Source organism: Balaenoptera musculus, chromosome 5 (genome assembly GCF_009873245.2).
Source record: "Balaenoptera musculus isolate JJ_BM4_2016_0621 chromosome 5, mBalMus1.pri.v3, whole genome shotgun sequence".
Taxonomy (NCBI): Eukaryota; Metazoa; Chordata; class Mammalia; order Artiodactyla; family Balaenopteridae; genus Balaenoptera; species Balaenoptera musculus.
This window is the reverse complement of record NC_045789.1, coordinates 134565472-134709650: the sequence shown is the minus strand read 5'-3', so window position 1 is coordinate 134709650 and position 144179 is coordinate 134565472.

Below are 144179 nucleotides of genomic sequence, written 5' to 3'. Positions count from 1 at the left end.
TCCCAAAAGGGCTTCATGGATTTATGCTGGGAAAATGAGGAGGACATAAAAGGATAAAAGAGGGGAGTGGGTACTGCAGACAGAAGAAACAACAACATGAGCAAAACTGTTGTCTCCTGAAAGAGCCTGACGTGTTCTGGTGTCAGCAGTGGGAAGAGTTGTTGCACTTCTGACCTGGTCATTAGCTAGGTGGGTGACGGTGGCCTGATCACTTCACCTTTCTCAACTTCACTTTTTTTTAAATTGAAGTATAGTTGATTTACAATGTTACGTGAGTTTCTGGTGTACAGTGAAATGATTGAGTTATTCACACGTATGTATCTATTTTTTTTTCTAGATTCTTTTCCCTTATGGGTTCTTCCAAAATATTGAGTATTTTGTGCTATCCCTGGGCTATACAGTAGGTCCTTGTTGGTTATCTATTTTTATTTAGAGTAGTGTGTAATTTATGCATTTGTTAAATGAGTGTGGACAAGAGCCATGGGTTTGAATTCTTCCCTTAACAGTGCCACTTTATTTTCCCAAAAGAAACTCTGCTTACAAGACCAGTAGCTGAAGGGTCGAGGACCTGCCCGGAAGGAGGCAGGTGTGGGCAGCCCGCGGCTCTCACCTTTGGGTACCCTCGGAATGACGCATTGTAACCCATTTGTAAAGGACCAAATCAAGCCATCTTCCGGCCCCTTCAAGTTCTAGCTTTTTTTTTTTTTTTTTTTTTTAATAAATGGAGAGGTATCTTTATTTATTTATTTATGGCTGTGTTGGGTCTTCGTTTCTGTGCGAGGGCTTTCTCTAGTTGCGGCAAGCGGGGGCCACTCTTCATCGCGGTGCGCGGGCCTCTCACTATTGTGGCCTCTCTTGTTGCGGAGCACAGGCTCCAGACGCGCAGGCTCAGTAGTTGTGGCTCACGGGCCTAGTTGCTCCACGGCATGTGGGATCCTCCCAGACCAGAGCTCGAACCCGTGTCCCCTGCATTAGCAGGCAGATTCTCAACCACTGCGCCACCAGGGAAGCCCAAGTTCTAGCTTTTTAATTATCCATGACTGTAAAATTCTGAGAGCACTAAAAAGATGAATAGCCTAAGAATGGGTTAAGTCTAAGACCCCCATTAGAAGAACATTCTTTTCTCAACGTTTCCCTTCATTTTAGTAGTTTTGCAACTTTTCATTGTCATAAAGCCATTTACCTGAGTGTTCTGGTGGTTTAGGACACCCCAGTGTGCTTACTGAGATATCTGTTTACCAACTTCAGAATCTTATTACCAAAAGGTACATGGGCTGAAATTATGTATTACATAGAGTCCAAAGGCAAAGATAATTTGAGCCATTTAAAACAATATCACCTTAATATCAAATTATATTTCTTTTAACTATAGTATTCTCCTATTATTCTCTTACATCTATGGGATGATCAGTTACTTTGAACAGAGGAGTAATGTGTCAAAAAGTTAATTTTCCTCACAGTGTGTCTAGCTCTTTATCTATTGATACAATTGATTATGGCACATTGAAAGGTCATGAAATCCAAAGCTTTAGCGTTGTCATAATTTGGGCTACATTTTTAGGCTATACTTGAAGCAGTCCAAGTTAATTTATTGTAGAGAAATGGTACCACCCAAAGAGCGAATTGATCCATATTTCTAATCCTAACATGGTATTTAACTCAAAGTCGGTAAGCCAGCTTCTCGTTTACCAGAAAGACGGATGGATGTTGCCGAACTGAAATCAACCAACATTCTCAAAACATTTGCCAAAATGGATTGTTTAGGGGAAGAACTCATGGTGCTCAATACCCACTTTATTCAGTAAAATTGACTGAAAAGGGTTAACTGCTGGTGGGTGAGGCTTGTGGTGAGGTTGGTTGCTTTCTGATAGTTGGAACAGATGGGTGTCAGCAGTGTGTTTTATCTTGGGCTGGGCAGTCGAGGAAGTGCCCTTGTGTGTGTGTCCAGGACTGACTCCTGTTGCTGAAATACTGCCTGGTAGTTCTTGGTAAGTGCTGTGGGTGATTGGCATGTGCTCCAGAAAGCAGCAAGGCTGGATAAGACAGAAGGGAAAGCAACAGTGATATCACGTAGCCTCCACAGGGGATTTATTTAAAGCCTCCATCCTGTCAACATTGTTTCAATACGACAGCTGAGGCTTTTGCGAAGTATTGAGCATCTGACCCCGTTTGACTCATCACTGTAAGCTCTGCCTTAGTCTAAATGGAAGGGCTGACCCTCTGAGAAGCCATAGTCTGAATCTGAGTTTGGTTCATCACCAAGTTCAAGATAATTATCTGATATTTGTTTGAACCGCAAGGGAGAATAAAATAGAACTGAGAATCTCACCAGAGTGAATTTCTCCAGTGATTTTTGGCCTCTCAGCTTTTGCTTAGAAATGACTTGAAAGCAGCTTTTGTTTTCTGGCCATTGGAGGCTGGACCGTAGATTCCAAATGTATCATATGCCATTCTGATGTTAATCCATCAGGGAAAGAAATTTACTTAATCATTTTTGAAACAATAAATACGACATGGAGTTTAGTCTCAGGTTTAAACATTGTTTTAAATTGTGTTTCTTTAGCTGACAGATACTGTCATTTACAACAGTTTATATATTGATATTTCAGCCCCTAGAGACTGAGATTTTTCCTACTAAAACTTCAACAACTAGGATTAGTCAAAACTCTCAGAAACAGTCAATACGAATGCAAACTGAGGTTAGACCTCGGTTGAAATTTTGGTTTTACCACTTCTTAGGGATGAAACCAAGAGCAAATTATTAACCTCACTGAGCTTCTACTTACTTATCTTTAAAATAGGGTTGGCAATGCCTCCTGTACAGGTTAAACATAGTGTCTGGATCACAGTAAGTTCTCTAGATGTGTTAACTATTTTTATAGTAATAGAGCACACAGTAGACACATAATCTATGCCGTTAACCTACAAACATTTTTAGTCACATTTCCCACCATCCCTTTCAAAGCAAGAGGTTTTATTGAAAACAATAATGACAGTAATGTAGTGATGACTTTGGAGGGGACTATTATACTATATACTGCCATTATACATTACACAAACATTATAAATGCTTGTAAGACAGGAATTGTGTCCTTACATTTCATTATATATTGTTGGTATTTGCCAGTTTTTTCCATTAAAAAATCTGCCATGCCACCGTACTCTATCAGCCAATATTTTAACAATTTTTAAGGAACAATAACTCTATTCAGAATGATGAGATATGAGAGGCTTTGTTTAGACTGGAGATTATAATTTAAGGAGTTTTGAACCTAAGACTCTTGCCTTCCTAAGTGGAGGGACATGACCATTTTTTGGGTTGTAAGTGACTATGTCAGGAGTGAGTAATAGTCTCAAGCTGGCTGCAGAATTTGCACTAATATCGAGCTAGTTTAAAGTGGCAATCGAGGACCCAAATATATTAACTAGCCTGTGACATTTCACCTGCACTGTGTAGGTAATTTTTCTTCCTAAATGTTTACGTGGTGATGCAGAGTAGCCTCGTGTAACCAAACCAGTAGTAAAATAGGAGTGGGTTAGTGAGTTGCTTCATGACCATTCACGTAGTCTATTTAGCACATGATCATAGAAGAATTTAAGGGCCATGAATCTGTATTGAAATTAATAGCTCTCACTACAAGTTTAAAATGTTTAAAAATTCTTCAGTTTAATTGTATGGCGCTGACAGTAAGACGAGGCAGCAAATATTCTGGGTGAAGCATATTTATTTTGCTATTTGGGGGGAAGCCACAGAACTTGGGCTGTTACATAGGATGTGGCAAAGCTATAGCGCCTGACTTCTTGCATAGCTGGTGTTGTGTACAAAATCAACTCCAAAAGTGATGTTTTCAAAATACTTAGAACAAAGTTATTGTTGGAATAATAGCTTCCTATGGAGGTTGCTTTGAAGAAAAATATCTATTTGAATGATAGGTAGTTTTAACGCTTAAAATAAATCTCTTTATAGTTGCATATCATGTTGTTCTGTTTACCAACTTCCTGTCTTTTTCCTGAGTACTAGCCCTGCACTGCCTATTTTCCCTATGTCACTTCAATAGACAACTGGAAATTCTGAAATAATAATTAAAAACTCTTTTAAGTTCCATATCAAAAGAAGACCACCTGTTACTAGTAGCCAGTGATTTTGTTGTCATAGTCACCTTAAACATCCGTCAACTTTCATAGGAAAATAACACAATGGATGCCGTTATTGTTTCTAGTTCTCTAAAAATAGGCACTTAATTTCTTTCGAAAGAAAACGAACATTTTTCCCCCTAAGATCGACTAGTTAAGTGTACGCATAAGCAAAGCAGCCAATTCAGGAGCAAAAGACAGTTGCTTACGATTCAGTCCATTTACTAAGTGCACAAACTTATTTTCTAAACTGTATCCGAGGGAATAATAATAGGGCTGATCATTATGAGTAGGCCTGTAAGAAGCATGGCATTAAAATATTTCATACATGACAGTGCATGTGTCTATAAAGACTCAAAACAAAGGCTCATATCTTTCAGGTTCTATGTATGTTGCCCCAGATTTAACTTCAGTCTCTCATATTACATTATCAATATTTTATTGTATGTTCCTTTTAATTATCAAAAACACAGAGTTACCATGTCTTGCTGAAATCTGTTACATGGTAGGCTACTCTCTGGGTTCAATGCCTGCTATTTCTTTTAACAAAAATATACTTGAATCTATTCTCTCCTCTAACCTCTGTGAATGTTTCTATCTCCCTAACGACTTGGGGAGAATACACTGACCAAAGTGCTTTGTCAAATGTCTAAACATTCCAGTGATCCTGGATTATCTAAGTTTCCCCCCAAAGACATAACTATGTTCAGTAGGAAAATTATTTCATTGCTCTTATTCATCACACAAAGGCCAGTGATGTTCCTGCTCTTTTTAACCATAGCATTGCCTTGTTGATAACAATTTCTTTTAATCCCACCAAAAGGCATTTTAAAATAAAACGAATTGTTCGATTAGGAACCAAGATGGCGGAGTAGAAGGACGTGCTCTCACTCCCTCTTGCGAGAGCACCAGAATCACAACTGGCTGCTGGACAATCATCGACAGGAAGACACTGGAACTCACCAAAAAAGATACCCCACATCAAAAGACAAAGGAGAAGCCACAATGAGACAGTAGGAGGGGCACAATCACAGTAAAATCAAATCTCATAACTGCAGGGTAGGTGACTCACAGACTGGAGAACACTTATACCACAGAAGTCCACCCACTGGAGTGAAGGTTCTGAGCCCCACGTCAGGTTCCCAACCTGGGGGTCCGGCAACGGGAGGAGGAATTCCCAGAGGATCAGACTTTGAAGGCTAGTGGGATTTGGTTGCAGGACTTTGACAGGACTGGGGGAAACAGAGACTCCACTCTTGGAGGGCACATACAAAGTAGTGTGTGTATCGGGACCCAGGGGAAGGAGCAGTGACCCCAGGGGAGACTGAACCAGACCTACCTGCTAGTGTTGGAGGGTCTCCTGCAGAGGCGGGTGTGGGCTGTGGCTCACCGTGGGGACAAGGACACTGCAGAAGTTCTGGGAGGTACTCCTTGGCATGAGCCCTCCCAGAGTCCGCTATTAGCCCCACCAAAGAGCCCAGGTAGGCTCCAGTGTTGGGTTGCCCCAGGCCAAACAACCAACAGGGAGGGAACCCAGCCCCACCCATCAGCAGTCAAGCAGATTAAAGTTTTACTGAGCTCTGCCCACCAGAGCAACAGTCAGCTCTACCAACCACCAGTCCCTCCCATCAGGAAGCTTGCACAAGCCTCTTAGATAGCCTCATCCACCAGAGGGCAGACAGCAGAAGCAAGAAGAACTACAGTCCTGCAGCCTGTGGAGCAAAAACCACATTCACAGAAAGATAGACAAGATGAAAAGGCAGAGGGCTATGTACCAGATGAACGAACAAGATAAAACCCCAGAAAAGCAACTAAATGAAGTGGAGATAGGAAACCTTCCAGAAAAAGAATTCAGAATAATGATAGTGAAGATGATCCAGGACCTCGGAAAAAGAATGGAGGCAAAGATTGAGAAGATGCAAGAAATGTTTAACAAAGACCTAGAAGAATTAAAGAACAAACAAACAGAGATGAACAATACAATAACTGAAATTAAAACTACACTAGAAAGAATCAATAGCAGAATAACTGAGGTAGAAGAACGGATAAGTGACCTGGAGGACAGAATGGTGGAATTCACTGCTGTGGAACAGAATAAAGAAAAAAGAATGAAAAGAAATGAAGACAGCCTAAGAGACCTCTGGGACAACATTAAACACAACAACATTCGCATTATAGGAGTCCCAGAAGGAGAAGAGAGAGAGAAAGGACCTGAGAAAATATTTGAAGAGGTTATAGTCGAAAACTTCCCTAACATGTGAAAGGAAATAGCCACCCAAGTCCAGGAAGCGGAGCGAGTCCCATACAAGATAAACCCAAGGAGAAACACACCGAGACACATAGTAATCAAATTGGCAAAAATTAAAGACAAAGAAAAATTATTGAAAGCAGCAAAGGAAAAACGACAAATAACATACGAGGGAACTCCCATAAGGTTAACAGCTGATTTCTCAGCAGAAACTCTACCATCCAGAAAGGAGTGGCATGATATACTTAAAGTGATGAAAGGGAAGAACCTACAACCAAGATTACTCTACCTGGCAAGGTCTCATTCAGATTGGTTGGAGAAATCAAAAGCTTTACAGACAAGCAGAAGCTAAGAGAATTCAGCACCACCAAACCAGCTTTACAGCAAATGCTAAAGGAACTTCTCTAAGTGGGAAACACAAGAGAAGAAAAGGATCAATAAAAATAAACCACAAACAATTAAGAAAATGGTCATAGGAACATACATATCGATAATTACCTTAAACGTGAATGGATTAAATGCTCCAACCAAAAGACACAGGCTTGCTGAATGGATACAAAAACAAGATCCATCTATATGCTGTCTACAAGAGACCCACTTCAGACGTAGGGACACATACAGACTGAAAGTGAGGGGATGGAAAAAGATATTCCATGCAAATGGAAATCAGAAGGAAGCTGGAGTAGCAATACTCATATCAGATAAAATAGACTTTAAAATAAAGAATGTTACAAGAGACAAGGAAGGACACTATATAATGATCAAGGGATCAATCCAAGAAGAAGATATAACAATTATAAATATATATGCACCCACATAGGAGCACCTCAATACATAAGGCAACTGCTAACAGCTATAAAAGAGGAAATCGACAGTAACACAGTAGTAGTGGGGGACTTTAACACCTCACTTACACCAGTGGACAGATCATCCAAAATGAAAATAAATAAGGAAACAGAAGCTTTGAATGACACAATAGACCAGATAGATTTCATTGATATTTATAGGACATTCCATCCAAAAACAGCAGATTACACTTTCTAAGTGCACACGGAACATTCTCCAGGATAGATCACATCTTGGGTCACAAATCAAGCCACAGTAAATTTAAGAAAATTGAAATCATATCAAGCATCTTTTCTGACCACAATGCTATGAGATTAGAAATGAATTACAGGGAAAAAAACGTAAAAAACACAAACAATGGAGGCTAAACAATACGTTACTAAATAACCAAGAGATCACTGAAGAAATCAAAGAGGATATCAAAAAATACCTAGAGATAAATGACAATGAAAACACGACGATCCAAAACCTATGGGATGCAGCAAAAGCAGTTCTAAGAAGGAAGTTTATAGCTCTACAAGCCTACCTCAAGAAACAAGAAAAATCTCAAATAAACCAACCTAACCTTACACCTAAAGGAACTACAGAAAGAAGAACAAACAAAACCCAAAGTTAGCAGAAGGAAAGAAATCATAAAGATCAGAGCAGAAATAAATGAAATAGAAACAAAGAAAACAATAGCAAAGATCAATAAAACTAAAAGCTGGTTCTCTGAGAAGATAAACAAAATTGATAAACCATTAGCCAGACTCATCAAGAAAAAGAGGGAGAGGACTCAAATCAATAAAATTAGAAATGAAAAAGAAGTTACAACAGACACTGCAGAAATACAAAGCATCCTAAGAGACTACTACAGGCAACTCTATGCCAATAAAATGGACAACCTGGAAGAAATGGACAAATTCTTAGAAAGTTATAACCTTCCAAGACTGAACCAGGAAGAAGTAGAAAATATGAACAGACCAATCACAAGTAATGAAACTGTGATTAAAAATCTTCCAACAAACAAAAGTCCAGGACCAGATGGCTTCACAGGTGAATTCTATCAAACACTTAGAGAAGAGCTAACACCCACCCTTCTCAAACTCTTACAGAAAATTGCACAGGAAGGAACACTCCCAAACTCATTCTATGAGGCCACCATCACCCTGATACCAAAACCAGACAAAGATACTACAAAAAAAAAAAATTACAGACCAATATCACTGATGAATATAGATGCAAAAATCCTCAACAAAATACAAGCAAACAGAATCCAACAACACATTAAAAGGATGATACACCGTGATCAAGTGGGATTTATCCCAGGGATGCAAGGATTCTTCAATATACGTAAATCAATCAATGTGATACACCATATTAACAAATTGAAGAATAAAAACCATATGATCATCTCAATAGATGCAGAAAAAGCTTCTGACAAAATTCAACACCCGTTTATGATAAAAACTCTCCAGAAAGTGGGCATAGAAGGAACCTACCTCAACATAATAAAGGCCATATACAACAAACCCACAGCAAACATCATTCTCAATGGTGAAAAGCTGGAAGCATTTCCTTTAAGATCAGGAACAAGACAAGGATGTCCACTCTTGCCACTATTATTCAATATAGTTTTGGAAGTCCTAGCCACGGCAATTAGAGAAGAAAAAGAAGTAAAAGGAATACAAATTGGAAAAGAAGTAAAACTGTCACTGTTTGCAGATGACATGATACTATACATAGAGAATCCTAAAGATGCCACCAGAAGACTACTAGAGCTAATCAATTAATTTGGTAAAGTTGCAGGATACAAAATTAATGCACAGAAATCTCTTGCATTCCTATACACTAATGATGAAAAATCTGAAAGAGAAATTAAGGAAACACTCCCATTTACCATTGAAACAAGAAGAATAAAATACCTAGGAATAAACCTACCTAGGGAGACAAAAGACCTCTATGCAGAAAACTGTAAGACACTGATGAAGGAAATTAAAGATGATACCAACAGATGGAGAGATATACCATGTTCTTGGATTGGAAGAATCAGTATTGTGAAAATGATTATACTACCCAAAGCAATCTACAGATTCAATGCAATCCCTATCAAATTACCGATGGCATTTTTTATGGAACTAGAACAAAAAATCTTAAAATTTGTATGGAGACACAAAAGACCCCGAATAGCCAAAGCAGTCTTGAGGGAAAAAAACGGAGCTGGAGGAATCAGACCCCCTCACTTCAGACTATAGTACAAAGCTACAGTAATCAAGACAATATGGTACTGGCCCAAAAACAGAAAGATAGATCAATGGAACAAGATAGGAATCCCAGAGATAAACCCACGCACCTATGGTCAACTAATCTATGACAAAGGAGGCAAGGGTATACAATAGAGAAAAGACAGTCTCTTCAATAAGTGGTGTTGGGAAAACTGGACAGCTACATGTAAAAGAATGAAATTAGAACACTCCCTAACACCATACACAAAAATAAACTCGAAATGTATTGGAGACCTAAATGTAAGACCAGACACCATAAAACTCTTAGAGGAAAACATAGGAAGAACACTCTTTGACATAAATCACAGCAAGAACTTTTTTGATCCACCCCCTAGAGTAATGGAAATAGAAACAAAAATAAACAAATGGGACCTAATGAGACTTCAGAGCTTTTGCACAGCAAAGGAAACCATAAACAAGACGAAAAGACAACCCTCAGAATGGGAGAAAATATTTGCAAACAAATCAATGGACAAAGGATTAATCTCCAAAATATATAAACAGCTCATGCAGCTCAATATTAAAAAAACAAACAACCCAATTCAAAAATGGGCAGAAGACCTAAATAGACATTTCTCCAAAGAAGACATACAGATGGCCAAGAAGCACCTGAAAAGCTGCTCAGTATCACTAATTATTAGAGAAATGCAAATCAAAAGTACAATGAGGTATCACCTCACACTAGTTAGAATGGGCATCATCAGAAAATCTACAAACAGCAAATGCTGGAGAGGGTGTGGAGAAAAGGGAACCCTCTTGCACTGCTGGTGGGAATGTAAATTGATACAGCCACTATGGAGAACAGTATGGAGGTTCCTTAAAAAACTAAAAATAGAATTACCATATGATCCAGCAATCCCACTACTGGGCATATACCCAGAGAAAACCATAATTCAAAAAGACACAAGCACCCCGGTGTTCATTGCAGCACTATTTATAATAGCCAGGACGTGGAAGCAACCTAAATGCCCGTCAACAGATGAATGGATAAAGAAGATGTGGCACATATATACAATGGAATATTACTCAGCCATAAAAAGGAACGAAATTGGGTCATTTGTAGAGACAAGTATGGATCTAGAGACTGTCAAACAGTGAAGTAAATCAGAAAGAGAAAAAGAAATATCATATATTAATGCATATATGTGGAACCTAGAAAAATGGTACAGATGAACTGGTTTGCAGGGCAGAAATAGAGACACAGATGTAGAGAACAAACGTATGGACACCAAGGGGGGAAAGTTGTGGGGGTGGTGTGCTGAATTGAGCGATTGGGACTGACATGTATACACTGATGTGTATAAAATGGATGACTAATAAGGACCTGCTGTATAAAAAAATAGATAAAATAAAATTCAAAAATTAAAAAAATAATAAATTAAAAAAACAAAAAAACTCTAATTGTTCTCCCTGGCCTGTTCATAAGTGTTCTCTTAGTTTCTGATCACTTCTCCATTTCATCGGTGCTGTTTTTTGTTTTGTAGTAATAAATTTATTTTCGGCTGCATTGGGTCTTCGTTGCTGCGCACGGGCTTTCTCTAGTTGCGGCGAGTGGGGGCTGCTCTTTGTTGCAGTGCACGGGCTTCTCATTGTGGTGGCTTCTCTTGTTGTGGAGCACAGGCTCTAGAGCGCAGGCTCAGTAGTTGTGGCACACGGGCTTAGTTGCAGCATGTGGGATCTTCCCGGACCAGGGCTCGAACCCATGTCCCCTGCATTGGCAGGCAGATTCTTAACCACTGCACCACCAGAGAAGTCCTTTTTTTTTTTTTAATTGAAGTATAGTTGATTTACAGTGTTGTGTTACTTTCTCTTGTGCGGCAAAGTGATTCAGTTATATATATGTATATATTCTTTTTCATATACTTTTCCATTATGGTTTATTACAGAATATTGAATATAGCTCCCTGTGCTATACAGTAGGACCTTGTTTATATATTTTATACACAGTAGTTTGTATCTGCTATCAGTGCTGCTTTGAATACCACTTCAATCTCATAAGAATGGCTGGGTACTTGAAAGGTTAGAAAAAAAATGAAGGAAACAGATTTAATGATTTAAAAAAAAAAGTGAATATTTTATTCATTCTAATCTTTGTTAATGTTTGTGGTCCCATCTCAAAGGGGCTTTATCTTATTTCTCACTGAATGATGGAGTTGACAAAGAATGCTATAGTTCAAATTCCACTAAAGTTAATCTTAAAAATGTTATCAGTTGTATTTTGTGCAGTTGGTTTTAGGCTTCACATGTCTACCATGCTTTCTAATTTACGCTCATGGTTCCATGAGCACACCTAACACAGACCACGTCTTCTGTGACTTATCACGAACTAAAATGAAACGGTCACAGAATGTGCAATACCACTGGCCTGCATTTTTATAACATTGCTTCTCCTAAAGACATTCTGTTAATGGTAGGGAGTGCTTCAGACCTATTTTTTTCCAGTAATTCTTTCTTCCATTTTTCTATTAGTAACATGTACCAAGGAGTAGCGCTTTCAGGTGGTGTACTGTGTTATTCTATTTAACCAGCAGTCTTGGTGTTCCTGTCTCCCTTGATCCTCCCTCTTTGCAGGAGTTCTGTTTCTCATCTGATCTCACACGAGGCTGAAGAGATGGTTGCCTCCCCGGGCTTTTCAGAGTCTTTTAATGACTCTTACATTGCTCAAAGGCTTCTCTTTCCAACCTGGAGTCTTTAGAAATCATGATTTCATTTTTTTCTTATTTGGACTTTGAACTGATAGGTGTTGCTTGGAAAGTTAAAATTCCTCGTCTAAAACTTTAAAAGTGACAAGCCTAATATCAGTTTTATAGTCACTATTTCTTAGAAGATGGATCATTATAGAACATGGGAAAATATTTAGCTTAGCAAGAAAATATAGACAAATTTGGTCATAGATATTAAGCCAAAGAAGTGAAGGAAACATGACAAGTTGTGGTACAAGAATGCTTTCCAATTTAGAAAAAGTGACTCATATTCTAGATCTGTGGAATTCTCTTTTAAAATGGTGCAGAGGCCAGAAAATATACAATTATTTCTCTGCCCCAAGAATGGTATATGATTGGAACAGCAGAGTAATTTGGGGGAAGAATAAATCACTTTAGATGTATTTGTGCTTTGTTCTCATGAACCATTTCCTTTTGCTGCAGCCAAAGGGCTATTAACCTAGTCTCTGAAATGTTGAGGTGCCCTGGAATCCTATTTTCTGTGAACAACTAAAACTCTCTGATATACTATGCATAAAGTGAAATTTCAACAACTGAACATATGCAATCGTAAGATCTTAGGAGGGGAAGATAATCAACAGAATGAATGACTGATTTCATGCAGCGATTTTCACAAAAGGTAGCGTGCAATGCTGAACTCCATGCCGTGCATTGTAATTGAGCTCATCTTGTAATCAGTGCAGGCCCTTAATTGATTGAAACTAATTTTGAAATCATGATACCATACATACTGTCTACTGTAGAAATAATTTATAAACATTAATTGCAGGAAGGAGAGGAGCCATTTGCTTCAAAGGGCCCATCAGCAAGCTGTCCTTCCTGTTTTATCAGTAAGCAAAGCTGAGAGCAAATAACAGATGGGACTGTCCCTTGGTAGCGGCACAGAACACTCATGAAGTATAGCACAATCTTCCTCCAGTGTGTTATGTTTTTAACAGTAGGAGATCAGAAGCAGGCGAGGTGTGGGCTAAGATGAATGACTGCCTCTGATGAAACACCCTTTTCTTCTAGGAAGATTCCTGTAGCAGATTGGGCTTTGGCAGTTGATCTCAGTGGCTTGATAGAGTGTCATTACAGAATGCATCTGGAAGATTCTGTGGAAAAGGGGCAAACCTCAGAAGACCAAGGTGAATCTAAGTTCTGATCTGTGCTCTCAGTGGGTGGTTAAATTCTAGTTCCTTTAAGTAGCCATCAAAGGCACCACAGACCAAAGAGAAAGCTGCCCCAGACACTGAAATTTGGTACTTATTTACCATCTGTCAGGATCATTTCATCCTCCTGCGATATTTTATTCTACTTAACATAACTACAAGAAGGTGTTTGTGCCTTTTATGTGTGTGGGTGCTTGGCTAACATCTCCCGCGCCTGTTGTTTGTATAATCACGTCGAAGGCTGTTACCATGGCTGGGGAAGCTGGATTTAGTATACACTTTTTTTTCCTAATGGAAAAATCTATCAGCCCAACTTCAGTGACTATTCTGACACAGCTTTTTAGGCAGTCAGATAGGAAGTGGTCCTCAATTCCACTAGTAGATCATTTATTCAAGCCTAGTTCATTATTACTTTTCGTAGTAGCTTTTCTAAATGGTTTCCGGCCACCCCCCATTCCTAACTCTGCCTCGTTCCTTCAGAATTGAACTGCTCTGATCTCCTGTTTAAGTAAACAGATCAAGGCTCTCGGAGAGAACCCACTTAATAAACAACTGCAACCTGCCCCTCCTACTCAAAGTATCCCTGACTTCATTAATTCTTTCATTTCCCCCAGTTTTAGGGAGAAGGTTACCCTCCCCCTTTATAATGTTAATCCAAACGTGTTATTAATTTTACCCAGTTCCACTCATTCTTCAATTATTCCCTTAATTAGTAAAATATTCAGCCTTTTTGTCATAAATGCATCCTCTGATTGACTTGCATTTACCCCTTATAAAGGAAAAGAAACAAAACATTACTTCCACAACTACATTGCCTTTCGAGCTACTATCACTTCTATTCCTACAACAGTTCTTGAAAGATTAGTCTCAGCTTCTGTAATCTTTCCTCTTCATTTACTTTGCTCTGTATTGTAATCCCATTTTTCCTCCCCATTCTTTGAAACTATTCTATGTTTTGAGTATAGTTGTCATAGTTTTAGACCATTTAGCATCTGAGCACTCTTTCTCCCAGGGGTGTATTTTTGAATTTCCACATCTTGGCAGAAGGCAGGGTTCATGTACGAGGTTGAAGAAATGCAGCTAGAGACAGGCATGCAGTCTTGGCTTGGCAGTCAGATGGTTCCACCAGGGGATAGAGGGGAAATTATTAACAGAGACAGCAGCAGCAACAGAGCCTGGAACAGAGGTGATGGCGCCGGCTATCGAGTCCATGGTGTCCCAAACTAGATTTTTTCTCTGCGGTGTTTTCTGTTGACTCATTCCTTTTGGGTCCTCCCTACTTTCTGATCCTGGTTTTCTAAGTTTCACATAATTCTGTGAGCTAACTAATATCTTTTCTGTAAATGTCTTTCATCCCTTCATTGGAACATATTTGGTTTATGTTCCTTTGAGTTAAAGACCTCACTGATACAGAAAATGGTACTTGGGAATGGGTTTAATGTTGGAGTCTTAGGAAAAGTGGGGTGAAGGTGAGGATGTGAGACTTATTAGCAGGAAGGAACTGAAGACAATGAATCCCATTCGTCTTCAGGGACAGGACTCTGGCAGCCCATCGCATGCAGTGGTGAAGAGCTAATTAAACACAGCCTCTGGTCTCTGGAATGAAAGACTCCCTTGGGATGAAATGTCTATTCAAGGTAAGGCTTTGGGAGAACCAAGTTGCCACTGTCATTAAACAGCTAAAATAAAAGATTATTAGGGATACTGGGAATGTTTTGAGAGCATTGACTAGCTGGAAAAGGTAAATAAGTTGCTCCCCTTAAATTCTCGATTATGGCAAAGACTGAATCTCAGGAACTCTAACAATGCTAAAAGAGCCTCTCCATTCTCTCAGCTTCTTTCTACTTGCATGTACTTGCAAATGAAACTCGGGGTTTGCTATGGTTGCTGAATCATAATACCAATTAACTTTACAGTCCTGCTGGTCTTTTTATGTGAAAGTGAAAGCACCGATTGCAATTGGACCGTGTGAACTGATTCTACAGGCTCACAATACGCTGAACTTGTAGCCTCTCCCACCTCTGCAGTGCTGTGTTGGAGGCAGCTCTTTATGGCTTATGAGAGCCAATTGCACTTATCTCTCCCCAGCTCTGTGTGCACTGATGGCATGTGCACAAGTTGAAGTCCACTCTGGTTGGAAGAATTTTAAATGCTACAAATCAGGATTCCCTCTCCCCCTCTTGCTGGAGAGTGGGTTGTTAAACACATACCAGCACGTCACTGTTCTTGGGATTTCAGAAGTACTTCTTCCTTGTTTGATGGGGCCTCCTCTTCTTGCTTGGAGACTGGTTGTCTTTTTCTCCGAAGCTAACTTTGCAAGGGAGAGCCAGTGCACCACTTGGAACCCACAGACCTCCTCTTATTTCCAGACTTCGACCCGACATGTCCCAGGGGAGTCAGTTGCATTGTGTAAAACCTGGGTGGAGAAGTTTTTTCCTTTTATGTTTTGGCAAAACTTGGGACTATATATAAGAACAATAATGAGAACAATAATAAGAGTGATTGACCTTGAACAGGTAGACAACAGTTCTTCAAAGAAGTGATTGTATCAGTCTGAGCTGGCAGGGATGTGTCTGATCCTTGGCTCATTTGCTTGACTATAATCTGGATTCAGTGGAGGCTTAGGATAGTGAAGCTGAGATTCTAGAAATCCCTTAAATAACACAGAGAAGGGTAGCAAGGAACTCGAGGGTAAAATTACCGTATACAAATTACCTTCACCCTAATTTGTCCCCCAAGAGGTCCTAGATCATTAAAAAAGGTCTTAAGAAATGTGTTAGTGAGGAGAGTGACAGCAGTTTTCAAGGGAGTTTGTGCCACGGTTCTTTCTAGGCTGAGGATGGTGGCAGATGCTTCTTTTGAAGTGGTCTCCCTGATTTAAAGGAGAGGAAACTATTGTAGGGCAGCCAAGGCCACGGGGCAGCATTCAAAGATAGAATCATTTTGGTTACCGTAATAGGTAGCAGGGCAAACTCATCACTCAGGATGTTGTGAATTACAGGACTCTTCGGTAGTGGTTGGCGGACCATCGGGTCCCTTCATTGAAACAGGTGATAATACATCAGTCCTTCTTGATTTGCATTATGGAAAACACTCCAAAACTGGGAAGTATAGGTCTGACGTGGGCTACCATTACCAGGAATTTCCCATTTTCACCCAATTCTCAGATTTATCTCCATAATCAAGAATTACTTGATAATGGATTCTGCAATAATATCACTTGTATGTGCAATGAATCTCCTTCCTAGCCTTCACCAAAGGATCCATGGCCATTTACTATGTATTGCAGATAAAGAGCCCTTAATCTGGTTAGCCTGTTCTTTGTTCTGGGTTTATTCAGAATGGCTGGGAAATGCTGTCTTTTTGGAGAAAGAATTACAAAGAACTCTTGCTCTTTTATACGAATGATCCAGCAAGGGTTAAGAATAGTGATATTACATTCTAAGGGTAATGTGCATTTAGGGGTCAATGTTCACATAAACATTTTCAGGTACCAAATGTTACTGTTTCCACTTTGTGACAAAAATGGACTGCTTGCATTTCAAGTCATGCTGATACAAACACATCCTAGAATCTGGCTACAGAGACATTTCATGCTAGGTATTACCTACATGTGAACAGAATACAAAGGAGCTGTAAAATTCCATATAGTAAAAACATATATACCGAACGTGCCCTGGGAAAGGGGAAAAAAATGGAGCTTTGGGATATTGTTAAACACTGATGCTGAGCTACCTAATTCCTGGAGACTGAGAACACCACTGTGATCTACGGATCAGAACAGCAAATTGTATTTCGGGTTATGAACTGAGTTTTGTTCTGAGTCTGTCTCTAGGTGGTCTAGTCTTGTGGTTATTTTTCTGAATACATGACTGGAATAGGTCTCTTAAGCAATTGGCAGAAACCCTCACTGGGTCCCTGTACCATGACTAGGGCTATTATGATTGGAAATGCCAAGCTTCTGGTGTTGCCCCTACCTACCAAAGTACTGAAATCCAAAGTGATATTGCATCCAGAGGTGAATCATGACGATGAAAGACATCAAAAGCACGAAAGATACAGGGTTGATGACTCTTTTCATGTCTGTCTTTAGGCCTGTCTAGAAGATGTACAGGCTTGAAAGACACAGAGATACATTGAATGATGATAAATTATACCCAGTTGTCCATTTAACACATATTTATTGGGTACCAACCAAGATTCATGCTCTGTGCTGGATGTCAAGGGTACCATTATGAGCAAATCCTGACATGTCTTTGCTTTTGTGGCACAGACATTTTGGTGGGAGAGACTGGCATTGCTCAAGGTAATTCTACGAGCTTGTTTTACAGGGGACCCCTGTGTTGTCCTGGTGTTTGTGTGTATGTGTGTTCAGAGGGGGTTTGGAGGAGGGAGCAGGGAAGGTGAGGAAAGTCCTCCTTTAGCAAGTGACACTTAGCTAACCTCGGAGGCAGAGGAAGGTGTTAGCTAGGCAGAGCTTGTGGCGGGGGGCACGGGGGCCAGGGACCAGAACACCACAGAGAGCACGTGAGAAGTGTGTGCTTGAGACACTGAATGAAGAACAGTGCACCTCGAGTGGTGAGTGTGAGGAGGAAAGTAGGGAGAGAGGAAGTTGAAGTAGTAGACAGGGGGGCTAAACGTGCTGGATTTGCTCCTATATGACTATCCATGAAGTCAGGTGCATGGTTTTAAGTAGGTAGGATGTCATGATCAGATATTTAGAAGACTTCACTGACTGGCATAGGGAGCTGAACAGAGAGTGGCAAGATGTGTTATCGAGGTGTCCCAAGTGAGAGTTTGTGGTGAGGAGATAGAAATCAGGAGGTAGATTGATACCATAGCTAGGAGGTGCTATTCATAGGATTGGTGGGCTTCCCTGGTGGCGCAGTGGTTGAGAATCTGCCTGCCAATGCAGGGACGCGGGTTCGAGCCCTGGTCTGGGAGGATCCCACATGCCGCGGAGCAACTAGGCCCGTGAGCCACAACTACTGAGCCTGTGCGTCTGGAGCCTGTGCTCCGCAACAAGAGAGACCGCGACAGTGAGAGGCCCGCGCACCGCGATGAAGAGTGGCCCCCGCTCGCCGCAACTAGAGAAAGCCCTAGCACAGAAACGAAGACCCAACACAGCCATAAATAAATAAATAAAAATTAAAAAAAAAAAAAAGGATGGGTGATAGAAATGAGGAGGTAGATTGATGCCATATCTAGGAGATGCTATTAATAGGATTGGTTATGGATTGAATATTGGGCATGCAGCAGTAGAAAATGTAAAGTGATACCCTCATGTGTCTAGCTGGTAGAGCAGAAGATATTTATGTATCTATATCTATCTATCTTATGTATAACGTGAACTGGCTGAAGTGGGTCTGATTTTTGGCTCCTTTGCTTCACTAGAATTTGGATTCACTAGAAAATATCTGTCTGTCTATCCATCTGTCTATCACTGAATGAGAATAAAATTGGGGCAATGATGATATGTTCCCTCTTGGACCTGTAGAGATTGAGGGGTATGACACATTGATGTGAAGATGTTGAATGAAAACTTAGACACAACGATGAGGGATGAGAACCAGTTTGGTGATGAAAGAAATCATAAATATCATGGGCAGTGGTCCATAGATGGGAAGTGAGGCCAGAGATGTGGAGAAATGCAGAGTAATAAGAGAAAAGCCCGAGAATGTGCCCTGAAAGACTCCAGCAGATAAGGTGCTTGTCCCCCCCTGGGATGCAGTCAGTACAGTAAAACGTACCTGGTGAGAATTCACTAACGGTTTATGGGCTTAAAAAATAAAACTGATAGAAAAGGAGAGCACCCCTTTAGGCCTCTCACTTTCTACTAGCTTACTCTAAAATAGTAAAAATAAACACAAGCATTCCAACTTGGATTGCAATGTTTCACTCAAATCCTCTGGTTCTAATAATGTTGGCTATTAAGTATTTGATCTGGCGATTCAAATACAGTATAAAACATTTCTCATTTATCCAGTGACTTTCTGATACTCTCTATTTTACTCCCGTCCCCATTTCTTTTGTGTGACTTTCAGTACTTAGAAAACTCTGCTTTACATTTAGATTGCGGATCTGGGAATCTGTCCACCCTCCAAGCCTGGGAAATTTGGCAGGACGAAGCCCTTGTTTCATTCACCTTTGTGTTCACAATGCTGTTGGTGTGCCTCCCTGATAGTAAATGCTCTCTTATAACCCTTAATATTTTTTTCTTTGAAATGTGTTTCGATCCTGGATGTAAAATATATATATATATATTATATTTGCAAATCGACAACAATTTAAACACAAACTCTCCTTTTTATTATTTGGCTTAAAAGTAAATGTCGGGTACCTTAATAAGCTAATGGTGTTGTTTGCCTATTTTCACCCAGATGGTCCCGAATTTTTCTTTCCTTGCTATAAAAGTGCATTTCCCAAACGTGACCACTGGGGGGAAGCATAGTGCAAAGCTAGCATTTAGTTCATCCTTCCTGTACCCCGGGGAGACTAGGTAAAACCTCCCGCTCAAAGCCTTGTGCTGTGCCTTTAATGTAAGCAGAGCTTTTGTCTGTCTCTCTGTTTGTCCGCCTGTCTGTCGGTCTGTTATTTCTTTGTCAAATTCTTTCCTGTTCTCTTTCTTCAGGGTTCTTGGTGAGTTAAAACGTTTATTTTGAAACTTCCAGGAGCTTAATTAATAAACATGAAAACCAAGTGGAAGCTGGCACAATGCCCTTTTTTGCCTCAACGACATGGGCATGCTAGGGTAATTGTAGTTCTTTACATTTGGCATCCAACTGGTTCCAGGGGCAACACTGCCTTTTTTTTTCTAGGCGTACTGAAGCTATGAAATTCAACAGGTTAATGTGGCTACAGCATTTCACCCCCTACTATCCCCACAGCTGTAGTAAATCTGCCACCTGGCTATTTCCATAAAAATTCAATTATAGCACCACCAGTTACTCTTCTTACACGAGCAATCAGCTTTACACAGTTTCAGGCCCCAAAGAAAGGCCAGAGTGCCCTGCTCCTTTTCGTCCTCTTTGCTGCCTTTAGCCGCCGGCGGTTTCTTTTGCTAAGCGACTGCGCACCTCTGCACCAGTGAAAAATGAAAGAATAGACTAGACTGCTGTGCAAGGTCATGCCAGTGAAAAAGCAAAAACTGAAAAATCACCAACAACCCTCCTGCCTCCCCCTGTCCAAGCAGTGTGGGAGACTTAGAGGTCAGAGAAGTAAGAAGCAAGCCTGCAGCCAGGGCCACGGAGATGCTCCAGCATCGCTGAAAAACACACCAACATGAAGAAGGAATTGCTTTAAAAATTGTTGGTTTTCTTTCTTCTTCATCTTTGTAAAAGATGTGACTGGGTAGGGAAAGGTTGGTAAAATGCCGTAACATCCTGACTAAAGCAACAGCACAATTATGAAGCGAGAAATCCCTCTTTATCTGCGCTTCCCAGCAATCAGCTGCATTTCTTTTCCCCTTTAAGAGGAATAAGTCCTGGGGGCTTCCCTGGTGGCGCAGTGGTTAAGAATCTGCCTGCCAATGCAGGGGACACAGGTTGGAGCCCTGTTCCGGGAAGATCCCACGTGCTGCAGAGCAACTAAGCCCGTGTGCCACAACTACTGAGCCTGTGCTCTAGAGCCCGCGAGCCACAACTACTGAGCCCGTGTGCCACAACTACTGAAGTCCACGCACCTAGAGCCCATGCTCCGCAACAAGAGAAGCCACCGCAGTGAGAAGCCCGTGCACCGCAACTAGAGAAAACCCGCGCGCAGCAATGAAGACCCAACGCAGCCAAAAATAAATAAAATAAAATAAGTAAATTTATAAAAAAAAAAAGAGGAATAAGTCCTTAGTACCAGGTTGAAAATGCTGACTTTTATCTTTTTTTAATGCCTACTTCTCTTTGTCATATTTCTTTTTCTTTTCTCAAAGGCCTACCAATTAAAAATGATAGTTACTGAATCTTACATGGAATGATTTCCTACGTGATCTAATAATTGTTGAACAGCAATTGAGTTAACTTGCTTCCCATGAATCCCTTTCAAGCCATTGACACTGATTTTGTTTGAATAAATAGTATTTACAGTAAACGTGTAAACATAGTTTTAAGAGCAAATTAGACTGAAATGTTCATTAATTACATCACACCTAGGTTTCAGGGTAAAGCAATTGCTTCTCCGTAAGTGGGTTCTTACCAACTACTATTGTGGTGTAGTTATTATTAATAAATTCAGAGAATGAGAGAACATCAAAAAAATAACAAATAGGGTGTAAGTAGATGAAAGAACCCAAGATGACTCTGAGCTAGGGCAGGTTGGGGGCGTTGCTCAGGTGACTCCAACTTGTCACATGTCCCAGTTGATCCCTGAGCAATAATTACTCAGGTGTGTTGCTGGACTGGCATAGATGTCGGATGTCAGCCATTTCCAAAATACTCCCAAGGGATAAAGTGCAGGAGGAAGGGATGAATATCTCCTTCCCTTCCCCCTGCATCCTGAAGGTGCCCCGTGCCAGCCAGCATTAGTACACTGCTGGGGTAGAAGAATGTAATAAAGTGGACTTTGAAGGCAGCGTGTCACAGGAAAAAGATACAGTCTCATTAACTTTAATCTTCTTTTACATGGTTACTCAAAAGAGAAACTCTATTAGAAGTTCAAAAGGGCATATAGAAATCCTTCCTAGCCAAGTCTGTACCCAGGGCTAACAGAGGGCAGGTGGAAGAGAGCAGGAGATTTTAGAACCTGTTTTTTATCTTGATTGGGCTGACGGGACTTTAATGAAGAAAGGCCAGTAGTCCATGGCCCTGAGACCACATCCTCTGCTGTCACATGGGTTCAAGTTCATGGTCTTGAAAAACTGTACTTTTCCTGTCTTCAGATGTTCTCATGAGTCCTTTTCTTTTCAGTTCAAAGTAGAAATTAAGACGGGTTGTAAGTGTTTATTCTTCATCCTAGATTTTGGGCAGATGCCTAATTTCCACTGCTTCCTTACCTCCTGAAGAGTTTCAGGCTTTTTGCTTCTGCCAAAATGGAGCAAACATACAGCTTGGTACTTTGAAGTCTTGAGTTAAAGCAGAACTAAATGGACCATGTTTATCTGATCAATTAAGGCATTGCCTACATCCTTAAAAGTGATGTTTCTCATTTAGGCAGCATTCTATGCGATCCTCAGGAAATTAACAACAGAGATTGAGTTTGGGGAATGGGGGTCATTATACAAAGAAATGCAGGAAGAGTGTGGGAGAATTTGATTAGGCTCCAACATAAGCTTCATAAACTGACTGGGTTCCAATATAAACTAAAGAATGTCTTTGTGGAAGTGACACTGTAGAAAAATATTAATGACAGTTCCCAAAATAGAAGTTTGATTTAAAACTCCTCTTATGTAAAGGGATCTACTCGATTTAATAGTCTTTAGCATGGTGGTTGTTTATAATGACAAAACCCTCATCTTTTTCTCAGAGATTAGCATGTGTTCAATTCAGTTTAACCACAGTTCAACAGGGCCTGCTCTATAAACAGCACCATGCTAAGCAGAGTATTAGGTTTAGAAAAATAAAAAGAGCATAAATTAAAACTCTCTTAGAAGCTGACAGTTTTTCTCTTTTGGAAACCAAACTGATCACCACCAATTAAGTAGAATGATACGAAATGGTAGGTAATTGAACCCTCAGGCCGTCCCCTGTCAACATCCCATCCCATTCTTTTCAGAAACAGTTTGAAATAGTACTTGTTTGGCTTCCTTTCCAGCTAGCCCAGGACCTGGGCTCAGTGACCTATTCCAGAAAGATAGTTCTCTCTCTCTCTTTCCTCAGAAACCTGGCTAGATTCCTTAAATCCTTGGTTTAAGTGAGCTGCTTTGTTCCACTGGCACCAACAGATTTAACCTTCAACTTCATGAGGGTAATGATTGGGGTTTTTCACGTTTGGCAGATTCTATGAAGATTGCCTTCCAAATTCCAAGATTTGTTTCCAGAATTGTGGCTTGGCAAGAAAACTAATGCACAGTCTTTATGGGTAGGTTTTTTGTTGGATATTAATATTATACTATAGGTCTAGAGGCAACCTGGAATTTTATAAAATAACTTTCTTCAGGTGCCACGTTTTAAGCCCTCATACTCGCCAACTGTAAAGGGGGGATTGGTAATGGGGGGGCGGCAAAGATAAAGCTATTAAACTCTTTGACCTAAGACTTCTCCCTCCCAGCCCCACAGATTTGGCTTTCTCTATGATTTATTGATATCTTGTGCCTCTGTCACTCTCACCAAAGCAGAATATGCCTGTTCAGATTTTTAATTAAATTGTAATTACCCTTTAGCTTGACTATATTATATTATATTATATTTTGGTATATACCAGAGATGATTATTTGTGAAGACTTTTGGAGGTGCCTGTAGAAGAGAAAAGCTGCTCTAGGGAAAACTTTTAAGACGGTATATTTCTTGACAAAGAGCTGTGTCAATTTAATGGAAAATTTACTTCTCATTGTTTTACGCATAAAGCTTTGTATCATTAAATGGCAGCCTATGGGACAAATTTGGAAAGCAAGGCACTTATATTTAGGAGAAATTCATATGTCACTGGTTATATTATAATGGACTCATTGTTTGCTTTCTTTCGGCCTTAGACGAAGTATCTTGGTTTATCTGACATGGTTGTAGGTGTTCTTGTGTCTACCTATATCCTTATGGAGACTAGTGAGATGGCAATTCTGAAAAGATTGAGAAAGAGTAAAGAAAGGTTTTATTCTCTTATATTCTATTTTATTTATTTATTTATTTTTTAGACTATTTCAAACTGCCGTCACTGTTGGGAAAGTAAAGATTCCTCTTCTCTTATCAACAGGTAATTAATAAAATCTGGTCTATTTCATGTTTGGAAAAATGTAGGTCTTGGACTTAAAGTTCCTTGTTTGACAAGGGCTATGGGAGAACAAAAAAAGCAGCAAAATGGGAAATCAGTAAGACAGTGAGACAGAATCATGAAAGGGGCTACTCAAGATCTTAGCCTATTTAACCCTTTTGCATATAGCTTCCAAATACTTCAAATACAGTAAGCTCAGTTATAGCTACTGGGTTTGTCCTTGCAAACCAGCACTGAGCTACGTTTAACTTGAGAGTTAATTTGCCATCTCGATAATGACAGGCAAATTGTCAAAATGTTGTATGTCTTATATGCATCTTTGGTTGGAATGCTTTGACTGCTTCGTATGGTGCAATTGACCACAAATTGTAATTAATTAAATAACTCAAGGACTTGGATCTTCAGTTGTCTGTTTACTGGAGATTTAAAAAAATATAATCCCGACAACAGTATGATTTAAACCCCTTATAAGTCCCTTTCACTCCTGAGAAACAGTATGGTTTATCCCATGTTCATACAAACTCCTCTGTATCTTACCTCTGTTAAAAATGTCAAGCACTGCATCTAAACTTTGTGGGTTTCCTCTGACCAATGACAAGTATGAGGGTCTTTAATCCTGCTGTTGCATGAAAAGCAAGGAATTTTCAGGCTACTGAACCTATTCAAATCTTGACCCTCATTCAGTCACTCTCTGGAGAATTGATGACAAAAGCGTAACATGACTCTCTTTAGTTCAGAATTGGAGTCTGTGACAGGGAACTTTTGGTGGGTGATCTCTTAAGAGCTCAGTGTGAACTCCTGCTCACTGCTGCTTCTACCACCCATCAGCCAGAACCAGTGGGAGAGTGAGGTTGGTACAGATGCTTTCAGAACAAATTAAATCACATTTCTGAGTTGCCTGACTTCATCTCATGTTAAGTTATATTTTAAGGCTTATTTGAACTTCTGAGCTCACTTTCCACATGTTTTTGAGAAGACGCTGACAAACATCCTCCTGTATGTAAATTTGTTGTAACTGGCTCCACTTTCAGAATTTCTTATTTCTGTTGATTGTTTTGGCCTCTGTCAACCTTGAAGCAAGTTCAGTACTACCTTACATTCCAGCTACTGTCATTCTTTTCCCTCTCGCTCTGTAAGTCATTATTGGAAGGTATAGATTTTATCAAAATAGAGACATCATACAGCTTTCAAATTTCATTCCAAAAAATCATGGTTAGACATCTCTTCGCAAATACTCTCCTCTATCTCTCAAAACGTTCCTCACCGAAGGCAATTTGTGTGTCAGAAGAGTTGTCATAGTAAAAATAGTAAACTTCATTTTTTCCAAGTGCAAATAAATGTTATTGATCATATTATGCTAATTTATTGTTTTATTTGGCTTGAATGGACAATTCCTCCTGTTCTCCAGCTACTGTCAGGAGGAATGCCTTACGATGGATGAATCAATCTGGAATTAACATCATTGTATTTGATAACGTTCCCTAAAATAAGTCATTTCATTTGGTTACTTTGGGACACATTGTGCAAATAATCAATCCTAGCAGCTGCCCCAATAAGCTTGTTCAAACAGTGTTTTATGTAATTTCATTAATGAGAATTTTCTGTGGTCATTTTAAGCAACTGTTAAACCTCTTTGGAAAAGTTTCCGAGTGAAACCATTTAGGCCAAAGCTTCTTCAACCATCTGTGATAAAGAACTGTTTTGTTGTTGTTCTTATTGTTTATTTGTTTAATTTTCATGCAGTCACATTGCCATACTTTTGTAGAATGCACTGATCGTGTGCTTGGATGGCATGACAATATCAGATTGTTATGTAGGTCTCTTAGTGTTTATCACCAGTTTCTGAACTTACATCACTGCGGATTGGTGGTAATAGCAGACCATCATGCATCCATGGGGCAATTTGAATGGCACTGATAGAGGCTATTGTCTGTGGTCTAGAACTCTGGGGTTTGATCAATAGGTTGTTCTTTTATTATAGCAAAATTGTAATATGTATTCAGGAAAGACTCATTTTTCCCTAAAGTAAAACTTTTAGCCCTGCTTTCTAGAAGTAAGATATATTCATCTATTGAGGATGGAATTATGGATTTGTAAAAAATTGTCAACACTGCCATTTACTAATTCGGCTGCCATTTCATATACAACAGAATACTGGGCTTAGAATCCAGTGCCTTGCCAGAGAATATAACCTTGGAATCCAACTCCTCTTAAAAGTTTATATGGAAGAAATGATTATATCCTCTAGATCTCTTTTAGATATTCTGGGTTGTGGTTTAAGTTTTATTTGCGTATTTGTTTTTAACTTGGATTGAGTCAAAGCAGTGACCATCTGAGTTTGTGAATCACGGTGCCTTGACTTCTGGTAGAATCATTTAGCTGAGGTAGTTATAAATCATGCCCTTGGCTTTTATCTAGAGATGACATAAAAAAAATACCAAACTCAGATATTCCATTCTCCTCAGGTATTTTGGGGGACATTTTCCATTTAGTACTTCACATTTGAAAATTCATGTGAATAATCAAGTTTATTTCATTTTTATAGAGAAGTCCCTCTTTGCAAGTTATTTTTTTGAACACAATGAACCTCACCTATGAACAAGAATGAATTGTTGATCTGGTCCAGGCTCAGATGTTACTGGAGCGAGTAAGCATTAAGTGCCTGTTGTATCCTGGGTATGGCATTAAGTTCTACTAATTCAATGATGAGTAAATCAGGCTTTCTTTTTTTTTTTTTTTCTCTCAAGGAGTAAAGAGTGAGTGGGGGAGACAGGCATATAGACAAGTAAGAAAACAAATACATGGAAACATATGACTATGGTAAGTACTCTAAAATGAAGGTACATTGACATAGACATGTATTTAATTGTCGGATTTATTCAGCCAAAAGGGAGGCAAACATGTTCCTCTCCTCCATTCCCTTGTTCTTTGCTACTAGGTAATGATAACAGTTTGATTTAATACATAGGCATGCAAATCATCTCTATGATATTAGCACTCCATGTGGTGTCCTGAGGGTCTATGAAGAGAGACAATCATTTTACACAGTGTTTCTGCAGGGAGACGGTTGGTACACTGGTGAATTAAGCAGACTTGGCTAATGTGGGTGGTTTTCACCAAACATGGCTGTGGTGTCGCTATGGAGAGAGTAGTCTGGGGGTTGGTGGTGGAGAGCCTAGGTGATAACTTCAAACAGAATAATGGGACCAAGCTTGGAGAGTCCCTCCTTAGAGGTCAAGGCCAGCACTTCTTATAGACCATGACTGCAGGGCCATCTCCTAGAGCCTAGAGGTCCATATGGACATGGAAAAGCTCTAGCTAGAGTCAGGAAAATGGCGTCACAAAATAAGCTTGTCTTCAACTGTCGCTGCCAACCACAAGGGGACCAGGATAAATGCTGACAGCTTTCTTTTGTGGGGAGACGTTGGGTTTTGGATGATGAGCCCTGAACCTTGGTAGGCGGCATCAGATTAATTGCTAGCGATTTCACTCGTGTTTATCTTCTTGAGAATCTTGTTAACCTTTTACATTTTATCCTGTTTCTTAGCCTCGGCCGCGGGAATGGTGAAGTCAGGTCCCGCTGGAGCAATGCTATCAAAGATGGGAAGGAAATTTTATGCTGACACCAGGGTGGTGAAGGTTATCCAATATCTGGGAAATTAAATGCTGAAGAAAGGCCAGATCAGGGCAGATCATCTGGCCATAGAGTAAGACAGTTGCTTACTCTATGGGCCTCTAATAGCTCAGGTTTGGGAAGAGTCAAGGGGAACAGCAAAGAGATAAAGACACTCTGGGACTTCCTCAAGGTTTATTTATAGAAGAGCAAATGGCAGCACCACTAACCTCTAATGGAAATAAAAATCATAACTTTAAAGAAACTTTAATTCCCGACTGGTTAAAATTAAAATATATGTTATAATGGTTGATGAAAAAGTCTTAGAGGGACTAAAAGTGGGCTAGTAAATAATCTCCAGTGACCCCAAATTTGTTAAAGAATTGCCCAGGAAGCACAAAGGCCTTATTCAGATTGAATCCTTGTGGATTCTGCAATTTATCACTATGGATTTGCCTTCCTATATCTTTTACCAGGAAGAGCAGAAAGTCTCCTTTCATGTTCAGCAATTAGCTACAAAGGTTCCATTGCTTTCCTTGAAAATGTAACCTTTTGAACTGCAAGCTATGATCGCAAGGAAGGCTTATAAAACATGTATGTCAGGAAACTGTATTTGTTCACTTCCATTTATAGACTGTATTTGCCATTGGTAATTGAATTTTCTCACTAACCTTGTGATTAGTAACCCATGGGCTATGACCTCATGGTCTTGCCTTTACTTAATCTACCAATATAAAAACTGTGTAAAATTTCTTATTAGTCAGAGGATACCTTGGACCTTGAGTCTGTTTCTCTTTTCTCTTTCTGATCATGTAGGAAAGTAAATATAATGGCCTATGGCAGAGATTGCTACTTTCCCACAATATCCACTCCTCTTTCTTTCCTTAGTAACAAAATTCCAAGTTTATTCAGTACAGCAATGTGCCTAGCTAGTTAGGAATCATTTGTGTTTTCTAAACATCATTAAGGAATAGGGACTCTTGTGTACTAACTTGTCTCTTGACATACAAAAGACTTGTGTGGTTTAGTTAAACTTTGGAAATATTTAAAGAGTCACACTCATTTCAGTGGATGAAATATTTTTCAAGCCTCACAATGCCTGGTAAAAGTCCTCAATTTGCCCTGACTTCTGAATCTGTGCAGCTGAACTAAGCCGCAAAAGAAAATTGTGAAAGAAAGAATATTGGACTTTAATATTTTACTACTTTAATTTATAAGGAGACAGGGCTTTTATTTGGCATTTTAATTTCTGTGTGGTAAGATAATCATGGAATAGTGTTCACTATGTTCAAATTTAGGAAAATGTTCCATTCTTATATTTGGAATGTGATGGCCAATTGTGTGCCTGAGACATGTTATTTTGGCCTGTTGGGTATCCGTCCCACTCCTTCACTAATAGAACACTCCTGTTTTGCTTCGTTGAGCCAGCCTTCTCCAGTTCTCAGGCCACGTGGTTGGGAATGGTTGATCTTCTCTCTGACTGCGGGGCTGGGGCAGTTCTAAGTCCTGGCCAATCACAGTCACAGGATTCTTGTTTCAGGGATAGGCATGTGACATAAGCCTTCAGGTCATCTGTCTTTCAGGATGAGTAGGTGGAAGGATGTACACACTGAGATGCTATTGATTCTCTTTTCCATGATGTAGAAGGAGTCTTGCCTGGGAATTAAGCCCATGCAAAGGTAGAAGGACTGAAAGATGAAGGTCAGCCAAGTCCTGATGTTACACCGCACGTGTCTGAAGCCGTGCCACATCTGGATTCTTCAGTTACGTGAAACAAGACATTCCTTTCTTCAACTTCGTTTGGGATGGTGTTCTGTTCCCTGTAATAGAAAGAATTCTGACTAACGCGTGGTGCTCACTGTCTAACTCTTTCTTGTGAACTCTGTTGGGCCGGGTAGCTGGGCACAATTTGAGATTAGAAGCAGAATTGGGAGAGAATTTAATCTAGTAGTAAATGTGTTTTGGAGTTAATGTTTGGTGGCTGTTCTGACCTACTTCGGAGACTCCGTGGGCAAAATCTTAATTTCCCCCTCCACTAGGCCTTGGAGGCTACAAAAAGAGCTCTTCTCCTAAAAGAGATGCCATTTTCATGGTTGAAACTTGACTTTATTGTTGGATAGAGATTAAAACAGAATAAGAATGAGAGGGTATGAGAGAGAGGTGGGCTCTTCGCAGGCCACGGTCACCTCTGCCAGTACCATGTTCAGACCCTCCAAGGGAGGAGGAGACACTAGTTTGATTAGTCAGCCTGCACAGCCGGAAGCTGGGCCACGCTGACGTGTGGATGCGGTGACTGCGCAGTGAGACCCTGTGCATGTCCAGGTGCAGCGCCTTATCTCTTTTCCATTCCTGGATCCATGCAGCTGGTGGGTCTATTTGTGTGAAGGCTCTTCCCGGGACATGGCACTTTCTTCTGCTGTGATTCTCCCTCTTTGTCCTTCTCCTCCTCGTCCTTTCTCGGTCTTGCGTGGGTGTATGGTTCTTAAGACTTTAGCTTCATGGATGAAGTGCCTCTCCTTGGAGCACTTAGACCACGCACTGCAGCTCGGACTTTACCAGAGTTCTGAAATTAAGAGTCAGAAGCTTGCACAACATTGAATACAGAGGTACTTTGATTCACATTCTACTGTTGTTATTTATGCGAACAAGAAACGGTATATTTATACGATTAAAAACGAGGTAAATAAATGTATTTTCTTTTTATATTATCAATCAGGAAGCTCAAAACCAAATGTGTGTCTTAACTTTTGTGTATGTGAGGAACCCTTGGGTTTTTGTTTTTTTTTAATTATTTATTTCTTTATTTTTGGCTGTGTTGGGTCTTCGTTTCTGTGCAAGGGCTTTCTCTAGTTGCGGCAAGCGGGGGCCACTCTTCATTGGGGTGCGCGGGCCTCTCACTATCGCGGCCTCTCTTGTTGCGGAGCACAGGCTCCAGACGCGCAGGCTCAGTAATTGTGGCTCACGGGCCTAGTTGCTCCATGGCATGTGGGATCTTCCCAGACCAGGGCTCGAACCCGTGTCCCCTGCATTGGCAGGCAGATTCTCAACCACTGCGCCACCAGGGAAGCCCCCCTTGGGCTTTCTTAATCTGTATTCGTAAGACTGCATACAGGTGTCAGTGGGCTGCATTCTCATCTGGAAGCTTGACTGGAGGGGGTCCACTTCTGTGCTCACCCAGGTGGCACAATTCATTTCCATGTAGCTGTATGACTGGGGCCCGGGCGTTTTGCTGACTGCCAGCCAGAGGCTGTCCTTAGCTCCTAGAGGTTACCGGCAATTCTCTGCCACGTGGTCTTCTCCGTAGGTAGTTCAAACTATGGTCGTTTGCCTCTTTGAGGGCAGCAAGGCAGTCTCTCATACCAGCCTGCTAAGAAGGAATCTTATATAAGAATGTAATCACAGAAGTGACATCTCATTACTTTTGCTATGTAATGAAACCTAGCCAAGGGCTGCATATCCTATTAATTTTGCCATGTTCAGTGGGCTAGAAGAGAGTCACAGGTTCTATCCACACTCAAAAGGAGGGGATTATGCAGAGTGAAACATGAAGAGGTGGAGATTATGTGGGTCGTCTCAGAATTCTGCCTACTGTAACCAATGTTTCCCAACGTGCATTTCATTGAAGGTTACTTCCAGAGGTTGTAAGTGTGTATTCCTCAAAAATCTTTTTCAAGTAACAGAATGCAAGTGACAGGAGACTGATTCAAAACCGTCTGAAGAAAATAAACAAAAAAGTGATGATGTTTGCTCATAAAACAGAAAATTTGAGCTTTAGGCAGATGGGGCAATAGCGCAGTTAGGACTGAGAAGGACTCTGCTTCAGTAAAGCCTTGATACAGTAAATAAAAGAGCATATGAGAAACGGGAAGTTATGAACCTTGAACAGCACTCAGGGAAAGCTCTGCTGGAGGAATCAGCCATGACACAGGACATACTGGGGTTGGGATCAAGGGCGATCCACTTGTATTCCCTGTGACTGAAATTAAATCCGAAAAGCCCGCGCTGTGCGTAAAATGAGGAGGGAAGAAAACACAGGCTGACGTCCTGCCACCTGTCATACTCTACTGTGCCGCACAACGTTGTCTCTCATACCTTTCTGCATTTGTAAATATCATTACTTTTTCTCCGACAATAACCTTTGTTCATCTCATCCTTGTCTGCTACGCACCTGAAAAACTATCATTTTTCCATGATTCAGTTCAGTATCTCTAAGAGGTCTTCTCTCACCCCTGCTTGTCATTTGGGTAGATTTGGGTGCCACACCCCATGTGCCCATAATTTGGGAGATACTTTTACTAAGCTCAGCCAATTCCCCATTCCCGACCCCTTTTTCCTTCATACCTCGAGCCAGTCGTGGCCATTGGACATGGTTCTTGCCAATGAGACATAAATTAAGTCTTGATGTGGGAAAAGCTTTTGTTTTCTTGACACAGGAGTCCTACCTTTTCTCACCCTATTCTCCTCGGATACAAAACACAGACTTAATGGCTGGAGCTATACTAGCTGTCTTATGACTGCTGTGAAAAGGACATGAGACTCATAAAGATCTGCTCTCTGATGTTCTTAAGCTGATGAATCAGCCTAGCAACCAACTCCCACTTTACTTCTTATATGTCAAACAAAACAAAATAAAAACTAACCTTTAATTGTTTAAGCCATTATACTTGAGTTGTTAAACCTGCACACTAGTAAGATCCTAAATGAAATATAGTCTTATACATTTCTAGATGATAGCACTGATTTAGAACAGGCAGTTGTTTGTGTATTTACCTAGCCTATGGCACCACGAATGAACTCCTTCATATTGTAAAGTTTGTCTTGTTTTTTTCTGTCTTATTCATATTACCATCCATATTCTTAGAAGAGTACCTAGCACATAGTAAACATTCAGCAAATATTTGTTAAATGTTTTATCTTCCAAATTTGAATAGCTTATTTGGAGAGAATAATGTATTCTTGATCATCAGAAGGAAAAGTTTCTAGTGGCTTGATTTATCTAGGTTTTTAGTTACTGATTGACTTTATTTAGCATGTTATCAGTAGCTTAGAAATACAGGAAAGGCAGATGAATAAAATCTACAGGGTTGTAAAACTGTAGCTGTAGATAAACTATTCGATGATAAAAGCAGTCTTCAAAATGAAATAGTAAAAAAATTTGGGAGAGTCTCTTATGCTAGATGTGGTAAAATCAATAGGAATAAATGAAGTTAGCACTTAGCAAAAAAAAAAAAAGTACAATTTTGAGTTCAGAGTAGATCAGAAGCAAAAACTAACAAACCCAAACCTGTTTGCAGAACACTCGACGCTTCTAAGTTAACATCAGATGAAAAAGCGTTGACAGAATGAAGAATATTTAACTTGGGGAAGATGAGGAGAGGGTAGGGAGAAAGAGTGTTTATAACATGTGACATATTTGAAGCACTTTCTTGGAGGAGATAAGTTTGATTTGTTTGATATACTTTCAAAGGTACTAAGAGAAAAATTTGCAACAAAGTGTAGAAGCTTCAGGTTGAGAAATTGGAGCTCAAGGTGAGGAAGATGTTAGCAATACAAAATTTCCCAAAGTGGATTTTCCTGACTCGTGAGGCCCAGAGCTGTGGTGACTGGCAATGAGTTGTCATGTAACTGTCTGTTAAGGACAATGACAAAGTTTCCTTCTTTGGTTAGGAACTTGATTAACTTGTCTGTTAAGAGGCTTTCATTTTTTTAAAAATATTTTTAAAATTTATTTATTTTTGGCTGCGTTAGGTCTTCGTTGCTGTGTGCAGGCTTTCTCTAGTTGCGGCGAGCAGGGGCTACTCTTCGTTGCGGTGCACGGGCTTCTCATTGCGGTGGCTTCTCTTGTTGCAGAGCATGGGCTCTAGGTGCCCAGACTTCAGGAGTTGTGGCTCGTGGGATCTGGAGCGCAGGCTCAGTAGTTGTGGCGCACAGGCTTAGTTGCTCCGCGACATGTGGGATCTTCCCGGACCAGGGCTCAAACCCGTGTCCCCTGCATTGGCAGGCGGATTCTTAATCACTGTGCCACCAGGGAAGACCAAGAGACTTTCATTTATAGGTTAAACCAAGTTGACAGATTCTTTTCATTTGTTGCACAGCATGGTATTTTGGGGTAGCTTCTGAAATAAAGTGACAGGTTGGTGGTAGTTTTGGGGTGAGGACTTGCTAACCATACTCTGTGTTCCACTTGGTTTTTGTAATAAGAGGTTTCCCTATGCTGCCCCTTACTTATCTCAGGACGAAAGTGTATCTGATGCTGTCTGTTGGTGTTGGATGAGGGAGGCTCTGTGGTACTTGCCTATTTCAGGTACCGTGTTGGCAGCTACTTATACACAAACACAAGCATGTTCATATTCTGGGAATCATTGAATCACAGGTCACAGTATATTTACCTGCATGATTATTGCATATTTTTAATTTGGCTTGTACAGTTTTGGACTTTTTTGAATTTTAATGCTTTTGAAGGGGTAATCAATGGTGGACACAATGGAGTTTGCCACAGGTTTTCCAGACCCTGTTGTATTTCATCCTCTCCAAAAATCGTTGACTTTTGCAATCCTTGGAAGCTGTTTTGACTTCCAGGGATAAATCTGAATTTTGCAGAATAGGGATGAGTTATTGATCTGATGACTCGCACATTAGTATTTCTGGCCCTCACTGCCTAGTCCTAAAGGCATATTAGCCACATATCTAGTGCTCAGTGGTCACACGTGGCTCGTAGCCACTGTCGTGCACAATGCTGGCCACGTGAATGACACAGAAGCTTCCATGTGTTTGCCATGTGAACAAACCCTCTTTCATAACTCTACCTCTTCTCTCTTTCCTCAGTATCTCTCTCTTTTTAAAAAATAATCTTTAAGTCTCCTATGGTCCTGTAGACTTCTCTTTCCAAAATAATTTACCCCATTTTTAGAAACTATTGAGTCCCAAGGCCACTTATGTGTCATGTAAATTACGGAACAGTAATTTAGTCGGTTTGTTCACTGCTAAATCCCCCAAACCTAGATCAGTTACGAATACATAGGCAGGAATTAAGAAAAATTGGTCAAGTGAATGCATAGATAAATGAATGAATTCATGCTCCAGGATAAGCCATGAATTGAAAATGTTTCCGGCTCTGCCAGATTTCTGCACCTGTTTAGGGAGAAAAGTGGTCTCCTGGGTGAATGAGAAGGGACAGCCAGCTAATCCAATGTGGGGAGACCCTTCCCCTTACCAGGAATATTTTTTAAAAACTAATATCCCACACTGTGGAGATTAGTGTCCTCAATGAAATAATCCTGTTCCCTCTGTTAACATAATTTTGATCTCATTATCGAGAGATATTGACTATTTTCCTGATGCAGGTTGTATTACAAATCCTCTACTTAATTTGAAAATAAAGGGGTCCAGGTCTGCTTTATTGCTCATATCTTGTTATAGTGCTATTAAAAAGGTTAAGCTTATCAAATATATTTTAAATGTATATATCTTGAGGGCTGTAACCACCTTTTTCCTTTACCAGCTTAGCCAAGTGCCTTAAACATAGTAGGCTGCAATAGACATCCATCGCTGAATCAGTCAGCAGAGCAAGGCATCATCCGAGTCACACAGAGTACCTCAGCCAACAAATTAAAGCCCTTATGGAGCTCACATTTAGGTAGAAGAATGGGAGGAAAGAAAAATAGTAAGCCTCAATCACAGTAAATGAAAAAATATATACTTCAGTAGAAAGTGATCAATGTGATAGAAATAACTGGTAGAGTAGGAAAGAGAATCATGAGAGGGGAAGAGATGGGTTGTAATTTTAAGTAGGCAATCAATTAAAACATTTTAATGCAGACCACTATGCTTTGATCTCATACAATATAGTATTATTTTTAAAAGAAAAACAGTAACATGCACACGTGATTTGCACGTATGAAATTCATCTGAGTTTATTTTAACCTGAAATTTTATTTGTATATTACTTGGCAGTCCTTTAGCTTGGATGAGACTGAATTGCTTTAAACTGAGATGTAATGATAGAGGGCTTTGCAACCAAAAAATATAATAAAGGAAAATATAATACATATAATAAAGGAAAATATTATAAAGGAAAAATATAATATAATAAAGGAAAATACTATACACCTTACTCAATAATCTTTAGTTGGAAAAGGATAGAAAAATCATGCCAACAAATTTTGAGGAGTTTAATAGTTACTGCAAATGCCAGTTTTGAGAAACCAATAATAACAATGAACTGAAAAGGGTAAAACTACAAAATGAAATTCTACTTGAAAAAGACACATAACATATAGAGTCAACATTATAGAGATTTAGAAAATAGTAATGAGGAAATAGAAGATGTAACAACTCAGAAATTACATATATTAAATGGATTTTTCAGATTATATGTTAAAAGTAAACCGTACGAGCAGGGAGTTGCCCAGATATATCCTCATTCATAACTAGATAAAAATGAACTCCTTATCCATTGTATTTTAGATCAACCATTAAATTGAGAACAACAGATAGAAGAAGTAGCATGGTAGAAGAAATTATAGTGATCGTCAGTCAAGAGGTGTGACTTTGATCTCATCTCTGACAAGTGACCTCTCACATTTGTGGCTGTCAATGAAATGGTTAGGCCAAATGCCCAGTAAGAGAACTTCTAACTCTAGAATTACATGAGTCCAAAGATCCTTCTGGAATCTTTCAATTAATAGAAATAATTACCTGGGCTTAGACAACTGGTTGATGCTATTAAAATCATGCAATCCCCATCACAAACCCAAGGAACATTATTAGCACAAATGTTCCTTTTAGTTGGCCCCTTCTGGCAATCTGAAGTTTTTCTTTCATTTCTCATACCAATCTATTCTATCATTATGTTGGACACAATAATGGTAGAGGATTAAATGGGCATAAAGCTATACGGTTGGTCCTGATGCAAAACATGTAAAACTCTTTTTTCTTAAATCAAATAGGTAGCAGAGAAACACCAATACCTTTAGTCACAATGCCCTCAATACCGGGGATATGACAATAAATTAGTGGGATACCAAAAATAAAAGCCACGATTATAAAGACTTTAAATATTTGGGGATCATCATTACATTATCTTACTTTTAAGACTGAAGCTCAGGAAAGCTCCACTTTCACGACGCCAGCATGAAGAGTTCCATAGTGAATACCCAGAGAAACAAGCAAAGCGAGTGCAGACTGTAAAAAATAATCCAACCATTTAACGTTTCTGGAAATAGTCCTAAGGACACACAGCAAAGCAGTGGAGAAAGAAACATTTAGTCCATAAAATCTACTAAAATGCTGTAAGATAATGAGCCTCAATCCACTTCCTCTTTCTCCCCCCACCCCGTTCTGGCTCAGATCCACAGAAGTTTCACCCTAGGTAGGGGTGGCCAAGAAAATGAGACTTCCTCTCCTCTCGGTTTCCAAGCAAAGCTTACTTTATCGCATTGAGAGAGAAAGTTACCAGCATTGCTCATTTCCTCCAACTTCAAGTCGAAGTGGCTGTATTGCTGGTGAGTATGGGTGAGAGGTTAAGGGCTACCTTCCTGCAACCTGCTTCTATCCACAGAATGAAGACTCTACTCCATGCAGGGCAGGTTGAGACCACTTGGACCAAGATTGCCCTCACTCCAGCTCACTTTAGGACAGAGGTCCCATGACGGGAGAGAGGCACGCTGAGAAGAGGCTGCTGCCATGCCCAGTGCCCGGAACAGTGTTGCAGAGAGTTCGTCCGGGGGGAGAGGCAGTCTACAGGAGAAGAAAGTTCTGCAGCTCTTTCCAAAGGAACTGATTTCATCTGGAACAGTGTGTGGAGAAATTCAGGGCTAAGGGGGTCCTTGCAAACAATAGTTCCTCTTACACATTGTTGACTGGAGGATTTTTGCAGAAACTAACACCTGTGGCCCTAATACATCTCTGGTCAAAAATGTGTTCATTAAGAACAACGCTCAAAACCACAGGTGAGCTAGTTCAACAGAGAACTAGGAAAAAAACACCTAAGAAGAACCCTTGTAGGATCAGAGAAAAACTCAGACTTGCCTCAAAAAATATACGTGCAAAGGAGCCCAGATTTCATTGGATTAGACTTCTGAGCAATCTGTTCTGTCTTGAGGACATTGTCAACAAAAATAGAGTAATCAGCCGGTAATTAGGAAAACCCAATGGGTAGGGGCTAACGCCAAATGAAGCCGACCGTTTGCCAGAGACATCATGGAAAGAGACAAAAGAGAGCCCTGTTGAAACTACTGTTATCTCAGGGTGACTAGGCCCCATCCAGGGCTGCACCCCAAGGAGGTATATAAAAGGTAGAAATAGATTTCACTGAAAGAGCCAAACCAAGTCACCAAAATATAAACAAGCAAACAACAAAAACAGATCTTTGGGGGATCCAGAGTGGCTACAATATATTACCTAAAATATCCAGTTGTCAATAAAAAATTATGAGACCAGCAATGAAACAGGAAAGTGTGACCCACATATAATAAAATAAGAAAGAAAATCAGGAAACAGAAACTGCATGTGAGAGGAATTGATATCAGATTTCACAAAGACTTCAAAATAGCCACGATAAATATGTTGAAAAATAAAGGAAACTATGCTTGAAGAAGTAAAGGAAGGTATGAAGACAGTGTCTCATCAAATAGACAATATTATTAAAATGATAGGAATTATAAAAGGAGAACCAAACAGAAATTCTGCAGTTGAAAAACATAATACATAAAATGAGAAATTCGGTAGGAAAGCTCAGCAGTAGACGTAAGCCAGCCAAAGCAAGCGCCTTAACGTTACTACAGATTGATAGGGATTATGCATTCCAAAGAAAAGAGAGAAGAAAGAATGAAGAAAAATAAACAGAACATACTTTAGAAGAAATGGACAAATTTCTAGAAAGACACAAAGTACCAAAATTCTGCAACCTCACAGGAAGTAAATAGACTGAATTAGTAGCTTTCATTTATTTGCGGGAATATCCTATTTCTTATATTCATTATGGAATGATGGAGCTTCCTGTTTCCATCAGATAAGTAAACTTGTTTACCTCCTAGTCTTTCCCCAACTGTCACTTCTACTTCCTTCTAGTAAGAGATGAAAGAGAAAAAAAATCTAATAGATCTTTTATTAACAGTTGATTGGAAGAAGAAATTTGTAAAGAGTATTCATTATGGTACTTCTGCTTTGGTATTTACCCCTGCTTAATTATTTTCTTTTGCCTTCATTTCTTCATAGTTCATACTTGTTGCAAGACACAGCTCAAGTGCCTTAACTGGTGAATTCTCCTAAATATTTAAGAAAAGTATAACACTAATATTATATACATTCTTTCAGAGAACAGAAAGAAATTATTAAACAGTTCTCAACAGGAATTAATGGAGTCAGTATAACCTTGCTACTAAAACTAACAATAAAAATTTGTGAAAGAAAAATCATAAATAAACAACTATGAAAAAAAATTCTAAACAAAATCTAACAGAATCTACAACTGTATAAAACGTATAATATACCGCGACCAGCGTAGGTTCATTTGAGATTTATTATTTGAAAATCAATTAAGTCATACATTCACGGAATTTCAAAAAAAAGATCATATAATCTTCATAACAGGTACTGAAAAAAAATTTGGTAAATCAAAGAATTATTTTTGATAAAAAGAATTGGGAAACTAAAAACAATAAATTTCCTTATTCTGATATAACATTTCTAAAAATGAAAATCTTATGGCATGCTTCATATTAATGGTGAAATATTGAAATCTTTTTCTCTCATATAAGAAAAGGAAAACAAGAATGCCCTCTATTACAATGTTTATTCATTATTGTGCTTGAGATACTAGCCAGCACTATAAAGCAAAAGTATACAAACATACGTGAAATGTTTAATATTGAAAAATGGAAAACAAGTTGCCATTTACTCATGGATAATTTTATTATATGTATAGACCTCCAAAAGAATCTACAAATAAATTATTAGAACAAGTAAACGAATATAGCACAACTGATGGATAGAAGTTTACAGTTTTAAATTGTATTTTATATAACAACAAAGAATTTTAAATTTTACAGAAATTACTAAAAGAATAAAGATATATTTTCTACTTTCAAAATGAGCAGGAGAGAAAGAAAACAATCTGAGGAATCTTTGGAGACTACCAAAGACTGATGTCAAGAAAAGGGTTCGGTACCTTAGGAGGTGGGACAGGCTTGTTTGTACATCTGCTCTCAGCTCCGCTTCTCATCTTCGGGGCTCCACTCTGTATCACAGAGGGCTGGACGCCCGAAAGGTACCTTCCTGAGACTTCCTTGCCCGCTGGCTTCTGTTAGACTCTGACACTGTGGCAGAGGCAGTGGCAGGTGATTAGAAGCTGGGAGGAAGGAAAATAGGCAAAAACGCACACCTTTTTTAGGTGGGGAGGGCAGAGCGTTTAGCATAGCCTTCAGCTGCAGTTGCAGAGGGTGACAGTGAACACAGCTGCAGTTGCAGAGGGTGACAGTGAACACAGCTGCAGTTGCAGAGGGTGACAGTGAGCCCCTGGGCCCCTCCTCGGGCATCCTGCTTCCAGCAGCTGCACAGGTTTCCGGGGGTCATAGCAAAGCAGCAGTACCTGCAGGGGCTTTAGCGGCCCTGGCTAATGTGCCCTGACTCCGTCTGTTTCAGTGACAGATGCGAGGAACTTTGGGCCCCAGGATTCCCACCTCAGCAACAGGAGAATGGGCCATGCTTTCTGTGAGGCAGCTTCCTCACTGCTTGCAAATAGTAGAAGCCACAGTGGGGCCCAGCAGCTCCGCAGGGCAGTGACTACTACTGAGGACACCCTTTCCCTTCTGCTTGGGTAGCCTAGGATGGCACTGCCTTACTGCAGATACTAATCACTTGAGAACCTTTTCCTTTCCCTTTTAAACCATTTGTCACTTATTCCCTGTATTAAATTTCCTCCAGTTGAAATACCAGTCGAAGTTTCTGTTTTCCCGACTGAACAGTGATACTGCATGCATGATGGCCCTACAGTAGTGCAGAAATCAAGCCAGTTTTTCCTTTGTCTTTTCTTCCACTCTTACAATTTAATTTACCATTAGGTATTTTTAAATTTACATATGTAGAATAAATCCTCTCGTTGATTTAATATGTAGTATGTAAATAAATGAAGATTGCATGATAAAATACAAATAGAAATAAGAATATTAAGTCAAGAAAAAATATTAAATTCTATTTTTTGTATTTTAATACAAAAAAATTACTAAAATATACTAAGTCCTCCTGGAATTTAATATGTGGAGTATAAATAATAATGACTTAAATCAAGATAGGCATCATATGATAAGTAAATACGTCTTCCGTTCTCCTAGTTCTTTTTTTTTTAATTTAGTTTTATTTATTTTTATACAGCAGGTTCTTATTAGTTATCTGTTTTACACATATTAGTGTATATATGTCAATCCCAATCTCCTAATTCATCCCGCCACCACCACTGCCCCCCCTCCCCAAGTTCTTTATTTGGCACATATAGAGTAGAAAATATGATTATACCTCTAGACTAGAAATCCATTCTAATGTTCACTAGAATCCAAGTTTCAGATTTTGATTTTTTTATGACTTGTCACAGTGAATCTATTAACAAGTATTGTATTTCCTGATTGTGTTTGAATTATGGTAGGGTATTTCTCCATTGGGTTTCAAGTATCATGATCAGATTCATTGTGTATATTTATGCGTTTGCTCATATAATTACAGAGACAAAATACATATGAAATGAAAACCCAATTGAAATACACCAGATGAAGACAACATGTCATAAGAGGATGTGTTTACCTAGTTTTGTGCAATCTGGTGCATTCCTATATCTAGAAAAGTTCTCAACATCCAGGAACACTAGATAATTGTATAGGAAAGGTCTTTTATTTTTTTCTTGTTTATTGATTGATTGATTGATTGATTTTTTAATATTTTTATAGCTCTTTATTGGAGTATAATTGCTTTACAATACTGTGTTAGTTTCTGTTGCACAACAAAGCAAATCAGCCATATGCATACACATGTCCCCACATCCCCTCCCTCTTGAGCCTCCCTCCCACCCTCCCTATCCCACCCCTCTAGGTCGTTGCAAAGCACCGAGCTGATCTCTCTGTGCTATGCTGCTGCTTCCCACTAGCTGTTTTACATTTCGTACTGTACATATGTCGCTGCTAGTCTCACTTCACCCCAGCTTCTCCCCCCCACCGTGTCCTCAATGTATAGGAAAGGTCTTTAATCCAGGATTTTCTAAGGATGACTAAAAGATTTATTGAGAATGAGTGAAACCTCAATCAGAATTAGAACTATAAATTTCACTACACATGAAATTAGGCACTAGTCAATGTGTTTGTACATTTATAGATGGTATTTTGATATAAGCTTTATTTTTTTTCACTTCCTTGTATGCAGCCGGTCCCCTACTGGGTCAGTATAGATTGCCTTTACATAGTATCGATATAACAGAGAGGGCAGAGTGTGGACACAGGATGCAAGCTGTCTGGCTTCGATTCCTGCTTTCATCACCAACTGTGCAGTCTTGGGTAAGTTTCTTAATCTTCCTGTACTTCAGTAACATCATTTATTAAATGTTATGAGTGTAAAATGGATAACACATGCAAGTACTTAGCAAGATATCTGCTACGGTCTCGGTCTCAGTACATTGCCACATTAAGATTGTTACAGCTGGAATGCAGAGGACAAAGTAGTCAAGGTCAACTCTTTGCACCTTAAAACAGGCTCGTAAAGTCCATTTCAGATGATTAAAAGTAGGCTTTCAATCACAAAGGAGACTTGAAAACAGTTTTCTAAATTATCAAATCTTCTCTTTAAACATCATATCAGGAACAGAAGTTTGGAGGATTGAACATGAAGTTTTTACTACAAACTATGGAATAGGAAGAATGATTTAGGGGCAATTTCCTGCTGAACAGTGATTAGATGAAAGTTCTTGGCTAGGGGAAAGCACTGAAGCAAGAGAGAAAAGTGCATTGAGGCTTCAGAGGGAAGCCTACTCCCATATCGTAGGTGGTTTCAGGGAGAGAGAGCATGTTCTCTGTTCCCATTTGGGAGGCAAGGCTCTATAATGCTCCCCAAATGGGATGACCAGAGGATTTTACGTGAAGGTTTTGCATATTCATGCAGAAAGAGGGCTTGGTTTGCATCTTTTGTTGCATCGCAGAGTTCTGAAAGACCTGGTGGTATGGAGAAAATCACGAAATTGCTTCATGCCTGAAGAGAGAACATCTGATTGTAAAGAAGGTTAATAGATCACTGGAGGCCTGGAGTTGAGATAAGGAACAAAATGAGTGTGTACACATCAAGACCATGGTAGGGGCTCTGGTCATGAGCAAGGGTCTGTGGATACATCAGCTGTGGATACAGAGAGAACAAAGGTGGTCATAAAAGGTTAATATGGAGGGTGATATAGTCCATTGGAACCTGAGGAGTACCCTTGAAAAATACACTCCCCCTGATGACCTGTCAGCAGCTGCTTGCTTTCCAAAGCTCTCCCACAGGGGAACAGGTCAAGAGGCAAGTGCCCAAGAGGAGTGCATATCATTAACATCTCTGTTAATTAAATACTTACACCAAAAAGAACGTTTCAACAAGATGTGACAGAATTACCTGCAGAAGCCTAGATTATATGTCTTAAAAAAATAGACTTTAATTTGTAGAGCAGTTTTGGGTTCATAGCAAAATTGAATGGAAGGTACAGATATTTCCTATATAACCCCCATCCCTACACATGCATGGCCACCACCATCGTGAACAACCCCCATCACAGTGGAACATTTGTCACAATTGATAGACCTCAAATGACACATTATTACCGGTGAGCGTCCATAGATTACCTTAGAGTTTTTCTGAGAGTCTTTATTTGCCCTTCGTTTTTGAAGGATTATTTTGCAAGGTACAGATTACGGGGTGGGTGGTTTTTCTTCTCTTAACACTTTAAATATTGCACTCCACTCTCTTCTGGCTTGCTGGTTTCTGAGAAGTCAGATGTAATTCTCACCTTTGTTCCTCTATCAGTAAGGTGTTTATTCGTTGTGGTGTCTTGCAGGATTTTTTTCTTTATCTTTGATTTTCTGTAGTTTGAAAATGATACGCCTAGATGTATATTTTGGGGGCATTTATCCTGCTTAGCATTCTCTGACTTTTCTGGATCTGTACTTGGGTGTCTGATATTAATTTGGGGGAAATTCTCAGTCATTACTGTTTCCAATATTTCTTCTGTTAATTTCTCTCTTCTCCTCCCTGTATTCCCATTATGTGTATGTTACAACTTTGATAGTTGTCCTATAGTTTGTGGATATTATGTTCTCTTTTTCTTTATTACAGTTTTTTTTTCTATTTGCTTTTCAGTTTTGGAAGTTTCTATTAAGATATGCTCTATACCTGAAACTAACACAACACTGTCAATTAACTATACTCCAATAAAAATTAAAAAAAAAAAGATATGCTCAAGTGCAGAAATTCTTTCCTCACCTGTGTCCAATCTACAGCTAAACCCAACAAGGGAATTCATTTGTTACAGTGTCTTTGATCCCTAGCGTGTTTTTTTCTTATTTTTGCTCTTTCATAGGATTGCCATCTCTCTGCATTTATTGCCCATCTGTCTTGCGTGCTTTCTACTTTATCCTTTAGAGCTCTTAAAATTTTAATAGTAATTGTTTTAACTTTCTGGTCTGATAATTCCAATATCCCTGCCATGTCGGCTCCTAATGCTTGCTTAGTCTCTTCAGAGCGTGTTTTTGCCCGTAGTATGTCTTGTAATTTTTTTTTTTTTTTTTTGGTAGCCAGATATGATATGCTGGGCAGAAGGAACTACTGCAAATGGGTTATTAGTAGCGTGGGGCGGGGGGGGGGGAGTTGTGTGGGGGGAGGGGAAGCATTCTGTGGTCCTTTGATTCGGTCTCGGTCTTTTCATGAGCCTCTGCACCTGGATGGTGAGCTTCAGGTGTGCTTCTCAATGACACCCCCCCCCCACCACCATCTCCTGATCTTCACCCCCCTCAGCTGGGACAGGAGGGCCAGAGTGGGCTGGAATTGGGGATTTCCCTTCCCCCAGAGCACTTAGACTGATAAACCCCAGCCGGTTAGGCTCTGTTAAATAGTATCTCCTGAGGGCAGATCTTGAGAAGAAAAGCAGAATGCTCTGGTGAATTTCAAGATGGCTTCTTTTCGCATCCCCTGCGAAAAGCGGGAGGGCATTTTTCTCAGATATTCACCTTCAGAACCCGCTACAGCTCCCAAAGTTAAGACTCACAGAAGTGTGGCGTCCTCCCAATGACTGGGGACCCCTGGAGTTTTTCCTCTCTCAGACTTGTCCTCACTGACCAGCAAGCAGTTCGTCAATTACAGCTTGGCTTTTTATACCCCAGTGCTGGTTCCTACAGAGGTTTCTGCCCCCGGGCTTCTGATCCGGTAAGTTGCCATTCTTTGTATTCGCCTGTCAGTGAATTTGGTAGCAGCAGTTTGCCGTGGGACCTCACTTAGGGATCTAAAGAGTTGTTGAGTTTTCAGTTTGTTCAGCTTTTCACTTCTTGTTAGGACAGAGTGGCAACTTCCAAACTTCTTATGTGCCCAACAGGAAATTGGAAGTCTATATTACATTTTTTAAAGGAAGCTCCGAGAACAAGTTGAATGCAGTGGGGAGAAATATGGAGAGTTGTGTTTCTGCACATCTGAATCATAATGCATAAGTATCAAACTTTCTATTAAAAAAAAAAACTGTATAACACACACTTGTAAACCATCCACACTAAATCATGAACATGTGAGGGACGGGAAAGGGCTCCTCTTCCAGTGGCTTCTCCCTTTCTGTCTGCATTGCCTTCGTTCTGCAGCTCTTCTCACTCCCCGGATATCTTGCCCCAGTCTGTGTAGGGCTGAGATATTACTTCATTTTCAAACCTTACTTCCTAAATTCTTAGTCATCACATTTGCAAACACTTGGTATTCCCAGCCTGCCTGGTGTTTATATTTGTGTTGTTTCTCTCAGTTATGTTCTCTCGTCCTCATTATTTGGCCATGGTGACGATTTCTGTGTGTTTCTAGGTTCTGCAGCTCTGTCTAAAGCGAACCTCCTGAATCCCACATCTCCCTTCTCTGTTTCTGTATTTGCCCTGCTATACAATCAGCATTCCGGATGATACATCAGTGGGAGGGTCATCGTAAATCACCTTTGTCAGGATGACTTGCTTCGTGCTTCAAGTTGAGCTGAAAGGTGATTCCTCATTGCAGAAGCAAGATAGCATTTCCTATTTAAGCATTAAATGTTCCCTTGACAGCAGCAGCTAGATGTACCCCTTAAACATTTTCCATCCAAGGGTGTATAGGCAGCAGGAGTTCTGTACATCCCCAACTAAAGATCTAATGTAGAAATAATGATACTTTTCGTTATGAAGGTTGAGAATGCTGTTTTGCTGTGTTCACTTCGTAAGATAAACTAAATATATTATTCCACAACAACAAAAACTATTGCTTGTTACTGTATTCAGTTTTCAGTAGTTTTGAGTAGATGTGAAAGGTAAGGTATAGATGATAAGTCACTGAAGAAATTAAATTTCCTTTTTGAGGAAAGATAATCACAAAGGAACCAAGTTTAAGTTTCACACACCAATTTTGATTACCTTTCTACAAGCAGTTAGAATGTTATTTTCTAAGCTGCAGAGCAATTAATGGCTAGAACTGCGGGAAGTATTTAACTGAGTATTGATTTAAGGCCAAGCTGTTGTTTAGCTGAGGCATTGCATTATAATTAATGGACCTGAACCAGGGTTTAATTTTTCTACACTATACCTGATTTTCAAGCATTGTAATTACAACCCTCAAACAATCCATAGAGGGAGTCTCGGACTTTTCCTATTAACTTTTTAAAGTTTTGACTGAATTTTTAACATACGCAGAAGACTTTTAGCTTTCGGTAGTAACTTCAGTCTGCTGCCCTTTTAATAAATTTAAGATTAAATTCTCCCATTGCCAGATTGCCAGTTAGTCAATCAATTCATACATGCAAATTTAATACAGGGTAATATTATCAATGGCATGATTTACTGAAGAGGACTGTGCCTTACACTTCCCTGGAGTTCTGTAGACAGAGAAGACATTCTCATTTGTTTGGGGTAGTGCTGAATGCTTACTTGAAGGGCAGAGAATGGGCAAAAATTCCTTTCAAGGCCTCACCTGTAATAACCTCCAATGATTAGTCCCTATAGAATGACAGAAATATATGAGTTTGCAATTTTAAAAATAGCCATCTGGCCGTTTTCTGATCTGGCACATTACTTCAATTCTAGCCTTGCTATGTTTAAGATGATGACTTCCGTTTTTCTCAGTTTAAGTATCAAATGCATAGCCTCCTTGGGACCTATAGGTATACAAAGATGAATAAACATAGTTGGGAGGGGCCATCTCTATGCATGTTACAGCCTATTTTGAATAAAAACATTACAGAACTGTATTGCATAACTAAACCATATGGCAATATGTAATACATGCTATAATAAAGAATGATTTATTGGTTAAATCTGTGAGTGAAGCTTTCTAAAATGATCAGCCAAATCATTTTCCTTGTCCTACTTGCTCACCTTCCTCCCCAGTTCATTCTTAGAGCTAAATCCCCTTAATTTCGAGTCTCAACATTACCCAACAGTTGCCGCAAAGCCTTCTGCAGTGTAGAAGTTTCAGTCTCTTCAATCTCATCTCGCTATTTTAACATATGAGACTAGCTGTTTGTTTCTGCTGTGTGGTGGTTTGGGAGTTTGTTGTAATCCCAGCAGCAATTTCAAATCTGGCAACTGGTACTCCCTTTCTGAAGTGTGGAGCAGCTACTTTGTGTCAGGTCCCCAGAGAGTTTACGCTTTGGGGAAAAAGCAATGAAACACTTGCAGGAAGGGTTATACCGGCTGAATTTTAAAGCACTTCAGTGGATTCAAGACTCCAGTACATTTTAATGATGGTGGAGCCCAGAGCATAACCGGTCAATCACTCAGAAAGTAGGTGTTCAGGATGAACCTTGCGGATTTTAGATATGCGTCACTGAGTGACCTTTAATTTACTCTGCGTCTTCAGGATTAGGTGGCGTGAAGAAAAATGAGGTGGACTGTAGATTTCTTTCCATTTCAGATCAACCAAGTTACCTGCTGATAAAACAGCATAAAAAATGAGCATGTTTATAACTATACTCCTTTTGGTTACTGAGCAGTAAATTTTAGGGGCTGGAGCTGTGCTGGAATCTGAGTATACTGATGAAAAGGGTAAAGAATTACCTTTAGCTTAGCTCTTTGTGAATGTATTTTATGTATAAACACATCTGAATGTCATTTAACATTTGCAGAATTGTCAGTTCACTTAGAGAATTGTACTTTTTATTCTTTCAACCTGATATTTATTCATATGTTATTTGAAATATGTGAAGAAAGTTCAAAACCTTTTTGAGTATGTGTGTTTATATGACTCAGTCCTCCGGCATTGCTATGGAAAAAACATTTTCTTAAATACTAATTATCAACACATTCGTTCCAATAACATTGTGCCTTTTATTTTTGTATTGAAATATTCTCACTATGAGCACAGAGAATTAGAGCTATATTGCAGTAGCAGAGGCATTCTGGAATCTGAGCTTTTCCTGTCTGAACTGAGTTAGCAGTTAAGAGGCATGTGTCAAAGGCATGTACTATTATGAGCTGATGAGAACATGGGTTCTTCTGGAAAAGGAGATGGGCATTTGGGCCTGAAAGTGCTTGTGGATTATATAGTTAGCGTTCTGGGCACAATGAGGGTAAAATGGAAAAAGGGTGGGTATCCTGTGAATGAATGAATGAGTGAATGAATGAGAAAAATGAAAGAATAGCCAGTACTATTTGTTGACCACCGTGATTAAGTGATATTTTCTGTTACCCCTCCTGTGTTTTCTTAGTTCTCATAGAAGCCTGGGGAAATACTGTCAAGGAGATCTAGCTAAGTAACAATAGCAATGATATCAAAACGTGTTTGAACACTGACAGTGGAGGCCCTGGAAGTAGAAACCCAAGCCTCCCCTCTTCCCTGCCAGGGATTCTGTAGTGATTGAAGCACAGACTGCATCTAGGATAGGTCTTTTCCAAGCTCAAGCTCAGCACACTGCTTTTTCTTTTCTTTTTTTTTTTGCTATGAAACATTGGTAAATAATTTAGCCTACTACCCCTCAGTTTCCTCATCTTAAAAAAAAAAGATAATAATTGTTCCTACCTCATAGGGATGGCTTGAGTATTAAATAAGATAATCTATGGAAACTATTTAGTTCTTCACAGATTTGAAGAATTTTCTGAGTATCAGTAATTATTATTAATATCACCATCATCATCACTTCATCTGTGGAATCCTGACTGTTCCATCTATTCTCCTTTGGAGCCTTTAAAATTATCTGAAAATGGTATTGGACATTTGTTTTCCTGATCACTGGTGTTCTTACCTACTGTTCATGTGACGCTGATGGAGACGCTGATCTGACCCACAGTGCTACTCTCAGGGTGTCTCAGCTCTGACGTCACCCTCTCTTTCCTTGTGTGGTCCCTGTTGTTTTTCCCTTATGAAATTTTTTACCTGAGAGAAAGGATGTCCCTATCCCCACTAGCCTTAAGGTAGGCCTGGTGTTTGCGGTTTCTTAAAATACCTTGATATTAAAACAATACTTATTTGTCTTTCCCTTTCTCTTGTAGATATCTCTGCAAGATTCCCTCGGAATGAGCTGGAAAACAAGAAAGGTGGATGCTTTGTGTGCTGTACTCACAAATGCCACTCACTCCACTAGCACTCAGCCAGTGGGCCAGGCCAGACCTCAACCACTATCCGCCACTTCAGGTATGTTTGCTGGTCACTCAGACCACATCTTAAGGTTTAAAAGGAGTGTTTTAATTGACCAAAAACCTCTTGCTTGAAATTTGTAATTTTGTTACTGTAAGCTCCAACTATCACTTCAAGTGGTAGGTTAGTTTGTTTATTTGAGATTTTTCTTGTTTTTTGAGGAAGGCCTATATCGCTATGAACTTACCTCTAAGAACTGCTTTTGCTGCATCCCAGAGATTTTGTATGGTTGTGTTTTCATTGTCATTTGTCTCAAGGTATTTTTAAATTTCCTCTTTGATTTCATTGTTGACCCATTGGTTTTTTAGTAGCATGTTGTTTAGTCTCCTTGTAATGTTTTTTGTGTTTTTTTTTTCCTCATTTCTTTTTCTGTGGTTATTTTCTAGTTTCATGCCATTGTGGTCAGAAAAGATGCTTGAGATAAATTCTATACCCTTAAATTTGTTGAGGCTTGTTTTGTGCCCTGGTATGTGGTCAGTCCTAGAGAATGTTCCATGTGCACTTGAAAAGAATGTGTATTCTGGTTTTTTTGGATGTCCAACTATCACTTCAAAAGATATCTTTTAAATTCCTCTGAGATTGCTGCTTGCTTCTCTATATATAAAGGAGACGGAGTAGAGACATGGGCAGGTTAAACGCTCAGGCTAACACATGGACATATCAGAGCTATTGCAAATGAAGTCTCAGAGCCTTGAATTTTGAATGGAAGCAGACTGCTATGGCTCTATTTTGTCACAAATATGTATAATGATACAAAGGGAAACAACTTGAAGCCCTAAAGAGGTGTTTTACATAATCATTTTGTTTAGCTGAACCATAGTTCCATTGATCCTTGAGGTTGGAAATGGTTTAGGGGAATAGCACACTCTAAAGAAATTATAATGATTTTCCTTTCAGCATGTATATAGTTTCCTTATGGAAGACTTGTGCTTTTGACTATTTACAAGTCATTTTGAAGAGGCTGAGTGTAAGTCTAGTTAGTGACCAAACAGGGAAAATACTGTTTATTTTTTTTAATAATAAAAATCCAGTGGAGTGGATTAAGGGACCAATTCATTACTCTGTCATGAGAGATTTCAGGAAAAAATTGCCAATGTTTTGGCAAAAAATGGCATTTTTAAAAATCAATTCCACTCAATAGTATTGATTTGAGCAATGTTATGGGGAGTAGAGTATGTAAAAGCATGAAATTCACAGGGAGACAGAATGATAAAAAGTAAAGGCATTGCTCCAAAGCTACAGTATTTCTCATTCTTAAAAGGGACATGAGAATATGAAATAAAGTGATGACTGAAAGCACAGGTACAACACTGGGTGTGCTGTTGTGTTGGTATAAATCATAAAAAATGTTCCACGATGTAAATGTTTAGGGTACTTTTATTGAATTATTGCAACAATAATAATGCGCCATGAAAGAAAGGCATCCACAGATATGCTAATTAAGAAAAGGCAACACACTGTAAACAGTGCACAAATCGTAAAATATTTAGTTCGTGTTTGTTGAGAATCCAAAGAGGTTCTCTTTTAACTTTATAGGTGCAATTTGGCTGGAAAAGAGGTGTATGTGAAGCAGATTGTTAAATGCTCTTTTACTGTTACTCAGTGTTTAACAAGGTGCTCCAGGATGATGAGAGGGAAGGACAACTTGACTTAAATACTCTTTTAAATCACTTTGATGAGTTTGAAGGTGGATATTGACCCAAAAAGAAGTGTCTTTGCTTTGCAAATCACTTTGATGGGTATACAGTCTATTGGGCAGCCATTGACCAAGTGGATGTGGTTAAGTAGTTGGGAAGGTTAGCTATACATTTGCTAGTACCTATGTTGTATCTGCATGCTAAACTCAGAATGAAAGATGAATGAGACCCATACCTCACTCCTTAAGTGGCTTTAAAGGTATCCCATCAAATTGTCATTGTTCTCTCTACATCTAGACATGAGGGAATTTAACTACCCATGAATGGAAAATGTCATTTCCATTGTCACATCTTAGGGTTAATCGAAATGAGCTGACAGAATGTACTGTATATTTTCTCATTTGTTGTTTTCTTTCTCCTTCGTCAGTATTTCAGTATTTCTAGTCTTTGAACCAGGCGTATGTTATAAAATCTTTGGACCCTGAACTTTACATTTTCTAAGTAACATGCCTAAATTACTTTTGCTTCTGTGACTTTGCAGATAATAAAATTTGCTTCTTAATCTCTTTCCTTTCCATTATGATCATAAGACTCTCTCTTCAGAATTGGTAAGGAGATACTGAAAATGGATCAAAGCACTATGCTCGGAACTGCTATTTTGGGAACTCTACGTCCCTTTATCTGTCGACAACTCTCTTTGTGTTCCAAGTCCTATAATGATCAGGGCAGTTTTAGCCTAGTGTTAACAACTTTGTAGACCAGTTTCTTTAAGTCGGTTTCCTCACTAGTGCATGAATCCTAATCCTAGCAAGATTACTAGTACAGGCATGAAATTGTCTGGAAGTGTTGAAGGTTTTGCACCAAGCTAGTGCTCTGGCTGAAGAAATTTCTCAGAGGGTATGCTTGCAGGGGCACTTTATAGAAGAGCATTTTGTCCCCTAATTATAAATTTGCTATAAAAAACTCTCAAGGCTGGACAGGGCATATAGATCCAGCTTATCACCTGAAAGAACTCAATCTTACTCTAGCCGGTTAGAAATATATTTGGAATGTATCCAGAGTGCAAACATTTCTTTACTGTTCCCATCAGGTCATATTTGCTCCATGTAGAGACTATTTTGAATTAATGCTAGGAGTACAGTATCTTCTTTTGCATCCTTCCTTGTTCCTTTTTCATGTCTCCCTTCTGAAAGTGCCAGTTTTATCCTTCCCACTCCCTCTGTAATGAAACCAACTCATCTCATTTTTGTTGTCTCCCCTGGAATTGGCATCAGAAATCTCATTTTGCTCTGAATGTCACATTCTTCAGAGGGGAGTGTTAATGATACTATGGTGGTTTTGTACTGTGTTCAGCCTTGGTAAGGATGAACTAATTTCCTAAAATTTCTTTTCCTGTTTGTTTCTGGTTAGGATGAGATCAGGAGGGATTCTTGTGGGAGATTTGGAGGCAGGAAGTGAAGTGGCAGCCATTTTGCATCTCCCACATGCCACTGACCTGCCGTGTCACCTCATTGGTGAGGTGGTAGTGGGCTGGCAACATTCCACCTTCTGCTAGATCTGACTTCAGCTTCTCTGACTCCTGGGTCAAGTGTGTGTGCTTGGCTCCACGAAGAAGGGCCCTAGTCTCTGTAGGACGCCCCTATCACCAAGGTCACACGAGCATAAAGAACTGACAAGGGCTTCCCATTGTCCCTTTGGGCTCCAGCTCATGAGTTTCAGCTTGCTTTTGCTCTCTACCACATTTGTCTATCTTTCCTTCCCAACTGTTTGCCCTGTGGGCTTCAAGCTCCAGAATCAAATGCAAAGACAAGTACTTAGTCAGCTCCCAGAATTCCATAAGGCCAAATTTTTGTAATAAATCGCTTCATATTTATTATATTTATATACTTACCTATATATTGGCCCTAGTGGTTTTGCCTCTAATAAATTCCTGACTGATACTAATTTGGTACCATAAATGGTTCTAGAAGGACAGAATCTTCAGAATGAATTGGTTCTGGGTTTTCTGGAATTGGTTCTTTGATCGGATAGGCTCTAAAGGTATTAATGACGCTGTTTCCAGTGGTTAAAAGGGTACCGATAGGCTGTGCCATGCAACAGTAAAACAGTTACATAAATTATCATCTTTAGATACTTGTAATCAAACAACTATAGAAGGCAAGGCTCCAGGTGACCAATTATTTGCTATCATAAAAGCTTTCATTAAAAATAGGAGGATAATGGCATTGGTTGCTTATAACTGTGCTGGAGAACTTGAGGAAAATGTATGACAAGCATAAGGGTTTAAATTCCCAGATCAAAGTCTGCACAAAGGATCTGAAAGCTTCTTTGACTTCCCTGAAAGAAATACGTATGTCCTGTAGTTACAGCACTGAGATTTCTGGAAATCAAACCTCAACTCTGATCTTGAGGGTGACTGAATTACAATGCAGATGATTTCCCAAACTCATAGGCTCTCTTTTATTAAAGTTAAGGCATTGGTTGGGAAGGAATGGGATTGTGAAAATTGGGATAGGGACATAGGGGTAGATACTAATGATGCCAGAATCTTGAACCCCTCAATTTTGTCAAACCTTTGTGACAAGTTGACGCATCTGTGTCTGAGGAACCTATAGAAGCTTCCTCTGAGTTGGTTGACTTGTAAGACACTGCTGCTGCTGCTTAGGACATAATTCCACAAACTCTTCCGGTTTCTAGATCTATTAGCAGCCTCACGTCTCAGCAGGACCCAAATGGGTGTGGTAAAAGTGTGACCTGTGAGGGATATAATACATACTAAAATAATTGCATGATTTTTTCCAATTTATAGTGCCGAACCCAGGGAATACGTGAGGGAAAGGAACTTCAGGGTGTACGATCAAGGTAGAAGGAGTATAACATTGGAACAGGAAGAATTTACCAGAATTTACGAAGCTTCGTAAAGCAAAAATCCCAAATTTTGCTTCGTAAGCAAAAATCCCAAATCAATGTTTTAGCTTGAGGGGCTGAGAACTGCTCTCTTCGCTTGGTTGGTTGACTGAAACGTGGACTCAAAGGTAGCCTACACTAAATAACATGGAAACACCAGGATCTCCTGGTGCATTGCAGAGAAGGGTATCTTCTCAAAGGCTTACGAAAATTGGAAAGGTAGAATGGATTTATCATGTAAGACCTGGTCACCACTCTGCGAGGGTCCAGGGGACTTTCCCTTCCACGTGGCTTTGATGAATATATTTTTCAAGAGTTCTGTGATGGTTCTTTTCTGTAGGCCAGAAATTACAGCGGGAACTGCTGCCTTCAAACCGGGATCTTGAAACGTAATGAGGATGGCAGGATTCCATGGTGGCAGAGGACAAGGGGAGGCACCTAACCGTCAAAGACTAGTAGACAGGCTTATCATAACAGGCAGCAGAGCCAAAGCCACAATCAGAATAATCTGACTCACAGAGATTGTTGGCATTGGCTGAGTGATTGATCATGGCGTTCCCTAGAACTAAAATAGTCAATCCTTGTTATTTGCAGATTTTGCATTTGCACATTTGCCTACTTGCTAAAATACTTTTGTCAGCCTCAAAAGCAATACTTAGCAGCATTTTGCAGCCATTCATGGACATATGCGTACACAGAGGACGCTCTCACCCCAGCTGAAGCAAACAAGGCAACTCTCTGCCTTCTTTGTTCGTATGAGTCATGCTCTTGGCCATGAGTTCAATGTTAATGAATAAAATATATAAATAAGGTGTCTTTAAACAGAAACACATATAAAACAAGGCTCTGTGTTGAGAGGTTGATGAAAATATGACCAGAGGCTGGCAGGACCCTAACTCTGTATTTTCCCTAGGAGCAGTCGTTTCGTATTTGCTAATTCAGTGTTTGTGGTGACTTGAAACATAATGAAAATCAACTGTAGATAATAATGAAGTTTTACTTTAGACATTATTTTTCTGCTTATATTGATAGAGAATTTGATTCAAGAAAATTGTCACAGTCTCATAACCATTTCCCATACTTGAACTGGTCTACAGACCCTGAACCCTTTGAATAAAGGGGAAGTTGGGTCCCCTTGGGGAAAGATCTTGCTATATTGCCCCAAATTTACAGTGTCAGTCACCCTCCCAGCCTTCCTCAATGGGACCTGTAGGCATTGACCAGGTTTTTTGTGTATTTTTATGGATTACTGGATACTGGCTCTGAAATCACATTAATTCCTGGAAATACAAAATGTCACTATGGTTCAGTGGTCAGAGTAGGAGCTTGTGGAGGTTAGGTGATCAGTGGATTTTGGCAGTGGATCCAATAGGTCCCCAAACCTATTCTGTGGTTATTTATCCAGTACTGAAATGTGTAATTGGAGTAGACATACTCAAAGACTGGTTCCCTGATCTGTGAAGTGAGGAAATTCACTAGAACTGCCTCTATCTACAAAAATTGTGAACCAAGAGAAATGCCATATTCCTGAAGGGATCAATAGGCATGAGTGGCACCATCAAGAACTTAGAAGTTGGAGTGTTTGTGATTTACCTGATAGATAGCTACTCACCTTCACAAAGAGCACAAAAAATAGTACATTTTCAGCTGGCAGGGCCAACAATACACCTTCACTGCCCTACTTCGGGGATATGTGAACGTCTCAGGACCTGTGTTGTAATCTATACCACAGGGATGTCCTTCAGTTTCCGTCCATAGGACATTACGCTCATCCATTACAATGATTATGTAATTCTGCTTGGGCCTGGTGTGCAGTAAGTAGCAACTACTCTAAACACATTGGTAGGATACATGAATGATGAGAAATAAATCACACCAAAGCTAAGTGGTCTTCTAGCTTGGAGAAGTTGCTAGGTATCCAGCTGTGTAGGGGGATGCTGAGATAGCCCTTTCAAGGTGAAGGGCAAGTTACTGCACCTGACCCATCCAACCGCTAAGAAAAAGGCACAATACCTAAGTAGGCATTTTTGGATTCTGAGAACAACACATGACTCATTTGTGAATGTTACTCTGACCCATTTATCGAGTGACCCAGTAAGTGGCCAGCTTTGAGTGGGGCTCAGGACAAGACAAGGCTCTGTGCAAGCGGCTCTGCCACGCGCACCACGTGACACAGCAAATCTGATGATGCTGAAAGTGTCAGGGACAGAGAGGGAGGCAGCTTGGAGCCTTCAGCAAGCTCCCTAAAAGCGGCACACACAGCGCTTAGGATTTTGAAGTAAAGCTAGGCCATTCTTTGCAAAAAGACTACCCCCTTCTTTCGAGAACAGCTTCTGGCTTGCTACTGGACCTTAGAGGCACTGAAACCTTGACCATGGCATGCTGTGTTACCATGTGACCCGAGCTATCCTTCCTGAACTAGGTGTGTTCCGACACACTATGCCATGAAGTCCGGCATGCACACCAGCGCTGTGTAACAAAATAGAACCAGGTCCTAAAGGCACAGGGAAGTTGCATGAGAAGGTTGACCAGATGACTCTTACTTCTGATACATTGTTTTCTCTTTCTCAACCTGTCCCTAAGGCCACTTGGGGAGTTCTCTATGGTCAGTTGCCTGAAGGCGGAAAATGTAGGAACTACCCACAAATGGATGGCTGCAGCACCACCACCCCACTCTGTCCAGTGGACAGAACTTCAGGGTGTGTACCTAGTGGTGCAATTAGTTTGAAAGAAGAGATGGTCAAAAAGTATGGGTTTATAGCAATTCATAGACTGTGGCCAAGTTTTTGGCCAGATGGTCAAAGGGACATAGAATATGGAGATATTTGTGTCCTGTGTGAATGCTCACCAAGTGGTGACCTCAGGACAGAAGGATTTCAATAACTAGGGGATGGAATGATTCAGTCAGCCTCCTACCCCATTGTCTAATGGGCTCACAAACTAAGTGACCACGATGGCAGGGTGAGATTACATGTTTCCATTCACCAAGGCCAGTCTGATGACAGTTGCTGCTACGTTATGTCAGCAAATGAGATCAACACTGAACCCTGACATGTCACCATTCCCTGGGGGTGTGAGCAAGCTACACGGTAGCAGGTTGATTGCATAGGACCGCTTCCATAACGGAAGGGGCAGTGTTTTGTTCTTACTGAGTAGACACTTTTCCTGTAGATACGGATTTGTCTTAGATGTCCTCGATGTTTCTGCCAAAACTACCATTTGCGGAATTATAAAACATCTTGTTCCTCCTCTCCATGTTTTTTTTAACGGTAAACTAGACTGTCCTGTGGCTTAGCTTCTGGCTCTCATGGAGCAATCAGCCTCCTATTAATTGCTTACCACTTAAATTTCCATTGTTTTCAAAGCCCCCTTAGTCTTGAACCATCCCATCCTTTGTCGTAAAGTCATTTCCTTTGGACGGACATTCGGTGTACTCTGTTTGTATGTCCTGCCTCTTCTCTGTACAAAACTCGGAGCCATTGTCCCAGAGCTGGAACTGTGACCCACTTCTTTTGGTGTGATCCCCTTCATTATGGGCAGGGCACTGGGCAAGATTGGTAGTTTCTGGTGTTTCTGGCTTGCCTCTCCTAGCGTGAAGCCTCTATCCACCGAATGAGCTGGGGTGCGATGATGGAGACCCCGGTATTCTCAGCCTGCTGTACCTGGGCTGGAGCCTCTGCCTAACAGTGGGGGCTGCTTGGAGAGCCCCCCGGCCCTTGTCTGCACTGCTCTGGAATTTAGTCTGTCTCACCCAGGCTGTGGGGTGATGGGAAATACTAGTGGCTCCTGGGGAGATACGCAGCCCTTGAGCTGAGGGGTGAGGGAGTTCCCTCTTGTTGGTCACACCCACCTGGAATGCCTCTTCCATTAGCTGAGCTGTGCAGAGTATTGGGGGTGAGCAGGTCATGGCTCAAGTGCCACAGATTCTTACTGTTCCTACCAAGATGTAATAGACTTTCTTGAGTAAAGTTTTCTTTGTTTGATATATGTCCTTAGGACAGTTTCCGAGACTTAAACATTTTTTTTTGGTAATGTTTACCAACCATAGTTGCTTGACCAGAGAGCCAGTCCACAGAACTCCTCACGCTGCCTTCCTGGACCTGTATCTCCACGTTAGCTTGCTTTTGGTTGCACTTGGGACATTACTGTATCTTGTTAGGTGGAGGCGTGGCTTTGCTACGGTTATTGGAGGTTAAGTATGATTTACTAAGATGTGTATGTATGCCAAGTTGAAAAGGGGTTGATTGTGGTCATTTTGTATCGTGTCAGTTTGGCTGGGCTGGACCGTTTCCCAAAACTCTCTTTCCTACACTTACCTGGTTAGGGTGGGCCGCGTGAGAGAGTCTTCTGGGACATTTGGAAAGCCAAGATGTAGCAACAGCTATTTCACACAAGCTGTTGCTTATTTGACGACTCATTTTGTTGCTAGGAGGCAACCACCAGGCCTGCAACTGTTCCATCTTTCTCTGGAGCCTTATTCAGTTTCTCTGGTTCCTAGATCAGAGGTGAAGATTTCACATGTCCCACCTTCTGCAGTTCTACCAAGTTCCAAGGCAACAAGTCACAGATTTCTGTTGATTGTCGTGGGCTTTGCTTGTGTTTGTGGTTCCAGTATATTCTTGCTCTTTCTTCCAGACTTTTAATTCTAGCATCAGATATGAGGGCAGCACTTCACAGATACTGGTGAACCAGCTCCCACAAGTCTGTAAAGTCAAATTCCTATTTAAAAAGCATTATTTAGATAATAATAAAGGGATCAACACAAGAAAAGGATATAACTTTTTTTAACGTACATTCACCTAATGTGGGAGCACTTAAATATATAAGGCAAAAATGAACAGAGGTAAAGGGAGGAATTGACAATAATACAATAATAGGGTGCTTGAACACAAAAAAATAATTATTTATGTATCTCCTAGTGTTTCTGCTTCTTTGAAACCTCAATGATATAAACATCAGCAAACCTTTCTCTTGTTTACATTGAAGAACTTTCTCAACATGACTCCAAAGCACAACCGTGAAAAAACAGTAAACAAAAACACTTGAGTGTTTTTGAGAGGGGCAAAGCATCTGGTGTGGATAGCGAATAACCTCCTGTATCCGATTATAGAGAATGTGAAGAAACTTGACTCAGAACATTGTAAAAACCTGGTCCCTCTTCTGTGGAGTACTCCCCTTCACGTAGACATGACCAAGTCCTGTGGTGGCCAGGACGCTCTTTCCTTGGGGCTGAGCAGAGCATCTGTGCCCTGAGATGGTGTGTGTGGCCTAGATGAATGATTAATAAAGAAAGAAAAAACTCAAACCAACCTGCTGTTGCAGACACACTTGGGTTGTTGGAGACTTTTCTCCAGAAACACATAATGGGTAAGAATCTTGGCTTCGCCAGTTTGAGACCTTAAGAAAGTTACTTAACCCCTTGTGTCTCAGTTTCCTTGTAACTCATACAATTTTTGTAGGGATTGCAGAGTTTATGCTAGCTATTATTATGATGTGCCCACCTCCCTCAGCCCTTCCGTGTCCCTCCACATGGGACGTTTGGGATAAGCTGAGGAGATTCTCAGGCAGTCCTTCCCAGCCGGCTTGCTCTGGGACTGTTTAGGTTCTGCTGTTGGGGTCCCTGGACTTCTCAAGCACCGGTGTTTCCATTCTTGGTTTCTGTCGTTTCCAGAGCTTGTTCTGGTTTTGGGGGGCTCTCCTTACGTTGGCCCAGCATTCAGACTCTTTGCTCAGAGCCACAGAAATTTTTTTGCCAAGAGGAAATAGTCTTTCCTTGCAATGTAATGTTTCTTTGTGCCCTTTTGGAGGGGTTTGGGCCTTTGGAATGCTTAAGAGCCTTGCTTTTATAGGTATATTGCGCCCTCTGCTGGCAACATTTATAATACCAGCAGTAACTGAGGGCTGAGATCTTGCTGTGTGCCTGGCACAGTGCAAGATTTGTACACATTACTTCATTTAACTTTCACACCAGCTCTATCAGTGGCATCTTACAGACAAGGAAACTAACGCTTAGAGGGAGTAACTTCACCATCAAATAGCTGGTGAGCCAGCATTAGACCCAAGTTGTCTGGCTCTAGAAATTGTGCATTTCATCACTATTCTACAGGAGTAGCTACTTTGAGCTCTATTAGGTTTTGCATATAAATCTTTCCTACTTCCTAACGAATACGTATTGAACTTCTGTTCCATGTGGGACCTTCCCAAAGGAACTTAAACTCACATGTTCAGAAAAAATATCTACCTCATAGGATTGTTGTGAGAAGTCAAGGAAATATTTTAATGTAAACAATCCAGCATAATATATGACATGTAGTAGGTCCTAAATAAATATTACAGCAAGTCCCCTATATACGAACCTTCAAGTTGTGAACTTTCAAAGATGCAGATGTGTGTTCCCATGTCCAGTCATGTAAGTTAGTTCACGTGTCTGGCGTACATTGTCACGTGTGTACAAGTGGTACGCACTCTACAAGTGGTTGTGCTTTTGTGTACGTTACAGTACTGTATAGAGTACAGTACTACAGTATCTTAATTGCAAGCCCAGGATGTCCGGAAGCAAGCGTAAAAGCAGCGGTGATGTAGCTGGTAGCGCTAAGAAGCGCCAGGAATTGGGGACCCAGAGAAAGGACGAAGAGAGACAAGAGGAAGAAGAAGTAACTGAAGAACCAAAGAGATTCACGGCGCAGGAAATGGCAAGGGGATTTTTCTTTATTTGAGGAGGCACTGTGAGTTTTTGAGGCACGGGACCTGAATGCAGAACAGTACATGAAAGTTGCAGCAGCCGTTCAGAATGCAATCCAGTGCTACCGTGTCATCTATGATGAGAAAAAAAGAGCTACTACCCAGGCATCACTGGATCGTTTTTTCAAGAGGGTAAATAGAATTGAATCCAGCAAGGAACCAGAACCTGTGCCATCAGCGTCAGGCATGAGTGAAATTGCAGCTTGCCCGCTGTCTCCTATTGCGGACAATCCTGATTCAGCTCTACCATCTCCCACCTCCTCTCCCTCCTCCAGTTAGGAACTCTCCCGGCCTGTTCAGTCGATGCCAGCCCCTGGATGCCAGCTACTGTACTGTACTACTGTACTTTTCAAGGTACTGTACTGTAAGATTAAAAATGTTTTCTTTAAAAAAAAAAAGTTTTCTTTATTTTTTGTGTTTGTTTTTTATGTATTATTTGTGTGAAAAGTATTATAAACCTATTACAGTACAGTACTATATAGCCGATTGTGTTAGTTGGGTACCTAGGCTAACTTTGTTGGACTTAGGAACAAATTGGACTCATGAATGCGCTCTTGGAACGGAACTTGTTTGTATGTACGGGACTTACTGTTCCAGATCTTTCTAGTGCCTTTTTCCTGTAGCCTGAGGGCATCTTTCTGGAGAACTAAAGACATTTTAATCCCCTTTTTGTCACAGAATCCTAAACTTCATGATTTGAATCCACCCTCAATTCTAGAATCTTCATTCACCTCAGTTTCCCCACCCCCATGCTTATCATAAGACCTACAGGCCTTGATTCAAATAAGATGCCTGATGACTTGCCTTGATATGTCAGGGTTGACAAGAGAGAGACAAGATCAGCTGCTCTTACTTGCCAGCTTCCTTGTTCCCGATTGAGTAATGTCAACCCTAGTTCATGTTTGCAAATCTCTTTTTAAGTGTAGGTTTGTTTGTACGCCAACAAGGTGATTCAGGATGACTGTCATTTAGATTAGTATGCAATGTAGTCATTCTGGATTAGTCAATGGGAAATATAAATCAGCATACCTGCTATCAGATCAAAATATGAGTGGCACACCTGCTATCCTATCAAAATGGCTTGCAACATATGTATTCATTGTTTCCAGAAAGTGAGGGACGTTGAGTTTGCCTTTGTTTCTGATGGTGACTTTGCTAAAAGTGAGGGATATTTAAATGCTCTAGGCCTTTGCATTTTTAACCTTTCTGTGCAACTTAAGGGGGTTGGACCCAGTGATCTCTGAGGTTCCTTTCTCTTGAATTCAGTGGTTTTCAGATTTCAGATTTCATCCTTCATAGTTGCTAGAGAAAAACCTTGACGTTCTGCTGGGTGTTTCACAACTAGATCGAGAAATAGGCACTAGGGTTATTGTTTGCATATAACTTAAACTGTCATTAATAACATACGAGTTAGATGTATGATACTTTTAGTGACATCTTACAATGTTTTTATTGCAAGTGAATCATTTTCTTAAATCTTGGGTTATCAGTGATTATTTAAAAAGAACTTGAATATAAAAGAGCTTTTATATAACTCTTGATAGGAAAGTATAATAGATTTGAAATGCAATGGAAAATATTTTATAACTATAGATTTCACAGATGTATTTTTAAATTGTAACATATACTATTTCTTATTACAGTATCACCATTCCATATGTAATTATGGATATTGCTGAATAATTTAAGTAGGTTAGTTATGATTAAACATAGCAAGAATGTTTTAAATTTGCCACTCCCTTTGTGGGAGGATAGTTGGCCTTCTTGAGGCTAGTGACCCATGTCTCCAATCCAGATCCTCTTTGTAAGAGAAGAATAAACTACAGAGGATTTGAGGATAATCTTATCAAAAGGATTAAAAGATAGTATGTAATGTAGGGGAAATATGATTTGTCTGGAGAATGAAATGGCTCACATAGTTATTACTTTGCGTAAGTGTAGTCCAATAGACTGATTCCAGCTTCCAGCTTACCAGGATGAAATATTATAGTTTCTGAAATGCGCAGGTGTAGTAAACCCTTGCCTATCCATCCTTTTGTTTGCTGACATTTTGTGTGGTAATTAGTATGCAAAGGAAGTCTGCATGTGTCTGTGGGATGAACCCCTACACCTGCTCTCCCGGCTGTCTCTTTCAACAGATTGCATTCAGGACGATACAAAATACTTCTGTTTTCAATCCAGAATAGTCATATTGGTAATATGGCATGGCTCACTAATAAGTTATTCTGAATCACAAACCGTGTGGCCGGAAGACAAGGAAGTTCCAGAAGCAATGAGGGGAAAGAGACCCACACTCACAACAGCAAGATTTACATGTCATTCTGTTTGTCTGGATTCCAACCTGTAGTATTCTCTATTTGACTGTGTATTTAAAAAAATAAGCGAAGTCAAGAAATATGAATTTACGTGTCTCAGGGAAAGCCCGGTAAACTTTGCTTATGTTGGAAAGATAAGAACTACTAGGTAACGGTTTCCACCTCTCACCATTTGCTACCAACTCTGAGAACATTGTACCCTTCAAAGGCCATTCATTTCCCTCCCAGGACATGGGACCTAGTGTCCTATGGCACATATATCATGCACCAGCATGATTTATATGCCTACATATTAGAATTCCCTTGCTTCACAGATGAAACAGCAACCAAATACAAAGTTATATATTTGGGGTGAGAGTACAGACATAAACAGTGAAAATCTTAATATTAATTATTATACAACTGAAATAGAGAGCAAGGGGCAGAGGAGAGTTAAAAAAAACAGAGCAAATAAAATAAAGCCTTTAAGTCATTTTGCTTATCTGAATTTCTTATTCCAGCTCTAATTCTCCTTATAAATCGGTGCTTTCTAATCTTGCTCTTAATGCAATGCTCAAGCTTACTGGGCTGAATAATAATTTTGTCCTCAGGTCGAGAGAATGGAGAAGGCATAAACAGACCTTCTAGAGAATCGCGTCAGCCTTCCCTACCGTCCCCATGCCATGCCAGCATTTCAAGTAATGTCCCTTTTGTCTTGCTGAGAAAAATCATTTCATGATTTATTACACTGGATTAAAGAGTGTATGCATTCTGGGGCTAGAACATGACTAAAGGGCAATCCGGCAGAAAGGATGTCGAAACAGTCGGTACGTTTAAATTTTTCTGAATTCCTTAAATAAACGTTTGGGACTGCTTTCCCAAGAAAACAATCAGATGATAAAACAGACAAGAGTTACATAAACTACAGATGATGGTATCTAGTTATCTCCATATTCTAGAATTAAGATAGGAAACTGGTTCTGCAGAAAGCTCTCTTTTTTGAGATGTTTCATTACCATTTGTCAAAATGAATTCCCTAATATGTGACTTCTTTCAATATCATTGTCACTGAGGTTGAGAGCCAGCCTGGGTTTTTTTTTTTTTTAATTAATTTATTTATTTCTGACTGTGTTGGGTCTTCGTTTCTGTGCGAGGGCTTTCTCTAGTTGCGGCGAGCGGGGGCCACTCTTCATCGCGGTGCGCGGGCCTCTCACTATCGTGGCCTCTCTTGTTGCGGAGCACAGGCTCCAGACGCGCAGGCTCAGTAGATGTGGCTCATGGGCCTAGTTGCTCCGCTGCATGTGGGATCTTCCCAGACCAGGGCTCGAACCCGTGTCCCCTGCATTGGCAGGCAGATTCTCAACCACTGTGCCACCAGGGAAGCCCCAGCCTGGGTTTTTGCACCAGTTGTTCCAGTGCACAGAAAATGCTGTAAAAATGAGCCTATAGTGTTTTTTCCCCCAGGTATCCCTTTTAAAAGGTACAAAATCAAAGTTTATTATCATTATCTATGCTCTCCATGCCTCAACTAAGAGATGGGCTTCAGGCAGTCTGACAGTGATGAAATTTGATTTCTCGTTTCTATGATGGTCTCTCTCCCGATAAGTAAGTTAGCTGTTCCATCTACTTATTACTCAATTGATGGCCTCTTTGATTAAATAAGATGACAAGGTTCCTCCTTAAGATGAACGTTAAATTGTTAAAAGCCAAAGAAAGATTTTTATTTATTTTTGATGCCTCGCGTGGAAAGCTGAATCCTCTACTATATACTCCAATAAATGTAATATTTAAATATTTAAAGGTTTCAGCGGAAACCAGTTCTATTCTTCTAACAACACAATCTATTCACTCTTTTCAACTGAGGAATTTCACAAGATTTTGTGAAGAGAAGGAGAAAACCTGCTAAGCCAGCCAATTATCTGTTTAAGTTAGATTATTTATCACAGAGGTGGTGGGTATTGTGTTCTACCCCCATTCATTCCTGTGTATCATTTGTACACTTTATTAAAACATAAATTCAAAATAAAAAAGGAAACCATGGCATCTCATCATAAGCAAAGTTATATTGATAACGGAAACCTTATGTTTTCTAAGAACTCATCTATTCTGAAAGCATAATTTTCAAGAGTTAAACTTTGATTCTTATATAAGTTGAGTCAAAGATTTACTGAACTCATTAATGGGGTAACCAATAGGATGATAAAACTGACTATAATTACTTCTATCTGTAGATTTTTTAATCACTGAAAAATAGAATATTGACATACAATTGCTAAATTAAATAAAAACTCATTAATGCCCCTTTAGGAATTTGTGGGTATGGCTTTGACTGATGAAATAAACCTCAGTGAGATTCACAGAAGGCCACAGAGTTCTTGGGAGAATTATATCAGCAGGAACACTGTCAACTTGACCTGAAAGAGAGAGACAGTACAAATAAAAGGAGGTCACTCAACCCTAGAGTGCAGGCTGAGAAAACAGCACACCTGCAAACTTGTGCTAACTTTCTTAAAAAAGGAAACATTTTGAGAAACATTTGTTGCTTCAAGTCACTAAGTTTTGGGGTAATTTGTTACTCAGTTATAGATAACTAGACACAATGAAAGGTTCAGTGTTGTATTTGAAATAAATGGCTTACACATAATTTAGAAATAGAGATAAGAGAGGTACACAGACATCCATAACAGAAAGATAAGTGTCACAAGAGAAGCTCATAGGAAGTCTTACCCCGACTTGTTGAAAAAGAGTGAGCAAAGAGCACATCTGGCCATAGGGAGAAGAACAGGCAAGCGAGATGTTGTGTGAGAAGCAGTCATTGAAAACACAGGAGCTGGATCTGAAACCTAACTTTGCTAATTATGAGTAGTGCAGCCTGGGGCTAGTCAACGTTCTTTGCCAGTTTTTTTCTAGGTATAAAATGTGAGGATGAAAAAGGATGAAGACATCCATCTTGTTTGCCCAGGACAGCCTGCCTTTATGCCACTTCCTTGGCATATATGCCAATAGTGTTCTCTTTTAGTCTCAATAAAGTCTTGGTTTGGGTGATAAGTTATATGGTGAAACTATTAATTGAAATAATACATATGCAATTTTGAAAGTTATATTTTAAAAAAAAACTCCAAAATTTACCCTTCGCAACAACCATAATTAACAGTTAGTGAAATTTATCCAGTTCATCCTTTGTACATATATACAGATATGTACGATATCATCTATTTATATATGTAAATGTGTATGTGAGTGTACACACACTATATGCCCATAAAACATATAAAACTAGAAACCAAGTTTACACAACAATTTAGAAGATTAATCTGATGGTAGGGAGATGGATACTGCAGCAGATCCGGCATTGGATTATCCCATTTCATGTGCAAGATGGATCTATTTCTATCCAATGGGGTATAATATAAGAAATGGGGAATATTACAATAAGTTATAGCTATGGTGATGTCTCACCCAGAATAAATTATTTAAAAAAGAAGTGAAATCAACAAAACAAAGAGCTCAACCTCAAGCAGAATCAACTAGGGCTGGGGGCAATGAGAATAGGAACTAAAAATAATTGATCACCTCTGTTTTCATCAAGTATCCCTTTGGTGACGAAGAAAATAGACTTTCATTATTCTCACAACTAAGGACATAGAGATGTGAATACCTTAGCTGGAGTTTGGGAAGTATATTCATCATGTGATAACTGTATACAAAACAGGTTCTTCAAAATACATTAGTGTCAAACTCACCCCTCAGTGACAATGAGAAGTGGTATTTAGCTGTCTTCACCCAGCTGATGGTAGAGTGTAGTATACAGGATCATTGCTACTATCACTCCTAGGTGATTCAGTGGAAATCTCTGTCTTAAGAATTGAAGAAAGCATTAACAAGAGTGTTTAATAAAATCTTTAACTTGAAAAGAAATTCATTGTCTTGGGTACTTTCTCAGGACATGGCTTTAACACTCTAGCAAGACCGTGGCCGTGGGGCAAACTTGCTGCTAGGGTAGCTTTTGGAAGCCTAGAGAAAGTGATACCCCAAGTGAACCAAAGGGAAAATGCCTGCATGGACCTGGCAGGTGATAAAGGAAGTAATAAAAAGGCTTAGATGTAAATGCTGAAATGTATGCATGAGGCGAGGCCAGAAAACTTACCAGAGGATTATTTTCCATGGAGGGTCCAGAGGAAAAACCAGTCACCAAGGCCATCAGGAACAGCACGAGTATCACTGAATTCAGTGGTGGCCTCCTCTGCAGACCAAGGCTACTTACCTCAAGTGATGTGTTACTGCCTTATGCTTTACAGTATAACAAGCACAGCTACCTAATTCATGCTTCTAAGGCAGCACTCATTCCCTGAAATTCTCCCAAGGTTGAGTCTTAAGCCTGAGTTGTACAAAATTACTATCAATATGAATCTTCTTCTTAAGAAAACAATTGCTTTTCCCTTTGTGCTAATGTATTACTTGACTTCTGGAAACTGTATTGTCCATAAACATCATCATAATACATTGGGTGGTCAGAAAAGTTTAGTAGAACGAGCACAGGTCTCAAATTAGAAAGAATTTTCTTCTTTTACCAGATGTGTAACTTTGGCTATAAAAAGTCTCTGAATTTCAAATTCCTTATATTTAATATAATAATAATAAAAAAATAATAAGCACCGGCATTTATTGAGTGCATAGTATGTGCAAAGCACCCTTCTAAGCGCTTTACTTGGAATTACTTATTCAGTCCTCATAACAACCCCATGAAGACTGTACAATTGTCATCTGCAGTTTACTGATGAAGAGAGTGGGGCAAAGCAAGATTGGTAACTAGTAACATGACCAAATTTGCAGTGGTCAGATCATTCCAGAATGTCTGACATCAGGACCCACACTCTTAGTCATATGATAACTTGCCTTTCTACTTTGATTCATTATTTGAAAAAGTGTTTAGTAAGCTCTTACTCTGTTCCAGGTCCCATGGATACAGTAGAGAATGAAATAGAAAAGGTCTCTGCTCTCTTATAGCTCACATTCCAGTGGAGAGATGAAAATAACGAGGTGATTGTTGTCAGGTTCAGATACTTAATCCAGTGTGCCTGGAACATAGATGGGATGGTTTTTTAAAAAGAGCTTCCTCCCTTGCAATGTCAGGGAAAAGAATTAATATTTGACAAAGAACTGAATAATTCAGAATAGATGGAATCCCAAACCTTGCCATTGTGAGTTCTGGCAAAATGCAGTTATATTCATGATTTAGTGATTAGAGAGAGGCAAAATACTACTGCTCTGTGTGCAATGACAAGCTTGTTACAGGCAAATAATTCTGCATATTCAGTGGTAACTTACCCACATTTTGGGTGAACCCTTATCTCTCTAATCTCTGACATTATAAGAGCTTTCATGTTTACACACTTTTTATCAAATTTGCTTTGATATGAAGGGCTTTTACAAACTTATTATCTGTATCATGTATGATGTTACTGGTAATAGGATAGAAATATAAAATAAGCTTCTATCCGCAATGAATTTACAATCCAAAGTAGGGTAGAAGGAAAAGAAACCTGTAATGGACTATTTCACTGGCAGCTTTGTGGTAATGTCTGTAATTTTAAGGAAAAGTGCAGAGAGAGAAGGAATTGGTGTGAACCGGCATGCATATTAGCAGGTTTTACTATGTAGACTGGCTTCTGACATTCGCTGATTTTTAATTCCTGTCATCAGAGACAAATTTATCATGAGGGTCCTCAGAAAGGACAGTATAACCTACTGAGAAGTACAATTTTCTTTGCCTACTATTGTTTCCTACATGTATAACATAGAAATGACATGTTTAACCACAAGTAAAATTCATATGAACCACAAGTGAAAAAATGACTGCACACAAAAAAGTAAACACCAGGTAAAACAATAAGACTTTCTTAATTTTCAGGTTATGTTTTTTGTTGTTAAGCCATGTGTAACTTTTTCCTGTAGATTTATAATAAATGATTGATGTAACTCAATTTATGGATTATAATTGATTACTGAGCTTGTGCAACAAATGGAACAAACACATATTTTTAAAATTTAATAATGGTTCACTTAGAATTCAACTGCTCATTATAGAACCTGCTGATAATAGAACCTACCCTTAGGCCACCCATTGAGATCTATCTTTAACATGCTAACCCAACAGATAATGAAGACCCTTTAGTCCTTATTTCGCTCAAGTAGGCACTGAAGATCTTTTTCAGGAATATAGACATAATCTATATATTCTGTCTATTATATATATTCTGATATTAACTGCTGACAGATCTACATCCTCCAGGAAAGGGGCATGATTTTAATTGTTAGATGACTATTTGACATTTCCCTTCTCCATTCTAAGCGCATATTAGCCAAATGCTGATGTACAGATGTTGCTGGGTATCTGTGTTTGGAAACAACCCATTATTGCTGCAAAGGATAAAATTCTCAACATATTTGCTATGGTTGCAAGGGATGACGTGATAAATATATGTAGGCTGGAAAACAGGAGGAAGGATTAAAACTGTAATTTCGTTTTTATTTGTTTTTGTTTTTTAAATTAATTTTTATTGGAGTATAGTTGATTTACAATATTGTGTTAGTTTCTGCTGTACAGCAAAATGAATCAGTTATATATATACATATATCCACTCTTCTTTAGATTCTGTTCCCATATAGGTCATTACAGAGTACTGAGTAGAGTTCCCTGTGCTATACAGTAGGTCCTTATTAGTTATCTATTTTATTTATAGTTGTGTGTATATGTCAGTCCCAATCTCCCAATTTATCCCTCCCCCCCACTTCCCCCTTGGTAACCATAAGTTTGTTTTCTATATCTGTGACTCTATTTCTGTTTTGTAAATAGGTTCATTTGTACCATTTTTTTAGATTCCGCGTATAAGCGATATCATATGATATTTGTCTTTGTCTGACTTACTTCACTCAGTATGACAATCTCTGGGTCCATCCTTGTTGCTGCAAATGGCATTATTTTGTTCTTTTTTATGGCTGAGTAGTATTCCATTGTATATATGTACCATATCTTCTTTCTCCATTCCTCTGTATAATTTTATTTTATTTTTTATATTGGTAGAAAATAATGTAAGCAGAATGAAGCAAATATCTGCTCTTCTAGATTCTCCTGCAATGTTGAACTTTAACTTAATATTTTTACTTTGTGATGTATTTTTAGTATAGCAAAAGTTGGTTAATATTGTGAGTATTGATATTGAGTTAAAATTTTTGTAGTAGAAATAAATAGGAAAATAGAATTCTCTAAAAGCAAAACAAACAGATTTCCCCAAAACTGAATAGTATTTTCTCATCTTTTTCTCACCACTACCACTCCATCACAATGACCACCTCTCTCCTCTTCACTTTAAAATTAGAGGAGACGAAGACACGCAGAATCAGAAGTGTCATTTGGTCCAAGTTAATAGCATAGTTCTAGACTTCTGATGTGTCTAAGTGCATAAATATACTGTCCCTGTGTCACTGCCCTGAGATGTACAGTTTAATCCTTGGCTAGTCCCATCTGAGCATCTATCCTCAAATAGAAAAGACCTGTGGGAGTTCCTGAGCCCCAGTGCTTTTTTCAAAAAACACAGGTCTCTTTCCAGGAAGCAAATATCTGAAACTCAGTGAATTAAAATCTTCATCGACTTCTCATACTCCTCACTTCTCTCCAGAAAAACTGGCTGAGAAAGTTAATGTTCTCCCACGATCAGGTCAAACTCTATCCAACCAGCCATACATGTCAAGTACATTTGGACAAACTGATGCTTCATACTGTTTTCAAATTATGGACACCTAGAGGCTCCTCAAGGGTTCCTCTAGCCAAGCAATACTGGTTATTTCATTCTGAATATTATTATTGAGAACATTGGGAGATGTGAGAGAGAAAAATGAACAAGATTCTTCCCTAACAGCAATTATCATTCAGTTGCAGTACACTATGCAGTTGCTTCATTTAATTTGCCATGTCTATTGAGCTTTCTCTTCCAAAATGATTTATACTGATAAAATTTATAACTAAAATATTTTTTGGAAACTACTGAATTTATTCAAAGAAGTACATAGGGCAAAATACTGTCTCTGAGTTCATATTTTTCTAAAAGAGAGAGGGATAAGTATAACTTGTTTAGCAGGAGATATTACAAACTATAAGAAAAGTAGCTTACTCATTTTAACTCAGGGTACTTTCCAGAGAGAGAAAGGAAAAGGCCATTATGTGGCCTGATGGAGAAGTTGGCCCACTTTTCCTTTTCCTGTGTGTCGGTAGTCTTGATAGGGTAAAGACTTAAATCAAGAAATTGATTTTCTTTTCTAGCTGTCCTAATAGTGGAGTGAACAAAATTAACTGTGAACTATTCTAATCAATTACTCAATGATTGACTTAAATTGACTAGGACAGAGTTAATTCTTTGCCATGGATATTTCTGTACCTTGATGTTTCTATTTTGAACTCATTTGAAAGTAGGGCAATATCTACTGGATAGAAGATTCAAAACTAGAAATCAATAAACTTCATGTGATTTTTTTTTTTTTTTTACTAACCTCCATGACAATAAGATTAAAATTTCACACACATTGGTATATTTTTACCCCAATGTTTTGTTGGACCTCTGAAGCAAGACTCAGAAAGGAAAATAGCTGTTGCATAAAATATTATAATTTTGACTTGCTATGCCATTCTTTCTTAGAAGTTTCCTTCATCTTTACTTTTTCTTGGATGTCTAGGATGAAAATTAAACCAACTTTCTGTATTACAAATCAAATATTTTGAAGAAAAGGATATATTTTTGAGACTGCCAAGAAATAAAATCAAGATACTACTTTAAGAATAAATTGTGATTCCAGCTCAGTAATTAGTACTGAACTTTAAAAGAGGCAAAAGAGCAAACATTTTGAGACTTATTTTTGACTAAACATTGAGTTGCATATATGATATGTGGTATTTCATATGTTACAAAGATAATATTTTTCACTTTCTACTACCAGGAATAATGAGACACAGAGAGGTCAGTGTCATTTGCGTACAAATGATTACACCCATTAGTCATTTTTGAGAGGGATCAGTGGTCAGCAGTAAAACCTTCCTGCTGGTCTTAACATTGCCAGGGACATCATGGCTCTGTGTCGCCCTTTCACCTGTCCCAAGCCAGCCACTTGTGCCAGCTGTTTAACAATCAATTTTAACAGTGGAACAATTTCCACTGAGTCCTTCCACAGGGCACCTTGCCCTGAGAAACATGCCAGTATCCATGTGCGTCAAAAGGAAGATCTCATTAGTAAGTGTCTCCTTATTAAAAAAAAAAAAAAAAAAAAAGTCTCCTTATACGTGGAGTACTGTTCACCAGTACTGTTCTCGTGCTTGAAATCTGATATATGGCATTTTGATACAGCAGTTTGGAGTTGGGGAAATTTTTAACGTGCTTGAAAAATTAACTATTGGACTTGTAGCTCTTAAAAATTGCCAAGTAACATGTGAAACCCGTATTCTTAGTCCACCCCAGAATCTTACCCCTTCCCTACCTAGGAGTGTTAGGGATGTAGTTAAGAAAGATTTGGTAAGAGTAACAATGAATATGAGGACTGAGTTAAAGTTAAGGATTGCATATGGCTTATGTCTCTTACGCATATTACTTTGTAATAAAAAATGATATATAAGGGCTTAAATTATGAAGTTTCTCATTATTTTGAGATTCTCATCTACAAAAAGATAAATGAAGATACAGCCTAGAGGCTTCCAGAAAACAATGTGGAATAAATTAGGGCAGGATATACAAAGTGTACAGGTTTGATTTCTATTTTAAAGTTTTATTGAACTAATTTGAATTTCTGGAAAAATGTACAAATTAAATGATAGTAATCGACTTTTGTTCTGTCTGATTTAGACGTGAATTATTACAGCATTCAGCATCTTAAACAGGTTATTAATTATAATTTAGAAGTTGCTTTGAGATAGAGTTTTTTTTTTTTTTTTTTTTAAATTAATGATACTAATATGTTATTATTTCTGCTTTTAATTTTATTTATTTATTTGCTTATTTATTTATGGCTGTGTTGGGTCTTCGTTTCTGTGCGAGGGCTTTCTCTAGTTGTGGCAAGCGGGGCCACTCTTCATCGCGGTGCGCGGGCCTCTCACTGTCGCGGCCTCTCTTGTTGCGGAGCACAGGCTCCAGATGCGCAGGCTCAGTAATTGTGGCTCACGGGCCCAGCCGCTCCGCGGCATGTGGGATCTTCCCAGACCAGGGCTCGAACCCGTGTCCCCTGCATTGGCAGGCAGATTCTCAACCACTGCGCCACCAGGGAAGCCCTGAGATAGAGTTTTTATCATGCTAAGACATTGCCTTCTTACTGAGTTAAAAATTAACAAATTTTATTGAATATTTTCCCCAATATAAGGAGAATTATTAGTATGATATAATTAATTTGAATTATAATTCAAATAATATATAATTATATATAATTAATTCAAATTATTATAATTTGAATTATTAATATGATATAATACGTAATAACTTTAATATTAAATTATGCTTGACTTTCCACCTCTAAATTTACTTTTCTACAAATTTATTAAAATTTTTATACTAATAGTCACAAATAAAATTAATATACAATCTTTTCAGTAATATTTTCTCCTTTTTACCATTTTTTAAATTGAAGTACAGTTAATTTACAATGTTGTGTTAGTTTCAGTTAAACAGCAAAGTGATTCATACACACACACACACACACAGATTCTTTTTCATACTCTTTTCCATGATAGGTTATTACGAGATACTGAATCTAGTTCTCTGTGCTATACAGTAGGTCCTTACTGTTTACATACTTTTATATATAGTGTGTATATTGTAATCCTAAACTCCTAATTTATCTCTCTCCCCTCATCCCCTTTGGTAACCATAAGTTTGTTTTCTATGCCTGTGCGTCTACTTCTGTTTTGTAAACAAGTTCATTTGTATCATTTTTTTTAGGGTCCACATATAAGTGATATCATATGATATTTGTCTTTCTCTGTCTGACTTACTTCACTTAGTATGATCATCTCTAGGTCCATCCATGTTGCTGCAAGTGGCATTATTTTACCAATTTTATGGCTGATTAATATTCCGGTGTCTGTGTGTGTGTGTGTGTGTGTGTGTGTATACGTGTGTACCCCACAGTTTCTTTATCCATTCACTATGGATGGACATTTAGGTTGTTTGCATGTCTTGGCTATTGTAAATAGTGCTGCTATGAACATACGGATGCATGTATCTTTTAGAATTGGAATTTTGTCTGGATATATGCCCAGGAGTGGGACTGCAGGATCATATGGTAACTTTAGTTTTTAAAGGAACCTCCATACTGCTCTCCATAGTGGCTATACCAATTTACATTCCCACCAACAGTGTAGGAGGGTTCCTTTTCCTCCACACCCTCTCCAGCATTTATTATTTGTAGACTTTTTAATGATGGACATTCTGATTGTTGTGAGGGTGATACCTCATTGTAGTTTTGATTTGCATTTCTCTAATAATTAACAATGATGAGCATCTTTCATGTGCCTATTGGCCACCTGTATGTCTTCTTTGGAGAAATGCCTGTTTAGGTCTTCTGCCTATTTGGGGGAGGTTGTTTGTTTGTTTGATATATAAGCTGTATGAGCTGTTTGTATATTCTGTAAACTAATTCCTTGTCTGTAGCATCGTTTGCAAATATTTTCTCCCACTCCGTAGGTTGTCTTTTTGTTTTATTTTTGGTTTCCTTTGCTGTGCAAAAGCTTTGAAGTTTAATTAGATCCTATTTGTTTATTTTATCCTTATCTCCATTACTCTAGGAGATAGATACAAAAAAATCTTGCTGTAATTTATGTCAAAGAGTGTTCTGCCTATGTTTTCCTCTAAGAGTTTTATAGTGTCTGGCCTTACATTTAGGAGTTTAATTCATTTTGAGTTTATTTTTGTGTATGGTGTTAGGGAGTGTTCTAATTTCATTCTTTTACATGTAGCTGTCCAGTTTTCCCAGCACTACCTATTGAAGAGACTGTCTTTTCTCCATTGTGTATTCTTGACTCCTTTGTTGTAGATTAATTGACCATAAGTGTGTGGGTTTAATTTCTGGCCTTTCTATCCTGTTCCATTGATCTATATGTCTCTTTTTGTGCCAGTACCATACTGTTTGGATTCCTGTAGCTTTGTAGGATAGTCTGAAGTCAAGGAGCATGATTCCTCCAGCTCTGTTCTTCCTTCTCAAGATTGTTTTGCCTATTCGGGGTGTTTTGTGTTTCCATACAAATTTAAACTTTTTTTGTTCTTGTTCTGTGAAAACTGCCATTGATAATTTGATAGGGTTTGCATTGAATCTGTAGGTTGCCTTGGGTAATGTGGTCATCTTTAACAATATTGATTCTTCCAATCCAAGAACACAGTTTTTTTTTTCCATCTGTTTGGGTAATCTTCAGTTTCTTTCCTCAGAGTCTTATAGTTTTCAGAGTACAGGTCTTTTGCCTCCTTAGGTAGGTTTATTCCTAGATATTTTACTTTTTTTTGATGTGATGGTAAATGGGATTGTTTCCGTAATTTCTCTTTCTGATATTTTGTTGTTAGTGTATAGAATAACAACAGATTTCTGTATATTAATTTTGTATCCAGCAACTTTACCGACTTCATTGATTGGTGATTTCTAGTAGTTTTCTGGTGGTATCTTTAGGATTTTCTATGTATAGCATCATGTCATCTGCAAACAGTGACAGTTTTACTTCTTCTTTTCCAATTTGGATTCCTTTTATTTCTTTTTCTTCTCTGGTTGCTGTGGCTAGGACTTCCAAAACTATGTTGAATAAAAGTGGCAAGAGTGGGCATCCTTGTCTTGTTCCTGATCCTACAGGAAATGCTTTCAGCTTTTCACCATTGAGTATGATGTAGGTGTGGGTTTTTCATATATGGCATTTATTATGTTGAGGTATATTCCTTCTATGCCCACTTTCTGAAGAGTTTTTCTCACGGTGGATGTTGAATTTTATCAGAAGCGTTTTCTGCATCTACTGAGATGATCATATGGTTTTTATTCTTCAGTTTGTTAATGTGGTGTATCATATTGATTGATTTGTGAATACTGAAAAATCCTTGCATCCCTGTAATAATCCCACTTGATTATGGTGTATGAGCGTTTTAATGTATTCTTGGAGTCAGTTTGATAGTATTTTGTTGAGAATTTTTGCATCTATGTTCATCAGTGATTTGGCCTGTAATTTTCTTTCTTTGTGATATCTTGGTCTGGTTTCGGTATCAGGGTGATGGTGGCCTCATAGGATGAATTTGGAAGTGATATTTTCTTGTAAGGATTATTTTGCTCAATAAAATAAATTGGCAAGCTTAATATATTTTTATTTTGGAAAGCTAGGCATAGGGTGACAATTATTCGTTCTTTGAAAGTCTGAAAGAACTCATACCTTAAACATTTGGAGATAATTATATGATATATGTTTGTATTTATTTCCTGTCATTTTCTGTTCAAGATCCTTCCCTCCCTCCCTCCCTTCCTTCCTTTTTCTTTTTTTAAAATTAAGTATAATATGCATACAAAAACTGCATAGAGCATAAATAACTCAATCATATATATACATATACATACACATATACATACACATACACATATACATACATACATATACAGTTTATATTCCTCCCCTGCAAATATAAACACTGTCTCAGAGTTTCTAAACCTCAGCACTATAGATATAATAATAGTGGCAAAGCAGGAAATCACATATCCCCTTGGGTTTGTTTGTTACTATTTTTTGGTGGTGGTGTTCTTGCTGTTTGTTTTTAGTGACTTTACAGGAAAAATTCTGTAAAAACTACATTTTTTGTATATGCTACCACTGAATTCTCTGCTCAGTTAGCTTAGTTGTCAGCTAATAACTGTATAGAAATTTCCTTAAATACATTGAAGAACTATGTCTCCCTGCCCCCCAAGTTTGTTCTGTGCATATGATGGGACATACTTTCATTGCTCTGGCAGATTACAATTCTGCCTTAGTCTACCTTCTTGTACAGGGCCTTAAGGTCAGCAAGAGTGAGAGATTAAGGTCTTCTCAAATCTTTCATGGTCCTGTGCACAGCACTGGACATGCCAGTGACCATCTATATTCTCAGAAATATTTGGGAGGTTTTCAAAGCCCCCATGGACAGCTCATTAGCTGGAGTTTCCTAATGCATTCTTTTTTCCTGTTTGCTCAACCTTGTTTCACTGCCTCAAGCAGCTGCAGTTTTAAATAATTGCTGTTGATTATTTTTGACAAACACCCTGGGGATAGGGTTTTTCTCCCTGAATGAGCTGTGAGTCAGTTCAAATAAAGACAAGCTGTATAAATGAGACTTTTCAAGGCAACTGCCAGACAGATCAGATAGAACGAATTCTCTGAGGTAAGGCTTTCTGGAGAGATCTAAACCCATTTTGCCCCCTCATGGCTGATAGGCTGCTGGTTTTCACTACTTTGTTCATGAAGCTATTGATTTTCAAAGCTACCTCGGAGCTGGGGGGAGGTGATTAGAAATAGGACAAGTTGATACGCTACAAAGCTCTCTGTTCTTATATGGGATCCAGCCTTTTTATTGAATAAATCTCCTCAGATTGTTGCAAGCCTTTAGTTAATTTCCAGAATTCAGAAAAAGTTGATTTTGAAAGTGCTTCCTCTCTTTTTAAAGAATTTAGGAATTTTGTATTTTTCTAGAAGTCATGTAATTCGTTAAGAATTTTCATATAAATAGGATATAACAAAAATTATTTTTTAATGTTATTTTTATCCAATATAACATTGTATTTTTATATTTTCTGATTGTGCCTTTTTCCAATGGATTTCAATGTTTTAATGTTTCTTTTGGATATACTTTTTCTTATAAATTATTAATGTTTCAATTTTAATCTTTATTAATATATTCTTACCTTTTGTTTTTAATTTATTTTGATTATTAGTTCAATTATTCTTCTTCTGATTAAATAAAGATGGCTATATTCACATGAGAGTATATGAGTTTTCCCCCAATAACTGTTTTTCTCTTCTTTCTCAGTGATAGATCCTTGAATATTGAATATATATAGCTCAGAATAAAGACAAAAATTTTCAGCTATCCTTATGACTTGTTGTTCAAGTGGAAATAGCATGTGCAGTTTCTGGGTCATGCCTCTAAAGGAAACTGTTGTCTTCCTGTTTTTTCACTCATTCGTTTTCTGCAGAGCAAACATAATGACTAATAGTAGAACAAATATTGGAGCAACAAGCTGGAAGGATACTGATTACTCTCAAGTTGATATACTAATTCTGGATTTCTTATTTTGAGGATTTTTTCTTTAATGAGAAAGAGATAAAATTCCATCTTTTTAAAACTACTATTGTTATAGAGGTTCTGTCACTTACAGATGAAAATAATCCTAACAGAAACAATCCCTAAGTACTGGTTTGATTAAATCCTATATGTTTAATATAGTGTTACTTTTATTACTTTCCAAGAAATCTCATTTCTATGTGATTCTATAATTTACACAGCTATTATTCAGAAAAATCTCATTTTATTAAAATTAAAAATGGCTTTGGGTTTATTTTTTGTAATTTATTTCTAGGTCTCTCTTTCTCTCTTTCTTTCTCCCTTTCTTTCTTTCTTTCTTTCTGTATGGCAAGTAGAAGTTCTGCTTTTTGAAGCATATTATAGACATTTTGGTAGAATAGTAGAAGGTTGCATAAAATAAAGACATCACACAGGGAGAAGATTCCACTTGTGGAATGGCCATATAAGGAGCTCTATGGACTGCTCCCCAGTAAAACAGTAATTGGAGAAAATTAAGTTAAAAACCACCATTCAAGGTCTCTGAAAGTTGTCCTAAGGGCATACAGCAAATGAATATGCAGTATATTTATTTTAAAAATCTACTAAATCTTGTAAGAATAGTGAGTGTCTGTAGCACTTGAGCCACCTGTTTCTTTCTCCACCACTGCCCCAGCTTAGCCTGTTGGAAAGCTCTCTTCTGAACAGATGTACTAAGGAGATAAGGATACCTCTTACTGCCCAGTCCAAGTCAAGAACTTCAGTACTTCTGAAGGGGGAAAGGCCACCAACAATTCTTATCTCTTTCACCTCTACGTTGCAGAGAATAAATTTCGGTGAATGCAGTCAATAGGCTTGGGCACCCTTCTTCCACCAATCCCTGACAAGTAGCCAGAAGCTATAGTATAGGCAGGACAGGCTGAGAATACTCTTATATCTGCTGTCAGTTCAAAGTATACCATGAAAATTCAGTGGCAGAAGGAATAGTCTTTCAACACATGATGCTGGCACAACTGGATAGTCACATGCAAAAGACTGAGGTTGGACCCATGCTTCATATCATATACAAAAATTAACTCAAAATAGATCATAGACCTAAATATAATAATTAAAACTATAAAGCTCAGAAGAGAGCATAGCAGTAAATTTGTCTCTTGATTAGGAGTGGTCTGTCTGATATGAAACCAAAAGCAGAAGCAACAGAAGAAAAAATGGATAAATCATACTTCATCAAAATTAAAAACTTTTGTCCTTCAAAGGACACTATCAAGGAAGTAAAAACACAATCCATGGAATGGGACAAAATATGTGCAAATCATATATGTGATAAGGAACATGTATCCAGATTATATAAAGAACTTTTCCTATTCAGTAATAAAAAGTCAAATAACCCAGTTAAAATGAGCAAAACATTTGAGTAGATATTTCTTCAAAGATAATATACAAATGTTCAATAAGTACATGAAAAGATTCGCAACAAAAGATGCTTCAATGTTACAAAAGAAACGCAAATCAAAAACACAGTGAGATACTGCTTCACATACAGTTGGATGGCTGAAATAAAAAAGGCAGTAAGTGTTGGTGAGAATGTGGAGAAACTAGAAATTTGGCAATAAAAGGGAATGAAATACTGAAAACATGCTACAACATGGATTTACCTTGAAAACACGCTAAGTGAAAAGAGCCAATCACAAAAAAAATGTAGTGTATGATTCCATTTATATGAAATGTTAAGAATATTAAGAATAGGCAGGGCTTCCCTGGTGGTGCAGTGGTTGAGAATCCGCCTGCCAATGCAGGGGACATGGGTTCGAGCCCTGGTCTGGGAAGATCCCACATGCCACGGAGCAACTGGGCCCGTGAGCCACAACTGAGCCTGCGTGTCTGGAGCCTATGCTCCGCAACAAGAGAGGCCGCGATAGTGAGAGGCCCACGCACCGCGATGAAGAGTGGCCCCCGCTCGCCGCAACTAGAGAAAGCCCTCACACAGGAACGAAGACCCAACACGGCCAAAAATAAATAAATAAATAAATAAATTTTAAAAAGAAAAGATGACTACTATCTTAAAAAAAAAAAAAGAATAGGCAAATATATATGGAAAGTAGATTACTGATTTAGAAATACATAGCTAAATCATAGTGAACATATTGTCTGAAAGAACACTTAACTTTGCTGTTTAAACTACTGGGAATATTTTGGGGATATTTGTTGTTTCAGCCTAACCAAGCCTATCCTGACTAATAAATTTGATACCTAATCTTTTAGAAGTATCTCTAAAAGATTCTTCTACTGAAGTACTATCTATAGATTTAATTTCTTTTTAATTTTGGAGACTCTATTTTTTAAATTGTCAGTGAGTAATGTGAAAAATAGAAAATTAATTATTAGAGCAATATATACCCATTCTTCCTAGAGTATAGAATAAATACTTAGTTTTTCAACATGTCTTAGTCAGTTGGGGGCTGGTATAACAGAATAAGATAGACTGGGTGGCTTAAACACCAAACATTTATTTCTCATAGTTCTGGAGGCAGAAGTTCAAAAAACCAGTTGAGAGTGTCATCATGGTTGGGTTCTTCTTCTGGTGTCCTCACATGGCAGGGAGAAAGATTATCTCTCTGGTGTCTGTTCTTAAGAGGGCATAAATCCCATTGATGAGGGCTCTACCCTTATGAACTAATTACCCCCCAAAGGCCCCACCTCCTAATACCATCACACTGGAGGTAGGATTTCAACATATAAATTTTGAGTGTACACAAACATTCAATCCAAACAACAATAATTCCAGTTTAATGCAAATAAATCACCAAGTATATATTATTGTACAGAATCACAATATGCAGCAAAAAAAAAAAAAATAGTAAACATGAAACTACCAAAGAAATACATCAGTACCTCTGTGACATAAAGTTTTATGTAAACTATGAATATAATTTCCATGAGAGGTACATTAGGCTTATCTGGAGAAACAGAACCAATAGAAAAAAAATATATGTATTAGTTGACCCTTGAAAAACATGGGTTTGAACTGCACATGTCCACTGATACGTGAATTTTTTTCTCTAACTATGTACTATAATACTACATGATCTGCGGTTGGTTGAAACTACAGATGCAGAACCACAGACAGGGAGGGATGACTGTAAAGTTATACACAGGTTTTTGACTGCATAGAGGGTCAGCACCCCTATCCCCTCACTGTTCAAGGATCCACATGTATTTATTACAATAAATTGGCTCATAGAGTTATGGAGCCTGAGAAGTCCCAAGATCTGCACCCAAGTGAGCTGATGTGTAATTCCAGTCTGAGAACCAGGAGAGCCAGGGGTGTAAGTCCCAGTCCAAAAGCCAACAGGCTCAAGACCCAAGAAGAGTGAATGTTACACTCCAAGTCCAAAAGCCAGAAAAAAAACAATGTCCTATATCAACCAGTCAGGCAAGGGGAGGTTCCTTTTAGCCTTTTTGTTCTATTCAAGTCTTCAACTGATTGGAAGAGGCCCACCCATATTAGGGAGAACAATTTGCTTTACTCAGACTACCAATACAGATATTAATCTAATCCAGAAACACCCTCAAAGGCACACCCAGAATAATGTTTGACCAATAATGTCTGGGCACTTAGTGGCCCAGTCAGGTTGTCACATGAAAGGAACCATCACAGAAAGTTAAAGGATGCCCTTTGCGGTAGGCAGAATAATGCCCCCTCCCCATCTCCTAGAAGATATCAATGTCCTGATCCCTGTGACCTATGAATATGTTAAGTTACATAGGAAAAAATAATTAAGTTTGTGGATGAATTAAGATTGCTAATTAGCATATGGAGAGATTATTCAGATTATCCAGGTGAGTCCAATGAAATCCCAAGTGTTCTTAACAGTGGAAGAGGCAGAGAAGATCAGAGTCCGTTGTTTCTGATGAGAAATCAGTCTTCATTCTTATTGTTAATCCTATATATGTAATTAGTTTTTTTTTTTGCTTCTTTTAATATCTTCTTTTTATCTTTTGTTTCCAGCAGTTTGATTATGATACGTCTAGGTGTATATTTGTCTTTTTATCCTTCTTGGTGTTTACTGAGATTCTTGGAGCTGAAGGTAGTTGTTTTCTATCTAATTTAGACATTTTTGGTTATTATTTCTTAAGTACTTTTGCTCCATTGTTTCTGGAATTCTAACCACATGAATGTTAGACTACATGTTACAGTCTCATGGATCATTGAGTTATGTGCAATCATTATAATATTTATTGTGTTATTATTATTATTTCTAAAAATATTTTATTTTTGGTTGCGTTGGGTCTTTGTTGCTGTTTGCGGGCTTTTCTCTAGTTGTGGTGAGGGGGGGCTGCTCTTCATTGCGGTGCACAGGCTTCTCATTGCAGTGGCTTCTCTTGTTGCGGAGCACAGGCTCTAGGCACAAGGGCTTCAGTAGTTGTGGCACATGGGCTAAGTAGTTGTGGCTTGTGGGCTCTAGAGCTCAGGCTCAGTAGTTGTGGTGCATGGGCTTAGTTGCTCTGCAGCATGTGGGATCTTCCCGGACCAGGGCTTGAACCTGCATCCCCTGCATTGGTAGGCGGCTTCTTAACCACTGTGCCACCAGGGAAGTCCCTATTTATTGTATTATTATAATAAATAATATTTTATTATTATTTCTCTATGTGCTTAAGTTTGGATAGTTTCTGTTTACATGTCTGTAGGTCACTGATCTGTTCTTTTGCAGAGTCTAATTACAAGGTTTCTGTAACTCTTCTGAAATTCTTCATTGTTTAACTGATTATGTCTACCTTTTTCTGGACATTTTAAACATATTTATAAGTTATTAAATATCATTGTTTGCTAATTTGAATATCAAGATCCTCTTCAAATCAGCTTCTACTGATTATGGATCATATTTTCCTGCTTCTTTGCATAATTAAAATATGATTTCCCGGGGGGCTTCCCTGGTGGCGCAGTGGTTAAGAATCCACCACCAACGCAGGGGACACAGGTTTGAGCCCTGGTCCAGGAAGATCCCACGTGCTGCGGAGCAACTAAGCCAGTGCGCCACAACTACTGAGGCTGCGCTCTAGAGCCCGTGTGCCACAACTACTGAAGCCTATGAGCCTAGAGCCCATGCTCCGCAACAAGAGAAGCCACTGCAGTGAGAAGCCCGTGCACCGCAGCGAAGTGTAGCCCACGCTCACTGCAACTAGAGAAAGCCATGCACAGCAACAACGAACCAAAGCAGCCAAAAGAAAATAAATAAAATTATAACAAATAAAGCAAGTTGAAAACCAACCAAACCAACCATCTTGTGACAGAAAATATATGGTGAGATATACTTTTGAATTATGTCATGTCTTCTAGCTCCAACTATGTATTAAGTTCTTTAAGCATAGTATGTATCTTACTCTGACTCACTCATTCATGTTCACTTAATGTTTCATGTTCATGCTTCTCTTATACATAAGATTCTATTTTCTTTTTGCCCTTCCACATAAATTCACATTCAGTATAACTCTCTTCTCATGGATTCACCCATGTTCTGACAGGTTTTAGGATAGCGTTTATGTTTTGTGCAATTGTGGTTCTTAACTAGCTATAAAATAAGTCTTTTTCTCATGAGTTATTCATCCTATTCTTGTGTTATATTTTACATGAATATTTTTATTAGGCATATGATTGATTAATGCTTAGTGAAGACACTGTTTTATGATGGACTCTCTTCATCCTTAGGAACTGCTATAGCAACACAACTCCTCCAAACTCTTTACCTATTAATTTCCCAGCAATTCCCCAACTACTAGCTCCGTTTGTTTCCATCCAGTCTCTTGCAGCTGCTTAAAGACAATTTTTGGTTGTGTGAATGGGTCAAATACTTGGAAATTTATTTTTAACACAGCCTTTTGTTTTGAGTTAATTTTATTATGAAATCAAATAGATGTACTTAAAAGGTATTTAGTAGTTGTGTACTTCAGAAGTAAGTCACATATTTATGAAAGAGTCCGCAAGGGGCATTGAACATCTGGAAGTGTCTTCGTAGCTATTGTCACTGTATTTTTTTCTCTAGTGTCTTTGTGCTCAAGGACTTATTGACATTAAAAAAAAAAATCTCAGTTTTCATCCTTAGGGAATCTCTTTGCATTAAGCATATCTCTCTTTTCTTCTTCTTTGTCATGTAATTCCACTTTGACTTCTATCCACAACAGCCTATTATTTCCTAACAATAAACTTACTCTTTGGAGAAGTGTTTCTATAGCCTATGCAATGTTTAGAAAAAAATCCAAGACTATTTTCCCATTCTCTTTTTTTTTTCTTCCTTTTTTCTGTGACTGTTTCTTCCTTGTGTCTTTTAAGAGATCTTCTTCCTGTGTGTTTTTTTTTATCTTTTAATTTTTATTTTATTTATTTATTTTTTATACAGCACGTTCTTATTAGTTATCTATTTTATACATATTAGTGTATATATGTCAATCCTAATCTCCCAATTCATCCCACCACCATCAGGCCCCACCTGCCGCTTTTTCCCCCTTTGGTGTTCATACGTTTGTTCTTTACATCTGTGTCTCTATTTCTGCCTTGCAAACTGGTTCATCTGCACCATTTTTCTAGATTCCACATATATGTGTTAATATACAATATTTGTTTCTCTCTTTCTGACTTACTTCACTCTGTATGACAGTCTCTAGGTCCATCTACATCTCTACAAATGACCCAATTTCATTCCTTTTTATGGCTGAGTAATATTCCATTGTATATATGTACCACCTCTTCTTTATCCATTTGTCTGTCGATGGACATTTAGGTTGCTTCCATGACCTGGCTATTGTAAATAGTGCTGCAGTGAACATTGGGGTGCATGTGTCTTTTTGAATTATGGCTTTCTCTGGGTATATGCCCAGTAGTGGGATTGCTGGGTTATATGGTAATTGTATTTTTAGTTTTTTAAGGAACCTCCATACTGTTCTCCATAGTGGCTGTGTCAATTTACATTCCCACCAACAGTGCAAGAGGGTTCCCTTTTCTCCACACCCTCTCCAGCATTTGTTGTTTGTAGATTTTCTGATGGTGCCCATTCTAACTGGTGTGAGGTGATACCTCATTGTAGTTTTGATTTGCATTTTTCTAATAATTAGAGATGTTGAGCAGCTTTTCATGTGCCTCTTGGCCATCTGTATATCTTCTTTGCAGAAATGTCTATTTAGGTCTTCTGCCCATTTTTTGATTGGGTTGTTTTTTTAATATTGAGCTGCATGAGCTGTTTATATATTTTAGAGATTAATCCTTTGTCCATTTATTCGTTTGCAAATATTTTCTCCCGTTCTGAGGGTTGTCTTTTCATTTTGTTTGTAGTTTCCTTTGCTGTGCAAAAGCTTTTAAGTTTCATTAGGTCACATTTGTTTATTTTTGTTTTTATTTCCATTACTCTAGGAGGTGGGTCAAAAAAGATCTTGCTGTATTTATGTTAAAGAGTGTTCTTCCTATGTTTTTCTCTAAGAGTTTTATAGTGTCTGGCCTTACATTTAGGACTTCAATCCATTTTGAGTTTATTTTTGTGTATGGTGTTAGGTAGTGTTCTAATTTCATTCTTTTACATGTAGCTGTCCAGTTTTCCCAGCACCACTTATTGAAGAGACTGTCTTTTCTCCACTGTGTATCCTTGCCTCTTTTGTCATAGATTAGTTGACCATAGGTGCATGGGTTTATCTCTGGGCCTTCTATCCTGTTCCATTGATCTATATTTCTGTTTTTGTGCCAGTACCATATTGTCTTGATTACTGTAGCTTTGTAGTATAGTTGAAGTCAGGGAGTCTGATTCCTCCAGCTCCATTTTTTTCCCTCAAGATTGCTTTGGCTATTCGGGGTCTTTTGTGTCTCCATACAAATTTTAAGATTTTTTTGTTCTAGTTCTGTAAAAAATACCATTGGTAATTTGATAGGGATTGCACTGAATCTGTAGATAGCTTTGGGTAGTATAGTCATTTTCACAATATTGATGTTTCCAATCCAAGAACATGGTATATCTCTCCATCTGTTTGTGTCATCTTTGATTTCTTTCATCAGTGTCTCATAGTTTTCTGAGTACAGGTCTTTTACCTCCTTAGGTAGGTTTATTCCTAGGTTTTTATTCTTCTTGTTGCAATGGTGAATGGGATTGTTTCCTTCATTTTTCATTCTGCTCTTTCGTTGTTAGTGTATAGAATGCAAGAGATTTCTGTGCATTAATTTTGTATCCTGCAGCTTTACCATATTCATTGATTAGCTCTAATAGTCTTCTGGTGGCATCTTTAGGATTATCTATGTATAGTATCATGTCATCTGCAAACAGTGACAGTTTTACTTCTTCTTTTCTAGTTTGGATTCCTTTTATTTCTTTTTCTTCTCTGAGTGCCGTGGCTAGGACTTCCAAAACTATGTTGAATAAAAGTGGCAAGAGTGGACATCCTTGTCTTGTTCCTGATCTTAGAGGAAATGCTTTCAGTTTTTCACCATTGAGAATGATGTTTGTTGTGGTTTGTCATATATGGCCTTTATTATGTTGAGATAGGTTCCCTCAATGCCCACTTTCTGAAGAGTTTTTATCATAAATGGGTGTTGAATTTTGTCAAAAGCTTTTTCTGCATCTCTTGAGATGATCGTATGGTTTTTTTTCTTCAGTTAGTTAATATGGTGTATCACATTGATTGATTTGCATATGTTGAGGAATCCATGCCTCCCTGGGATAAATCCCACTTGATCATGGTGTATGATCCTTGTAATGTGTTGTTTTACTCTGTTTGCTAGTATTTTGTTGAGGATTTTTGCATCTATATATTTTCTCATTCTTTTATTCCTCAGATGTCCTATAACATTGAATTCTGGTTTTAGGTTAGAAGAATATGAAAAGTAATCAGTAATATTTATGATTGTCAAATTTTGCTAATGAAAATACAAGAAACCCTGTTAAATTAGAATCTCAAATAGTCAACAGATATTTGTGTTTAGTATAAGTATGTTCCATGCAATATTTGGGACATATTTATACTAAAAATTTTGTTGTTTTTTTTAAAATTTGAAATTAACATTTAATTGGGTGTCCTGTATTTTATCAGGCAATCCTACTGATATCATACCCAAGATAAGGGTAATTTTAGTTTCTCTTGGGGTGATAATTTTTCAGAAACTTATGATTTCTGAATTCCAAGGTATTTCTCATGGCAAATAACATTCATATTTGAACACTGTCTCATGAACAACTATATAGCAAACTCTTGAAACATTTTAAAAGATCAGTCTTATATTGTCATTAGAACATTTCCTGAGTTCAGTGAGTAAATAAAAAACCTTTTAAAAATTAGCAGTCATGTATATTTTAGTGGAATTAAAATGAGGAAACAAAGAAATATGAAAGCATAACCATCACCTAGATTTATTCAATTTCCTGTAAACTACGCACAAATATGTTTCCATTTTTTAAAGAATAAAGCAAAATCTGCAAACATTTTTATAGAACTACATTGTTTTTAGAAAAAAAATCCTTTTATCATGAAAATTAAGACCCACATGCACATCAGTTTTGAAACAGCATTTTTTAAATCCAAACTTGTCTTTTTAGAGCTATAAATGAAGAGCTTCATAGCTCATATCATGTACTCTAAACATGTAAACATGTACAGCCTAAAGCACAATTTTCCAGCTGAATTTTAAGCCCCTGTGAAATGGAGTTTCTAATGGAAATGCTGACAGACTGCTAGCTGCGGGGACATAGGCAGACACTATTATAATAAATGGGTCTGAGGGAGACATCATACAGGCCTACAGGTAATTAATGGCAGGAGTAAAATAAAATATAGGCACACCATCCCACTGAGAGCATGATGCAATGGAAGAAACTTGTAATAAAACACAAAGAATGTCTTTAGCAAAGAACTGTGAGGAAAGACTTGTAAAAATAAATCATGAGCTGGGACTGTGGCTATAAGAAGTCAGTGCATATTCCTTTATAATTCGGATTTTTTAAGAACACACTATAAAAATCATTCTTTTGGTTAAGCAAAATTACTCTGTGTAATGGATTGAAAAGTCAATGAAATATAAATTTAACTACTCAAGCAGCTAATAATAACTAGGGCTTTCCATTTGGAAAGTCTAGCTGTAAAAGGTCCAAGATTATGGCTCCACTTTGCAGAAAAATTGATTGTAATATATATTCTTAAACTCTGGAGACCAAGAAGGTCCTAAGAACTTTGGGCTGTAATTCTCCTTGACCTTTGGGCACCTGTAGTAACTTTTGGTTTTCATTGTTTTTTTAATTAGAGGATTGCTGATACCATCTTAAGTGACTGAAATCAACTTTTTTTTTTAAATTAATTAATTAATTTATTTTTTTATTTTTGGCTGTGTTGGGTCTTCGTTTCTGTGCGAGGGCTTTCTCTAGTTGTGGCAAGCGGGGGCCACCCTTCATCGCGGTGCGCGGGCCTCTCACCATCGCGGCCTCTCCTGTTGCGGAGCACAGGCTCCAGACGCACAGGCTCAGTAGTTGTGACTCACGGGCCCGGCCGCTCCGTGGCATGTGGGATCTTCCCAGACCAGGGCTCGAACCCGTGTCCCCTGCATTGGCAGGCAGATTCTCAACCACTGCGCCACCAGGGAAGCCCCTGAAATCAACTTTAACTTCATCTCTATGTAGGACTTCAACTCAGTCATTGCCTTCCAGAAATAGTGTTTGTGAGTGTACACGTATTCCTTCCTGGACTAAAATATGTTTTAGAAGATAGAAGATGCAGACTAACACGCTGCTGTGCAGCTGGAAGGACCCACGGTGGGATGTGTGGCCAGTGAGGGGGGACAGTTAAAAACGGGAGGGAGGGAGGGAGGAAGGAAGAAGGGAGGGAGGAAGGAAGAAGGGAGGGAGGAAGGGAGGGAGGGAAGAAATAATGAATCACGCTGACAGACTATCGACCTAAAATTTTTAAAAGATTTCCATCGAGCCTCTATCTTGTTTCCTGGCCTCAGGGTGGCAATAAATTAATCCAATATGTTTAGTGAGATGACTGCATCCCCAAAAGTTTGGATGACTTGCCAAGGTCTCATAGCCAAGAAACTTGAGGACAAATATCAACTACTTCTTCTGCTAAAGTTTTTCCATTTTAATATATTGCCCTGATAATTTCAGAAAAGAGTCAAATTTTTGCCTGAGTTAGAGATATTCTCAATTGATTTACAAGCATACATTTGGGCTGAATAATTCAGGTAAACTGGTTTCTGCTAGGAATATCTACATAGATATTGAGTTATAGTTTTCTATGCATAAAAGCATCATCAATAAAAATAAACTACCGTTATGTTCCCATTAGTTACTTACTAGAAAAAAATATTTTACCTAATAGAGTGATCTTTATGTTCCTTTTTTCTAGTAAAATTTGTAAAAATGCTTAAAGCCTATTGTAATACTTATGAATGTATTTCAAAAATACATTCAAAAGTGTATTTTTGGAGACTTCCCTGGTGGTGCAGTGGTTGAGAATCCGCCTACCAATGCAGGGGACACGGGTTCGAGCCCTGGTCCAGGCAGATCCCACATGCCACGGAGCAACTAAGCCCATGCTCCGCAACAAGAGAAGCCACCGCAATGAGAAGTCTGCGCACCGCAATGAAGAGTAGCCCCCGCTCGCCGCAACTAGAGAAAGCCCGCGCACAGCAACAAAGAAGCAACGCAGCCAAAAATAAATGAATAAAAATAAATAAATAAATATTTTAAAAATGTATTTTTGAAATTGGTAATTATTTTCTTTTTTTTTTTCCTTATTTGACCTATGAAAGCTCTCACCTTGGTAATGTTTCTGAGTCAGATTCTCTGAGATGAAGAAAGAATAAAGTAACTTAGGAAAAATTCATCAACTCTTTATGATAATGCAAAAAAGTTTTGTAAAATTTATGGAAATATACTTCATTTATATTTGTTGGTTGAGCAACTGCTATTACTACTTCTGATTTCTGGGTTAGTAGAATTATAAATTTGGAGTTGGAATATGGTAGACCAGTATTTTTAAATTCTATTTTAATTGCATTTCAGACCTTGTATGAATGTAAGGAAACTCCTTTAAGATGAAAAGTAAATTGAATGCAGGGATCTAGGGAGATGAGCAGGTGAGATGAGAGAATCTACAATCTCTGGTCACCTTGCACTTCTGTTTTGATAGCTACATGCAGTGTCAGTTGCAAGAGACAAAACCTAGCCCCACCCAAACATGGGATATTGGCTAGGGAGCATGTAATAAGGGCCAAAGGGGTATACCCTCCGTGAAAGAATGAATTCCAGGGAGACCCACTCTACAGAGAGAGGCAGTAGGGAAACTGGCCTCTCTTTCCCAAGTGGAGGAAAATTATTTCCCATGAAATAACTTCATGCAAATTTATGTCAGTCTTCATGTGGATTTGTAGCCCAAGCACACAGAGCCTTTGTGTTCCAAAATAACTTCATGCCAGTATTTAGTTGTAAGTGATCTCTGATATATAGATTTAAAGTATTCACTAAGTAGCCAGTGAACTTCCTGTGTCTCAAGGTTTTGATTTCTTTACATAGGGTACATTCATTAAAGTCCTCCATCAATAAACCAGGTTCTAGGTCTCACAAGATTATCAAAGCATAAGTAATAATTTGGCTTCAAATTATTTATAAAAATGATGTTTTGTATTTTTTATTGATATATACTAAAGCAATGGAAATCCTTTCAGTTATTAGTGTCTGATTGGAGTTTTTGTATGTAAAATGACTATTTGCATTACCCATGTTTAAATTAATAATTTACTTATTAAAACTACATTTTTATAACTACTTTTATTGAATTAAGTATAACATAACTTTTGCTTTTAATTTATAAATCTGATAGCTTTTGTAAAAATATTAAAAATTCATTCATTCTTTGACCATAATTAAACTCAATTATTTTTACAGATTAAAATCTTGTTTAATGTATTACATCACTTACATAATTGATCACATTTATAAATACATTTCAAACTGTAGTCACAGATTTAATATATCTGAATCTCTCAGGACTTTGAATACCAAAACGACAGATTTACCAGTCTATCAAATAAGTCTACCAATGCACTTAAATGCACAAATTAATGCCTAAATTTTTAGATGTAAAAATTCATATTATGTATCAATCCAAGCATGGTTTGAAAACCTAAACATTTAAAATTAAATCCAAAGCCTAATATGCTAGGTCTTCAAATATATCAGATTCTTTTAAGCATTTCAAATATTTAAATGAAAAACAGAATGATCACTATGGTTAGAAAACATATTGCTAAGCTTAATACAAAAATACTAATACTATTGAACTGATTTGCTTCCCTATTTTGTATTTATTTCTGTACCTTCTAGGGATTACAGACTGATTTATAATACAAATAAAGAGATTGGAATTAAGATCTCATACTGGCTTAAGTTTCTTGATCTTAGGCTTGGTGTCAAAATACATTTACAGATTTGGGTTATGGCCCAAGATTCTGGACGGGCATATAGGATCTGGGGTTGATTACTTGATAATTCTACCTGAGCTGCATGTTAATATGGCTATTTTAGGGGAGTATAGTTCTGTCTGTACTGAATGAATCAGGGGAAAGTAGAGAATTAAAAGTCATGCTTTTCAGGTTGAATTTTGTATTTTAATTTTTCAACTCAGTGTATAAAGTGTTCCCTGGGTAAGTTTTAAGACTCATCCTCATTCTATTTTGGTTTTAACCTCTTTTGAATTTTTAACCTTATTTGGAAGATGGAAATCTGAACTCTACAATAAAAGTGCAACTAATCTCCTTGCTCTTGGATTGCAATGAATAAAATTCATACTGCAGATCCTGGTAATAAAACTCTTTGTTGCTCATGTAAAAAATAATTGCATTCTCCATGCTTTTTATTATATTTAACTTTCTTATCTAATTGATTACCATTTTATACTTACTGGACTAAATTCCTAATCTTGCATAACAAATTACTTTCAAAACTAGTGACTTAAAAACCAGCAAGTGAAAATAACCCTTTTTTCCCCCTGTTGTTCACAGTTTTGTAAGCTGGGTATTTGGGAGGGGTCCAGCTGTGGGCTGTGGCCCTAGTTATTTTCAGGCTTGACTGAGGTAGGCATCCAATATGACTCACTCTGGAGACTGGCAGCTGATGCTCACTGTTGACTGGGAGTTCAGCTAGAGCAGTCAATTAGAGAGCCTACGCATAGCGCCTCCTTATGGTGGCTCACAGAATGGCAGCCTTAGGGCAGTTTCATTTCTTATATGGTGGCTGGAGGCTGCATTTCTTTTATGACCTAGCCCTGGAAGTTACATAATTTCACTTTATCTGTGTGCTATTGGTCAAAATAGTCACAAATCCATACAGATTCAAGTGGAGAGCTTAGACACCATCTCTAGATGAAAGAAGTCTCAAAGACATTGTTGCCATTTAAAAAAATTCCATATGTATTTGTTGATAAAGCTGAAGTCACTTAAATGAAATCGATTGAAAATTATGACTTATCCAATCCTACAATTATATCTTGTTACATGGGCTGTTATATTCAGGTCAGTTCAAGAAAACTTTGTGTGTGTGTGTGTGTGAACTGTTCCATTCATTAAATTTATTACCCAATTTTGTGCACCATAAATTAAATTGATAACTTCTAATTTAAATGATAAACTTATTTATAATGGAAGATAGGAAATTATGATTCACTTTTATAATACTTTTCATTTAAGAGTACTTTTATTTTATGACATTATTTCAACAAAATATTTTCTTACTACTAGAAATAAGACATTCTTTAATTGATTAATAAAACTTTAAGGGCCTTATTACAGATGTTACAAACAATTTATCAAGGGCACTTGTCTCATCAAGAAAGCAGAAGGAGGGCTTCCCTGGTGGCGCAGTGGTTGAGAATCTGCCTGCTAATGCAGGGGACACGGGTTCGAGCCCTGGTCTGGGAAGATCCCACATGCCACAGAGCAGCTGGGCCCGTGAGCCACAACTACTGAGCCTGCGCGTCTGGAGCCTGTGCCCTGTAACGGGAGGGGCCGCGGTAGTGAAAGGCCCGCGCACCGCGATGAAGAGCGTTCCCCGCACCGCGATGAAGAGTGGCCCCCACTTGCCGCAACTAGAGAAAGCCCTTGCACGAACCGAAGACCCAGCACAGCCAAAATAAATAAATAAATAAAAATAAAAGTAGCTATAAAATTAAAAAAAAAAAAAGCAGAAGGACAGTACGTGAACGTAAGCTACATCACAACACACAAACAACAATGCAAATCAAGTGTTTGTACAACCTGGAAGACAAGGCAGATGCTTATGAAGCCTAAAATGGCAAAGACATTTTTTTAAAAAATTAATTATTTAATTAATTTATGGCTAAGTTGGGTCTTCGTTGCTGCGTGCAGGCTTTCTCTAGTTGCGGCGAGCAGGGGCTACTCTTCGTTGTGGTGCACGGGCTTCTCATTGCGGTGGCTTCTCTCGTTGCGGAGTACGGGCTCTAGGCATACGGGCTTCAGTAGTTGTGGCACACGGGCTCAGTAGTTGTGGCTCGCAGGCTCTAGAGTGCAGGCTCAGTAGTTGTGGTGCACGGGCTTAGTTGCTCCGCGGCATGTGGGATCTTTCTGGACCAGGGCTCGAACCCGTGTCCCCTGCATTGGCAGGCAGATTCTCAACCACTGTGCCACCAGGGAAGCCCCCCACAAAGATATTTTTAATACTAATGTTCTGACTTGTGGTGATCTTTAACAGGAAGAGTTTGTTCAGGAATAGGATGTTTTCCAACAATTTCCAGCAGCCCAGGACTGGATTCTCACACTGTTACTGAACTGCAAGGAGTCTTAGCTAGAAGTATGTGGCACAACTGCAGTCTGTGACTGGCTGGGAATTAATTCCTCTCTGTCTTAACTAATCCTATCATTTCCCAGACCTCTCCCCTCCTGATAGTTTTTTGAATTACTTGTGTTTCTAAAGTACTTATAAAAAAACTTTTTATATTGAGATAACTGTAGATTTTCTTATGCAGTAGTAAGAAAGCATTCAGAGAGTACCCTTCACCCAGTTTCCCCCAATGGTAACGTCTTGCAGTAGTATAGTATGACATCACAATCAGGCTGCTGACATGGATATCATCTGGCAACCTCACTCCAGTTTCACCAGCTTTACATGTACTTGTGTGTGTTTGTGTTCAGGTATTTAGTTCTATGCAAATTTATAACATGTATAGTTTTACTCGTTTATCATCATAGTCAAGATACAGGTAAGTTACATTACCACAAGGATCCCTGTGCTGTCCTTTTATATTTATACTCCCCTTCCCCCATTTATTTACTATTAGATTCAACAAACATAAAATTACATTTTAATAAACATACTTAATACAACTAAAACAGGACGAAAGATGAGAATTACAGAAACGGAAGAGATTTTTAATTGGAAGTATTCTTAGAGATAATTAGCATAGAGAACTATTATTACACTTGTATTTCTGTTGTTCCAGATTATAACTAAACAAAATGTGTAAAGAAAATAGCTATTCCCCTTATTAAGTGTCTATATGAATACTTTGAAGGAACATTGTGCATATGATTATGTAAAGTTTACGTGTGACCAAGTGTTTGTTAGCTTCTTGGTTGTTGATTTATATATTCCGAAACCTTCCTATGTGTTGTTTGAATAGCACTCATAGAAGAGAAAACAATCTCACAATAGTATGTCAATGGGAATGAAAGAAGAGTTTTTAAAGCAATTTTAGTTGTTGACCTAAAACAAACAGACTGCCAGATATTCCTCTAGCAAAGATGGGTTTATTTGGGATCAGCAAAGAATTGCAGTTCAGAGGCTGCAACCATGGCGAGCTATGTGCAAGTCCCTGCATGGCAAGGGAAAGAGAACTCTTTATTTAGAAGAGAAAAGGAAGGTGGGAGGGCTATAGTAAGCAAAGAGTCTATGGCTTTTCATTGGCTGAATCCTTGCCCATGAAAAGAAAAGAAGAAAGAAGAAGAACTTCTTCTTCCTGTTGGGCTCTGCTACTGTCATAGGGTGTGAGAGCTCCCCTTTCTGGTCTTCTGACTGTATTTTAACTGTTGCTTCTGTTTATTAATTTTTACATAGCAATCTCAGGATATTTATTATTTTTTTATCCAAAATGAGGCAAGTGATTATTTACAAAATTCATCTTAAATTCTTGATCTGTAGTATTTTCAACAGTTTAGCCTTTAAAACTGTGTTTAAATTTAAATTACCTTTAAGTGAATAAAATGGACTTTGGGTCTATTAATTTCATATGTCTAGATCTTCTTCTGATGAAAAATTATTGTAATTTATAAGTTGCTCTTGATAACTTTCATAAGCTGTAATATCATCTATTCTATGTCCCTCATCTATTTCACTGATAATTATGGGGAATGTCTATTCTTCCATGTGTCTAACTTTTGTTTTAGTCTTTCCATCTTACCTATCATTAAAAAATATCTGACACCTTCATTCTTTGCTTAGATATATTAAGATAAGTCTTAAAACATCTAAGACATCAGACAGATAATCTAGTGTGGTGAAAAAAATTTACGTCTTTAACAATTTGTCCAAAGCTATTTTAAGTCATGCTAAAAGTGTGTTCCATGATTCAAACATTATCAACAGAACCTTTTTCCTTGGATAATCACACATCAGCATGCAATAGCATTTATTTATGATCAGCTTCCATATTATCACACAATAAAAAGCATACTCTTTAATTTAGTGCATTAACCTTATATAATTCATAATTTTTGCTATGTTATGAAATGCACTGTCTAGTTTAGCTGACATTCATCAGAAATTCTCAGTGTAGAAAACACTGAGTTGATTCACATCCTGGTGCAATCTTCTTAATCTGAGTAGCTACTCATAAATATTTCCCTGGGGTTATATTTTCTGGACCAACAGAAGTTAATCCTGCCCAGAACTTAAACTCCAAACCACATTTACTGCCATTGATGACATTTTTTAGGAGTCACAACAAAGTCAAATTGTTAAAGTGTACACTCTTAATTTCTGAATTTAGCTGGTTTATGGGTTTAAATTATGTGCGTGTAAGTGTGTGTACCAGAACTCTTTTTTAGATCCCTTCTCAGCCTAATAGTTATGCTTTTACATTTCTCCCAAGAGAGAAGGCATACTAAATTATCACACTTACATTCCTCAAGATGAAGCATTTTTGGGGGGCCAGGAATATTAAATTTTAAAAACACATACCTACAAATAGAGTCACAGATGTAAAAAACAAACTTATGGTTATCAAGGAGGGGAAGGGGCGGGGAGGGATGAATTGGGAGATTGGGATAGACATAGACACACTACTATATATGAAATAGATAACGAATAAGGACCTACTATATAACTCAGGGAGCTCTACTCAGTACTCTGTAATGACCTCTATGGGAAAAGAATCTTAAAAAGAGTGGATATATGTATATGTATAACTGATGCACTTTGCTGTACAGCAGAAACTAACACAACATATACTATACTACAATAAAAATTTTAAAAATTTAAAAAGAACCAAAAAAACTGTATCTTTAAACTTTCTTAGATGAAAAACTTGAGGGAAAATAACTTCTATACTTTTGACTGTAATGAAAGATTTATTAGAAAAGTTTACTTCAAATACCACCCACCCATCAGGTAGCTCTTCCTTTCATTTACAAACTGAATAACATGTCCAGAAATGACTAGAAATATTACCCTAAAATTTCAGTTTTGATATATCTTGACTTAGCTTTCCTTTGCTTTTTATTTTAGTCTGTCTCACCGGTGTCAATGTTCTGATTAGTTTCTGCTGGTATGAAATAAAAGTGATTCACACATCATCTGTTAGATGTGATCCTTTCATATGCTGTTCTTATTCTCAGAATTGACACAACTTAAAAATTGTCCAGGAAAGAGAATCCCTTTCCAATTCAATTTTGGTCAAGTACAAACAGGTTGTACATACAGTAAACTCTGCTGATAATCCTTGGGCAGAGTATAAGCTCCCAGTTTCACGGATTTTTTTAAAAAATTGCAGTCATAATATACATTTATAGTTTTATTTTTGTAGTTACACAGTCTTTGAATTATTAAAGCCACACTGAATGGTTTGTGGAACTGTTGTTTACATGCTTCTTCTGAGCCACTGTAGTTTCATTTGTAGACAGGTTAACAATAAAACCTACCCATAAACCATTCTCCATATATAATTTCTGAATTTTCTTTTTCCTACATAGCTAGAAAAACATTTTAAAATGCATTTTAAATGACATGCACAGTATCCAAAGAATAATATCCTTGGCTTGATTTTAAGAATTATATTAACTTGCTTTGGAAACGTCTCATGCATACACAGCAGTAAACTTTTTAACTGAGGAGAGTATGATAGCTTAGTATCATTCAGGATATACAGTAGAAAATTTGAGCATCATAAATGTAAATGCCAAAATGCTTAAAATCTTACTGATTACATTTCACATGGAAAATCACCTCATTTTACATTTTCTCAGAAGCAGGAGAAACTATATCCATATCTGTTGTATTTATTTAACTTAGAGTTCCTCACATTCAAAATGTTACTTATTTGCCTCTTAGAATGACATATTTGTTAGTAGTATGGAAAACTATCTTCAAGGGTTTAACATAAGAAGTTAAGGTCTTTCATAGTTTAAATTTATTCTGAGAACACTTCTGCTTATGCATGCAGATGGGCTGACAGTACTATATCATTAACCTGGAGTCACTTGCAAAATGCTATGCAGAGAGATTATTTTCTGTGATTACAGTCTTGGGCTTTCAGTTACATGGCCTATTTTTGAGCATAATGTCATTTTTTTTTTTTTTGTCCCTTAGCAAAACACAAAGATTTTGCTAAAATGAATTAATTCTGTGATTGATTGCCTCCCAACTCCAGATTCTCTCAACTGCAGTTACTGTGTTTTCCAAAGCTCAATGCATCGCTGCAGGTTGTGCCCCAGTAAGTCACTGACATATCTTTAAATATGGTTGCCTCCATCAGTTTGTGGGGTGGCACGTCTCTCTTTGTCATCAGTTCTTTTCACACAACCAGCCTAGCAGATCTGAATTCAAGTGGACAACATTTTGGTGCTGATGAACTCACTATTCTGCAACATTTTGCTGTTTGTATTTTAATCCTTCCACTTCATGGCAGGGATTTTTTTCAAGTATGTAGGTGGCATTAGGAAAATCAGCTAGTATCTGAATAAAATTTTAGACATATTAATGTTTTATATTTCACTGGAATTTGTACGTTGGCCCTTTAAAGCCTAGTTTCATCTGGAATTATATCTCTTGTGGATTTATCTTTATAATATCTTTATCATATCTATAGGCATAGCTGATCACTTCATCTGGAACTTTCTTGTATTCCTTTGTCTGAGTTCTGTCAGAATCATTGCTGCTAGTCACCAGGTGTGAAAGCTGGGAGCCGTCTCTACTTCCTTTTTTATGTTTAACCATTCCCACCCTGTCACATAATAAGTATGCTTTTACTTCTTGTGTTCCTTAATTTACTCTTTCCTTTGCATCACTGCGTTTCACTCCTTCAATGTTGCACTCAGTAAACGCTGCAGTCCTCCTCTGACACACGTGGAGAGCATTGTAAAGTGGTAAACTCGGGGCATTTGTGACAAGGGCACATTTCCTAAGAAAATAATCTGAGATGAACACAATATGTATAAATACATTTTACACATTGAAAACTTGCTTTTAAGATGATCTTCTTTCGGATGGCTCTTCTTTGTATCATCTCTGCTAATGAAGCCATGTGTGGTCAGGATATACTTGTTAGAAATTCTGCTTTGGAGAATCTTCACAGAAAATTACAGTTTTTAGATTCTTTGTAATTCCTTCCATATCAACTTTTATCTTCATTTCAACCTAATATTGTCTCATGGATTTTCATTCTAATTTCATACATGCTGTATCTTTTTGCATTCGTTTTTAGCGTGGCAAATACTTTCCTGAAATTTCTTTCTGGATACAGCCATAGAATATTCTTAGCGGTGTTTACTTTTCATAAATCTTCAGGATGATTTCATGGCCCCTTTCTTTTTTTGTATTGTTCATCAACCATAAGGGTTCCTTCCCTCCTTCCTTCCCTCCTTCCCTCCCTCCTTTCCTCCCTCCTTTCCTTCCTTCCTTTCTTTCTCTCTCTTTCCTCCCTTTCTTTCTTTCTTCCCTTCTCTCTCTCTCTCTCCTTCCTTCCTTCTCTCCCTCTCTCTCCCTCCCCTCCTTCCTTCCTTCCTTTCTTTTTGCTTTACTCATTCTAAGTGAGATGACCTCCCATAAGACTCAGTTTTCACTCAGAGGTAAAGGGTTGGCATATACTTGCCTTGGCTCCCTGTGCCTTGGTGATGGTTACAGGTCCTCCAGCCCAACAGCTGGAATTTAGGTTGATTTGTTCAGCTGCCAGTCTAACACTCAATTATTCTTCTCTTTTGAAATGTGATTTTTCCTACCTCTATTACTCTAAAAACACACTAAAACAAATAAAAAAAACAAGTGAAAAAACCTTCCATTCTCCAAACTCAGTATCCTTGGGGTTATATTTTCTTGAAAATATTGCACTTTACTTTTTGGAATAATTTATCCCAAGAAGTAGTGTAATACTGGCCACATCCCTCCCCCATCACCTCTTCTCCCCATTCCCCCCCCCCCGACTCTCACCTGGTTTGTCCCAGGTCTGTTGATTTTAAGGCTGTTTCACAATTAATGTAGAAAGCTAGAAGTGGATGGAAGAGAACTCTCTGCCTCAAAAAAAAAAAAAAAAGATTAAGAAGTTGACTGCCCATTTTTTCTGACTCGTACAAATTCTAGATCTAAGGTGGAGGCAACTTGCTACCTAGTGAGCCTGTGTCATAATATTAAACCTGTGTATTAGCAGGGCGAAGCTATTATTTGCTAAGACCAGTGCTATTTTTTTAATAACAAATATTCTCCCACATTGTTGTAATAAGGTGTCTTTGAGTCTTGTTTTTAAGGTTTCACATTTTCTGTGTCATTAAAAATATTTCAGGAATCTGAAAGAGGTAACCCAGACAATATTTAAGCTGAGAAATCTTATGGTCTTGGTTTGGCTCACTTGTTTTTAGATACATTCCCAGAATTTCACTGCAGCCTTCCTTTTCAGGCCTCAGTTGTGAGAGTAGAATATTTGGTTTGAGCTCTGTTCTAAATACAGTAGAATATAAACTCTCAGGGCTGCAGACAGTGTAGCCATATTGTTTTAAAGCTGTTGAATTGGGAATGTGTCTCGCCATTAAAACGTGTAAAACTGTGAGCTCAACTAATTTAACAGCAGTGATTCTCTAGTAGAATACTATAGAAGGTGGAAAAATTGAATACCATTTCAAGAGGGTAGATAAAACCATAATGAAACATTTGTCAGTGATGTGCTTGATATTTTAATATGTGCAGAAAAAATAAGGCATAACTCAATTCAATCCCTCTGGCACAGAGATAAACTAAGTACTGAACTTAAATTTCTGCCACTATTTTAACTCAGTAACTGCTCTGTTTGTAGCTGTGAATAAAGGAAGCATAAAATTGCCAATGGAATAGAGAACATAATTTCTGACCTTAAGAAATTTGCAATTTGATGGATGTTCCAAACTTTTGATGTTACACAGACCGAATAATTCAATATATTTTTTAAAAAGTAAAGTCATACACATAGCTGATTCTTGAAATGCTGATTTTTCAGCACAGATCACTACAGCAATGAACAGAAAGAAGGGAAATGGCATATTTTCCTAGGAAGGGTAAACGATTTAAAAGAACTTATACTTTGAAAGTTTCATCAAATCAGTGTATTTTAAGTGAATTTAATTTGTTCATATAGGTTTGCCTTCCATTAGAGTTTATGACTACCCTGTACTCCCAAAGGTCAAGGACTCATAATACTGAATACACAGTAGACTTATATTAAATGTTCCTTGAGTGGTAAGTAAATGAATGAATATATACTGTTATTAATTTAGAATAAGGAAACAAGATTTACCTGCCTTTAAATTTTTTTCCTTTGTAAGAGGTTTTTGATAAATTTCTTTAAAACTTTGTCAAACTCCTAAGAAATGTGCAGGTGAATAAACTATTTTTATTCATTGGTTAAACAATAAGCAATTGATTGGTGCATTAAAAGTCATGCTTTGATTCATTATTAACCTCTCAATGTCTACTAATCTTATTTGCTGTTTTCTTACTCTTCAGTGAAGTCTGCTATCAGGGGTTGCCATGGGTCTTTGTAGTGTAGTTTGTTCGTTTAGCAAAATTCTAGCATCATGTTTATTTACCAGATAACAGGCTAAAAATCTAGGAACTTAATCCAAGATTCTACATGCTAGATTAATCCCTTTGCCTCTCCATGTCAGCTCTCCGGCTCTTCCCTGCCTTGTTCTCTGCTCCCAGAAGGCTGAGTTAGGTGGACGACATTGGCTTCCAACAGAATTTGGCCAGTTGAGAACCTAAGAAGCAGATTGGAAAGAAGGGCAGGTGGTGCATGGAGACCCTTTGAAAGAAGGTTACAGCTTCTCTCAAGGCAGCTCTTCCATGTAACTATAGCATCTTCTGGCCTAGCCTTGGGGACACAGGGGCAGTCCTGTGATCTGACATTCTCTCTAATGCTTTCTTTATACTTGTTTATTAATACTCTTTGTTAAATCCTTCTGGAATAATCATAATTTGAGCGTTCAATCTATTTCCTGTTGGGACCCCACAGGAGGAAAATTTTCTTACTTTTGTGCTCAATACTACAGCAGCAAAACACCATCTTTCTCAAAAAGACTCCAAGTTGACATGATAATGTTAAGAGAAACTTTAGGAAAAATAATAAAAATACCTTTAAATCTTTATTTGAATCTCAACAAAGCTTTTTTTTTTTCTTTTTGAAAATGATATTACAGAAAGACAGAAAAATTTCTCATTCAATGATTTTTTTTTTCTTTCTGTCCTCTTTTTTACAAGTTTATCAGAAAGAATGCAACAATCATGCGTTATGAAGCAAAATTATTCAGTGGGAAATGCTCACAGGACATCTGGAATTAAGTGAACTAGATTTGTCAGTTTCAAAATGCTAAACTCCTTGAATTTTTCAAGGAAATGAAATCAGGTCTACTGCCTGAAAATTAAAAAAAAGAAATATATATATATAAGACATTCAAATTGAACACACCGACAGTTGGTATTGTAAAACCTATTTTACCAGTGCAGTGCAGAGACTTTTTATTAGTGTTGTATAAATCAGACTGCTTCACAGTATTATTATTCATCAGATTTTTTACTCTGAGAATGTTATTCGTCCTTGAGTTCAGACTGTATAATCAATTTATACTCATGATCTTGAAGTAAACAACAGTTCACATTAATCTTTTGGTTACTTGTATTTTCTTAATGCCCATGCAAGGAGCCTCTATAGATCATATGCACTTGCTTATTGCTGCCTTAGGCCTTTTTTTTCAGGTTGTTTCTCATGAGAAAAAAAATGCATCTCTGTATCAGGATTATGAGGGTCTTTGGTTCATGGACTGTGTTTATATACTCCTTTAGGATTCTCTAAAGCACTCATTATGCATCATTACAAATGTGTGTTGTTAGAATTCAATGATTAAAGCTATTCCTAGCATATGCCGAATTGTCTGATATGGAAGACCTAGGAATATCAGAATAGTTATCTGAATCAAGCTTTAGAAACAGGAAATTTTGGCTTTGAAAGAGACTATCTTATGCTAACCTCTACTCACTAGTCTGTTGCCAAATGTTACAACGCATACCATATAGCCAACGTTGTTTTAAGCAGAGTGAAGAAGGTAAAAATGAGATACAAATGAAACTATAACTTCCATGAGGTTATATTATAAATTTTAAAATATGATAGACATCTCTAAGCATTTTAACTTACTCAAATTTAAACATTTTCTCCATTTAGGAGGAACCCTCATGGAGTAAGTTTTGCCAAGAGTCTAGGCTCCACTGCCACCATATTGAAGCTGAGAAGCTAGATATTCCTTCTGCCAATTGCTGGGAAGAGAAGACATAACTTGCTGAGACTTTGAATCTTGAGGATTTAAAGCAAATAGATAGGGAAGTTAAGCGTGGAGGTTGAGGTACTAAATTATTTTTTGGCATGGAGGTTGAGGTACTAAATCAGTAGAGACAGAGAGAGCCCCTTATTCAAATTGTTTCTGGAACCAACCTGGACTATTTCCTGTTTCCTGACATTCTTGGATCCTGCTTATATCCCAAGCCTGATTCTACAGGCTTCATTGATTCTGTAAATTCTTTTTCTGCTGAAGTTATCTAGAGCTGGTTACGTTGCTTGCAGTCAAGAACCGGAATTGACGTGTAAGATAAAAACTAAACTGCATACAAATATTTAGAAAGTTAAACATTAGTCATGATAATATCTGTATGTGACATAAAGGATGAGTGTGGGCTCTAGTTTTCATGAAAGATTCTGTGGAATAGAAGATACATATGTTGGAACTTGATGAATGAGTAGAATCTGAATCAGCAGGAATGAGAAGGGAGGGAATTCCAGGTCCTATAAGCAAGACTGTTAATGCCAATGGCTCAGGAATGAGTGGGGTTATGGAGAGGCAGTGCCTATTTTTCCGGAATGAAATTAATTTGAATCTTTTGATTCTCACTATAATTTTCTTACATATTTTAGTCTTGTTAATTTATATACAATCTCCAAATTTGTTAAAAAAAACCTGGTGATGAAGAGTGCAGATTATGGTTTACATATATTCACAAAACAAACATACATAGATTTTTATTTTTCTTTATTTTTTATTTTATTTTATTTATTTTTATTTTTTTTATTTTTTTACTTTTATTTTTTAACATCTTATTGGAGTATAATTGGCTTTACAATGGTGTGTTAGTTTCTGCTTTATAACAAAGTGAATCAGTTATACATATACATATGTTCCCACATCTCTTCCCTCTTGTGTCTCCCTCCCTCCCACCCTCCCTATCCCACCCCTCTAGGTGGTCACAAAGCACCGAGCTGATCTCCCTGTGCTATGCGGCTGCTTCCTACTAGCTATCTATTTTATGTTTGGTAGTATATATATGTCCATGCCACTCTCTCACTTTGTCACAGCTTACCCTTCCCCCTCCCCATATCCTCAAGTCCATTCTCTAGTAGGTCTGTGTCTTTATTCCCGTCTTGCCCCTAGGTTCTTCATGACCTTTTTTTTTTTTTCTTCTTCTTAGATTCCATATATATGTGTTAGCATACAGTATTTGTTTTTCTCTTTCTGACTTACTTCACTCTGTGTGACAGACTCTAGGTCCATCCACCTCACTACAAATAACTCAGTTTCGTTTCTTTTTATGGCTGAGTAATATTCCGTTGTATATATGTGCCACATCTTTACCCATTCATCTGTCGATGGACACTTAGGTTGCTTCCATATCCTGGCTATTGTAAATAGAGCTGCAATGAAATTTTGGCACATGACTCTTTTTGAATTATGGTTTTCTCAGGGTATATGCCCAGTAGTGGGATTGCTGGGTCATATGGTAGTTCTATTTTTAGTTATTTAAGGAACGTCCATACTGTTCTCCAGAGTGGCTGTATCAATTTACATTCCCACCAACAGTGCAAGAGGGTTCCCTTTTCTCCACACCCTCTCCAGCATTTATTGTTTGTAGATTTTTTGATGATGGCCATTCTGACTGGTATGAGGTGATACCTCATTGTAGTTTTGATTTGCATTTCTCTAATGATTAGTGATGTTGAGCATTCTTTCATATATTTGTTGGCTATCTGTATATCTTCTTTGGAGAAGTGTCTATTTAGGTCTTCTGCCCATTTTTGGATTGGGTTGTTTGTTTTTTTGGTAGTGAGCTGCATGAGCTGCTTGTAAATTTTGGAGGTTAATCCTTTGTCAGTTGCTGTCATTTGCAAATATTTCTCCCATCCTGAGGGGTTGTCTTTTTGTCTTGTTTATGGTTTCCTTTGCTTCGCAAAAGCTTTTAAGTTTCATTAGGTCCCATTTGTTTATTTGTGTTTTTATTTCCATTTCTCTAGGAGGTGGGTCAGAAAGGATCTTGCTGTGATTTATGTCATAGAGTATTCTGCCTATGTTTTCCTCTAAGAGTTTGATAGTGTCTGGCCTTACATTTAGGTTTTTAATCCATTATGAGTTTATTTTTGTGTATGGTGTTAGGGAGTGTCCTAGTTTCATTCTTTTACATGTAGCTGTCCAGTTTTCCCAGAACCACTTATTGAAGAGGCTGTCTTTCTCCATTGTATATTCTTGCTTCCTTTATCAAAAATAAGGGGACCGTACGTGCATGGGTTCATCTCTGGGCTTTCTATCCTGTTTCATTGATCTATATTTCTGTTTTTGTGCCAGTACTGTACTGTCTTGATTACTATAGCTTTGTACTATAGTCTGAAGTCAGGGAGCCTGATTCCTCCAGCTCCGTTTTTCTTTCTCAAGATTTCTTTGGGTATTCGGGGTCTTTTGTGTTTCCATGCAGATTGTGAAATTTTTTGTTCTAGTTCTGTGAAAAATGCCATTGGTAGTTTGATAGGGATTGCATTAATCTGTAGATTGCTTTGGGTAGTATATAGTCCTTTTCACAATGTTGATTCTTCCAATCCAAGAACATGGTATATCTCTCCATCTGTTTGTATCATCTTTAATATCTTTCATCAGTGTCTTATAGTTTTCTGCATATACGTCTTTTGTCTCCTTAGGTAGGTGTTTTCCTAGGTATTTTATTGTTTTTGTTGCAGTGGTAAATGGGAGTATTTCCTTAGTTTCTCTTTCAGATTTTTCATCATTAGTGTATAGGAATGCAAGGGATTTCTGTGCATTAACTTTGTATCCTGCTACTTTACCAAATTTGTTGATTAGCTCTAGTAGTTTTCTGGTAGCGTCTTTAGGATTCTCTATGTATAGTATCATGTCATCTGCAAACAGTGACAGCTTTACTTCTTCTTTTCCGATTTGGATTCCTTTTATTTCTTTGCCTTCACTGATTGCTGTGGCTAAAACTTCCAAAACTATGTTGAATAATAATGGTGAGAGTGGGCAACCTTGTCTTGTTCCTGATCTTAGTGGAAATGGTTTCAGTTTTTCACCATTGAGAAAGATGTTGGCTGTGGGTTTGTCATATATGGCCTTTATTATGTTGAGGTAAGTTCCCTCTATGCCTACTTTCTGGAGGGTTTTTATCATAAATGGGTGTTGAATTTTGTTGAAAGCTTTTTCGGCATCTATTGAGATGATCATATAGTTTTTCTCCTTCAATTAGTTAATATGGTTTATCACATTGATTGATTTACGTATATTGAAGAATCCTTGCATTCCTGGGATAAACCCCACTTGATCATGGTGTATGATCCTTTTAATGTGCTGTTGGATTCTGTTTGCTAGTATTTCGTTGAAGATTTTTGCATATATGTTCATCAGTGATACTGGCCTGTAGTTTTCTTTCTTTGTGACATCTTTGTCTGGTTTTGGTATGAGGGTGATGGTTGCCTCGTAGAATGAGTTTTGGAGTGTTCCTCCCTCTGCTATATTTTGGAAGAGTTTGAGAGGTATAGGTGTTAGCTCTTCTCTAAATGTTTGATAGAATTCGCTTGTGAAGCCATCTGGTCCTGGGCTTTTGTTTGTTGGAAGATTTTTAATCACAGTCTCAATTTCAGTGCTTGTGATTGGTCTGTTTATATTTTCTATTTTTTCCTGGTTCAGTCTCGGAAGGTTGTGCTTTTCTAAGAATTTGTCCATTTCTTCCATGTTGTCCATTTTATTGGCATATAGTTGCTTGTAGTGATCTCTCATGGTCCTCTGTATTTCTGCAGTGTCAGTTGTGACTCCTCCTTTTCATTTCTAATTCTCTTGATTTGAGTCCTCTCTCTTTTTTCTTGATGAGTCTGGCTAATGGTTTATCAATTTTGTTTATCTTCTCCAAGAACCAGCTTTTAGTTTTATTGATCTTTGCTATTGTTTTCTTTGTTTCCATTTCATTTATTTCGCTCTGATCTTTATGATTTCTTTCCTTCTGCTAACTTTGGGTTTTGTTTGTTCTTCTTTCTCTAGTTCCTTTAGGTGTAAGGTTAGATCGTTTACTGGAGATTTTTCTTGTTTCTTCAGGTAGGCTTGTATAGCTATAAACTTCCCTCTTAGAACTGCTTTTGCTGCATCCCAAAGGGTTTGGGTCATCGTGTTTTCATTGTCATTTGTTTCTAGGTATTTTTTGATATCCTCTTTGATTTCTTCAGTGATCTCTTGGTTATTAAGTAGTGTATTGTTTAGCCTCCATGTGTTTGTATTTTTACAGATTTATTTCCTGTAATTGATATCTAGTCTCAGCATTGTGGTCAGAAAAGATACTTGATACGATTTCAATTTTCTTAAATTTACCAAGGCTTGATTTATGACCCAAGATATCATCTATTCTGGAGAATGTTCCATGAGCACTTGAGAAGAAAGTGTATTCTGTTGTTTTTGGATGGAATGTCCTATAAATATCAATTAAGTCCATCTTGTTTATCATTTAAAGCTTGTGTTTCCTTATTTATTTTCATTTTGGATGATCCATCCATTGGTGAAAGTGGGGTGTTAAAGTCCCCTAATATGATGGTGTTACTGTTGATTTCCCCTTTTATGGCTGTTAGCATTTGCCTTATGTATTGAGGTGCTCCTATGTTGGGTGCATAAATATTTACAATTTTTATATCTTCTTCTTGGATTGATCCCTTGATCATTATGTAGTGTCCTTCTTTGTCTCTTGTAATAGTCTTTGTTTTAAAGTCTATTTTGTCTGATATGAGAATTGTTACTCCGGCTTTCTTTTGATTTGCATTTGCATGGAATATTTTTTTCCATCCTCTCACTTTCAGTCTGTATGTGTCCCTAGGTCTGTGATTGCTCTCTTGTAGACAGTATATACACGGGTGTTGCCTTTGTATCCATTCAGCCAGTCTATGTCTTTTGGTTGGAGCATTTAATTCATTTACATTTAAGGTAATCAGTATGTATGTTCCTATTACCGTTTTCTTAATTGTTTTGGGTTTGTTATTGTAGGTCTTTTCCTTCTCTTGTGTTTCCTGCCTAGAGAAGTTCCTTTAGCATTTGTTATAAAGCTGGTTTGGTGGTGCTGAATTCTCTTAGCTTTTGCTTGTCTGTAAAGTTTTTAAGTTCTCTGTCGAATCTGAATGAGATCCTTGCTGGGAAGAGTAATCTTTGTTGTAGGTTCTTCCTTTTCATCACTTTAAATATGTCCTGCCACTCCCTTCTGGCTTGAAGAGTTTCTGCTGAAAGATAAGCTGTTAACCTTATGGGGATTCCCTTGTATGCTATTTGTTGTTTTTCCCTTGCTGCTTTAATATTTTTTCTTTGTGTTTAATTTTTGATAGTTTGATTAATATGTGTCTTGGCGTGTTTCTCCTTGGATTTATCCTGTATGGGACTCTCTGCACTTCCTGGACTTGATTGACTATTTCCTTTCCCATATTAGGGAAGTTTTCAACTATAATCTCTTCAAATATTTTCTCAGTCCCTTTCCTTTTCTCTTCTTCTTCTGGAACCCCTATAATTCGAATGTTGGTGCATTTAATGTTGTCCCAGAGGTCTCTAAGACTTTCCTCAATTCTTTTCATTCTTTTTTCTTTATTCCGCTCTGCAGTAGTTATTTCTACTATTTTATCTTCCAGGTCACTTATCCGTTCTTCTGCCTCAGTTATTCTGCTATTGATTCCTTCTAGAGAACTTTTAACTTCATTTATTGTGTTGTTCATTTTGTTTGTTTTCTTCTTTAGTTCTTCTAGGTCCTTGTTCAATGTTTCTTGTATTTTCTCCATTCTATTTCCATGATTTGGATCATTTTACTATCATTGCTCTGAATTCTTTTTCAGGTAGACTCCTATTTTCCTCTCATATTCTTTGGTCTCGTGGGTTTTTACCTTGCTCTCTTCATCTGCTGTGTGTTTCTCTGTCTTCTCATTTTGCTCAACTTACTGTGTTTGGGTTTCCCTTGTTCACAAGGCTGCAGGTTTGTAGTTCCCATTGGTTTTGGTGTCTGCCCCCAGTGACTAAGGTTGGTTCAGTGGGTTGTCTAGGCTTCCTGGTGGAGGGGACTGGTGCCTGTGTTCTGGTGGATGAGGCTGGATCTTGTCTTTCTGGTGGGCAGGACTGCGTCCAGTGGTGTGTTTTGGGGTGTCTGTGACCTTATTATGATTTTAGGCAGCCTCTCCACTAATGGGTGGTGTTGTGTTCCTGTCTTGCTAATTGTTTGGCATAGGGTGTCCAGAACTGCAGCTTGCTGGTCGTTGAGTGGAGCTGTGTCTTAGCATTGAGATGGAGATCTCTGGGAGAGCTTTCGCCGTGTGATATTACGTGGAGCTGGGAGGTCTCTGGTGAGCCAATGTCCGGAACTCGGCTCTCCCACCTCAGAGGCACAGGCCTGACAACCGGCCAGAGCACCAAGACCCTGTCAGTCACACGGCCGCTCATCCAGAGATCCGGTCCTACTACTGTAGAGTGGGACAAGGGCTGGGGGAACATGGTGTCGGGGCGGGCAGCCGGCAGCTGCCGTGGGTGCTGAGAGCTTCCACCTCTTCTTCCCCAAGTGGCTGCGGGTGTGGGCCGAAGGACCATGTATTCTTTTTGTTATTTTTCATAGTTTGCCAGATTTTGTTCAAAAATTAAATATTCATCATTTTCCTTTGTAGGATTTGTAATAATACTCTCTAAAGAGGATCCTACAAAATAATTTTTATGATGAATTTCATGTGCTGTAGTGAACAGTTAAGGTATTCTGGAGACTTGAGTTCAAGTAACACATATCTACATCATATGTAATAAGACATGACTTTTCAAACCCCCAAAAAAATGATATTAGAAACCTTGCCTGGAACAAAATATTTTTGCCTGATGTCATTCATGATCTTTTCCTGGGCAGAAATTAACTTTCCTGTTGAAAAGCTTAAACAAATATATAATGAATTATAAGAGGAATAAAACTTGTTTTAGGAAACTGCTCAGTCACCTAATTGATTCTCAGTTGACTATGAAACAGACTAAATATCTTTAAAAATGCATTCATTTCTTTTTGTACGTAGTTTAACAATGACTACTGAATAATTCTCTTTTTCCTAACACCAAAAAATGAGTCTTTAAATTGGTCTGTCAGTATTTTTTGTTTGTTTGTTTGTTTTAATTTTTAGAGCAGCTTTAGGTTCATAGCAAAATAGAGAGGAAGGTACAGAGAATTCCTATATGTGCCCTGCCCTGACGCAGGCATAGCCTCCCGGTTATCAATAACCACCACCAGAGTGGTACCAGAGTGGTACATTTGGTATAATCAATGAACCTATACTGACACATCATCACTCAAAGTTCATAGTTTACATTAGGATTCACTCTCGGTGTTCTACATACAAATGTATAATGATATATATCCATATTAAATATCATGCAGAGTATTTTCACCATCCTAAAAACCCCTGTGATCTTCCTATTCATCCCTACCCCCTGCCCCCTACCCCCAACCCCCAACCCCTGGCAAACATAGACCTTTTTTCTCTCTCCATAGTTTTGCTTTTTCCCAAATGTCAGGTAGTTGGAACCATGCATTATGTAGCCTTTTCAGATCGACTTCTTTCATTTAGTAATATACATTTAAGTTTCCTCTCTCTTGATAAAGGAAGTTTCATGGCTTGATAGCTCACTTCTTTTTAGCACTGAGTAATGTTCCATCATCTGAATATACAATAGATTATTTATCCATTCACCCACTCTAGGACATCTTGGTTGCTTCCAAGTTTTGGCAATTATGAATAAAGCTACTGTAAACATCCATGTACAGGTTTTTTGGGGGGATCATAAGTTTTCACCTTCTTTGGGTAAATACTAATGAGTGTGATTATTGGATCATATGATAAGAGTATGATTAATTTTGTAAGAAACTGCCAAACTGTCTTCCAAAGTAGCTGTACTATTTTGCCTTTCCACAGTTAATGAATTGAGAGTTCCTAGAGCTCCACATGCTCACCAGCATTTGATGTTGTCTAGTGTTCCAGATTTTGGCCATTCTGATAGGTGTGTAGTGGTATCTCATTGTTGTTTTAGTTTGCATTTCCCTGATGACATATGCTTATTTGCCATCTGCATATTTTTTCTGGCGAGGTATCTGTTTAGGTCTTTGACTCATTTTTTATTTGGGTTGGTTGTTTTCTTATTGTTGAATTTTAGGAGTTCTTTTTATATTATAGGTAACAGTTCTTTATGAGATGTGTATTTTGCAAAGATTTTCTTCCAGTCTGAGGCTTGTCTTCTCATTTCTTGACGTTGTCTTTCACAGAGCGGAAGTTTGTAATACTAATGAAGTCCAAATGATCACTTTTTTCTTTCATGAACTGTGCCCTTGGTACTGTATCTAAAAAGTCATTGCCATGCCTAAGGTCATCTAGGTTTTCTCCTATGCTATCTTCTAGGCATTTTATAATTTTGCATTTTAAATTTAGGTCTCTGATCCATTTTGAGTTAAGTTTTGTGAAGGGTGTTAGATCTGTGTCTAGAGTCATATTTTTGCATGTGGATATCCAGTTGTGTTACAGCATCATTTGTTGAAGAGATTATCTTTGCTCCATTGTGTTGCCTTTGCTCTTTTGTCAGAGCAGTTGACTATATTTGTGGGCATTCATTTCTGGGCTCTCTATTCTGTTCCATAGATCTATGATTTAACTGTAGCTTTATAATAAGTCGTGACATCAGGTAGTGTCAGTCCTCCAACTTTGATATTCTCCCTCAATATTGTGTTGAATATTCTAGGTCTTTTACCTCTCCATACAAACTTTAGAATTGGTTTGTTGATATCCGCAAAATAACTGGAATTTGTTAATTGGATTTTAGCATTAAATTATACTGAAGAATACCTAAATGGGCCAGACAATGGGAGAAAAGATCAATTTACTGTAACTCATAATTCAAAAGCTATTGTACATAAATTATTGTGTGAACTCTTAATTGAAAATGCGCCTGGCTAAAGCATGAATTGGTAACTTGCATTGGCATCAGAAACTGAGGCAAAGGTTTTCTGATGAACTTATGAGGTGAATATAACCAGATATTTGTCTGTATTTGTTTTTAGTAGTGCATTTATTAGCAATTTAGAACTGATAGGAAGGAGATTAAGAGAAGTCTAGTGGGAAGAATTGTAAAATGTTTATACTATATTTGAAATGTATAGAAAATAAAATATTACAAACGTGAAAAATTATCCACCAGAGAAAAGATTTTGCCTTCTAATTATGAGGAATATAATTTATTATGAGATGTTAAATATTGGCATATTGTTAGTGTTTGACTTCTGCAATGTATAGCATTTAATACATGTGAAGAAAATGTAATAGCCAAAATGAAGCAAGGCATAATGTGGTATTTTGCATATATATTAAGTTTTGGGTAAATTTGTATGCAGAAAGACCTCTTCTAGTTTATCATTTATTTATTTAATGTACAGATAAATAAAGCTACAATTCAAAATCTAATTCTCTTTTATACTCTTGAGTTCAGCATGGAAATATTATTATATTTTATAAACCTCACAGATTTTAGTAATTATTTACATTTGTACATTGAATTATGTCTGGTCTCATTTAAAATTGATTCTAAACACCTTTCCAATACTTTAAGTTGCATTTAAAGTTTACTATTCAGTTATAAATATATAGGTAATATATATATAATGTATACTTCTTTTGAGATTCTTTTCCCTTATAGTTTATTACAAAATATTGAGTATAATTTCTTGTGCTATATAGTAGGTTCTTGTTAGTTATCTATTTTATAAATAGTAATGTGTATATGTTAATTCCAACCTCCTAATTTATCCCTCCCCCCAGCCCCCCTTTCCCCTTTGGTAGCCATAAGTTTGTTTTCTATGTCTGTGAATCTCTTTCTGTTATGTAAATAAGTTCATTCGTATCATGTTTTTAGATTCCACATGTAAGCGATATCATATATTTGTCTTTCTCTGTCTGGCTTACTTCACTTTGTATGATAATCTCTAGGTCCATCCATGTTGCTGCAAATGGCATTATTTCATTATTTTTTATGGCTGAGTAATAGTCCATTGTATATATATACCACATCTTCTTTATCCATTCCTCCGTCAATGAACATTTAGGTTGCTTCCATGTCCTGGCTATTGTAAATAGTGCTGCTGTGAACATTGGGGTGCATGTATCTTTTGGAATTATGGTTTTCTCCAGATATATGGCCAGCAGTGGGATTGCTGGATCATATGGTAGCTCTATTTTTAGTTTTTTAAGGAACCTCCATATTGTTCTCCATAGTGGCTATACCAATTTACATCCCCACCAACAGTGTAGGAGGATTCTGTTTTCTCCACACTCTCTCCAGAATTTATTATTCGTAGACTTTTTGATGATGGCCTTTCTGATTGGTGTGAGGTGATACCTCACTGTAGTTTTGATTTGCATTTCTCTAATAATTAGCGATATTGAGCATCTTTTCATGGCCTTCTTGGTCATCTGTATGTCTTCTTTGGAGAAGTGTCTTATTTAGATCTTCTGCCCATTTTTTGACTGGGTTGTTTGTTTTGATATTGAGCTGTATGAGGTTTTCTTTTGGAGATTAATCTCTTGTCGGTTGCATTGTTTGCAAATATTTTCTCTCATTCTGTAGGTTGTCTTTTTGTTTTGTTTATGGTTTCCTTTGCTGTGCAAAAGCTTTTAGGTTTAATTAGGTCCCATTTGTTTATTTTTGTTCTTATTTCCATTACTCTAGGAGACAAATCCAAAAAGACAATGCTGTGATTTATGTCAAAGAGTGCCCTGCCTAAGTTTTGCTCTAGGAGTTTTATAGTGTCTCGTCTTCAATTTAGGTCTTTAATCCATTTTGAGTTTATTTTTGTGCATGGTGTTAGGAAATGTTCTGATTTCATTCTTTTATGTGTAGCTATCCAGTTTTCCCAGAACCACTTATTGAAGAGACTGTCTTTTCTCCATTGTATATTCTTGCCTTCTTTGTCATAGATTAATTGGCCATAGGTGTGCGTGGGTTTATTTCTGGGCTTAAATACCTTTCTGCATACTTAAGTAATACTTATAATAAGTTAAACTTGAATGAAGCATAAAATCTCTGTAATGTTTCAGAATTGTATATAAATATTTTTTATTTGTAATCACAAATTCAAATTAGTTACTTTACTACATATTTGAACTTCAAGTTACAGAATTCTACTACTTGTCAGGAAAAATGTCAAGTGTCTGGAAAGGACATGAGGAATTACTGGGTATGGAGTTCTGAGCCATGTCAACTAAATTTTCTAGGCATTATAGGATTCCATAGTGGGAGTGCAATTTTGATTGATTGGTTTACAACTTGGTAGAGATAGAAGTTATATTGTGGAAAGTGATAACAATGCAAGATTTGTTGACCATAGAAACACAAATCACTCCTGCAGATGACAATACAAATGAATTTTATATTCTGATAGAGAATATAAATCTCTGCAAGTCGAATTCTTATTTGAACCAGTTTTAACATCTTGCCCTCAGTAATTAGTAAGTTAAATACAATCTTTGACAGTGTTCATTTTATATTTGTATGAGATCAGGGTTTTACTCTTTTGAAAATTCCTCTTTACCACCCTAATAGGCCAAACTATCTAAAATATATTCAAATACATAAAATATTTTTTTTTTAAAGGAACAGCTTCCTTCTTAACACAAAACTATAAATACTAGTGTTTTATTTTAAACTTTACTGTAGTTGGTTTTCTTCCCAGAGTTAAAAGGTGGATACACACTAGAAAGGACACAAAGGAATCCAGATAAATCATGTGTCACCAGAAATTTCAGCCTAAGGCTGAAAGTATACATGATGCTTCTCAACTCCCCAGCCATTACATTGAGCTCCTTTTTAGAGTTATAGTATCCTGGGCTAAAAAACCTTAACCTACTAACATTACCTAATTGGTTCTTTCTCCTCAGTTTGCAACTCTCACCCAAGTTATTCACTTGATGGGATTATGTATTGTGTCTTCTCTTAAAGATATAAATATCTTCTCTGAGTCTAAAAACCTTAGAACTGATGAAATCCTAAACTCTTCCATGTATTTAGTACTAACTTCTGAGGTTATTTAAAATATTATGTAACTGATTTATGGATATTTCACATTATTTTTCTTTGTTAGGTTATCCTACTGACAGGCTGAACTCTTCATAAACACCCACATGCATTTTTTTTACAAATATTTGACAAAAAATAATTTTAGGGGAGATGGTTAAACTTTACAGTCTAGTTGAGTGTCTTTAAAAGGAAATGACATAAAAATGTATGTGTTTTATAAACATTTTCTGGAATAAAAATTGGTACTTTTTATTATAATTGTATATTATATTACAGAAATGCTACTTTATTCAAACTTTCAATCAGAGAAAAATTTTCACACTGAATTAAATAAACTTTCAATGATCTATTATTCTACTATTAGCCAAATAATATGAAAGAAATCACAGATAGATTACATTAAAAATTGAAAGTCCATTTGATATATTTAAGATATTTAAAATATTTATTTCCCATTAACTCAGGAGATTTCACAAATATTTACAAAATATCAGTAGTTGACTTTGACTGGTGACTTAAACCCTTATTTTAAGCCCAGAAATGGACACCTTTATTCAGCATGGGTTTGGAAATCACAGGGCACTCCAAGGCCCTTTGCTTTGGGGACCTTCAGGGCAATTGCACTGGTTTGAAAAAATAATGAGCTCTCTATAAAGCTGACTATGAAAACTTATCCGTCATTCTGACAAGTTAGAAGAAATCTACTGGAAATGTTGGTGGCAAGAACATGAAATGGACTTGTTGAGATAAAAGATATCGAAAAGGAGATACATTTAAAGACATCCCATTAATCAAATTGACAGTGGAAAAGCCCAAACAGAGAGGAAAAAGGTACAGATGTCTTACTAAATCATGGCTCATTAGTTTTTCTTTTTTCCCTTTTCCTTCTCTATATTTTCCATTAAAATGTTTCTGAATATACTCAGTTTCACATGGATGATTTAAAGCTTGGCAGTTACATTACATAGCAATTTATTTTAGAAATGTAAATATTTTTTAAAAATTCAATCTTACTCTTGAGACTCAAATTTCTTTTTTCTAATCTAGGATGAAAAATAGCATATAACAAAATGTTAGATGGGAGATCTGTGAATGCTTCCACACACAAGCAGAATTCAAAGTGTTAATGAGCCACGTGCTTTGCAAAGTGTCATAGCAAATATTAGTCAAAGTGCTGACTTTAACATTAGCAGTAACTAAAGTCTAAACAGGATGTCATTTTTAAATGACCTTTAAAAACTTATCTTTTAAAAGTTTCATTATTTTAATATAATAATATAAACTATTTCTATAATAATTATATAAATATGTAATATAGTTATCAATACATATGATATAATAATTTAACAAGCATAGCTCATGAAGTGTGAATATAAAGAATCTTTTTTTTCCACTGCCACTTTAGATTTCATACTTCCAGTTCTTCCCCTAACTAGATAAAAAGAGTACTTTGTCTTTTCTTGTGAATATTAAGTATAAGAAAGTTCTTTGACCACTGACTCGCAGAAAACAGATTCTACTGGGAACTTAATATGCCTGGTCCAGTGCAATAGTAATACGAATTCAAATTCCATTTGAGTCTCCACTTTTTGAGCTAAGTCAAGCTGTAATGGGACAGAGCTGGCAAGGTCCAGCTCTTCTCACTCTGCTTTGTCAGTTCCAACCTCTCTACCCAGTTAGCCATGACTTCTGATCCTTGAAAATAAAAGGAAACAAAGGGACAGGAATAGTCGTAGCTATCTGACACTGTGCTGGCATTATCCTTTTTGAGCCTAGTAGACTCTCATCAGGTGCTTTCATTTTTCTTTTGAAAATGTTCCCATCTGCCATCCCCCAGTTTCAGTGAATTGGTCAACCATGGTTTTCTTGATAGAGTAAATGTATCAGTGTTTCCCCTGGTTCCTTATTTGTTCTTCAATTGCTATGCTTCCAGTATCAACTTCAGCTTATTTTTGCTAAGGTTTTATTTTTGCTTTTGTCTGGGTATCTGTCTTGAAGTATCCAACATCTTCCCAAACCAACTTTTTCATCTAATTAGGGCGCATATTTAGTCCAAGGAAACACTAATTCTCTCTCCTAGCTAATTCTGGAAATGAAATTTTCCTAAAACTGTGGCTCATGTTCTGCTCTCACAAAGACCCTCAGCCAGCCCCTCTGTCTATGTAAATTTCTAAAGAATGACTCAGACACTAGTTTACTGATCATCTCACAAATAACTGGGGGTGTTGACCAAGCTTTCTACTGAATAGCTTTGAAGCCCTTTCACTGGACTCGAGTTCAGGAGGTATAGAATGGTGAGACTCATAGAGAAACTCTTTTCAAATAAATCCTCTTTGAATTTCAACCTAACTTTCTAGCAACTTTTAGACTAGAAGCATGTGGTTAACTAAGAATACATGACTGATTTTCTTGCAACTTCTTTGCAAGCCCTGTATCTTGGTCTCAAACCTTATTCTGGAAAGAGGTCTCAATGGTCTCAGCAACTTAGCTGAAACTTAGACTAAGATAATTCCATTTTAAAATTCTGACCAAGATACCTTTAGGAGACAAAACAAATATGGATGGTCCTGAGGCTCATTTCTTCCCATTTCTGGCAAATTCACAGAGTTGGCCCAATAGAAGAACAGGAAATTATAAGCTATTGAGAATACTCCTCCACCAGGAGGCTTCCATTGCTATATAGACATGTAGATGTTCCCTGCTCCTCATCCTTATAAATAGTAGGGCATTTCAAAGATCAGGTTCCTCTCTGTTGGAATATTTGCCAATATTACAGACAGTCTAACTCCATCTGCTCTAAGTATATCTCTCTGGAAAAAAATAAAGCCTGGAGGTTAGAGTGTGCTCTGCTATTTCACTAATTATTTTTTCTTAACAAACCCTGTTTTTATATTTCTACTAGCTGGATGGGTATAACGTTTGCAAAAGAGTTGGCAACAGTGAAAGGACAAACATTACTCTGTCCCTGTGCAACGTGTTCTTGGAAGTGGTGGTGTTTAACTGGCTGATCTTGGAGATGAGAAACATTCCTTCCTAGTGACAGTGGCTGTAGGGAGACTATAAAAAAGTGGCAGAATTGCTGAGACAGACACCTTTCCTGCCACGGGTAGGGAACCACGGTGTTATTTCATAGCCTGAGATCAAGCTGGGTGGCCCCAGTGTTCAGATGCCTTGGAGTGGGCAGGGTAACCATGGAATCCAGAAGCCCAGGAGCCTGTGGTGGCTGTTCAGTTATCATATCCAAGGACTGGAAGGGGTGGTACTCGGCCACTATAGGCCCCAAACAAGCAGGTGTTTCTAAAGAGAAGTAGATATACAAAAGGAAATCATGGGTAATTGGGACTACAGTTAGCCGGTGAAAAGGAAGCTAGATTTTGCAGAGTCTGGGGGAAATTTGCATGAATAATAATGTGTTATGGCTGAAAACTGGGAGAAGACACAATTATAAGGATGAGTCACCTTAGCTATTGTTGCAGACTTTTCTCATAATATTAAAGGGACAAATAGATTGAGTTGAACTGGATCTTACCAGCTCATGGAAAAAAGACAAAACAAGCAAACAAACAAACACCCCTGGACTTCTTCTCTCTGTCTCTCTTTTTTTTTTTTTTTTTTTTTTTCAGCAAAGACTCAGATAAACCAATTGGTTGAACAAAGATCCATACTTCAGAGAATTATGTTGACAGAAATAAGCTAGAACAAGTCTAAGATGTAGTACACACAATCTCAACTCCCTAGAGGAAGCCCTCCAAATTCCTAAACTTACTGGATTCCAGAGCTAAGGTGGCTATGATTCTAACATTCGTTTTTGGGTTTGCTTGCTATTTTTTATGTCAGCTTTGTATAACTGATAATGATATCTAGGTGTATGAATGTGTGTTATTGTTGATTAGATAAATGCATTTACAACCCTGTTGTTGGATTCCTAAAATTCATATATAACCACAAAAGACCCCAAATTGCCAAAGCAATCTTGAAAAAAAAAAGGACAAGGCTGGAGGTATCACTGGCCCAGACTTCAGACTATACTACACATCTATAGTAATCAAAACAGCATGGTACTGGCACAATAATAGACAAACAGATCAATGGAAAGAACAGAGAGTCCAGAAATAAACTCACACTCCTACAGTCAATTAATCTACAACAAAGGAGGCAAGAATATACAACGGAGAAAAGACAGTCTCTTCAATAAGTGCTGCTGGAAAAACTGTACATGTAAACAATGAAATTAGAACATTTTCTCACACCATATACAAAAATAAACTCAAAATGGATTAAAGATCTAAATGTAAGGCCTGAAACCATAAAACTCCTAGAAGAGAACATGGGAAGGACACTCTTGGACATAAATTGTAGCAATATATTTTTGGGTCTGTCTCCTAAGGCAAAAGAAATAAAAACAAAACATAAACAAATGGGACCGCATTAAACTTAAAAGCTTTCACACAGCAAAGGAAACCATTGACAAAACTAAGAAACAGCCTATGGAATGGGAGAAAATATTTGCAAATGATATGACCAACAAGGGGTGAATATACAAAATATATAAACAGATCATAAAACTCAGTATCAAAAACAAAACCCAATCAATAAATGGACAGAAGACCTGAATAAACAATTTTTCCCCAAAGAAGACATACAGATGGCTAACAGGCACATGAAAAGATGCTCAACATAGCTAATTATAGAGAAATGCAAATTAAAACCACAGTGAGATATAACCTCACACCTGTCAGAATGGCTATCATCAGAAAGTCTACAAAAACACATGTTGACAAGGATGTGGAGAAAAGGGAACCCTTGTACGCTGTTGGTGTGTATATAAATTGATGTAGCCACTGTGAAAAACAATATGGAGGTTCCTCAACCATATGATCCAGTAATTCCATTCCTGGGTATGTATCTGGAAAAAACAAAAACACTAATTTGAAAAGATACATGCACCCCACTGTTCATAGCTAATCCTTTCTTTTAAAAACACTTTTCCAGAAATACAGTCAGTGTCAGTTTGCTTTCATTTGGAAAGTCATTCCATACACTTTTGCTACTTGAAATCCCAAGCTATGTCATCAGCTAGTTGGACCAACTCTAGAATACTGTATCCTGCTGGTTGAAATTTAAACATTCCATTATACTGATGATATATTTATAGTCTTAGAAATACTGATAAAAATACCTTCATTACATTATAAGACATCCAAGCCAGCTGGCAATATATGGGCCATGGATGGGGTCAATATCTAAGGTTCTGAATTCCAATGATTGCCTCAGAGCCCAAGGGGACATTCCACATCCTCCTCCTTCTCCTCATAATCATCATAATAATAACAATAACAATAATTATAATAATTCTATGCCTATAGCCACTAACTGCAAAGAAAGAGGCCTGATCCTTGATTAAGCTTTTACATTTTGGAAACAGTACATTCCAGACCTGGACATTTTATTAAATCCTCTCTACCAACTCACCAAACAAATTTGAGTGAGTGCCCTACAATAAGAAACTTTGGAACCAATCTTGAGCGCAATAAAACAAGTCTTCTCTGGAACCACATATTTCCATCAAAATCCATAAAAGGTATTTGTGATCACAGAGTTTTGGTGTTTGGTCACAAAAATTTCACAACGTCTTTGGCACTGATCATCACCTGTACTTTAGGTTTGGAGTACAGCCCTCCTCGCCTCAGCCCACTGTTCTGTGGTAAGTGTGAATCTGTGACTAAGCCCTAGTAGAGGAAGATCATTTACCTGATAGGAAGCCAGGACTTTCATGAGTCTTACCCAATATCCTGACTCTCTAAGGCATCCTTTCTAAATCATACCCACATACGCTGGACAAGTCCCAAAGAATTTCATTGTGAAGTGAAAATTGCACCTCTGATCAAGGGACAGTCTCCACACACTTTAAACAAAGCACATGAGGAGATCATAGAATAAAAACCAAGAAAAACAAAAGAAAATTGAACCAAACCTACAGGGACTGTAATTTAGATAATTATCTTTACAATAATAAGTAAATGTTTGTCAGTGGGACCTCCTCTGTAAGACTTGCTGCCCAATCAAAAGCTATTCTTTTCTTTTTAAAAAATTTTATTGAAGTATAGTTGATTTACAATGTTGTGTTAATTTCTGCTGTACAGTAAACTGACTCAGTTATATATATATATATATATATATTCTTTTTCACATTCTTTTCCATTATGGTTTATCACAGGATATTGAATGTAGTTCCCTGTGCTATACAATAGGACCTTGTTGTTTATGCATCCTATATATAATAGTTTGCATCTGCTAATCCCAAACTCCCAATACTTCCCTCCCCCACACTCCCTCCCCCTTGGCAACCACAAGTCTGTTCTCTAGGTCTGTGAGTCTGTTTCTGTTTCATAGATATGTTCATTTGTGTCATATTTTAGATTCTACATATAAGTGATATCATATGGTATTTGTCTTTCTCTTTCTGACATACTGTGCTTAGTAAGATAATCTCTAGGTCCATCCATGTTGCTGCAAATGGCATTATTTCATTTTTTTAATGGCTGAGTAATATTCCATTTTGTGTGTGTGTGTGTGTGTGTGTGTGTGTGTGTATCTCACCTCTTCTTTATCCGTTCATCTGTCGATGTATATTTAGGTTGTTTCCATGTCTTGGCTTTTGTAAATAGTGCTGCTATGAACATAGGGGTGCATGTATCTTTTCAAATTATAGTTTTGTCTGGGAATATGCCCAGGAGGAGGATTGCTGGATCATATCGCAACTGTATTTTTAGTTTTTTGAGGAACCTCCGTACTGTTTTCAGTAGTGGCTGCACCAGTTTACATTCCCACCAACAGTGTAGGAGCGTTTCCTTTTCTCTACATCCTCTGCAACATTTGTTTTTTGTAGACTTTTAAATGAGAGCCATTCTGACCAATGTGAGATGGTACATCATTGTAGTTTTGATTTGCATTTGTCTAATAATTAAACATGTTGAGCATCTTTTCATGTGCCTATTGGCCATTTGTATGTCTTCTTTGGAGAAATGTCTATTTAGATCTCCTGCCCATTTTTCAACTGGGTTGTTTGTTTATTATTGAATTGTATGAGCTGTTTGTATATTTTGGAAGTTAAGCCCTTATTGGTCACATAATCTGCAAATATTTTCTCCCAGTCCATAGGTTGTCTTTTTGTTTTGTTTATGGTTTCCTTTGCTGTGCAAATGCTTATAAGCTTGATTAAGTCCCAGCTGTTTATTTTTGAAAAGCTATTATTTTCTCAATGTGTAGAATTAAGTAATTAGGAAAATTTCAGTAGAGATCTAGAAGCTACAAGAATAACCAAATATGTCTTCTACAACTAAAAGACACAGTAACTAAAGCATAAATAAATAGGGAGGGAGGGAGGTAGATAGATAGATAAAATCAAGAACTAAAATTAAGCAGAGTAGACATAGAAAAGAGAATAAATGAAATGTGAAATAGATAAGAAGGAAATAGCCAAAATGTAGTATGGATGGATACATGTCTGAAAAATACAGAAGAGAAAATACATTTCAGAAAAGACAGAATGACACACACAATCAGCTTCTGTAAGGGGAAAGATAGAGATTTGGGGCAGCAGTAATACTTAAGGAAATAAGGGCTAAGAATTCATTAAAACATTACATATAACCAACTCTCAAATTTTTCCTGAACTCTATACTGGTGTCTGTGGGTCTGGAGGTTCACCACCAAATAGAATGATGTGTCTACCAGGGAAAATAATAATGATTGCAATAAATTTGGAAGAAAACCTTGGAAATTTGGAATAAAACCTTGGAAATTTGGGCTCCTTATTACATATGAGAACACAATTTTGTGTTTGTTTTATATAAAGTTAGACATATTACATTGTTGGATGAATAAATGATTAATTTTCAATAGTAAATAGTATTTCTACTGCATAATGGAGGCCAAATACACTAAGTATAGAATGCAGAGGATAACCAAAGTGTTTCATTACCTTGCCATTTGTAAGGTTAACTGAACCTTAGAGGACACCTTCAACATGGACTTCATCTGTAATAAAGATGTCTGACCTGAAGTCTTGTCGGAAGTACCGGCTCAATGCCGTAGACCATAGAAATGAGTACAGGAAAGGCCTGTTCACTAGCTGCAGAGACTAGCACCCACTAATAAAATTCATAGTAATTTCTTTGTTTTTTAAATTTAAATAGGAATTATGATTATTGAATGTATTTGCTTTCCCCAATCATTCTGTATTGGATATGTCAGTAACGTTTCAGAAGTCAAAGGTCACAGAATGGCGTTAACATCAGGATTGGAATTTTGATACTGAAAACAGCGTAGACCATGGTTCCATGTATCGTTAGTATAGCATAAATTGTCTGAATGTCTGTGTGAGTAGAGAGCAGGCATTTTTAATCATACATGGGATGATATTACCTATATGAGTAATACCAAAAAATATTGGTGATCATGGTACCGGATGTATTATTTCTAATTCCTGCTTGCTCTTCATCCCTCCTGTCTATTCAGCCATGTGAAAGGAGCAATAATTTACACCATGTAATGATCCTTCCTTCTCACTTTCATTGCTGACCAGAGCTGATTGAATTTGATCTAAGAAAATCAATCTATAAACTGATTAGATACATATAATTTATGCACTGATTAAATAAAAACATTCAGAAAATATTTCTCTTTTGGTTGACTAGAGATTTGGGAAAATAAAGAGTCAGCCAATGGTAGAACTAGAGTCTAAATATAAACTAAAGATGGGTCTGGGGAAGCAATTATGGTCAAGCTGCTGGCTCCATGAGTTATTATTGCATGTTTATTCATATCCTTACATTTTTATACATTAAATATTCATAATAAGGTGTGGAAAATTTAGAGGAGCCCATCTCTATTTCACTGGAGGAAAAATCTGAAGATAGTGCTGGTGCATTTATATATCCTTTCAGGATCAATATTCACAGAATTGAATATAGGCTAATAATATTGGGAATTTCTAACTTTAATAGAGGCAGTGGTGAAAATACAAACTGATTTTTCCCCACTGAGACTGGATTCATGCTTCTCTTTAAAGTTAGAATTAATATATTACACCTTAGAACTTTGAGATGAGGATAAACTAAGAGGTAGAAAGCAAAGCAAACCCATTCTTTCTCAAATCAAATCAAACCCTAGCAAGACTTTTTTTGTTTAGATTTAAATACTATTTAAGTGTTCTGCAAAGTGCAAAAAAAGGGAGACTAAAAAGAAATTGCGATGGTCACATCAGGAAACGCAGAGTAAAGCTGAAAGAAGAGAGAGAATAAAAGATGGCAGGCTTTGGTTTTATTGTTGTTTGCTGTTTTTGTTTTGTTTTTATCTCGAAGGAGTCAAGAACTGAAAATCAAAAGTTCCCAGCCAAGCACAGAAGCCATTTTGTAATCCCATTTCTGATAAACTTAATTCCTTCATCCATCCCCAACAATTACACGTGTACATACACATGCCATAAGCCCTTCATCAGTGTACTGTTTATTCTTCTTAGGTTGCAAGTAACTTCATGTAAAAGGGTCTGTGTTAAGTGTATTTGGGGACCATGTTACAACTGAAAAGTTCCCAGGAAATGAGGGAGCATTAGGCACTTTCTTATCTCAAGAGTCCCGTAATTTCTCTCTATGTCTCTCTCTCTCTCCCCCTCCCTCTCCCCCCTCAGTCATTCTCTCTTGCAAAATCCTAGCACAACAACCATGGTGCTCACCTCCCACCACATACAGAAATATTGCTTTTGAAGCACATCATTTGCATCCTGTTCTTACCAAACCCTCTGGGAATCTGATATTGTCGAGAATCTCCTTCTTAAAAACTACTTTTCCTTTGGTTTCTGATTTACCTCTTATCATTCCAAGTAATTCCCTGTATTCTGGAATATATACTCTATTTCCTCTTCTGTAAGGAATTCTCAAAGCTAGATCTTCAGACTCAGTTTCCGTAGTTCTTTTCCACAACCTTAACTTTCACATCAATGTGAATGTTTCACAGATTCTTACTTCCATTTCAAACAAATCAAATGTTTATTTTAAATTTCTAAAATGTATTTTATCTCATATCAGGCTTAATACGTGTTTGGTGCTTGAGGAATTCAAAAAATATCACTCATTTTCCTTTCCTGAGTTCTGAACTCATTGACAAATAGGACAAAAGAATAGGCAGATTGAGAAGCCAAATATAAGCTTTATTAATGGTAAAGCTGTTTTGGAAATGTGGCTTATGCCTAAACCTAATACTGAGACCCAGAATCAGACAGATTTAGCCACGTCATCCCTGACAGCTCTGGTCTGGGTCAGGGCCCTCACTGAGGGGTTCAAGTTTTAATCCTCTAGAACTAGAGGCTTGGAGGTGGGACAGAGCAGAATACTCTCTAGAGGCAGCTCACCCCAAAGGAGGCAGAGAGGAAGGGGCAGGGATATCTGCCACGATCCTCTTTAAATCATTCCTCCATCCTTTGGGAGAAGTGAGTGAGTGAGTAGAGAGACCACGAAGGCTACACTAATGACACTTCCTCCACAGGGGAGGAAACTCACGGAGGGAAAATAATGGCTATTCCAGATACAGAACTGAATTCATTCACCACCAGTTCTTCCTTTCAGCCTTTTTCGTTTAGGGCCTAAGGTGTTTTGTTTTCTGCCAAAGAAACTGGGTATGTGCACTTCACATTTCTCGGGGTATTTATTTATTCTTACATTTCACTTCATGTTCTCTTGTTTTGGCCATCTACCATCTTCTTTCTTTTGTTTCCAATCAACACGAATACATTCTGTACTCTTCAACTTGTGCCTGGGTTGTTGTAATAACCTTTCTGATTTATTTTTCTCCCTTCATTATTACATCTGCCTTCAATCTCTGTTTCAGGCTAACGAGTCGTCTTGTGTATACAAGATTTTCACTGTGTTTATCTATTTAGTACCTCCTTCATACTCCATATTTAGGGAGGATATTTTCTAAAGAAGAAAAGTGTGTATGATAGTGATCACAGTGGTTAACAGCATAAGCAATGGAATCAATGAAACGTGAGCTAAAATTTTGTGCCTGTCAGTACATGGCAACAGAAAATTGGGTAAGTTACTTTTCTCTCTGAGAATGAGAAAAAAAGAATTTGAACAGATCAATAAGCAGTAAAGAAACTGAAATGGTCACTGAAGTTTTCCTTGCTCAAAAGGCTACAGCCTGAGGAGGTTTTACATGGGAGTTCTAGCAAACTTTCAGAAAAGAGCTACTTTCTATTTTATATCAGTGGAAATACATGCAAAATTCTTAAGTAAATAAGTAAATTAAAACCAATAAGTAAATTATTGGCTAAATGAATTTAATAATAAATTTAACGTAATAGATTATGAAATGTAGGTTTTATCACGAAATATGTTTTTTGTTATCCTAAAATTGATGAATGTATTTAAGATATTAACAGACTGAGAAAAATCATAAATTACTTCAATCAATGTAGAAAAAGCATTTGATAAAGTTAAACATTTATTTATTTATTTTTAAAATGGTAAGTGCCTGCGTATACATGTGTATACGTGGTATCCAGATGGACAGGATATTTGGGGATGAAAGGACAAGCACTTCACCCAGCTTGGGTGGCTTCCTTAAGTTGGGAACACACGAGCTGAGGTTTTTTTTTTTTTTGAAATTTTATTTATTTATTTATTTATTTATTTATTTTATGGCTGTGTTGGGTCTTTGTTTCTGTGCGAGGGCTTTCTCTAGTTGCGGCAAGCGGGGGCCACTCTTCATCGCGGTGCGCGGGCCTCTCACTATCACGGCCTCTCTTGTTGCGGAGCACAGGCTCTAGGGTGCAGGCTCAGTAGTTGTGGCTCACGGGCCTAGTTGCTCCGCGGCATGTGGGATCTTCCCAGACCAGGGCTCGAACCCATGTCCCTGCATTGGCAGGCAGATTCTCAACCACTGCGCCACCAGGGAAGCCCTAAACATTTATTTTTTGTTAAAAATAAAACTCAGCATATTAGGATAAGGAAAAAACTTCCTTAATTTGAAAAGGTTTTATAGCCCAAGCCCTAATGAAATATTGCATTCATTCCCTTTATGATAGGGAACATGACAAAGCTGCCCACAACCTTCATTAATATTTAAAAGGATATTGAAAATTCTCTCCAACTGCAGAAGAAAAGAAACGTAAAAGTGTGGCATAAGAATTAAAGAAGAGATACAACTTACTCTTTCTTTATAGATTGCCTGATCACCCACATAGAAAAAGCAACAACAAACTCAACAAACGATTAGAACGAATTAGGACTGTCTATTCGTCCTGGAAAGAAAAACAATTTACAAAGCGAGAGAAAACAATAGCAAACTGAAATGCTCTTTATAATGACACACTATAAAATATCAAGAATTTAGCCTAATTAAAATTACAAATGCGGGGGTGGGGTGCGGGTGGTGGTGTGATGAATTGGGCTATTGGGATTGACACGTATACACTGATGTGTGTAAAATTGATGACTAATAAGAACCTGCTATATAAAAAAATAAATAAAATACAAAAAAAAAAAAAAGATTTTAAGATTTGGCAGGCTGGTGAGAAGATGTATTCATCTTGTAGCTTCCCAAGACAAGCCTCATAAGTAAGTTCCCTTGTTATTAAGTCTGCTACCTACCCAAAATAAATAAATAAATAAATAAATAAAATAAAATAAAATAAAATAAAATAAAATAAAATGACAAATGAACTGTCTGGGGACATGGAAAGGCAATAAGATCTGGCATTATGGGGAAATATTCCATGCACTTCTCTGATGAGTTAGCACTATATTCATGCCAATTCACAACCATTGCCAGGCTCTGCCCAGGGTCACTGAGCATCTACCTGGATAATATCCACATAGTCGCTCCAACATAAAACTGAGCCTGTGCTGAAACGCACACTCCAGGATTACGGGAAGGACGTGAAAACCTACTGGAGAAAATCTATACACTGTTGTAGAAAAAAGAATCTATGAACTTTTCAGCTAAAGCGATTAATAATAATAATAATAATAATATAATAATATTTTTGTGGGCCTTGGTGACAAAAAAAAAGCTGTTTGTATTTTCTTATGTGCGATGCTTTGAAAGAGCAGATCTCCCAAATGCTATAAAGTAGATATATGGAATATGTGACTGGGAAGGATAACAGGGATCTGAGGGGATTATTTGTGTGCCATTTCTAAAGCTGGTGGTTATGCACAGTAGCTCATTTTATTATTCTTTTAAAAAATACGTATAAGTTACATATATTCTCTGTGTACTCCTCCATGTATGTAAAATACTCCACTTAGATAAAAAGGGAAATATATATACATGTTTTCACATATAAGTATAAAGAAGTTTGGGAAGTGTATTTAAAATTTTATAACATTAGATGCTTTCGGTTGAGGGAAAAATGTTTTAGAGAAGAGAAGTAAGAGAGAGACTTGACTTTTGAACCATGTAATTGTAGTATATGTTAAATAATAAGTTAATAAAATCATTTAAAAATAAATTTTGAAAAGGACTACTAAAAGAGCATCAACTTTAGACAACTTAAAAATAAAAGATTGAAAAAAGCATGCAAGTACAGAAAAAACTATAAAAATAATGTCAAGATGTAAAAGGACTAAAAGATCTGATTGTACGGGAAGAATCAGGTGATTGGTATCTTAAAGATGTCAATTTACTAAATTATTCTATATAGTCAATCAAAACCCAACAGAATTTTTAATGGAACTCACTAAGTCTGTTTTTCAAGTGTGATGGAAAGGTGTAATATAGCCAGAATAATTTGGTGGACCTGTCCTACCAAATATCAAGAGAAATTAAAGAGATAATAATTAGGACAATGTGGTTGGCTTAAAGATACAGAAGGAGACTCACGGGAAAGTAAAAGAAAACCAAGAAATAGGCCCACATAGTTATAGAGTGGTAATAAATGACAGGGCTGGCATTGCTGATCAAGCTGCAAGAAGGGACAATTCAATAAATGGTACTAGGACAACTGATAAACTTATAACAAAAGCCCCTTCTAAAGATTTAAAGATATAAATTTGAAAGTAAGAATTATAAACATTAGAAGGGCATTTAGGAAAATACCTTCATGAGTTGGGGGTAGGAGAAATTTTTCTAAAAACGTTAAAAATGAAAACTTTAAAGAGCGATTGATAAGTTCAGTTAAGCTAAAATTTAAAAAATGTGTACATCAACAGATAACAGTACAAGATGAAAAGACAGCCTACAGACTGGAGAAAATTTTCACAAATGCTAATATTGAGAATTTATAATGATTTCCTATAAATCAATGAGAAAAGGGCAGTTCTACAGAAGAATACTCAAATATATATACAGACATTTCTCAAGAGAGGAAACCTGAATTATTATAAAGAAATGAAAAAATGCTTTACCTCATAAATAACCAGATAACTGCAACATGAAACCTCAACAATACCATCACACGCTCGAGAAACTAGGAAACATTAAAATATTAGAATATCGGTATTGACAAAAATGTAGAATATTGTGAACACATTAACTTCCCTTGTAATACTGTAAATTGCTTCAACTACTTTAAAAAAAAAACAAAACACTTCGGCAATTAGGTTAAAATGCATACACAATTTTCCCTAGCAGTTTCTCTCCTGGGAAGAGTCCAATCTAGATAAATATATTCAGGCACAAGAATGCTCATAGTTTCAATTTTTTGTAGTTAAGAAATTTTAAAAATCCTTGAAATACCATAAATTAAGAAATCCAGTGAAATGATTAGAGTGTCATATATATATATATTTATATACATATGCTTAATGTGTATAAAATTAAAATGTGTATAATTCTCAGAAACTCTAAGAATGAGAAAAGAGCAGCTAGTTGCTGGATGAACTCACTGTTCTGGCAAAGGTGATGTGGGTGGGGTACCCAGAGCCTCTATTACAGCTTACAGCTTGCACCACTCAGGTCCCCTTGCTTCTCACATTTAGTTCACTACATTCAGGCACAGCTTATTTAGGTTTCTGGTTGTTCACAATTTCTAGGAAGCATATGTAAGAGGAGGGTTTTATACTCCCTCACTCCTTTGGCTAGCATTTCTGCTTATCCGGATGGCTTGCCTGGTGGGGTGACCTTCTGATGGGTCAGGGGTTATGAGGCTTTTATCAGGCTGTGGCTGCTATACTTGTGCATGTGCAATTCAGACTGGACATTGAGGAGTACCATGCTTCAGTAGACCATCTGAGTACCAAACATACTCGTTCCTGCCCCCAGTTTGTGGCAGCAGTCTTACATCGTCATGAGGATCAGGGTCAGTTCACCCTGCCAGTTTGGCAACTCCTTTTGGTGCCTGCAGATCCACTGACACAAGGAACTCAAAATGGCCAGGCAACAGCTCTTGCTTTAACTTGAGTGGGACTCATACTGTGTCCACTGGTAGAAACATCCCTCTTCTGGGACCTAGTTCCTCCAGGAAGTCAGAACCTAAAGCTGCAGGGACAAAAGGCATAAATTCCCCAAGTTGGTTACTGAGAGGTCATCACAACTATTTCCACCCCTTGTTTCCCAGACCTTTCTTTCCTGACATTTACCTATTGGTAACGCAGGATCATATAATGCTTATTGGTTTAGGGTATATGCCTCATCCTCAAGGATAACTCCCATCCTTCCAAGGTGTCCTCTCTAACCTAGTGCTTCAGCTGTGCTTCCAAGAGACTAATACTCTCTCAAGTCATCAGCTTCTGGGTAGTGTGGTAGATGGTAGAAACAGTGGGTAGCATGGTCATGTGCCCATTGACACACCTCCTTTGCTGTAAAGTGGGTCCCTTGGTCTGAGGCAATGTTATATGGAATCCTGTTATGATAAGCCAGACTCTTCACAAGTCCTCTGATAGTGATGATGCCTGAGGTTTTGTGAGCAGGAAAGATAAACCCATACCCAATGTATTTGTCAGTTCCATCAGGATGAAAGGTTGTCACTTCCAATGTGGAAGGAGTCCAATATTGTCAACTTGCACCAAGTAGCTGGCTAATCTCCTCAAGGGACAGTACTCCGTTAGGGTTCAGCTTTTGCCTCTGTTGTTGGAGAGTCGAGCATTCATCGTTGGCAGTGCCTAGATCGGTCTTGTTGAGAGTTCGTGCAATTGGGCTCATGCAGAGCCTCTGCCTCAATAACATGGCTACTTTGTCCACGAGCCCACTGCATAAGCACTGGGGACAGATGCCATCTGACATCTACTGCCTTCCTTATTTTATACAATGACTGTACACCTTGTACCAGGAGCTGCTCTAGTGAAATCACATCTGAAACAGCAGTGACAATTGGGATTAATCTTGGTTAGGTTTGCAGTAGTCTACTTTCATCCACCACAAATTACCTAGTTTTTCCAGGGGCCAACCTGATGATTTAAAAAGGAATATGATGAGGACCATTTCCCCTGCATCCCTGTGTCATTAGAGGTGGCAGTTATTTCTGCCATTCCTCACGAGTTGCAATTGTTTATTTATTGTCTTGGCTGGTGGTAGGCAAAGTTTTAAGATGGGCCCTATGGTAGACAGAATAATGGGCCCCTAAAAATGTCAATGTCCTAATCCCCAGACCCTGTGAATCTGTTAGGTTACATGGCAAAGGGGAATTAATGTTGCACATGGAATTAAGATGGCTAATACTTACCTTAAAATAGGGAGATTAACATGGATTATGCAGGTGGGTCCAATGTAATCACAAAAGTTCTTGAAAGGGAAAGAGGGTGGCAAAAGGAACCAGAGAAATGGGAGGGTGAGAAAGACTGGGTTTGACATTGCTGGCTTTGAAGGGACCGCGACCCAAGGACTTAGGACGGTCTCTAGAAGCTAGAAAAGGCAATAAACAACAAGGACCTATTATATAGCACAGGGAACTGTGCTCAATATAATGTAACAACCTAAATGGGAAAATAATTTGAAAAAGAATAGATACATGTATAACTGAATCCCTTTGCTGTACACCTGAAACTATCACAACATTGTTAATCAACTATGCTCCAATATAAAACAAAAAGGAAAAAAAAAAAAAGGCAATAAAAACAGATTCTCCCTTAGAGCCTCCGGAACTAATGCAGCCCCCCCCACACCACCTTGAGTTAAGCCCAGTGAGACCCATTTGAGACGTTGACCTCCAGAAACCATAAGATAATAAATTTGTATTGTTCAAGCCCCTAAGTTTGTGTTTGTTGGCACAGCAATAGGAAACTGATACAGCCTGCAAGATCTTTGGCCCCAGGCATTTACGTCCATGATTGGGCTATATCACGTGGCAAAAGAGATTATCTGGGTGGGCCTAATCAAGTCACTGAGCCCTTTAAAATGAGTGTTTTTGCCAACTTGTGGCAAAAGAAGTGAGAGAGATTCCTGTAAGAATCACTCAGCCTGAGGGAGGCTCTCCACTGCTGAGATAGAAGGGGTGAAGGGCAAGGTCAAGATGGCAGCCTCTGGGAGCTGATGACAACCAAGAAAACTAGACCCTCAGTCCTACGGCTGATGGAAAATGAATTCGTCCCCAAACTGTAATGAACATGAAAGTGGATACTTCTCCAGAGCCTTCTGATAAGAGAACAGTTCAGCCTCGTGAGACTCTCAGCAAAGAACCCAGTTGAGCCCACCTGGATCTCTGACTTACAGACTTGTGTTTTTTTAAGTCTCTGTGATAATCTCTTTTAATGTAGCATAGAAAACGAATACACAGAATTTCCACCTTGCCTCTCCAACTATAACAGCTCTTAAGGGGGTTCTACAACTGTAAGTCTCTCCATTTCAGTCATATATTTGAGAACCTGGGAAATTACTACTGGTTGGGTCTGCACATCCAGTGGACCTGTGATGAGATGGACCCAAGCCTAAGCCAGCACTCCACTTGTTTCCTGACTCCGTATACCCTCACTTTAACATCGGAGCCAGGAGGGCACTTAGGCTTCCCAGACACTAATGTCAGATCAGACTGTATTCAACAGCCCTAGAAAGATCTGAACGTTCCTCTTCTCAATGTATATTACCTAAGTACATGGCTATAGGGCCCTTGGAGGAAAAGGACTGCGGAAATTACCACAGTATGTAATTAGCATGGTGTTTCATAGTGCTTCTTGACGGGGACTTGGTCACTCCTTCAGTTAATGGGCTCTGAGTTTGGGGACTGGCTCAGGTTTGGAAACTGGGGGAAGGATCATGATTTTCCATTTGGATTGCTGACCTCAGGCTTTTCATCTATACTTCATATCTTTTTATTGTATATGTTAAGAAATATCCTTGTTGGCGGCCCATCTAACATGCCCCTAGGAAAATTATGTTCTACTGTCCATGACAGTACATCCCTGCAGATTGATCTTTTTTAATTGTGTTCCTACCTTGTTGCTTATTACAATAATTATGTCCACGGCTGTTTGGGGATACTAACATCTCACTGCTACTCGGAGCCTTGTTCTTTAACAGCATCTCTTACCCTCAGTGCCATCCTGCAGAGAGCAGCCATTGGTAAGCTTCCCACTTTGCAGTCTGATTTTCTTACTGCCATGGTATAGGAGTGTGTTCCAGGTTCTTCCAAGAAGTGCAGTCAATTATTGTTTATAGTTAAGTAGTAGAACCATTCTAGATACCCACTGCTCTGAGTTTTTTATCTCTTCCTCCATAGTCTGACTTGGCAGGCCTGGCATCTCTACCTTATTTAATTTGAGCCATTATGTTTTGTAAGTTTCTAGAAGCCATACCCAGAAGTGTATTTGGCCCATCTCCTCAAGGATGTTAAATCGTGTTTCATGGGAGAGTGTCTCTTATACTGACAAACTCTCCCCTATCTAGTATAATATTCTACCTCTCTTAATCCAACAGCCTCAACTCCCAGGCATTTTCTGGGAGTACGTGTTACTAGCTACATTTCCTGCTAGTACACGTTAGCAGGACTCTGCAGCTCCTTCGATATATAATCTCTGTCCTCTCTTAGTAGACCTAGAACACTGACAAGCAGATTTTGATGCAATTTGACCCAAACTGTGGATCCAGGGGGCCGAGAATGGAGGCGGGAGCAGATCCTAAGGAGAATAAGCATTGTCTTATGGGGTATCTATGGAGTACCTGCCATATTAAGGAACTCTGCATGGTCTTTAAGTAAGGGTTGCCCCTATCTTCAAATGAAGGAATGTGGGCTCCTTCCGTTATCGCACAGGGTTCAGGGGAATCTGAGAATTCAAGTACTATCCCAGATATGTCCATCCCAAGTCTCAGGGTTCCCACTTCTTGCCTAGCAGGGCTGTGACTTTGTTATGAAATACTTGGCTAAGCCAAGAATGCAACCTTCTTTAAACTTCTGCCTCTCTTACAATTAAGACCTATGCCTGAACTTCAGCTCTACTGCCCTTCAGCTACAGTTGAATTGTTGGCATTTTAAGTGTTGCCATTAGGCTCCTGGACTCATACTTTGCTTGAGAAGTTATTATTCAATCTGAGTCTCTCATTTTCTCTTTCCAATATGACAGAGCACTTTGCCATAGCCACCTAACTCCACAGTACTTATAGTTACTACTTCCTCCATATCATTGCACCAGCTAGTACGTCCACTTCCAGTTACACGCTGTTTCAGTTCACCCAGTGCAAAGGAATAAAGATTGTGAATGGGGCAGCAGCAAATCTCAGTGCGGTGGTATGCTAGAGACTTTCAATTCTCTACCTACCAATAGTGATGGGTTCCCACTGCCAGTTGATTGATCAGTAATCCAACTTGAGATTCCTATCACTAGTTTGCTTCCTCTGACTCCTTCTGATACCAACAGCCTGAGCTCAGTTTTCCTAGGAGCAGAGCCTGAATTACTGTACAAGTGAATTACTGCGAGTGCTCTCAGGAAAGGCATTATGGAGATAAACCAAGAAATGATACAGAAAAAGGCCAATGGTATGGTTTCTGCTGGAGGCAAGCTTCAGACTGGTCCCATGGAGGATCTGGAGCATGAATGGCGCCATGGAGTTGGTCCCACTTTGAGGTACCCTAGGTAGGTCGGTTATTGGCTACTGGTTGCCACCTCCATCATGGAGGCTTAACCTTCTGGGCAAGATGGCTCCCATTTGGCCATGGGCAATTCTCCATAGGAGGAGGGATCTGTGACCTGTCAGCAGCTAATATTCACAGCAGCTGGGGGACGGGCTGCATCTGTTCTGTGAAGGGGACGTGTTTGTGTCCACATTTCCTCTACTTATAACAACACAGGTCATATTGGATTAGGGCCCACCATGATGACTTCATTTTAATTTAATTACTTTAAAACAAAATTTTTTTTAAGTATGAAATTAGAACACTCCCTAACACGATACACAAAAATAAACTCAAAATGGATTAAAGACCTAAATGTAAGGCCAGACACTATCAAACTCTTAGAGGAAAACATAGGCAGAACACTGTATGACATAAATCACAGCAAGATCCTTTTTGACCCAGCGTCTAGAGAAATGGAGATAAAAACAAAAATAAACAAATGGGACCTAATGAAACTTAAAAGCTTTTGTACAGCAAAGGAAACCATAAACAAGACCAAAAGACAACCCTCAGAATGGGAGAAAATATTTGCAAATGAAGCAACTGACAAAGGATTAATCTCCAAGATTTACAAGCAGCTCATGCAGCTCAATAACAAAAAAACAAACAACCCAATCCAAAAATGGGCAGAAGACCTAAATAGACATTTCTCCAAAGAAGAAATACAGATTGCCAACAAACACATGAAAGCATGCTCAACATCATTAATCATTAGAGAAATGCAAATCAAAACTACAATGAGATATCATCTCACACCGGTCAGAATGGCCATCATCAAAAAATCTAGAAACAGTAAATGCTGGAGAGGGTGTGGAGAAAAGGGAACCTTCTTGCACTGTTGGTGGGAATGTAAATTGATACAGCCACTATGGAGAACAGTATGGAGGTTCCTTAAAAAACTAAAAATAGAACTACCATATGACCCAGCAATCCCACTACTGGGCATATACCCTGAGAAAACCATCATTCAAAAAGAGTCATGTACCAAAATGTTCATTGCAGCTCTATTTACAATAGCCAGGACATGGAAGCAACCTAAATGTCCATCATCAGATGAATGGATAAAGAAGACGTGGCACATATATACAATGGAATATTACTCAGCCATAAAAAGAAATGAAATGGAGTTATTTGTAGTGAGGTGGATGGAGTTAGAGTCTGTCATACAGAGTGAAGTAAGTCAGAAAGAGAAAAGCAAATACAGTATGCTAACACATATATATGGAATCTAAGGGGAAAAAAAAAAGCTCATGAAGAATCTAGTGGCAAGATGGGAATAAAGACACAGACCTACTAGAGAATGGACTTGAGGATATGGGGAGGGGGAAGGGTAAGATGTGACAAAGTGAGAGAGAGGCATGGACCTATATACACTACCAAACGTAAAATAGATAGCTAGTGGGAAGCAGCCGCATAGCACAGGGAGATCAGCTCGGTGCTTTGTGACCACCTAGAGGGATGGGATAGGGAAGGTGGGAGGGAGGGAGATGCAAGAGGGAAAAGATATGGGAACACATGTATATGTATAACTGATTCACTTTGTTATAAAGCAGAAACTAACACACCATTGTAAAGCAATTATACTCCAATAAAGATGTTAAAAAAAATTTTATTGAAGTATAGTTGATTTACAATGTCATGTTAATTTCTTGTGTACAGCAAAGTGACTCAGCTTCACATATATATATTTATATATATGTATGTTCTTTTTCATATTCTTTTCCATTATGGTTTGTCACAGAATGTTGAATATAGTTCCCTCTGCTATACAGTAGGACCTTGTTGTTTTATCCATCCTATATATAATGGTTTGCCTCTGCTAATCCCAAACTCCCATTCCTTCCCTGCCCTACACCCCTGCCCCCTTGGCAACCACAAGTCTGTTCTCTGTGAGTTCTTTAAAGGCCCAGTCTCCAAATATGGTTGCATTCTGAAGTATGGGGTTTAGGACTTCAATATATGAATTTTAGGGTGGACAAAATTTAGCTCAAACAGCCCCTAACTTAACTTATTATCTAAAGTTTTTCTGGTATTAAAAATTGGTGCTCTTTCAGAACATAAATGATTTCAAGGATGTTTTTCATTTTGGAAATGGAAAAGGATGAGAACGATTCCAATTTAGTTCTAATTTTCCCTTTTGTACTACAAAGGAATCATCTTTGAGTACTAAAATTAAATTAATGTGAAAATGAATACATGGTACAATCTTGTCTTTTCTTGACATAATTAAGTAAAAGAATAATATCAGGTACAGACTTTTATATCTGAAAAGCTGGTATAGGAATTATTTTTGCAGGGATTTAAGTACCAAGAACCAAACATGGTTTATCTTTATTTAAATGAAAGGTTCTAGTTAATTAGAAATTGAATGAGAAGGAAGTACATTTCCTACATATTAATAAAATATTACTTAGTTCACATTTGAATACAATTTTCCTAAACTGCATAAATTCAAAGCTTGAATTAACTGAGATCAATACTATATAAAACCTCAGGGGCCTATTCTTAAAGACAGTCCTTTGTACAGCAATGACTAGAGTAGTGGGTTTTGATTACTAAGAAATAGGTGTCCCAATGGACAAATTTTTATTAGCAAATAAAAACCTTGTTCTTTTAAAAAAAATCTATCAACTTTAATTTCCACAAATACCATTTCAAAAAAAAGCTTATAGTTATGTAGGATAAGAAGAAAAACTGTTGACAGAAAGAAATCAAAGTGAATTCATACACCAAGGCAGAAGAAATAAGAACTAATGAGAAGTATTTTACCCAAGAGCTACATGAATAAAGAACTAATGATAAGAACGTTTATAGTTTACAAAGCATTATCACATACACATTTAGAGATTGCTCCTTTAAACTGTCATATGAAACAGCAGGATTACTTTTGTTATCTTTTTACAAATTAGGAAATTAGAGCTCATGCTAGTTCATGTGTTTCCAAAATCTGTGAAGGCAAATGACAGCTTAACTACCCTTGGCTAAGTAGGAAGAACCGGTTTACGTAGGGATAGTGAGTGTACTAGGTGATCTTCTAGTCACTGGGAATAAGGCGATGAACAAAAATGACAAAAGCCCCTACTCTTTTGGAGCTTAGAGTTGATACTAAGAGCAGACTTCCACCTTCCCTCTTCCCAGGAATTGATGAAAATACACAGAGACAAAAAAGGAATTAGAGCCATCAGCATTTAAACAGATAGGGAAACGTTGCTAAACACAGATATCAATACAATGTAGAAATTTTTTTTTAAAGTTTAAAAAAAGTAACAAAATCAATTCAGCCTTATAAGAAACAGTAAAAGTGGCCGATGAAATGGGACGGCTGCAAATTGATAGGTTCTGAGGTCATAGCGGGAGACGGAAGGTAAACTGGAAAGAGAAGTCTCCAGCAGGGAGATTTTAGCACCAAAAGAGAGTTTTCTGCTTGGACAGCCAACTTTCATAATTCAGGAGAATGCTCTGTATGACATCATGATGGGGCTCTGTCTGTAAAGGACTGAGGTCAGCTAAGCAACCCGCAAGATAAATCCTTAGACATGGGTACAGGTTATATGTCTGTTCAATCAAATATTTTCCACACACATGTTCCCTTTTGTTTATTTAATGTTTTATTTGGACTTTACGTGCCCTTTTCAGTAATCCCTTGCGAAGATACCGTGGACCTTTTTGGGAGCAGGAAAAACAAACACATAGTTTAGATTCCTTTGCAGAGATTTTTTTTGGAACTATTGATATTCTATAAATAATTTAACTTTAAAAATGTTATATGTATTTTTTAAGTCTATTTTTTTAAACTCTGTTGAAGGACCGCTACTTCTATAGTTATATATTCCTAGGGATAACAGATGGTTACTAGTGTTAATTATACCCCAGTTTGGGGTCTGCCTTGTCAATTTCCATAGAATTTTTCAGTATTTTTTCAACGTGGATTTTGAGAAGGTTTTCTGTTTCTAGTTGGTTGATTCCTTCTAAAACAGACCCAGATAAAAATGTTTAAAATTTGTAAGTGCTCCTAGGAACTGACAAGAAAAGACCCAGGATTACTCTGACTTTATGTTGACATCTAAGGGAAGATGAACCTATTCATCCAGGCAAGGTTGAAAGTTGATGTTAAATATGTTAAAGTGCAGATACAGGGCTTACACTCAAAGAACCTCAGACCTGAAGATAACCATGGGAAAAGTGCCAAGAAAGGGCAGAGAATCAGCCAGTACTTCCACATTTATTAGCCAGCTGGAAGAAAAAGAGTCATGTGGCTGGCAGTCAAATGGTGAAGGGATTCATTACCTCATTGCTTTAAACTTATCAGCAATATGAAACAATTTGAGTGGTCCATAAGCAAGAATGCTGGTGACCTAGATCTACAGTGTCACAGGGCTCTGGCAATCAGTAGTCCTGAGACCTTGGGCAAGTTAATCTCTGTCTCAGTTTCTGCTTTGCATCATGGGGATAATATTGTCCTTATTAAGCTATTGTGAAGATTAAATGAGATAATGGGTGACAGGCTTTAACACAGTGCCGGCAATGATTAGCACTTGAAAATGATAATTTAAAATTTTAATTGCTCCATTCTTTTTCTCGAAGTCTGGCTGCAATTCCAGCTAGACTTGAGCCGTTCGGAGTTCCTTTTTTTTTTTTTTTAATATTTTTATTGGAGTATAATTGCTTTACAATGGTGTGTTAGTTTCTGCTTTATAACAAAGTGAATCAGTGAACATATACATATGTTCCCATATCTCTTCCCTCTTGCGTCTCCCTCCCTCCCACCCTCCCTATCCCACCCCTCTAGGTGGTCACAAAGCACTGAGCTGATCTCCCTGTACTATGCGGCTGCTTCCCACTAGCTATCTATTTTACACTTGGTAGTGTATATATGTCTATGCCACTCTCTCACCCTGTCACATCTTACCCCTCCCCCTCCCCATATCCTCAAGTCCATTCTCTAGTAGGTCTGTGTCTTTATTCCCGTCTTGCCACTAGGTTCTTCATGACCTTTATTTTCCCTTAGATTCCATATATATGTGTTAGCATACTGTATTTGTTTTTCTCTTTCTGACTTACTTCACTCTGTATGACAGACTCTAACTCCATCCACCTCACTACAAATAACTCAATGTCGTTTCTTTTTATGGCTGAGTAATATTCCATTGTATATATGTGCCACATCTTCTTTATCCATTCATCTGATGATGGACACTTAGGTTGCTTCCATGTCCTGGCTATTGTAAATAGAGCTGCAATGAACATTTTGGTACATGACTCTTTTTGAATGATAGTTTTCTCAGGGTATATGCCCAGTAGTGGGATTGCTGGGTCGTATGATAGTTCTATTTTTAGTTTTTTAAGGAACCTCCATACTGTTCTCCATAGTGGCTGTATCAATTTACATTCCCACCAACAGTGCAAGAGTGTTCCCTTTTCTCCACACCCTCTCCAGCATTTACTGTTTCTAGATTTTTTGATGATGGCCATTCTGACTGGTGTGAGATGATATCTCATTGTAGTTTTGATTTGCATTTCTCTAATGATTAATGATGTTGAGCATTCTTTCATGTGTCTGTTGGCAATCTGTATATCTTCTTTGGAGAAATGTCTATTTAGGTCTTCTGCCCATTTTTGGATTGGGTTGTTTGTTTTTTTGTTATTGAGCTGCGTGAGCTGCTTGTAAATCTTGGAGATTAATCCTTTGTCAGTTGCTTCATTTGCAAATATTTTCTCCCATTCTGAGGGTTGTCTTTTGGTCTTGTTTATGGTTTCCTTTGCTGTGCAAAAGCTTTTAAGTTTCATTAGGTCCCATTTGTTTATTTGTGTTTTTATTTCCATTTCTCTAGGAGCTGGGTCAAAAAGGATATTGCTGTGATTTATGTCATAGAGTGTTCTGCCTATGTTTTCCTCTAAGAGTTTGATAGTGTCTGGCCTTACACTTAGGTCTTTAATCCATTTTGAGTTTATTTTGTGTGTGGTGTCAGGGAGTGTTCTAATTTCATACTTTTACATGTATCTGTCCAATTTTCCCAGCACCACTTATTGAAGAGGCTGTCTTTTCTCCACTGTATTATATGCTTGCCTCCTTTATCAAAGATAAGGTGACCATATGTTGCATGGGTTTATCTCTGGGCTTTCTATCCTGTTCCATTGATCTAAATTTCTGTTTTTGTGCCAGTACCAAACTGTCTTGATTACTGTAGCTTTGTAATATAGAACTCTATGTTATGATATTCATAGAGATCCTTGTTAAAAGTAACAGAAATTGACTCTCACTGATGAAGCAGAATAGGCATCTTTTTTTATTTTTTAAATGGGTAACTCATAGAATGCTAAGGTGACTAAATAACCAGGCTCAAGACTCAGCTTCCAGCAACATTGCCCAAAACCATGCCACAGAACTGGCTTGCTGACTAAACTGCTGCCACTCCCATGCTTCACAACCCCCTACCAAACTCCAATTTACTGCCACCCCTACTGGAATGATTTCAGAGCCAGAATGCAATCCTGCAAGCACTGCCAGCTACTCAGAGAGCTAGCTGCCTCTGCCACCACCCTTGCAGCAAAATGATCCTGTGCACATTTTCCTTCTACGTGTGGCTCAGTTCTGAAGTGAGCTCTTGCGTTCGTGATCTCTGATCTCATTAGTCGAGCCTGAGCAGCAAAGATGAGGGAATCTAGTTCTGTAGGTTCTGCCTTGGAGAAGCTCAAACCAGCAAAGTGGAAATTCTCCAAAATAGCGAGGACGCTCAAAAGTTGTGAAACAGCCAGAAAGACGGAAAATTGTCCATTGTAAATCACTGGAGAGGGATTCTTTTTGCTTTGAGAAACTACTGTGAAAGAAAAAGCTATGTTCCTGCTCCTAAGTGAAAGGTCTGCTTGATTTGTGGCGCTTTGCCTCTGATCCAGCTTAGAACATTTTGGCTACTTGTCTCGTGATGTATTAGAATCTATTTCTTACATTAGCATCATTCAGTAGCATATTTAAAACCCTATGCAAAAGCAGCGTGGCTGATATTGTTAGCTTCTAAACTGTCTATTTGTATACATTGTGATCAGTTTGGTTAATACATATTTATATTAGGATGTCACACTTAGAGTAATGGTTCCATTCAGCATGGAATAAAAGAAAATGACTTAAAGATAATGGCATGATGAGATTGCTAATAATAATGATTTGGTGTTAGTTAAAACTTCATTTGGTTCAGCATGATGAAATATCCAGGGAATGAGTATTAGATGAGAAGCTCTATCACAGTAAATGCTACACAATGGAATGAAGGACCCAGAGAAACGTGATGTTAAAATTTCATGACCAAAGGAGAAATAGTAGAAATAGTTAAAAATGTAATCTCTCAGTTAAAAGAGTTAAGATAACATAATCTATGTTTAAAAAACCATACATAAGGAAAGAATCTATAAAATCATGTCCAGAGCCATAACTTCCAGTTCTCCTGAGAGGCAATCTAAAAATAGCAAGAGAGTAAATATTTTACCTTTACTCCATAGAAAAAAAGAAATTGCATTTTTTTCCCCCAGATAGATCTTGACAGGAAGATACTTTTCATTCAAGTTACTCTTCATTTTAATTTCTTAAACTTGGTACTCCTGGGCATTTGTACCTAATGTGCATTGGAGGTTCATCTGTTTTTAATTACAGTAAGTGATAAAGATTTTTAACTGAGGTTAGATTTTTAACTGAAGTTCATGTCAGATTTACTACTGCTACAGCTTTAAGCAAACAAGACTTCAACCTAAGCAAGAAGTTTTCTCTCTCCCAATTCGACTATCTAATATAGCCTAACATTAACATTAGTTGATTTGTTTTTACTATGCACGTTCTGTCCCCCTTGTTTTATGGAGAAGAGGAACCTGACACTTTGCAAACTTGAGTCGGTTGACCAAGGTGACAAGATTATAGTGTATCAAAGCAAGACTTTGAACACAATCTGACTCTACATTTTCCTGCTTAAAATATTAGGAATAATAATATTTAGTGTAGGTTTTAAACGTTCCAGGCACTATTGCAAGCACTATATAAGTATTTTATCATTTAACCTTCACAATAAAACTATGAGGTAAGTGTGATTATCTTCATGTTACAGACCAGCAAACTGAGGCACAGAGGTGTTTCAGTAACTTGCCCAAGGTCACACCGCTAGTAAGGGGTAGATCTAAATTCTAAACCAGCCGTCTGGCTCAGGGTCCAGGCTGCTGAATACCCCCCTCCCCAAATCTAAGTTGGCTTTGAAAAAATATCTCAGTTTCTAATATGTCTAAAGTCTGAATCTCAAGCGAGAAATTTCTGCTTTAAAATCGTAGACGTGTGATAGAGGCTGGCATGAACAAGGCAGACAGAGCCACACCTACACGGATTTAAAAGCTCCCAAGAGATAAAGTAGGAGAGACCAGCGAGGATGTGGGAAAGAGTGTTAATATAGGGGAAATACAAGGA